Source organism: Silurus meridionalis, chromosome 12, assembly GCF_014805685.1.
Source record: "Silurus meridionalis isolate SWU-2019-XX chromosome 12, ASM1480568v1, whole genome shotgun sequence".
Taxonomy (NCBI): domain Eukaryota; kingdom Metazoa; phylum Chordata; class Actinopteri; order Siluriformes; family Siluridae; genus Silurus; species Silurus meridionalis.
The window spans coordinates 10,922,530-11,025,324 of record NC_060895.1 but is presented as its reverse complement, the minus strand read 5'-3'; the positions used below and the strand labels follow the sequence as shown (position 1 = coordinate 11,025,324).

The window sequence follows — 102,795 nt, the reverse complement described above, 5'->3', positions numbered from 1 at the left end:
CAGAAAGGGTCTTAAATGTAATATGTAAAACATCTTATACAGTCTGAACTGCTGTGTTGTTCATCTGTGTTTGTTTTATTTTTCTATGTAACACTTGTTACTTGTAACTTGGTTTTTGCTATGAATATAGATGCAGATGTGGCATTAAATCTATACTACGACTACAACATATTTTTTTCCATCTTTTGGTGCTTTATGTAAACCGCAAAAAAAACTAAACCAAAAAATATTAATATTGATCTAAATTATTGCAGGATGATCTTTTGCCTCACTAAAATTACCTTCAATTATCCTGTCAATATCTATCAATTTACATCGTTGCAGGATTGCGGCATGCCTGCGTTTTAGAGCAGGGTTTACCGAACACTATGTCCAAGTTCTTAGAGAGGTTTGTGCGAGAACTGATGTTGCACAAGCGGCATGTTCCGATTCGCTCGATTTCTGAATGGCCTTTTTTGTTCCTTTGCATTCATTTTCCAGCTCTGTTACTTTCCCAAGGGAAGGGGTCACTTGTCTGCATTGTGCCACATGAACAATAAATGTTAGTCAATCTCACATTTCTCTATATTTTCCAGCTTTACCAGCAAGGCCGGCTTTGCCAGCTGGGAGGGGAGTTCTGTGAGCTTGAGGTCTTTGCCAAAGTCCTGCGTGCCTCTGACAAAAGGTATTGGACAGTGGGACAGAGATCTGTTTGGTTTCTTAGTGTAGGACAGGAATGAAATATTGGGCTTATTTAAGTAATTAGAATATGATGATTAAGGTGGATGGTTCATAATTATTCAGTCTGAATGTTTTGAATGTTTTATTTTGTAGGCACCTTCATGTTTAATTTACTTATAATGAGCACTTATTCGTTCAGATCCGAAAATTTAAATATATTTAGTTATTTGTGAAAATTGGTTGTGACTAATGAAAGTTGAGGTGTCCTTCTTCCATTTGTTGTTTTTTGTTTGTTCCTTGCATTGCCTCAGGAATTCTTTGACTTGTGTTTTCCCAGGCACCTTCTACACCACTGTTTCCAGGCTCTAATGGACCACGGTGTGAAAGTGGCTTCAATCCTGGCCAACTCCTTCAGCCGCCGGTGCTCGTACATTGCAGAGTCAGACGCACATGTTAAAGAAAAAGCCATTCAATTTGGCTTCGTTTTAGGTCAGCAGTTGTTCTGTGTTTTTATTTATTTTTATTTTTTGTGGTTGCTGGGTTGACAAAGTGGTAGTAATGTTTCTGTTTTCCTAACAGGTGGATTTCTGTCTGATGCTGGTTGGTATGGAGATGCAGAGAAAGTCTTCCTCTCATGTCTTCAGTTGTGTATGTTACATGATGAGATTCTTCACTGGTATCGTGCACTGGAGTGCTGTGTGAGGTGAGGCGAGCTGTTGGAATTGAAGGAGCATGTTTTTTTTTTTTTATAAACACGCATTACAGTTACTTCCTGCTTTAGCTAGATCTCAGAATTCTCTGAATCATGTGACTTCATATTTGGTAACTGTGATTACTCAGTAATAACTCATTACTCACCAGCTGCATCACGTATCCTTTTTTTTTTATTATTGTTCCTTCTGTTTGGATTGTGTCAGGTTGCTTCACGTGCGCAACGGCAACTGCAAATATCACCTGGGAGAGGAGACGTTCAAACTAGCCCAGTCGTACATGGACAAGTTAGCCAAACATGGTCACCATGCCAACAAGGCTGCTCTTTATGGAGAACTGTGCGCTCTGCTTTTTGCCAAAAGCCACTATGATGAGGTAAGAAGATGAGCACCTAGTCCTGTTTTTTTTTTATTGTCTTTGTTTGTTTATATATATATATATATATATATATATATATATATATATATATATATATATATATATACACACACACGTGTATGTGTGTGTGTGTGTGTGTGTGTGTGTGTGTGTGTGTGTGTGTGTATATGTGTATATATAATATTGCATTTATTTTATTTACATTTTGTGTGTATGGGCAGGGCAGCCTTCACTAACGATATGTTGAATATGTATTTCAGGCATACCGCTGGTGTATAGAGGCCATGAAGGAGATCAGTGTTGGCCTGCCTGTGAAGGTGGTGGTTGATGTTCTGAGACAAGCCTCTAAGGTATTTCTTTAGTACTGTGGAGTGGTCATGTTTGATTTCTAAATGAAAACTGTATGGAGTAGTATAGCAATGTCCCTAAGCACAGATATAATAATAATTAATATAAATGCTTCTTTTGCAGGCATGTGTTGTTAAAAGGGAATTCAGGAAAGCTGAGCAGCTGATAAAACATGCAGTATATTTAGCACGGTAAGCTCTCCAAACTGGTGGGTTTGAATGCCTTTATGTTCCATGCCATTGTATTATTTGAAATAGAATTTCAAATTGCCTGCATTGCTTAGAAAATGTTATGACAGTCAAATAATAATGGAAGTACTTTTTGCTGCATTGCATTCTTTGAAACAGATCTGCCTTTTTGATAGCTTTCTATCTAATGCAGCATTACTACTCATTTATTCACATACACATAAATGCTAGGGGTCTTGCAGCACAGTGTCTTATACAATACAGGGCTCTCGAGTCAATACTTCTGTATATTTATTATACATGTATGTACAATAAAAATAATACAATTCAGTTCAAATTGTTAACAGAATAATGTCAAAACTTTGACTTGATAAACATGTGCACTGCCTTCAGAAAGTGCTCTTGTATCTCCTTTTAAGAGAACTTCTTGAAGCTGGACATAAAACGCTAATCCATAGCATTAGCTAGCGCTATAGATTCTTTAGAGTTTTCATGCATGCGCAAAACAAATGTTATTTCCAGTATGGAGGAGTAGCCGGGGACAGTGCGCTAACTCTAGTTTCTTTTTCATACACCTGGCATTGTTGATGTTTTCGAGTTTAATAATAATTTAAAAAAGCAGATCAAACGAGGCGGAGACTAAACAAACCTGCGGTCCGCCACTTAATACGATTCAGGGAAAACTCGGATTTGAACTATGTTCCGCATGTAAAAGGGATTGCATTCGGTACACAAACCCAAAGCCCCAAACCAAAAATTTTTTAATTTGTTTAATACTAATTTGTGGGAAAACAACGCAAGATTTTGCATTTCTATACTAATCATCTTGTATTAGTTTACTGATGTTTGAATGCTGCTTTTTTGTTTTTTCAGGGAACATTTTGGACACAAACACCCAAAGTACTCTGATACGCTGCTGGATTATGGATTTTATCTCCTAAACGTGGACAATATTTGCCAGTCTGTCGCCATTTATCAGGTGGGTTATTAGGGTTTTTTTTTTTGTTTGTTTGTTTGTTTGTTTTGTTTTTTGCTGTGAATTTTCACACATTTAGGCTTTTATATTGTTTTGCAATCACATTGGCGTATGTGTGTTATCAGACGGCCCTGGATATTCGGCAGTCTGTGTTTGGAGGGAAAAATATCCACGTGGCCACGGCCCATGAGGACCTTGCCTACTCCTCATATGTGCACCAGTACAGCTCTGGAAAATTTGACAATGCCCTGTGAGTATGACCAGCAAGACAGAGTTGCCTGATACTGACCAATAAATCTGATTTCTATAGAAATGGTGAGGGGTATTGATCATTTTAATACTTTTCACCTTTAAGGAAAGTGTTTACGTATTTGGTAGGCCAGAGGCAAAAGAGCAAGAATGTACACCCAGTACATCGAGAAGGCACGCAAACAAATTTTTCTTTTTAAATTCGGGAGAAACACTGCCAAGTACAGCTGTTCACACTAAAAGGGCAATTCTTGGAAAAAAATCACAAGTTTAGTCATAAACAAGGTAATTCCTTCAGGATTGGTCAGTGGCTCTTAAAGTGTTTTTATTTGTCAGACACTTGAACACAGATCTCTGCTTGCTGATCTTCCCTTTAACACAGTTCATTTGTTCTGTCAGAAAGAGAATGCTTTTATTTTTATTCGCAGAAACATTTATTTAATAAGATAGTGATGATGTGTCATACTTCTCAGTTGTCTTACTCAATCCTTGTGTTGTGTTTTAGATTTCACGCAGAACGGGCCATAGACATCATAACACACATTCTCCCTGAGGATCATCTACTACTGGCCTCTTCCAAGAGGGTGAAAGGTAAGGACCACTCTCAACATTTATATCTCCTTCAAAGTGGGATCTCAGTGAAGAGAACAGACAAGAAACGCTCGAAGGAAGTTTTGCTGTTATATAATAGATTTTAGTTCACTTTGTTAGCTTTAGTAATCGCATTCATATTGGGGGTGTGTGTGTTAAATATCTTTCACCAGCACTGATCCTGGAGGAGATTGCCATAGACTGCCATAATAAAGAAACAGAAGAACGCCTTCTGCAGGAGGCCCACGATCTGCACCTCTCCTCTCTCCAGCTGGCTAAAAAAGCCTTTGGCGAGTTTAACGTGCAGACGGCCAAACATTACGGCAACCTCGGACGTCTTTACCAGTCTATGCGCAAATTCAAGGTTACAAGATTTTACTTTTTTTTTTTTTTTTTTTTTTCTTTTCCCCCATGTCAGGTGTATAATATATCGTTAGAAGGCAAATCAATGACCTTAGCTCCAAGTTGGTTTTGGTTTTAATGGTGTAGCCACAAATGCATGCCAGGGTGAGGTTTATGTTGTACTCAGGAGTCCTGTATTGCAGGAGGCTGAAGAGATGCACATCAAGGCCATCCAGATTAAAGAGCAGTTACTGGGACAGGAGGACTATGAGGTGGCGCTGTCTGTGGGACACTTGGCCTCTCTTTACAACTACGACATGAACCAATACGACGACGCCGAACGGCTCTACCTCCGCTCCATCGCCATTGGTGAGACCAACATAAAAGTACATACATAATAGTTCAATGCATTGTCCCTCCCCAGTGGCACAACACAAATGCATTTGCCCTGTAGATTCAACAGTAAAATTGTCCTTGCTCTCTGGATGAGAAGGATGGTGTGGACAATATTCTCTTGTCATTTAGAACATCATTAGCCAATTGTGGTGGTCAGAGTCTTTGAACGTATAGATGTAAACCAGGGTTTTCCTCTGAACATGTGTTGGTGTCTGCTGACAATATATGAGCAGCAGTTTGAAAAGATTTGATTGGCTGGCTTTGCACGTCTCTAAAGAAGTTAATCCTCTCCTGTCATATTATAGGGGAGAACTGGATAATGGGTGGAAATTGGCAGATGTCCAAATTGAGGGAGGAAATAAAAGATGTCAACCATTTTCCATCTACTAAGCTACATTTGGATTTTTAATAATGAGAGAAATAGACTGTACCCCACTGCTTCTCTCATGGACTGTTTTACTTTTAATGTACAAACGATTTAAGGGAGCCTTCGATGCTTAGCACCTGCAGGTTCAAAGTGTCAACCCAGATTTGACCGTGATAATAGGATTCCTTGCTTGATAAGGATTTGTTGGTTTAGATTGTGCAAGTGCACTCCATCCATATGACTACATAACCCTATACTATTGTGTCAGTGCTCTGACATACATTGCAGAATTAGTTCAAAGCTAATATCTGTGCCATATTTAGAGTGAGTGAGTGTCTATTTGGAAATATCGAAATAAAATGTGTTTGTGCCTTGTACATTTCTCCAGGTAAGAAGCTGTTTGGAGAGGGCTACAGTGGACTGGAGTATGATTACAGAGGTCTGATCAAGCTTTACAACTCTGTGGGGAATTACGAGAAAGTTTTGAATATCACAACATCCTGTCCAACTGGAACCGTTTGAGGGACAGGCAGTTTGCAGTAGCCGACGCCTTAGAGGACGTGAACACCAGCCCCCAGGCTACAGACGAAGTGGTTCAGTCCTTCCTGCTGTCAAACAGCCCTGCTGTAGGACGTTCCTGTATGGGATAAATGAACCGGACCCTGTGGGTGTTTCCACCCGACACACACACACACACACACACACACACGTGCACACCTACACTCACCTGCATTGTGTCTCACATCCTCATCTAGATATTTTCACACCTTATCCCACAGAGCAGCAAGAGGGACTGGATCCCAACCCACTCATGAAAGCAGCTCCCACAGTTCTGTAATTCACCTGAGCATTGGTGAAGAGTCAAGTCATCTCCACCAATGCAAAAACTCTTCCGTTGGGAACGCAGCCTTCTGATGATGGCACCAAGTTCACTGTCCTGTAAAGAATTTTTAGACTTCAGAGGATGTGATTATTTATCTGACTTGCAAAAAAAAAAAAAAATAGGAAGAAAAAAAATACCCTGAAAACACCTTATTAGTTTTACAGATTAAAATATACAATGTCTGCTTTTTTGTTTTGGTTGGGGGTTGTCTGGCTATCTGAAGTATTGCTCCACATGTATAGTGTGGATGTTCTCTGCCTGCATTCCCAAAGCTAGTGCAGAGTGCACACTGAGACAGGCTGGACAGAGAGACCCATCAATTTCTCGGGACAAGTGAAGGACAGACACACATCGTGTATCCTTGCGTTTAAGTTCTTTATGAAGTTTGCCACTTCTCTTCTATACACAATGCGGAGCCCTGCATTACCCATTTATCCTGTTTTGGCAAAAAATGGGGAAACCTGTTACATTTGAATAGTTTGTGGTTTCTTCCCCCCTTCATACTATGATTAGAGGAGTGGACTTTATGGACCAGTGGGTTTATTGTTGCTTTTTCTGTAGAGTTTGTTCTTTTTGTTTTGTTTTGTATCCTTGCATATTAGTACTGACACAGTTTTATTAAAAAAAAAAAAAAAGAAATGCCAATAATTTATATACAAAGTGCGCTCTAAATTTGTAGGTGTATCATTGCAGTTGAATGAGCCAAAATGACTGATTAAAACTAAAGGTAAAAACATGGCTGCCACACTGAGTGCAGAGGGTAACATGCCTTCTCCTTCTCTATTCTGAGTCGCATCGCATAAACACAGCCTGACAACGGCGACGTGCACGAGCGTGTCCTGTCGCACCGCCCGCTCTAATTGGTCATTATTATTATCCTTTCAGAGCCCTATTCAGATTTGCACTGATTAAGACCGTTGGCACTCTGCCAGTGAAAAGAGCTGATGGCTGCAGCCGGCTTTGTGAAAAAGGCTTCACTACAGAGGGACCAATTGTGTTTCGGGTTTGTGTTTATAGCGCAGGGCTGGCGTGAACTGATCAGCACTGTCACAGAGGCAGACTTGATTAGTCACCATGTACCATGCACATGATGGCTGCGATCTCGTCCTCCTGATTAAGAGCGTTTGATTCTTGTTGCTTATAAATGACCTTTCTCCACTTGTTCTAAAATCCACTGCTAAAAAGATCCCCAGTGAAGCTTTAAACAAGGTTTACATGCAATTATTTTTTTTCCATCTTATAACAGAGGCAGTATTCTCAACCACAACTTTCCAAGCATATGTTCACGTTATATTCTACAGGACATATTTTAAGTGATATGTTTTTTTTTTGTTTTGTTTTCTATATTAGGTGACAAGAGCAGATTGTGAAGTCTAATGTATGTCTGTAAGTGTGTGTGTGTGTGTGTGTGTGTGTGAAAATATAAAAAAAAAAAAAGAAACAAGATTGAATAGTAAATGCAGGGTGTTGCCTTGGTCTACATTGAGTGGTTTGGAGCGTACAGAAGACCCCAGCGCTAAGGAAAATTCCCAGCCTTAGCCCTGAAGGACGCTCGGCTGGTGATGCTCTGGCTTTCTCAGCCCGTACGCATGCTTCAGAGCCTGCTGTGAAATGAGTAAATTCAATTGCAACACTAGCTCTCTCTTTCTCACCCAATCCACATGTGAGTGCACTGAAATTAAACTTACCCATTTAAACTGTTGAAGATCTGATTGCAGATACAAAGGGAATCAGATTGGTGCAAAAGTTTGCCTTGTTTACACAGGAAAATGTATTATTGGAGTATTACACAACACGACCAATAAAAACCGCCTGTGGTCTTGATAAAGATGTATTTTCGCATTCGAGTGATGATTTTTAGTTACTGAGCAGAGTTTTATTGGTCCTCAGATATTTGACTGTTCTGTTGTAAACTGTTATGGTTGATATATTTCTTGTTTTGGAAATACATTTATTTTGTTGCTCTTTAAATCCATGTACATGAAATATACAGGGGGGGGGACATCATGAAAGTAAATCTGTCTCACCCTGATACTACAAATAGCGATGTGTTTCTTCAGTGGGTTCTGTATGGTGTGGTGTAACACTGCAGTGCAATGCAGAGATGGAAATCTTCGAGAGATCCGAAGGTCTTTCTTGTCTAGTGTAAAACAGAAACGATGGCTTTTCTTTAATTAGTTATTTATTTTCAACTAGAATGACATAAAAAAAAACCAGATGTATGAAACTTGCAAATGTTTATAATCCCAGAGTGCATTGTGTGTAAACAGAATCCCTGGAACTGAGAAAGTTTTGCGCCTCTGATTTGCACTGAACTGAATCACTGAGCTTGTGTTGTATGCTTAATTACATTACTATTATTACCTCATATCTGACTCCATATCTGACCTCAAGTTCTTCCCAGAGTGCTTGTTTCTAAAAGAAAGCCAGATCAGACACTACACACTATAAACAGGAGGAGCAGGACAGTCAACCTAATTGTTTGGTTGGCATTCACAAGCCCAGGCTTCCAGGTGGTACAACAGAAAAATGTTTGCCCTGTTATCAGGAGATCATTCGTTTAAATCTTCACAATAAAGCAGACATCTGGTAGCCAAGTGATCAATATTGCCTGTGTTTTCCTGGTGGGAGGAATGTTCTCTTCCCTCGCATTCTCTCATTCTACTCATACATGAGCTTCTGTGAGCTTGTGTATGTGAAAGAGGGTAGACATTTTCAAAAGATGCTTTTGACTCATTTCGTGTGTCAAAGGAAATAGATGTTACCCCTCACACTCCCTGTGTGATAGCTGTTGTATGATGGGTGGAGCGTGGCCATAGATAGAAATTGTCAGGGGATTAATTTAAAGAAAAAAAAACCCAAACGCTTGCTTTGAAAGATGATCAATCTTCACTATTTAGTGTGTGTGTAAAATCATGTCTGCATTTACACAACTTGGGCTAATCATTAAGCCTTATATTGTGTTGGTCCCCCTTTTTGCTGCTAAAACAGTTCTGACCTGTCAAACATTAACAGCATTAACTTCTTCAGCAATTTGAGCTACAGGAGCTCGTCTGTTGAATGCCAGCCTTCACTCCACATGTGCATCAATGAACCTTGGACACCCATGACCCTGTCGTCGGTTCACCGCTGTTCCTACCTTGGAGCACTTTTGATAGATACTGACCACTTCAGATCAGGAACACCCCTCATGAGCTGCAGTTTTGGAGATGCTCTGACCCAGTCGTCTAGACGTCACATTTTGGTTCTTGTCAAACTCGCTCAAATCTTTACGCTTGCCCATTTTTCCTGCATTTTACAACAACTGGGATGGTTTGAATTTACAAAATTTCAGTCAGCCTTAAACACATTTACATTATATTTCCATTTATGTAATTTGGCAGACAGCCTTCTACAGAGCGACTTATTATTACAAATATTATATTCATACACCTAGGCAGCTGAGGGTTAAAGGGCCTGCTCAAGGGCCTGGCAGTTACAGCCTTCTAGGATTTACTTTCAACCTTTAAATCAGAAGACCATCTTAAACACTGATCCACTGATCATCTCCTCATAATCTGTATTATTAAATGCATGAGTTACTGCTCAGTGCAGTATTCTCACAAGAGGCAAAATAGTCTTCATTACATTTACGCTGATATTTCCAGCATTTTATTTAGTCAGTTCATGCCGTTTACTTAGTATTAATGAATTAGATATTTACAGCACGCTGAAATAAGAATTTGGACACTTTTGCTTTTGTAATTTCACATATTTCCACATCTTGTTTCCACACGTAATGTGTTTATGGTTACTTATTGCACAGACCTTATTTTTATATCCTACTACACAAAACAAGCAGTAATTTGACACTACATTTAATATGAGCTAAAATGCATTATATAATAATAATAATAATAATAATAATAGTAGTAATAATAATATTGAACCACTTACATCTGTAAAATCTTTTGATCAAAACATGAATTTGAAATTTTACATATTGTCATTATAAGTGCCATCAGATGAGAATTCAATGTTTTGCTTAATTATTATCATATTATCAGCACAAATTCGTGAGGTGCATTAGTGCATATGGCCAGGAGATGTCACTAGTGAGCTGGTATGTCAGAGAGATTGGACCCAAACGAGACTCAGTTTTCACCCATCAGTAAAATTACGTTTTGTAAAAGCCACCTCTATAGTTCATTTTCATCCCTTGTGACTTTAACACCAATCAATTTCATAACCCTGAACACAAAACAAAAGATTAATTATTAACATCTACACTTACTTATTCATGCAAATATCTAATCAGCCAATCAAGAGGAAGCAGCGCATGGCATAAAATCTTCCAGATATGGACAAGCAGCATGTCATTTTCATAATGTAGATGGCTGTTGGTGACAGACAGGCTGGTTAATGTTTTTATATATATCTGCTAATCTTCTGGTATTTTGAATTTGGCAGAACATCTTGAATCCTGTTGAACCTGCCTTGTGTTAGCAGTCCAGACTGGTGGAGGTGGTATAATGGTTTGGGGAATGCATTCCTGCCACCGTTTGAGCAATGTTATAACCAATTAATCATTGCTTGAATGCCACAGCCGATTTAAATATTGTTGCAGACCATGTGTATCCCTTTATAGCTAAAATTTTTTCTTCTTCTAATGGCTGCTTCAACACAATAATGTCACAATGTTACATTTCACCAGAACTACAACAGTGGTACAACTCTGTCACACAAATATTACAATAATTTTCTATGATTGTGACACATTTCCTGTTTTTAGACTTTTGATGTCTTGCTGTTTATCATTTTTGTTTACGCTATAATACTTGACTCTTTTCTTGCTTCATCTGTCTGCTCTTTAAAAAATTTTATGGATTTGTGTCCTGTCTCATGATGATTTCTAGATTATTGACTTTTGGATCAAAAGTTAATAGGTTTGGATCATGTTAATAAATCTCCTGTTCTCCTGTTAATAAATCTCCGTTTGTTAACGCAGCATTTAAAATGTATCACTTTTTAAGCAATTATTCGTGGCTTTTAACCAGATTGTTATTTCTGGTCTGTTTTTTGTTCATCCTAATTCATGGGTGTCACAATCACACATCTTTGGTGTAAAAATTAACGCAGAAGGACACTATTGATGTTTTAACCAGTCCCATGTGATAACTCTGAGGGACAATGAACAGCAGGATAAACCAATTGAAACCAAAAAAAATCTGACAATCCACACTGTGTCTATTCTTAGTGACATGTTGGTTACTGAAAAACTTAATGCACAAGAATAGTCAAAATGATAAATGATATAATAAACGATAAACGAATATAAGCATTATTATTTGCAATCCAGGCTTCTGGTGACTGTGGTGATAAAAAAGAGATCCAAAAATTCTGTCTATTAGTTTCACTTCATCCTCTGTGGACACAAAGCTCACAGAACACAACACAAAGACTCCTTTTAGCATATTCATATGTAGCCAGCTGGAGTGTTTATCTTAACACAAAAACAATGTTTCAAGATGAATTATAAAAAATGCTTGAAATAGAATGAAATACAAAAGTCCCACAATGACTGCAATAACTCCAGCATGTTGGTGCCTGAGGCAGATGGCGCAATCCATTCTGTTATGGGCAGCAAGTTCATTTTGATGTCTTGTATTGATTAGCTTATGGCTTTTCATGGCTATTTTTAGTTTGAATCTGGATTTGACCAACGGCTATTGGTAGATTCTCTATTCACCAAAGACCAATTGGTCATTTTAGAGGTTTGAAGCATCCTGGAAACAAACACATTTCAGCAGTTGAATATTTTATATTTTGTTTATTATGGATGTTTCCAGTATAGTGCCATAGCAGAAGCTCAGTATAAAATCTCTGTGTGCAAAAGCCCCGTGTCTGCTGTATTCCCAAGCAGCATTCCATTGTCACTGTTATATAAGCCTAATCAAATTTAGTAATTGGATACTGACTGTCAAAATGCCCTCAGTGCTCCTGCACCTCAATTAGACTGAAATCTATAAACACAATCTTTTTCTTTTTCACCTTTGGGATTAACCAGATTTCAAAATGATAGAACTTGAATTGTGGCTGAGATACATGAGTTATGAATTTAAAAATATGTTTCCTTTTGGGAAAGACTATAGCTTTCACAAAAACTATATATTAATAAATAACCATTGTTTTCATAAACCAAATAGCTTGCACAATTTCAGAAACCAAAACTGTTTGTAAAATAATTTACCACATTTGGCAGACACCCTGATTGTGCGGAGGAGGGACATGGGGTATATCGGTAGGAGAATGCTGAGGATGGAGTCACCAGGAAGGAGGAAAACGAGGAAGGCCAAGGAAGAGGTTTATGGATGTGGTGAGGGAAGACATGCAGGTAGTTGGTGTAAAAGAGGCAGATGTAGAGGACAGGGGGGTATGGAGACGTATGATCCGCTGTGGCGACCCCTAATGGGAGCAGCCGAAGAAGAAGAAGAAGAAGAAGAGGCAGACACCCTGATCCAGAGCAACTTACAATCATTTTATTACAGCTGAGCAGCTTTGGGTTTAAGGGCTTTGTTCAGTGGCCCAGGAGCAACAGCATGGTGTAGCTGGGATTTGAACTCATGACCTTCAGAAACAAAAGTTCAATGCTGTAACCACTAAGATACTCATAGTATCTTAGTATCAAGTAATGCTGCGTTAATAATTATTTTTCACTTTCTTTGTATAGGAAGCTTCATGGATCCTTGAGATCTGATCCATGGTGCAGCATTAAATATCATTCACATATTTTTGGCTGCCACTTGCTTTGTCTATGAGGATAAAAGAGTATGTTTGTATTGTTCACTGATAATGCAAGGATTGTCTGGAGAACAGTGTAATAAAGTTAGTGTTAGTGTTAGCATGAGGAGAATAAATTTGGGCCTATGGCCTAATGGGCAATGTTTCTGTAAGTAATTTGCTATTACTTTTTGACTTGCAGTTTGCTGGTACTGACACCACGTCCAATAAACTTCTTACATCTTTCCTCTTCTTTATCATACTGTCAGTATACAGTATTCAATGTCTGTACTATATATTAGACACTTTACTCTTATAGACACAAGTATATTGAATACATTTTGAAAGGTTTAAAAAAGGTTTAACTATAGAAAGATCAAGTAACACTGTCATATTCTTAATTTTTTTATTTCTGGAGAAACAACAGCAGGAGATTGATGAGATTCTGGAGAGAAAGGCTCATATGGCTTTTACAGATAGCGAAATAAACTTTCAGGCCTCAGCACATGTCAACACTGTATCTTTGTGTGTGTTCCATTGGACCACATTTGTATACAGCAAACCAAATGTATAAATGTCAATAAATGTACATGCATTCACACTTACTTTTGTGCATTTCTTATTTAATATCTGCATTGGCCTTATCTCCATCCTCACCTCATTGCTGAGTTAAAAATACCAACAGAAGTTTGTTCATGAATTTAATCGATCAAACTTCATAAAAAAACAAGGACAATCTAAAGCCTTCATACTGTTTTCTGCCAAAGGAATGCCTTTAAACTTTACTCACAGATATACTGCAGATAATGACATCAAGTGAAAATACAGTGCAGCAAAAGCTACTCATAAATAAACTCATACATAAATTATTGATGCCACATAGTTCATGTTCAATTGTATTTAATTTTTTTGTGCTTTTCACAATGGACATTGTTTACAGAACTTAAAGATTAAAGTGATGTGTATTTATAAAAGTATGTGTATTTATCCCTCATGAGCAAGCCTGGGCCATGTATATATATATATATATATATATATATATATATATATATATATATATATATATATATATATACACACACACACACACACACAGAGACACACACACATTCGGAGGTCTCTGATCTCTGTAAAAGCATGAAGCTCTTCCTCATCTTTGTCAATAATGCACCAATTTCAGTTCATTTGGTCGGACGTTAGAAAAGAACCAGACTTCACACTACCCATACTCAGGGTAGTGGGACTCAGGCTCGGACAGTTAGCAAGAGAAATGTAGAACTTGTCAGCAATTTTTTGCAAACTGAGAACTAGATTGTAACTATTCGTACAGGATAAAATTAATGCAAACATGTAAGGAACACCAAAAATTGCATCTAGCATTCCTTTACTTTTCATACAGGATTATTCAAACCCATTAATCATTTAGATCTTGAAAAACAAAAGCTTTCCACATGACTGCCAGTGACCAGGGGTCAAAACTTGCATATGTGGAAGAGTGCAAATGTTTTGTGTCTAGGCCAAAAAATGTTTGTAGAGAACCTTTTCCCCCCACATGTTTTATGAGACTTTAACATTCCTTTTAACAAAGAGAATTTTATAGAACCCGTGCTTCACCCACGTGTTCACCCAGTTGTGAATTTTCCACAAAAGTCGGCGCGTTAGTCAAGCTATAAATATGTGACTTCTGATGACACAAATAAAAGAAATCTTGGGAACTTGTGACATCATGGATGTGGAATTTTGCTCATTGTACTTTGACTATTGCTATTACTAATGAAATAATACACTTTCACCAAGTCAATGTAAATAATGAGACAGAGTAAACAGATGACAAATAAACATAATATAAGTGTGAAAAGTGGCACTGATTCCATCATTACATCTAGATTAAATAATCTCATTAGAAATCTCAAACTTATTTATAAGGCAGCACAATTATATAAAAAAGTATTCGTTTCAGAACATTAATACATTATCACATAGGGCATAGAAAACTTAATGTTGGAAAGTACCAACATTTTCTTTTTTCAGTATGCATTTTCTTTAAGGGGCTGTCTTGTTTTCGAAGCAATGCTTTCTATAAGCTTTTAAGCTCTGGTGTTAGCATCTTTAGCTGCACTCCAAACAATTTAACTAGTCCCAAACAATGTTGCATAAGCATTACCTTACCTGAGTCTGTACAGGTAAATCAAAGAGTGCGAAACATACAGATTGGGTTTATATACCTGTTTCGGCAGACATTTGCATCTTGGAAAAGTGCTGCCAGTGTTGCTGCGTATATATAACACCTTTAGATTTATTTTTTGCACATGATCAACAGGTTCTGCATATTTTCACTGCCACATCCTTTATATAATTTTTTGCTTTACATAAATTTACATATTTATCTGCACATCTGGTAGATGCTAAACTGCATTGTACTATGCAATGACAATAAAGATCTGAGTAAAGCTGTGGGTTTCAAGTTGCTGGTATGTTTGTTTAAAATTGTTCTCAAGCTGTAGTGTATGATCTATCTATCTATCTATCTATCTATCTATCTATCTATCTATCTATCTATCTATCTATCTATCTATCTATCTATCTATCTATCTAACGTTTACAAATTCACACATTATAACGACCCTGAGAGTTGAAATTCACAGTAACTTTTGTCATATCGTAACAAATCCTCTAGAGGGCGCTAAAGGAGCGTCGTCCCCCGCTTCTCTTTTACCTGATGACTAAACAATATAACGGGACAGAAATTTAAAAAGAACAGCAAAATGTAATTTAATAAATAGTAGTCGCTTGTAAAAGAACAACTAGAATAGGGTCATCTAAGAAAAACAATAGTTCAATTCTATAACTAATCACAATATTCACAATTAAACATTATTCACTACAGACAAATTTGAACTCAAATAATTCAAATAATGAATTTAGTCAACAAAATACAAACTGCACAGCCATAAGAAAAAGTCTACAAAAGATAGAATCGCAGGTTTACCCCATAATCACTACAACAGTCTTAGTAAGCAAGTCTCAGCAGATTTGGAAGTGTTTATATTTTCATTTCGAGGAGATTCAAAGAAGTGATTTCTTTAGTAATAAGTTCTGTTTTACCCTGTGCTGGGGCTGTGGACTGGACACCTACAGAGCTTCTTGGTTAATGAAATGATGTAGAATCAGTAAGGATCATTTGATAAACATATATGAATTTGTGCACCAAATAAACCAATATTAAGATTTGGGTTGATAGAGTCTTTTTTTGATAAGGGTTTGATGACCTCTGGCTTATGGTAACAAAAACCTGTGGTATTACAAAAACAAAACACCAGACAAGTTCTCATTCAACAGAGGTTTTTAAATGTTTTGTCATGACCCTTTACCTGTCAATTCCACAGACGTTCACAGCACTGGATGATTTTATGACCATTAAGGTCCAAGCTGACGTTATTTCTAGTCCTACTTGTTTTGGGGTTATTAAAGTTGAAATGAAACCCAGTTTACTGAATTACTAATAATACATATAACAACTTTGATAATGGTAGGCTGAGATTTCAATTGCTATAAACAAACAAACAAACAAATAAACATAAACAAACTAAATAAGAAAATTGGTAGTTGCGATCACTTTGCTTTCTTGGCTTCTAGAAATCCAGGCATTTGAGCACATGATGCATCTTAAATCCAGTACTCCTTCATGTATTGACCTCCTTCAGTTTATTAATCATGGCAATAATCCTTCACTTTAGACTTCTTCAATAAGATTTACCAAACCTTTATGTGTAGATCCTGTTCATGCTTTACATTTGCTTTGATTGCCTCTAAACATTTTATGAAATTAACTGAGGGGTTTAAATTAATACATGACTGCTACATTTCCTGACAAAACTTCCAAACATACAAAATCTCACTACTATCACTTTGCACATTTTCTGAAAATAATGAAACACAGTACCACCAGGGAAACAAGCAGAGACACCACCTGTTGTGCAATCTCTGAGAATTTTTGTAATGTCTTCTCTAGTTACAGTTGTATGGCCTTGGTGGAATCCACAGTATCGCCATATGTGGTCTATTTCAGCGGATTTATTTCCTGCAGGTAATGATTCAGATCATTCCCAAGTCAAAGTTTTGAATCAAAATAAACTCTTCCCTGGTGATGTTATTCTACACAGGTTTAAATACCATAAAGACTATAAACAGTTTGTCCTCATGTCCTCCAAGCAGAGGTTGGCTTAGAAAATTAAGTTCGTGAGGGTCTTAATGACAATGTATGTGTTAAACAATTGCATTCCTGTGAGCTCTTGGGCCACCATTTGCTTGTTCACTTTTGCTGCAGTGGCGTGTTTGAGGGAGATGCTAGAAACAGGAAAATTCACTTACACTGAATGTAATTTGACAAAAGAGATTTGGAATAAAACATGAAAAAAATGATAAAATGCTGTGAATTTCAAGTTGCTGTTATGTTTGTTTGTGGGTTATTAGAGTTTGGATGTGTCCTCAAGCTGTAGTGTATGATTCACAAACCTTGGACCCAAAGACTCACTTTCATAACCATGAGGCTGTAAATAACGACTTGAACTTGACCATCAACTTGAAATGATCTTCAGTATTAAAAATATAATAATCATTGGGTAGAATAAGAAAAAAAGAAAAGTGCATTATTATATGAAAGATAAATGTAGGATTATAAGTCTATCTATCTATCTATCTATCTATCTATCTATCTATCTATCTATCTATCTATCTATCTATCTATCTATCTATCTATCTATCATACTGTTGAATAACTATTTGAATTGTTAGATTATGCTCATAACAAATATGCGTGTGATCATTAGGTCCTGATGATGATGATGATGATGATGATGATGATGTTGATTATGATGATTTACAGGAAAACTTTCTTGATATAAACTACGGTTTGGATTTCAGTGACTGAAAATGCACAAAATTTTACTTCCTTCTGTTTGGCATTCTATGAATTTCATCAGCACAAATTCATTTATTTGATTGCAAGAGACAGAAGAAATTCAACTTTGTGCATTTTCAATCACTGAAACCCAAATCCGTAGTTTATATAAAAAAAAATACTGAAACTGTGCACCATCATACTGACAACATGCCTATACATTTTAATGATTTTGTTTGTGAACAATGACATGTGATAGAAGGGTGAAAGGGAAAGTTTATAGGACTGGGGTGAGACCTGAGATGTTGTATGGTTTAGAGACAGTGGCATTGAGTAAAAGACAGAAGGTGGAGATGGAGGTAGCAGAGCTGAAGATGTGGAGATGTTCATTGGGAGTGACGAGGATGGTCAGAATTAGAAATGAGTTTATTAGAGGGACAGCCCTTGTAGGACGTTTTGGAGACAAAGTGAGGGAGGCGAGATTGAGATGGTTTGGACATGTGCAGAGGAGGGACATGGGGAATATCGGTAGAAGAATGCTGAGAATGGAGCCACCAGGAAGGAGGAAAAGAGGAAGACCAAAGAGAAGGTTTATGGATGTGGTGAAGGAAGACATGCAGGTAGTTGGTTTGAAAGAGGCAGATGTAAAGGACAGAGGGGTGTGGAGACAAATGATCCGCTGTGGCGCCCCCTAATGGGAGAAGCCGAAAGAAAAAGAAGTTTGTGAACAATGACAAAGGGACTTTTCATTCTGATGGAATGAGATGTTCATTGACACAAATACTTTTGAGAGATGAACTAAGGATTTTAAGAAAAGTACAGGTTGCTGCAAGAAATCCAATGTATTGTCCTTTTTGTATAAATTGTTTTTTTCACTGACTGCTGAATCTGAAGTCTAATATGGCTTAGCAGTTATCTTTAGAGCTTAAATAAAATAAACTAAAATAAAGATAACACCTAACAGAGTGTACAGGACAGATGTTCCACAACACTTACAGGAAAAAAAACCATCAGGTGATTGTTATTATTATTATTTATTATTTATGTATTATTTTTTATAATACACAGGTGCTGTATTCAAATAGCTTCCTGTCAGACTTGTAGTGCACTATGTAGGGAGGAAAGACGTATATTGTTATAACTGAATGCGTAGTGCGCTGAAGTCTGGATCCAGTCGGGCGGCGGCGGCGGTCACGTGACGCAGGATGGAGGCGTCGGCACGGGCGGAGGCGCGTCACACGCTCGAGCGCACGGAGTACAGAGTGGAGCGCGATCCAGCACCTGAGCTGCGCGAGCAAGCGGGGCAACAGGGCAACGGGGCAACAGACTCGTGTTCCTGCACAGTGACATGAGGGCAGCATGGGGGCCAAAGAGTCTCGGATAGGCTTTCTTTCCTACGACGAGGCCGTCAGAAGAGGTAACCGCTCCCCGCGTCGCGATTAATCACTGATTGCGGCGGCTTTAGCATTAGCCGCCTAGCCCGGGACCTCCGCTGTCCCCGGTGCCGTTATGCTACAGTAGCTAACTGGGGATCTGGAGGTGTTGTGCGCTCAGTGTTTCCTCCTGTAAACTCGCGGTGATCGTTGCTGTCTGCGCGTTCCGTGTTTCACAGACAACAACAACAACAACCGCCACTGTTCAGAGACTCCTGTGTCCACTTTGAGTTTTCTGTCCCGACTAGGTTTACTGAAGTACCACGAAAACTACAAAGAAAATGTACAATAAAAAAAAACATGCCATGTGACCGTGAAAGATCGTGACATTATTGCCTGCTTCATCATTCCGCCACACTGCTTTGATTCATCCCGTCGTTATAATCGCAGATTGTTGTACTTCACTCGACATTGTTGTCATGTGAACTCCTCTGACCCCCTGATCAGTTCCTACACTGTTCAACTGCTGCAATCTCTCCTTTCTGCAAGTTCCTCCTCTGATCCACACTCATAAATGAATCAGTGTGACACTGAGGCATCACCAGTGTGAAGTGGAAGTCCTGTGATTAAACTGGCGTCCGGTTATTGTTTAGTTGTTTTGATTGACGTTTCAGGAACTTTGGGTGATCGCCTCAGTCTCTTGTTGATGTTTTCTTGCCCCCAATGTTGTCAAGGAGGGACCACGTGTCTATACATTCACCACGCATTAGAGCCTCAAGTGTCAGGCAGTGCCTCCATGGATCTCTAAGGGAGGTCCATGATGAAGATCCAGGGATCCCTGGGAGTCTCTCTTACTCTTATTCCCTGAGATCTCTCTTACTTCATGGATTTTAAAAAGGGGTGTCCATGATGTAATTCTAGGGTTCCTTGAGATCTTTCTGAATCTCAAAGGGAGGTCCATAATGTACATTCTTGAGATCCCCCTTACTCTTACACTTACTCCCTGAGATCCTCCTTACTCCATGGATTTTAAAAAAGGGGTCCATGATGTAGATCCAGGGGTTCTCAGAGATCCTTCTTACTCCATGGATTTTAAAAAAGGGGTCCATGATGTAGATCCAGGGTTCTCAGAGATCCGTCTTACTCCATGGATTTTAAAAAAGGGGTCCATGATGTAGATCCAGGGTTCTCCGAGATCCTTCTTACTCCATGGATTCTAAAAAGGAGTCCATGATGTAGATCCAGGGTTCTTCGAGATCCGTCTTACTCCATGGATTTTAAAAAGGGGTCCATGATGTAGATCCAGGGGTTCTCCGAGATCTTTTTTTACTCCATGGATTTTAAAAAGGGGTCCATGATGTAGATCCAGGGGTTCTCCGAGATCTTTTTACTGCATGGATTTTAAAAAAGGGTCCATGATGCAGATCCAGGGTTCTCAGAGATCCCTCCTACTCCATGGATTTTAAAAAGGGGTCCATGATGTAGATCCAGGGGTTCTCTAAAATCCTTCTTACTCTATGGATTTAAAAAAGGGGTCCATGATGTAGATCCAGGGTTCTCCGAGATCCCTTTTACTCCATGGATTTTAAAAAGGGGCCCATAATGTGGATCCTGGGATCCCTGAGATGTATGATTAGACAATAGTGGAGATTCAGCAACTCTGATGGGCAGCAGTTAAAGCTCTGGTGTTAATGATCAGAATGTTCAGATCTACATCTTTCGCATCAGTTTTCAGCAGTGGCAAGTTCAAGAATCGGAAAACGTATATAATGGAACATGCTCGTGCTAATGTGCCTGATATTCCATCTCTGCAGTAATTATTAGGGAGTGCTTTATAATGAGTTTACTCTAGAAAGGGTCCTTTAGTGAAGTCGTCGACTCTACGAGTCCGCGTTAGCTGCAAATATGAAATGTCAGACGTGATGCGCTTCATTATCGTGCGATTTGTGTTCGCATGAAGATCACATGAGGACAAAATCCAACCGGAAAACGTGGCTCAGCATTGGATCAGTGCCAGTTCCTGCTCTCTGTTCGGTAAAGAAGTGTATACGTGCATAAGAGTTGCACTTGATTACGTAGTGTATTGCATATCAAAGTGCGAGAAACTCGTGTACAAGATCCTGTCAGAAACCATCAGCTGCTGTAAGAATTAAAAACCCCAAAGCCAGCAGATTATCTGCTTTGTCAGATGGGTGGTAACAAATGTGTACCTGCATTTGCATAATGTCTGTGTGTCTCAAGAGCAGATTAGAGATGTCAGGGCTGCTGGCTGTAAATGATTAGTGTGGAACTGATATAGCGGTATATTATAATGTTCTTTTCCAGTCGTGTGATTTTTTTCTTCAAGCTGTTTCTTTCTTGACTTAAAGGCTGGAGCACTTTGCTGAGGAAATGTTGAAGGTGCCGACTTTATGTACGTAAGAGCCGGGGAAAACACTTCATGCAATCCAAGGCGAAGGTGTGCAACACATGAGCTGGAAGCAAAGAACCACCTAAAGGCACTAAAATTTTGTAACACGCCTAATTATGGATTAATTGTGCTCATACAATTACAATGGCCACTTGCCAGCGTTCACCAGAAATAAACGAGTGTGACATGATTACATCAATTGGAATAAATTCAAATGTTGCTTGTTCTTTTTCATTACATTTCTCCTTTAATGCCATATTCAAATGGCATATTCATCACATAAGTTAACTGACGTGCAAAAATCATGCATTTCGCTACCTTAGGCAGTTAGGAAAGTTGTGCAGTAGCTACACTTTCTTTCTTTCTTTCTTTCTTTCTTTCTTTCTTTCTTTCTTTCTTTCTTTCTTTCTTTCGGCTTCTCCTATTAGGGGTCGCCACAGCGGATCATCCGCATGTTCGATTTGGCACATGTTTTTATGCTGGATGCCCTTCCTAACGCAACCCTCCCCATTTATCCGGGCTTGGGACCAGCACTAAGAGTGGCTGGGGTTGGTTCCCTGACCAGGGATCGAACCCGGGCCGCAGCGGTGAGAGCGCCGAATCCTCACCACTAGACCACCAGGGACCCTTTGCAGTAGCTACCTTATATGGACAAAGGTTTATGGACACCTGACCATAAGATCTGTATGTGCTTTTTGAACATCCCATTCCACATTAAGTCGCTATATGCTTCACTCTTTTGGGAAGATGTTTAGATTTCTTGTGGAGATTTTTGTGCTCATTCAGCCACAAGGGTGTGAGTAATGTCATGTACTGATTAAGAGTGAGGAGACCTGGGGTGCAGTCAGCATTTTAATTTATCCCAAAGGTATTTAATAGGGTTGAGGTCTGAGCTCTATAACAAGCCACTCAAGATCTTCCACTTCAACCCATATCTTGAAGAAACTCACTTTGTTAAAATCCACTGGGTTTCGGAGTGTGGATGTGGGGATTTGGCTATTCAGGCACAAGAGCATTAGTGAAATGATAACACTGCTATTGTTTGAGGAGATCTGGGGTGCAGTCTGCGTTTCAGTTTATCCCAAAGGTGTCTAGTGGAGTGGAGGTCAGGGCTTGAGTTTTTTTTTTTTCACTCCAGTCTCAGCAAATGGTGTCTTCATGGATCTCAGTTTGTGTGTAGGGGTTTTGGCATGCAGGAACATACAACCTCACCCTATACAGCTATACCTTTACACAGCTCGGGGAAGGCTCATAAACAGGGTGACATCCACAAACTGTTGGCTATAAAGTTTATTTATCACGCTTTCAAGCCTGGTTATTCCCAAAAGTAAAAAGGGAGGAAATCGCTTTTAAATATTATCGTCGTAAACTGAATGGATGAGTGCGAGTTTACCACAGCATATGGCGATCCATAGAAAAAGAAATGACTCATAACAAGGTTTAGACATGGACATGACTGGTTGTAATGCTGCACATTTTTAGATAATGTGATCTTCGAAAGGAAATAAGGAAATAATGTTTAAGGAAATAATATATCTGCACATCATTTTGTTGGTTTGTGTGACGTGTTTTTGACGCATTTTTCCAGACCTGAAAACATTTGCATGAATCCTGTTCCTGTAAGTGGAAGGAATTCATAGAGGTGTGATGTAAATTTTGTGGAGGCATTCAGAGCATACAGATGGTGTAATTCCAAAAACTGTCACAGATGTGGTTCGTATCAGCAGAGGTGAATATCGGGCTGAAATGTTCAGCATCAAACTCGCTCCAACCTTAAATAAGCAGTGCCCTGTTTCGGCTTTGCATTTTTTCCCCTTTTTGCATCCTGTTTGTCACTTGCGCTCAGAGATTTACATTATCGTCAAAGTGACGTGACGACTCGCTTCGCTAAACACCTGCCCCTATTTTCATAACACGCCTGCTTGTCCTAGTCCTTCTTGATTGGATTTTCATTTTTTTTCCTGCTGTCTCAGGTCCTCTGTGTCATTGTTTGGAAGTATGAAGCATTAAGCATTGAATTTCTATCAAATTAGATTGTTTTCTTCTTCCCAGAACGTGTGCACTTGCTCCTGCGTTTTATATAGAATACAGTTAGCTCATAATCTGGTCGATAATACTTGGGCTTCATGATCGGGCTGTTTAGATGTATTGTCAATGTCATGATCTACAAGTCTTTTCTAATGGACGTTGCTTTGACCTCCAGATCACTGTTTGTTTATTTATTTATTTATTTATTTATTTATTTATTTATTTAATATAAATAGCATTGACCCAAAATAATATCTGCTACTTCATATCTGACTATGAAGTGCTGTCTTGCATTATAAACACTTCATCATTTGGGCCTAATTTATTTATTTATTTATGTTTCCATTTTCATGCAATATTTATATACACACGGACTTCAGACGGACGTTTAGGAGCAATCTAATAATCATCTTGGATGAATGTGGAAGACCGCCATGGCCAGTCATTATCCAGTTTCTGTTTAGACAACATTCTAACAAAAGAGAGCAGTCAGTCAGCCTCAGTATGCAGGGAAATTCTTATTCAAATGCTTTACATTGCTTAATAAGAGTAATAAAAATTAAGAGTACAAAACAGGATTGGTTTCACAGTGAACAATGGATAAGGTTCTGTGTAGTGATGTGTTGTGAAGTCACAGCAGAAAGTATATATTATTATATATATATATATTATTATAGTATATGTTACTGACTTTATACTTATTCACTTTATATATGTTTACATATTTATCACTTGCTGTAAATATGATACATATTTATCTGCACTTTTGCATGACTGCTACATTTTGCACTTCTGGTAGATGCCAAAATGCATTTCGTTGCTGTGTACCTGTACTATGCAATGACAATAAAGAAAAATATCTATCTATCTATCTATCTATCTATCTATCTATCTATCTATCTATCTATCTATCTATCTATCTATCTATCTATCTATCTATCGAAAGTGAATGTAGACATATAGATAGAGATGCTCTTGATTTGCGTTTATTCTGTTTGAACAATAGGGAATGTAATATAATCCGATAATCAATAATTATATCTTTTCTTATAGATTAGAAATGGAAAATAAAAACTGTGTATCCTAGTGAGGACACTATCATTTGGAAAAGTGTGTATTTGTATTGGAATTAAACCTGCAAACCACACTTTTGGTATTGATCCATCATGTACAAGGATGGCTTTGTTTATTATTGACGATGGCATTTAAAAATGGCATAGATCATAAGGAAATATAGCATTACTCACCCGTTGGAAAGCCTTTTTTCACACCATTCATCCTGTGTGAAGTCAAATGTGATGTTTGTGGGCAAACCCCTTTAATAAACACTATAAGCTTTGATAACATTGGATCTTGGCTTCAATGCATGTGGAAGGCACATCACTGCACTACTTGCTACCTGGTACTACATCACCAGGTAATACTGTTCTCTCAGAAAGTATCGCAGCGGCAAGTCCAAGTCCTTTTGTTTTTGCGTTAGATTGAAGTCTTGTGAGTTTGAGCTGAAGAGATGAATATGACCAGAGTTTAGGATTCAAGCATTTTGTTTTGTATTTGCATTTAAACAAAATGTTAAACAGCATGACACATTGGACGCTAACAAAATGATGGAAAACTGAAGTGTTGAAGGAAACCGTGTATTTGGTTGCATATCTTATGAATGCAATAACTGCATTAAGGCTAAAATTCTAAGGCTAAAAAATCACTAAAATATTGTTTTTTTTTTCCTTTCAAGATGCTGTTTCAGTCCTGTACTGCAGTTTCTTTCAGTTATTTTTTGTTCTTACTCCAGTTTCTTCTTCAACGAAACAGTGAAATGCTGCTCGATTGGGTTTTAGTCTGGTGATTGACTTAGCCAGGACCTTATCTCGCCCCCAGATAAACTCCGTTGTTGAGTTGGCAGAGTATTTTGGAGCAGGAAGTGGGAGCTTATTGGTAAAGATGTTGGACTTCTGATCAGAAGGTTATGAGTTCAAATAAAAATGACATAACTGTCAGTGTCATTGACTAAAGGCTCTTGCCAAATGCAATTAAATGTAAATGATAATGCCGAGCCATAATATTACCTCCACCATACATGAGCTTGTATGTTTTGGATCATGAGCAGATCCTTTCTTTTTTCACATTCTGGCATTTCTGTCACATTGCTAGAGGTTAATATTGATTACAGAACTTTTGTGTCTCAACCTTTTTGTGAACCTTCTGATTCTTAACTCTTGATGCATTATGTGCTATGCCCTCTGTATTTCTGTTATTAAGTCTTTTTTTTTTTAGTGGCTGATTGTGCTTCCTTTATCCCTGCCTTGTAGAGGTTGTTGATGTCACTGCCTGTTGATTTTCAGTTTTTCTTCACACCTCTAACAATGTTTGTCATCAGCTGCTGTTGCTCACCTACCTGTTCAGATTTTGTTGCTTATATTAGCTACGCCCAATGTTTGTATAGTGACTGTGTTTGAGTTTCCCTCTTTTCTGATCTGTAAAATGGATTTGGTTTCTCCTTTAGACGTCTTTCTGATTGTCATGTTGGTTTGTCTTATTAACAACACACATTCTTTAGGCTTATGTTTTAATAGTTTTGAATAGGTAAATAGTAAAAAAACTCGTCAGTTTTGCTTGCATATAAGATCCTTATAATCTCTTGTTTGATCTCTACTGCAAAAACCAAACCATGATTTGGCCTTGCAGTTCCAGTAGTTTCTCAGGTGACTGTATTTAATCACTATGATTGAGGAAAGCTAAAATTTTAATAGCATCATCTCAGTTGTAGTCATCACTCAGTGTGTTCATTGCCTTAATATAATTTACTTATTTAATTCATTCGATTTTCATTTATACAGTAAACACACTCTTAATGAAGCACTGGAATTTATTGCCAGCCCTCTTTTAATGTGGATGATTAAATTGTTTGGGTTATTTAATTACTTTTGGACCAAACCTCCTCTAAACTAGCTTACGATCATGGCCTCGAGCCTAACGCCACATCGTTTTTACAAATCTCAGCAGCAGTTGCTAAATTGCATGAACAGATTTATAAATCAGCACGCATCTTCTAAAGGAGACACAAAAGATCAGGTGTTAAAGAATGAAACGTAAGTACACTTAGCTTCTATCTAAGTTGTACTGAATATTTAAATACCTGCATTAGTACCTTCCTGATTTATATACACCAGGTCACATAGTTTAGAAATCCTAGTTTGGGCATTTCGATTGGGTTAAGGGATAATATTCAGCAAATATCGCTGTGAAATATATCAACATTAGGTTTTGCATAATTTAACACCTGTGTAGACTCTTTGTGGACTCTTAAGCACTTTCCCTGTGGCCACCTTGGTTTATTTCAGTGTCCAAAATCATGGCGGTAGGTGGATTGTTGACTCCAGATTGTTCCTAGGTGTGTGTGCGAGAGTGTGTGCGAGTGTGTGCGAGAGTGTGTGCGAGTGTGTGCGAGAGTGTGTGCGAGTGTGTGTGTGTTTCTGTGCATGGTGCTCTGTAATGAAGTATTATCAATATTTTAACATTGTGGACTGTAAAATAAATAAATATGTATATGTATGTGTATGTATATATGTATATATGTGTGTGTGTATATATATATATATATATATATATATATATATATATATATATATATATATATATATATATATATATATATATTTTATAATTGTTGTCACAAAAGAAGACTCCATGCTTGATAAATATCTTTGTCATGAAATATAGCCATTAAACTGATATGGTAGTAACAAACTTTGTAATGGACTTTTGCCCCATCCAGGGGTATATTCTTGCCTTATACCCAGTGTTCCCAAATAGGCTCCAGATTCACACCAATTCCAGATTAAAAGTCTTCTAGGTATATATACTATATGGAGAAAAGTGTGTGGACATTTCCTATAATATATCTATGTGCTTACTAAGCTCTACTCTTCTGGGAAGATGTTCCAGTAGATTTTGAAGTGTGGTCATGAAGATCTTTACTCAGTCGGCTACAAGGGTGTTGGTGAAGTCAGGACCCTGATGTAGGAATGGTCTTGTTCTCTCAAAGGTGTTCAGCAGGGTTGAGATCAGAGTTCTATAGCAGGCCACTCAAGATCCAGTGCAACCCATGCAAAGCATATCTTCATGGAGCTGGCTTTGTGCTCAGGGGCATGTCATGCTGGAACAGGTTTGGATCTCCAAGTTTAATGCTACTGCATCCAAAGACAAAACTGTGTTTAATCAATAGAGTAAGTTTTTGTTGTTGTTTGGTCATCTGTTGAGAAATCCACGTTCTAATTCTCCACGAATTGTGATAATTTGAACTTTACTTGAACTAATTGAAAAACTTTGTGAGTTGAAAAAGTGAATGGCCCATATTTTTTAAAACCTCACCTAGATAGATCCTGTAATGCAAAATCATGAGATGTATGAGGTTTTAGATTATTTTTTCCCCCCATTTTATAGAGATTTTATTTTCATGAATGACAGTGTTGTTTACCTGGTGTGTCCTTGCCCTAACATGTAGGAGGATCGTAGGCCTGCAGTCTCACCAGCAGAGGTGAGAACCTCCTACAAGTCCGTGTTGACTCTCTGGTAAATTACAGCATGTCCGTGTTACAATACAACATACGCTTCTTCTGTAACTGTACATCGCCTCTCCTCCCACGGCATCTTAACCATTTCATTCTCATGCTCGTTGTACCTTATGTGCACGTGAACATGAATGCCCTGGGAAATAACACAGCGGCTTGCTCAACATAGTTAAACCACTAGTACTGGATTTTAATTTCATGTTTCTTCATATAACATGCATGTAATTCAAGCTGAGCATTGAATTACATGTTCTACTTACAGTCCTCCATTTTTGGGAATACTTGGGGAAAAAGTAGGTCACGTTTCTGAGTAGGAGAAGAGCCGGTATTAGTTTACACGTAAATGCGAAAGCATCCTGAAGGCTCAAGTGAAAGAAAATAATCCCGAATATTATGTGTTTAGCTTTCAGCCTTCCGCACTGGAAATCCTTGATAGTGGAAGGAAGCAGAGGAAATCAAAGCGACAGCAAAGGCTGTAGTCAGTTTATGTGGGTGTGTTGCCGGGGCTGTCATTTTAAAGTGACAAAATGTCATCCGAGGCCCCAGTGGGAAACCTTTTTATTTTTTATTTTTTGTTCTTTTACATTTTTTTCTCATTTTCTCTAGCACATTAACAAGCCACATTCTGCTCCAGTGTTCCATGTGAGCCTAATTAGGCATAATCTTTAAAGGATTATGTACAAGAATAATATTTTCGCAAGGCTCTTTTTCAATAAGACGAATAAAGCCGTCGTCATTAGTGCTTCAGTTCTAAAGGTTTTATGTCAAACGCTCTGTTTTGCATATTGCATTTTATTGTTCATTAATATTATTGCAGATATGACAGACTTTATCCAGCAAATCGTCTCTCTCTCTTTTGCTCCCAGATGTTCCATTGACTTTGGGCTCTGATGTTTAACTGCTTTATGATGAGTTTCTTCTCTACACTCAGGGATTGATCAGACATGGAAATTATTCTCTTACTTCAGTTTACAGAGACACTCACTATTTCTTTTTTGGGTTGCTTTTTTTTTACTTCTTTAGGCATATTGAAGTAGCAGCAGCAGTCTCTCAGTCTCAGAATAATCTGTCATGGAAACTAGTCTCATGATTTGCTTAGCACTTAAGCGTTTCCTCACAGCGCAGTCTGGAAATTTGCCAACGCAAACTATTTAATTGACCCTTAATGACTTGAGAACGGCGTTATTTTTTTCCTCAGTGATTGTGAAGACATCGTTCTGCCTTTGCGGTTCTACAAGGATTTGATAATAATAATAAAACAAATTTGTATTAGAAATAATCAGTAGTTATGCTTTTGAATTCTCTGCTGTAACTCTGCCATAGCCCATGCAGCAATATTCCCTATGTACAAAAACGTAGACATAAATTACTAAAAATGTATTCGTTTCCTCTTCTATTTCTTTAGCAGACAGAACTGATCTTTAGCTTCAGATACACTTAGTATCTTTGTAGCCCTTGATTGACCCTGAGCCATTTTTACGAGCTCCCAGGCTTTTTATTCTCTTTTAAACGCATGAATATTTAATTGTCGTAGCACAAAAATGTACCCACGTTCCTGCGATGGAAGATGGTTAATGTTTGACACTTAGGAGTTGATTATTAACTCTTATTACTGAGTGGATTGAGCTTCTTGTCAGTAACAATCGGCATTTTATGATGAAGCGGACATTAGCTTCAGCAAGGGTGTACACAATCTGCTTCTTGGGACAGACTGCAGTTCCAGTGGTTTGCTGAGACATAACTGATGCATAGTGTGCAGCCCCCCCACCCGCCCTCCCTCCCTCCCTCCTCTCTCTCTCTCTCTCTCTCTCTCTCTCTCTCTCTCTCTCTCTCTCTCTTTGAAAAGTACAGGGAGTAAGAATGAGAGGGTATGATTTCCTTTTTTTTTTCCCAGTTTTGTCAAGCTTCATTTTCTTCACGTTGAGACGAGAACAACAGCCCTTACAGTGTCAGACATAGGTTGTTGTTGTTTTTTTTGCTGCTTATTTAACCAGAAAATACACAGCTGCTCTACAGTGAACAAGCTGGCAGTTCAGGGGTTCTAACACATGTCGTGCTGGTTGGATAGGGATGTGCTGGGATTGATGTGGAAGCTCTTTACTGCTTTTTGTGGGTTTTTTTTACACTGACCGTTTGGATTTTGTACAATTAGCACCAATACCTATATACTTATTTATATCTAAACATCTTAGTCACTTAGCCTACTGTGTTATCAGAATGATTGTACAGGGGAAAAGTCCATTATGCTGCTATCAAGAAGGCATGGACTTGCCAAACGTCATGTGATTCTCTTTTGTTCTGCATTTCGTCCCAATTTGTAGCCACCTTGCAATTCTTTCTTTGACACGTACATAAGCATCTACCTGCCACTCGTGTTTTGAACACACTCAAAGGAGAGCATTATTTGCCCTCAATCACATACATGAGCTCATAGATGCCTACACTTGCTTCGTGTAACATTTATTGATAAGGAAACAGATTTTACCACTCAGATTGCATGGCCATTTTTGCAGGTTCTTGACAATAAGGCGTAGTAGTTCACTTGTTCTTACTACAGTAATATTCTTGGCATGAACAGTTATGGACTCCTGTGAACGTATCGGTTCAATCCGGACGTCAGGAGCTGTAAAAGGTTGTGTGCGTGTGTAAGAGTAAGCATGTATGCCCGTGCAATTAAGACAAAATTGCTGACTCCGACAATCACGCCTGTCCTCATAACTCTCAGTCTCCAGAGCACCACGCTGATAGCGCTGACCTTTCCGCAGGTTTGGGTTCTCAAAGTCAGATGTGTAATTGTTGTCTTACCCGAAAAGAAAACATTAATCCTCGTAACACCTTTCCACTGTAACAAGTTTTCCGGAAATCAGATTGCCACTGTGCACACAGTGTACGCTTTATCAGAGCATTATGGCTGATGAGAAAAGAATGCCACCTTTATTACTATTCACATCATAAACGGTGAAGACATCAAAACCGATCCATAAAGTTCTCAGCGTCCAAGTTATAAGTTCTTGTTTCATTGTTCCGTACTTAAAAGATGAAACGTGTCAAATCAGTACGTCTGTTTGTTTCCAGTTACTGATGTGGAGCTCAAGCGTCTGAAAGATGCCTTTAAGAGGACCAGTGGTCTGTCGGCCTACATGACCCAGCAGTGCTTCTTCAAAGAGGTGCTTGGAGATGGCGTTCCACCGAAGGTTGCAGAGGTAATCCAAGCTTCAGTCACAGCACTTTTTTACTTCTCTCTCTGTCAAAACACGTCCAATACTAAAAATGTCCCACACTTCCCGGACCACTTGTTTCTTTCGCTCCCACTTTTCTTTTCTGGTTTGTCACTGCTATGAATGTTTTGTCAATAACAAACTTCCTGCTTCAGTCGTCATGCACAATATCGTACTCATGGTTTTGTCTAATGGTACTGTTCTCCTTAAAGCATCTTGCCCTGGTTTCACGCTCAACAACAAAATACACTTTTCTATACACCTTATCTTTTAGTTCAATCATTCAGATAGACGTCCCTACAGCTGCAACGTTTTTTTAAATGCTGGCTTCACAATGACACCCATTTTTTCACATTCCATTCTTTTAAGCCTCATATCTGATCCGAAAAAAAAAAAAAAAAAAAAAAAGATCATGATGTTCCTGTTGGATTTGCCATGGAAACATGCCTAAAATAGAAGGTTGGAATCAAAATCATTCAGCTTTATAAGATACTGGATTTTTTTTTTCCCCCCCTAAAAAAAGTTGCCTTGAACAGCCATCTGCAAGTTAATGATGTTCCTCATTAGGACTACTGCGAGCTCTCGGCTTTCCGTGACGAAAGGCTTTCATATCTCTAATGCTCAGCTTTCAAATTGCATCCCTCAATGCCCAGGAGCTTGTAATTAGATCTGAAACTGCTGCATGGTTGGTCATGTTGCTAGCCAGCTACAGGCAGACTGCATGCGGCATCGATACGATGCCATTGTTTTTAGTTCAACAGGAAAAAAAACAAACAAAAACAAAGGGGGATTGACATGGCTATTGTTTAGATTCACTTTTACTTCCTTTTTAGAATTTGCTGACCAAACATTAGGTGTGTCCAAAACAGAAGCGTTGATGCCTAAACTTTCTCATAATTCTATGCACTGTTATAGCAACCTGCAAACAAAAATGGTCAGTTTTAAACCAGGACACTGACAGCATAGAATCTTAATAAAAGAAATGACAAATTACAGCATTATATGCAGATACTTAAAAGAGCACAGCTGAAACCTGATTGTGGGATAAACATATAGGGACTTGTTTATGAGAAAAATGTATATTTTATTGTGTAAAGCTGCTTTGAGACAGCTGGTAAAATTGCTATACGAATAAAAAATAAGAATTGAATTGAATTGTCTCTAAAATTGTTTCAACAGCACAACCCTTGTTTTATCACACCCCAGGGTAGAAGTCAAGGGAGCATCATTTTTTACTCTCAGTAAAAAAAAAAAAAAGGCAGGTAGCTTCTGCTGGAATATAGGAAAAGCTCACAGGACAAATAAAGGCTGTGCTGAAGTACATAAGAGAGTAATGAACGCACCAAATGAACTTCTTACTTTAGTTCATTGGGAAAACATCGCTCGCAGATACAGTCAAAACTTACTGTATGAGCTGGGAGGATTGGGCAAAGTTTTTAATTTTTTTTACAGAAAGCAGCTGGGAAATGAACTTTGTCCCACACACATCTCAAAGTTAGAACAATATGATATAGTGATCTTAAGGGCACAGTATAAACGTATTACATGGAAGAAAGCAGAGATTAGCTTCTCCAAGCAGCTCTCCTGTGAGGTAGCAGGTCGAAAAGAGGTGCCCAAGCCAAGATCAACTTGTCTAGGAGAAAGCATGTGTTAACCCTCACCTTTCCTACTTGGTAGGTGTTGTATATTAGCTAGTGAACTAGCTAGTGTGTAGAGGTGTACAATATATATTGTCCACAACAATATCACATTAGTTTTTTTAAACGATGACGTTATCGAGTATATCGCAAAACCCAAAGAAAACACATTTACAGAGTGCACATACTCGTGCGCGACTCGTGCACGGTTAGAATGCGTTCTTTCACTGCGTGATTCAATCCATTCAAATGCATTGCGAATGATCACAACATTCAGGATATGGGCCAGAAAATATGTAGATTTATATCAATTTAAATATTGATTTTTTCCAAAAATCAACTTTTCAAATATATTCTACTCTAAAAAGGCATTTTATATTATATTATAATATGATCAAATACTGATTTAATTTGGTTGATAACAGCCATAATGTCTTATTCTTCTAATTGACTGTTTATAAAAAAAAAAGACCATAAAAGGTAAAAAAATTTGTTTACATTTATTAAAGATTCATCTCTGTCACTGCTGTGAACTGACCACCACACAGAATATGAAGAATATATAAAATTTTAGGAGTAAGCTGACCAAGCTATTTCTTAAGGTCCCAGAACAATTACACACTCAGCAAAATATCGTCTAATGTTTATTATCGATAAAATCCCCCAAAATATATTTTTTGGTCAATATTACACACCCCCTACTAGTGAGTAGGGATAAAACCAGGAGGAAATAGGAGGAACGTTAGGTAAAGACAGTAGTGATATATATATATTTTTTTTTGTGGAATCGGTGGTAAATTGAACAGTTGAACATCAGTGCTCTGAACATCAGATGCAGGTTTAGCCTCAGCCTACCAAGTCTATTTACCTCTTTACATGTTTCTTGATCTTACAAAACCCGGAAGCATTTTGTTTGTTCAAGTACTTGGCATGATCCAGTTTCTACAACAGCTGTTGTCAGAGGAACTACTATTTAAAAGACTATTTATGAACCATTTATTGTTTGGCTATGTTCTGAATTTTGGTTGTTCTAAAAAAAAAAAAAAAAAAAAAAAAAAAAAGGTTAATAAAAAGAAAACTGAAAGCATTAAAAAAAAAATACATATTTGGCTATAGGGATACGAGCTGTTGCTTATTAAAAAATAAATAAAACCGCTTAGCTACAAATAGTGTAGCAGCAGAGATATATTTAGAGCTTCCAAAACCTTGTGAGTTCATCTCAGCCTAGACAGCATGGAATGATTTTATAAGAAGTCTTCTGTTCACAAGTGCATTAATGCTTGGCTGAAATTAGCAGGTGGTTCTGTTCGTCCTTCAAATTTATGTATCCAATTAGTGTGTTTAATACAATCGCAGGGTCAAAAGACGGAAAGACTGTCAGCACCGAAAATAAGCAAGTCATTTTTCTAATTAACTTCACAACATCTTTATTCAAGCCTCTCCACATGTGTATTTATACACATTCTCTAAACCATTCTCTCTGAGAAGAGGATGTTTGTGTGTCAGGCCTTGGAACAGTTGATCTGCAACATTTGAACACAGGGTGACCCTTAGCTCACTGTCTGTGTATGTGGAGAGACTGCAGCTCATTCCATCACAGAGATAAATGAGCACGAGAGAGCCAAAGCAGTCTCATTTAGCTGCATTGACACCCAGCAAGCGAAGCAACCACACCTCCTGATTTCTAAAATCCCATGGTGATTAACGCCATCACTTCCTGTCACCTTCCTGCCTTCTGCCGTGGCAGACTTATAAACTGCTCACATTCATCATTTCCTGCTTCACTTCAGCTAGCGGTTGCATAATTAAAGGTCACAGGGTCGGGTTTTTTTTGGGTGTTTGTTTTGCTTTTGCTTCTCCCCGGCAAACCCAAACAGTGTTAGGTTGTTTGTGTTTTGCTGTACCTTTCTGAGGTACTGTACCTATTCGAGTTAGATTTATTAATAAGACTTCCTGGAATTGCTTTCACTTTTGCCTAGAGCTCTAGTCAGCACTATGAACATTCCCCTTCCAACATACACACACACACACACACACACACAAATGTACACATTGACACATTCCCTCTCCTGTGAGTTCCTGTATGCTAGATTTCTGAGACTTGTGGGACAAATGAAGAGAAGCTGGATCATGCAGGAGGCTCACACAAATACAGCAGTTTGGACAGACAGCCACGCCGTGTCTGCTGGAGATGTCCAGGGTTAATAAAACAATGCTCATACTGTGAGAAAGAGACTTCAGGATAAATGGCGGAGTTAGACTCTTTCGACATTTCAGTATTATTATTATTATGAAGACACAATAATATGGCTGTAGCTTCACCAGCTCACAGATTCTAGTTCAAGCCAGTGCTCTGGTTACTGATTATATGAAGATATATTGATTTAAGCTATATTTATTTTTTTACCATAGTTGCCTGAAGAACGTTCAGTAGAATGCTCATTGTAAAGGGCACCAATGACCCGAGAAGGAAAAGAATCTCTAATCTTTATTGACTGTTGCATAACAAGTATTTTCATATGGTTTATAGCGCACACATCGGCCAAGTCTTCTTCCTGGTGTCAAAGTGAATATTTTACTAGGTGGATTAATTAGCATGGCAGGAAGAAATGGTCGATTTTGATCAGGAAACTCGGGAACGTTGCAGGTGAAAGGCGACTGAGGAAAATAAGTGTTCAGCAAAGCAGGCATATCACTCCGATTTTTAATACACACCGTCAGCTTGCAGTTAAACATGTCCGTAAAAATGCTGATGCAAACTGAACTCAAATAATATCTTTAACATCTGATTTGAGGACAACATCAAATACCATGTTGGGAAATGGGTTGCTAATGGGTTTGTTAAGCACACATCGCTTTATTCGAATCTTTTTGAAGGCTGTCTGATGTCTCGTTACCACTACAACTTCTGGGTGCTTTCCCTTTTCCGATAGGATTATGCTTATAAAATTATGATTTGTGTACCCCCTGCAGTACATCAAATTACCCCCCTAGGTGTAAATTTCATGATGACTAAAGATGAATGAAGGCGTACTATAATAAGGTGTATAGGTAAATGTGTATGGTCTACTAGTATATTGTGTATAAAGCATATTTATATTTGCAAAATGCTTTGAATGCATTCAATTGTATCAGTGTAACTTTCTATTCTCTATAGGTGATCTACAACTCATTTGGAGGCACGCCAAAAGGACTACATTTCAACAACCTCATTGTCGGTCTTGTGCTGTTGACGAGAGGACGCGATGAAGAAAAAGCCAAATGTAAATCTGCAGTTTTAAACCTTTATTGTTAAGTGACATTGCATTTATAATGGGAAATATTTTTTATAAAAAAAAAACCCTGAAATATCCTGCTGGCATCGTGCTGGTAAGGCGTCCCAATGAAAAAAAAACCTGTTCTATAATTACATAATTACCATATCAGGGGCATCCACCTGTGAATCACCTGTGAGTTTCTGCAGCATTTTCTGATTTACCGCTCCTCTGTTAAACTGATTTATTAGACTGTAATCTGAAGGAAAAAAAAAGAGAAAGTGTACAAAATAATATCCAAGTGTTTGATATCTCGGTGAGAACAATAATCAGGAAGTGGAAGCTGCATCCCACCACCCAGGCACTGCCAAGAAAAAGACGTTTCTAAAAACTGGAAAAAAGGTTTTTTTGGTTTTTTCGTTTTTATGAGAAAAGCCACATAGAGGCCAGCAATCACTATGCAGGGGTTACAGAGTTCAATGGTTGGGAGTGGAGTAATGGTGCACCAGTGAGCCATATCTAGCACTGTAGGTGCCTTCACACAATAACTATCATCTGAATGCATGAAAATGACCCAGCTGCAGATTGGAAAAAGCTTTTGTGGTCAGTCAGATGAGACCAAGAAGTTGCTTTTTTGGCTAGAATTTAGAGCACTGTGTGTGGCCTAAAACTAAAACTTCCCATACCCACACCGGGGCGTAGTGGAGGCAGCACAGTGCTTTGGGGATGCTTCTAAACAGGAGGGACCAAGCATCTTGATGGAAGAACAGATGGACCAAAATATAGGAAAAATACTTCAAGAGAACTAGTCTTTAGTTGTTTAGGGGCAAAGGGGTAAATGTCCTGCACTGGCAATGTCCCATTGAGAATCTGGGGACATAATTTGAAAATTGCAGCCTACAAGATTTACCCAATCTGAACAACCTGAAACAAAGCAAGAAGAATGGGACAAAGTCGCTTGCAAAAGACTTGAAGCTCTTTTTGCAGCAAAAGGTGGCTCTACCAAATATTCTTGAGTATGGGGTTAAATAAATAAATAAAAAAGAAATGAATTATTTTTTTATTTCCCAACAAAGATCCACAATAACAGTTTTGGAAATTTACTATAAAATAAAATATCAAACAAAGTAAAAATTGAATATGCCATTAAATGAGTAAAATGAAAGAAATAGTCAGGTGGCTAATTCCTTTTTAAACACTATACATTCCCTAACGATGTTTTGATTTATATGAACCTTTTTTTAATTATTACTCCTGAAATATGTGTGTGTGTGTGTGTGTGTATGTGTGTGTGTGTGTGTGTGTGTGTGTGTGTAGCTGTTTTGCAGAGAATTCTGTATTGCTTTTGCATTCGGTTCCCAGTGGGTGTGCCACAATGCCTTTTAAAAATAGCAGCCTAGCAACCTGCCTGAAGTCAGCATATTCACATATCTACTGTAAACGTCTCTTCTTATTAAAATAAGCCTGAGGAGGCTGTTCTGTGTCATAAAAAAACAGATATCTGCAGCTTTTAACAGCATATGAAGTCAGACATTTAAGTGTATTAAGGTAGTCCTGGGATTTCTCTGCAAGTGTGCAGAGTCTAATGTTCCCTGCTGATGTCGTGCACCTGCAAAAGCGTTACATTGGGCCACTGTCTGTATAACTTTGATAAGAATTATGCTCAAAAAGATTTGACTAGTCACCTTTGGATGTTCTGTCTTCAGATATCTTCAGCCTGTTTGCCAGTGACTCGGGCAGTTATGTGGTGCGAGAGGAAGTAGAGAGCAGGCTCCATGCTGTGGATGGGGAAGTCCCACCCTCACTGAGGAAGTGCTTCTTAGAGGTCAGTACATTTCAAGCTGCATTACAGTCTCTGAGTGATGCTCTAGATGGCCGACATGATTGATTTCTCACAGGCAAGGTCTTAACTCTTCAGTGCATGTCAATACCACCTCATCAAATTACCTGTCGGGCTCCGCGGCTGCAGCCACTCCTGCTTTCCCGATCAGCACCTGCCTAGAAATCAGCCAGAGGTTTACAAGGAAAGCAGGAGGTGGAATGAGCATGCTAGAACAAAACAAAACAATAAAGGAATGATGTGTTCAGAGACAACAAAAACACAAATGAAAAGACTCTCCTTACGGTTTTCTTTTCCCCTTCACTATTTTCTTTAAGAAAACTAGTTTTTTATTCCTTTTGGAACTATATATAGTACATCTGTCCAGCTCTTCTGCTTAATAAGCCTGTCACGAGTCTTTGACGAGTAACGCCCTACTGAGAAAGTGCAAGTGTTTACTCTGATTATCATTTTGTGCCAACAGGGTAAAATATTGCTTCTCTGCCAAATGTCCTCCTTGTCTGTGTGTGAGTATGTGTGTGGTCTGTTTTAATGTTGTTATAGTATTTAATAGGTCTGACTTTCATCTTAAAAAGGATAGTAAGATGTACGTGTGTGAGAGAGATATGGGTGGGTGTCAAGCGACTACAGCATGAGCATCGCTGTCATTAAATGTCTGCTGTTGGCCACAATTTTCAGTCCTATTTACTGATGTCTTTCTTTCATTGATTGAAATGTAGATAACCCTTAAATCACTGAAAGGGTTTTTTATTTTCCCCCCTCTGATTTTCAAAATCATAGATCTTTTCCTCTTGTCATCTTGATCTATTATTGAGGTCAACTGGACATGCTCAGCATTTTTATACACACTACGGAGCATGGCAGGATGAATTGATTCGTTTTATTATGCACTGCACCTGTAACATGTTTCTCTGCTATTTGTAAGAAATAAAACACTCGGGGATGTACTGCTATCGGAAAATAATCGAGGTGGTTTGTAATATTACTTTCGTTACCTCAGTCGTTTTCTTATCGGATTTTGTTTTTTTGTTTTTCTTGAATAATCAGAAAAATTTATTTTGCCATGTTGCAGAGGAATCACAAAATATCCGCTGTTCTCAGAGATGTAGAACAGATGTAGACTCCATTTTTAAATGTGAAATAAATCTATAAAATTCACTATACATGATCAACGTTTTTGCTAAATAAATTTTGTTCTGTATCCGCCAAGTCTTCATGAATCAGCTGTTGCTATAGAAGCAATAATGTGATAGAAACATCAAACATAAACCTGTCATTGAAATGAGGGTCTGCACAGAAATGTTGTGATATACAAAAGCCACAGATGGTTTACTATAATGTGCACAAAAAATAAAAAGTCACTTAATATACACTATATGGACAAAAGTTTGTGGACACCTGAGCATAAGATTTATATGAACATCCCATTCTACATTTAGTCCCCATTTGACGTTATAATAACCTCCACTCTTCTGGGAAGTCGGGTACTGATGTAGGTTGAGGAGGACTTGGGTGCAGTCAGTGTACCAGTTCATCTCAAAGATGTTCAATAGGGTTGTGGGTCAGACATCTATAGCAGGGCACTCAAGATCTTCCTCTCCAACCCATGTAAACCATATGTACATGGAGTTTGTCTTGTGCACAGGGATTTTTCATGCTTGAACAGGTTTGGGTCTGCTAGTTCAAGTAAAGGGAAAATTGAATGTAACTGCATCCAAGGACATTCTATACAATTGTTTACCTCCAATTTTCTGGTAAGATTTTGGGAAAGAACCACATATGGCTGAAAAGAAAATCAAGAGTCACAATACTTTTGTATATACAATGTATTTATCTTTGTTAAAGTAGATCAACCATGGAAGTTCATGCCCCTTATTAACTTCTTATGAATTATTCATATATTTTATATTATATATTGTTAACTTCTTATTTTCACCAGAAGTAATGAATCTTGAATTGGACATGCACTGACACACTGACTGATGCTGTTTTCTTGTGTTTCTCTGACAGGGTGAGAAGGTTAATTATGAGAAGTTTAAGAACTGGCTTCTACAAAATAAAGAGGCGTTCACCTTCTCGCGCTGGCTGCTCTCTGGCGGAGTGTGTGTCACCCTGACTGACGACAGCGACACACCCACCTTCTACCAGACACTGGCTGGAGTCACCCACTGTAAGTGGCACTGCCCAGTACTGGCAGGACAGAAATCAGGGTGCAGTACAGCGATATTAACCAGCTCTTTTTGACATACAGTGTGCAACCATAAATGAGGGATGAAAGGACTGCAGTGTTTCAGTGTGTGTTGTGAATACGCATTGTTGGCTTTGGTTGGACTGTGGGTTTTAGTACAACTGTCTTTATCAATGAGGCTTTCTGTTTCTGGATCTGATGAGGTATAAGCAATCCTGCCTACTGTCAGTCACATAAGTGCCTGAGTTTTTCTGTCTGCACCCCTGGTTTGAGCTTCTTTCCATCAGCAACCACTTCAGAAAGGTCAGAAAGTCATTTTAGACAATTCAGATCAGGAAAATCAGTTTCTGAAACTGAAACATCGGATCATGTTTCTGCTATATCGACAGCTACTTGATAGTTGACTCCATGAATATGTACATTTTCACTTATAATTCAAAAGGCTGTAAAAAATGAAACATTTTTAGGACTGAATAAGAGTGTAACCTTACACAAAATTCACGGTTCGGTTCATTTTCAGTACAGTTAGAGGGAAGAATTGCAAAACATAAAATTGCATATCATTTTTTATTTGTCGTTTATTATCAACATTTGTGAACATCAACAGATTTTATATATATATATATATATATATATATATATATATATATATATATATATATATATATATAATAATTTTGTAGTGTTCAAGTAGTTTTAAATTGACTTTAGTTGCAAATATGTTTCAAAGCCATCATGCTCTTGTTTTTCTTGACAGTAGTGGAACTACTTTTTAATAAGTACTACTAATTCATCATCGCTTTAAAACGTGACTTTTTCAATCTCAATGCTCCACCTGTGCAGTATATCATCTTCCTTTGGGATCAGATGTAACCTCCTCAAGCAATGACATCTTTTTGTTTGAACAGACAACAGCAAAACGTATGATTTCACCTGTTATTACTTTCTGTTTACTTCCCTGCCCACCTTGTTTGATAGACAGCCTGAGTGTTTCTCAAGACGAACAAACCAGGCTTTATTCCCCAACACACATCAAGCATCAGTGACTCTCTCTTCTCCTGGGAGAGAGGCGCCTGAGTGTGATAATAGCAAGTGACAGGCTCCACTTCCCACTTGCTGAACACATACCCAGTCCTGTTGAGAGGAGGGGGACATTACTCCACAACTCTGCAGCTGTCACCACCATCCAGCTATTACCCACTGCCTGACACTCAGGGGAAAATGACTGCATTCGCTATGCCCCCCCCTTAAGATTTTTGCCTCTTGACCAGCTCGCTAGCCCAAACACCACCCAGGTGTTAACTTTGTATTACAATAGTAACGCCAGTGATGGGGGCGAATGGGCAAATATATCATCACTATACATAGACATTTCTACAATAGACACTAAAAGAGGAATTCATACATTTCAAAAACGAGTTCTGCCCTTCCAAACCTGCCGCATCATTTCTTCATAGGGCTTGCATTGTCTACAGAGATATTGCCGTGCTTAAACAGGTTTGAGCTTGACTCTTGACAAGCGAAAAAGGAAACGCTGAAGTGTACATCCTATACAATTGTGTGCTTCCTGCATTGTAGCATCAGTTTGGGGGGAAACCCAGCATTGTGTTATAATTATTTAATTATTCAACTCTAAATGAAAGCAGCTAATTTGTAACGTGTATTTTTTTTTTATTGTAATAAAAATATGAAATATGTAAATAAATTATTTGCTTCACAATTTCGGCGTTCTATGTCAGATTGGATATCTTTAAATGTTACAAGATTTAAAGCATTCAGTGTACATTTACTTGAAGTATCCGCTGACCTCTTATTTAGCCTGTTGATTTAGGAAGCTCGCCACTTATAACAAATGCATCCGGGGGAAAAATACAAAAGCTGATCAGTCCATCCGCCAACAACTTACATTGCTAGTGTGTTAATCAGGTGTGCAGATTTAAAATAGTATAGATTGTTTGTGTAGAAAGAAAATCGTTGTTTAGTGATTGACTATTCCGCAGCATGGTCCGATCAATAAACTGCACTTTAAGACATGATTGGATTCTCTGCTGTGACGACGTCTGAATGTAGAATTTTAAGATTCATCTCATGAGACGAGGAAAATAACGCGCAGCTGTCTTATTCTTGCACAGTATGTTCTGCCCATGTTCCCATCCTTTTGTCCTTCTTTTGGGGGGCTAAATTAAAATAAAGTGCTGAATACAAAAACAGCTGGCTGATGCCAATAGGTCAATATATTTAGATTGAGTTTGGTTTGTTAATCAGGGACAGAGCTGGAAAGATCCAAAACCAATCAGGAAGCAAACCTGAGAGACTCCATAATCTTCTGCCTGCTCTTATCCTCTTAACAAAGCGAGGAGTGTGTGTTTAGGCACCATGATCTTCATGTGTGTATCTCCACACACTCCTTTTTTTTTTTTTGTAGAGTGCCTCACACAAGTAGCAGGCCTTGATGGACAATACAGTGAGTGACTAAGTGACAATAGCTTAGGTCAAAGTGCTGCACGGTGATGGCTGTATGTCTTTTTCTTCAAAGTAATGGCATCCTGAGTGAAGATTATTATGGTCTATACCTGAGTCTTGACATGTGCACTGGAACATGCTATGGTTCCTCTGTTGCCGTTCTGACAGAGTTGCACCATTAGGTGGGTATTTCCTCTGGGTTTCTGATCATATGTTTCAGTGTTTTCAGCACTATTTTAGGGAAGTAGCTTGCTAAGAGGTCTAAAAGACTCTATTATAGCCACCATTATGTTTAATTACACGAGGTTGCTTAATAGTGTGATCTCAAATAACGCTTCATTTGTGTGTAGTTGTTTGTAGGCTGGGTTTGAATTATTCTCATAATGAGAGCAGCTGTGCTGTTTTACACTTCACAGTTGTTGAAAGGTCACTTCTCTTGTTCCAAATGAAACAACAGCAGTTAACAAACAGAGGTTTGGACGTGTAGCAGAACTGATCGGTATTAGTATGAGGCTGAACGATGAAAACGTGTGTCTCTTTTGTTCGATACACAACACGGAGGGACAGCTGTGACGGCCGTTACTACACGATATTACTGATAGCGTGCATGAAATAAAAGGCAGCCCTTGTGGGCAGACGCAGGCTGCTTGAGCAGCTCAGGGATGATCTATACTGTGTGTAATGGGTTTTATAGATTAACAGTCACTCCACTGTGGCGCGGTCATGCATAATGTTCAACCAGGTGCTTAGTCCCTCTAGATCCGGTTTGCTGCTGAACTAACCAATGTTTCTTCCAAACGCTCCGTAACTAGCACCGTTTGCTTAATTGCTAGACATTGGTGTTTAATCACAAATAAATGGCAGAAGCTGTTCTGCTTTGTCATTAAATAGTCAAGTCAACTGACTTGACTTGACTTGAAATAGGCTCTCGGTGCTTTCTAAAAATGCACGTCTTTCTCAATTGCTAAGGAACTTACATCTCCAACACTTCTTTTCACAACTCCCATAATAACGTCGTGAATCACTGATTTTATGTTGTCCTCTAGTTGATCTGTGGTCTTGATGCAGGCTGCCTCGACCTGTGCCCTCTGTCTGTCTTGCAAGTACTCTGTGTACTCTATTTATATTTGTCTATAAAGAGATGGTGTTGTCTACTGCCCTGGCTGATCCCTTTCCACTGTTTATTTACTATTCTGGCCACAGCGTTAATTCCAAGCGTGTAGTCCAGAAATTAAGCATGGAAAGATATCCGAATGAAACCCAGTGTTTGCAGACAAATGGAATTTATGTGGCAATGTTTTGATCTATCTGCCTTACGTACGGCTCTGCATGGAGAGCACAATCCTATTAGCCTAAGCCTCAGATTATTTTGATGAAAGGTGACTCATCCCAGGGCCTCTTATCCTGCCTCAGTGCTCTGTATGTTCATTATTGACCAGTCATATCACCAAGTAGTAAACTCATGGGTCTTATGTTATGTTCCTTAAAGCCCCAGACAACCTCTTTCATTAATATTTTTGTGGATTTTCATATTACTTCCATAATTCGCTTTTTAAACCAGCTGGATGTGATGTAACAGTGATCAAGCTTGTACAGACTGCAATCTTAGCCTGCTTTTAATGAGTGCCTGTCCCATGATTTTTACATTAGTATATACTTGTGTAGAAACAAGAACTCTGTGTGAAAAAATATTGTGGGTTTTATATATATAAATATATTTATATATATATATATATATATATATATATATATATATATATATATATATATATATATATAAAAAACACAAGCTCTGTAATATTATGTCCAGAGGCATTAAACATATTCTTATATAACATTAAAACTGCCTGCATTTTATTGTGAAGGTCATTCTTGTGGCACCAACATAGCTCTGACCCACTGAGGCATGGACTTGGCATTAGAATCAAATCCTTTAAGTCCTGTAAATTTTGAGGTGGAGTCCAAGGTTTGGATTTATTTGTCCAGCACATCACACAGTTCTTCAATTAGATTGAGATATTTGGAGGCAAAGTCAACACATTGAACTCGTGTTCCTCAAACCATTTCTGAACACTTGGCCATTTTACCTACTTTCAGCAAATTAACTTGACAAGTGCAATTATAATGAGATAATCAGTGATATTCATTTTGCCTTTGTGATTTTTTTTATGACTTATCTGTGTGCATTAATGTGTTGTTTGTGCATTAATCAACGTTTTGGATTATATACTATTTACTTGTGGTTTAATGAAGCTTACAGCACTTAAAGAAATCCTCACCCACTGTTTGTACTTATGATCTTTTGCAGTAGAAGAATCAGACATTATTGATTTGGAAAAGCGCTACTGGCTTCTCAAAGCTCAGTCAAGGACCGGACGCTTTGATTTGGAAACCTTTGTTCCTCTGGTGTCACCCCCTATTCATGCATCACTAAGCGAAGGTAATGTAATGCTGGTTTTAAGAGGACTCTTTTAGATTGTTACTCAGACAAATCTGGCATCCAATATACACCCTGACATGCATCCACCTGCGACTCCTGTTTATTAAAACCCTCTCAATTTCTGGAAATGTCATGCTTTAATAACGGTGATGGCTTTAGAAGATGGGATTTATATTTGCATGTAGCACAATATGTTTTAAAAGTGGGACATCCTGAACAATCCAATTATTTTCTGAGTTAATCAGAGCCCTGACATTTTTCTCCCATTTTGCAGGCTTGTTTCATGCCTTTGATGAGAATCGGGACAATCACATTGACTTTAAGGAAATATCGTGCGGGCTTTCTGCATGCTGTCGAGGACCTGTGGCTGAGAGGCAGAAATGTAAGCTGCAAAATGTAGTTCTTAAATTGATAAAAAAATAAATATAATAAAAAGCATAGCAGTGTTTTCACCTAAAGGCTCCTTTTTTTTTTTTTTTTTTGAGTCCTCAATTTATTTAATTAATAGTTTTGAAGGATAATTTTTTTTAAGTAAACTTAAAGTAACCATCTTACCATGCATGCGTTGGAGTTAATTTGAAAAAGCACGATTTTATTTTATTTTTTCCCCAGTTCTAATATTAATTAAGTTGTAGTAGCAATTCATAGTAATTAAGAAATATAAAAATGGGTGTTAGTTTATTTTTGTACTATCGTTTTAATAGAGCACGCTTTCTTTCCCAGTTTGTTTTAAAGTGTTCGACGTAGATCGGGATGGAGTTCTGTCTCGAGATGAGCTTCACAAGATGGTGGTGGCCTTACTGGAGGTGTGGAAGGACAACCGCACTGATACTCTCCCAGTAAGCTATAAAATGAATCGCTTTTTTCTGTTGCCTAATCCAACCTTGCTTTGAAGTGTGTGTGTTGGCACTGAGTGTAGTGGCATTGTGTTGTGTTTTTTTATTGTATTTTGTGACAGTAGTATTTTAATTTGATCTTGATCTACTCCCCTTGTATAAAAGTATCTGTGGTTTGGCTCCAAATGCCATTATAGAGTGTATTACAGAGTGTGCTCACTGCTAGTCTGCAGTATTTATGTATTATCTGGATTTGATTTGTTTGACAGTTATATTTTTTTCATTCTTTCTTTTAAGGAACTGGAGTCAAACATTTCTGATATTGTTGAAGAAATTCTGACAATGCACGACACTACAAAGGTATGTCATATTTTTTTTTTTCTGACAATCTTGGTTGTAAATTAGTGAACAGCAATGTAAGCTTGTTTCTGCTTGTTTCTGTCTCCTACCACACAGCAGGGACACCTATCACTAGAAGACTATCAGATATGGAGTGTGAAGAGTGCTCTGGCAAGCGAGTTCCTCAACCTGCTCTTTCAGGTATCATGGATTTTGTACAAATCTTGAATGTGACGTTACTCTTTTGCTCATATAGTTCATGGTTTCAAGCATTTACATGGTTTCATGTATGTGTTATGTCACTCTAATCAGGTGTGTCACATAGTCCTGGGTCTCCGTCCTGCTACGCCCAAGGAAGAAGGACAGATCATCAGGTGAGTAAAGTTAAAAGGAGCCTAAAATCTACTAACAGTGTCCTTAGTTACACTTAATCATCCCAAAACCTTTGTGTTGACCACAGTATTGTTTTTAAATTGTGTCAAATGTAAGTTTTGTTGGTGATGCCTATATTCATAAACAGTAATGACTTTTATTACGACATATTTTCCAGACACTGGCTATTTGCTGAATGCTCTATATTGCTATGTTCAACTGAGTACAGGAATTTTGTCCAATGTTGTCAAGGTGAAGCAAAAATTAGCATCGTTATAAGCTCTTCTGGTGTAAGGAGTCTAGTGGTAACCTTGCCTAGCTTGACAATTTGTATTTCTGCAATTATGGGCCTTAAATGACATCAGTCAGGTGTGGTGTCTGTGAAATAATGAGCAGTTCCTGTTTTTATTATCTCATGCTTTGAATGTTTTTAGAATTTGCACTATTACAGTGGTGTGAACCTGATTTCTTTGTTTTTTGCATGTTTGTCACACTTGAATGTTTCAGATCATCAAACTAATTTAAATATTAGTAAAAGATAACACAAGTGAACACAACATGCAGTTTTTAAATTAAGGTTTTTATTATTGAGGGAAAACAAAATCCAAAACTAAATGGCCCTATGTGAAAAAGTGTTTGCCAGGAATATGTCCTTATTATTTTCTGATGCTAATTTCTAAGTTTCTTTGACTAGCCCGTAACGATGTTGCCAAGAAAAATAAAAAAGCACGAGTTTTGGAAACCTGTCTGTGCTTATATGATTTCTGTTGCAACTGGAATTAGCGAGCTATCCCATGACCATGACTCAACGCGTTACAACGGCTTGTATCTAAACAGTAGCCTACCAAGAAAGTCAGAGGAGTCATTGGTCATTGTTCACTGTCTTCCTCCTTCCTTTCACAACTATTTCTCTCGAGAGTTTATCTTTTGGCATCGTTGTGCGTTTAAAAATCACCATCGGTGAATCTTTTCTCCCGATGCCGTGCAGCTCAGAACACAGGTGAAGTGTGGTTTTTTTTTTTTTTAATGCCCGTTCGGCAATTTCATTGGTCTAATGTTATGATGCTCAGTTTTTTGGCTTGAAGTTTGTAAAACCGGGAAAACCCCAGGAAAAATCCATAAATTAGTCGATTCGTTGTTTAAGCCGCGGGGTTCAAAGCGTGGGAAAAAAGTAGCGGCTTATAGTCCGAAAAATACGGTATATAAATTAGTTTGATGATCTAAAACATTAAAGTGTGACAAACATGCAAAAGAATAAGAAATCAGGAAATCACTTTTTCACACCACTGTATCTGCACATACACTGAGCAAAGATTAACAAATGAACACATTTACTCATTCACTAGTTATTCATTACCTTTTTTGCCTGATCTTTTCAGTATGGCCATTATTTTAATACGATACTTAAATACATTTATTATCATTTTAAAAGGTTGTGTATGTTGTGTGTATATTTAGTTTCATCTGAGGCTGCAACTAACAATTATTTTGATCATTGATTAATCGGGCGATTATTATTCTTTTTATTTCATTTTTTCCAGTTCATCAATTAATCTGATAATCAGTGTTGTGCTCGTTACTAAAAAATAGTAACTAGTTACAGTTACTCCTTACTTCATTCAAAAAGTAACTTAGTTACTTTGTTGATTACTTACACCAAAAAGTTACTGTTAAAAGTAACTTTTAGTTACTTTTTTAAAGAACGTTCTTTAATGTTTCCAATAATGCCCTTTTATACTTTATGGTCTATACAAACACAAAACTGACAAACACAAAATAATTTTTAAACACTATTTTATTTAAGTCAGACAAGCACAAACTGAATATATCACAAAGATTTCTGAAATAAATAACAAAACAAGCTGAATAATGTATTCAGAATCAAAAACTAAAGTGGCTTCTGCATCATAAAAGCTGTTGTGTTGAGCTCTTAAAAATGTTCCTTTCACAGCTTAAGTATGAAAACTATCAACAATGTACAACAGAACACCGGGTTAGCTTCTAGCTTCATCGAGGCATGGATTTTCTGGAGGTTTCGCTATCGCAGTAGATACGAGCTTCGAACCAGAAAGACACAGTCACATTTGACTAAAAAGTTTTTGTCTTTATGCTCAACTAAAGTGAAATAATGAGCATATTTCCACTTTGAGAAACTCGTCTTGCTCTCGCCTCGACTCGCCATTACTGCCGCACAGACCCGAATGAAGGGAGACATGCACACAGTGCGTCTTCTTCATGTTTACAGTGGTTCATCCACCAATCCTACAATGCGTCGCTGCTGTAAACAGGTTAGACTGTAGTCTACACTTCAGCCCAAATCATTTAATTTCAAAAAGTAACGTGTAACGCACCATACGGTACTTTATTTTTAAAAGTAATGCGTTTCAATATTAGTTACTGTCAAAAGTAACTTTGTTACAGTAACGCGTTACTGCCCAACACTGCTGATAAACATATATTTTTTATTGTTTTGCTTATTATAACTATATAAAACTTTAATTCAGAGTATTTAATGTATTTAAAAAATGCAAAAGACACGTTTCTTTCTGTAAAAAAACAAAAAACTAACAAAAAAAAAAAAACAGTTTTTGAGTATGCAAGGTGAAGCAATTAGTGTAATTCAGAATTTGTTTTGTTTTTATTGATAACTGCAGATGGCAAGTTGAAAACCATTATCAAAATAAAATGTAATACAACATGTTTTGACAATTTTTGTTTAAAAAATACACATTTGTTCAGTTGCGAAAATATAAATATCTAGACTATAGAATTTATTTAATTTTGTATAATAATTAAATGATAAATGCATAAATTAAATATAAAAACATTGAAAACAAGCATTTGAAAGCAGTAAAGCTGCTGTTTGAAAACAGATGTTAACTGAGGTAGTAGACAAATGCTATAAAAAGAGAGTGGAACGAAACGCAGCAAGTTAACAGGCTTGATTTAAAAAAAAAAAAAGAAAAAAATATGCATTAGTGTGAAAATGCATAATCATTCACTGAAAATACAACAGTGACTAAAATGTAATTGTTTACTGCTGCTGTTATTTGCTGCTTTGAGATTTAGTGTTTGTTCGCACCGTTTTAATTGAATTCATCAATATGTCGTGAGCGAGCTGATCGCACAACCCGATGCTCACGAGTCACACCAGAACAGATCCAGTGCGACTGTTCCGAAGTTATTAATCAGTTTACACAATTGCACTTCATTAAACTACACCATTTTTACATGATGAGGATTATACAGTTTTTACTTACAATGTGTGCTTTTTTCATGTGGTCACTGTGGTACTTCCATGCCACACACATGCTTTGCATAACTTAAAGGTACAGTTTTCTTTGTTGCATTTAATATAAAATGTTCTGTCCCATGCCATAGATGACTTTGGACGCGCCCTTTTTCCTGCTGCTGGTTGCCTCTTTACTCTCTGCCATTTTCGAAAGTGGCTGTGTTATCTGGCAGTCACACTAACCCTTACCTTGAGCACCCCAACTAATCGATAACGGCATTCGTTGACAACGAATTTCATTATAGATTATTATCGATTTTATCGATTATTTGTTGCAGCCCTAGAATTGACATTACATTTTTTCCATTAGTTCTCTTATTTTTATATAATGCATAAATGCCTTGTTTGCCTGACAAGTAATTGGTTTGCATTTGTTACTGCATCATTACATTATTGAATATGTGTCAAGTATGGACATATTTGTTAACAAGCTAGAGTATATGTTATTGCGTGCATTTAAACTATATGATCACTATGACCTGAGATTTTATTTACAGGAAAAACAACAACAAGGTTTCCTTTTAGTTGCTGTGGTTGAGATTGTGATTACAATTACATATAGGCATAGCATTAATCAGCTATAGTAATATCTATATCAGTTGATGGTCAATACAAAATGTTGGTGTATGTGCATGTGATTGTGTGTGCTCAGGGGATGGCTGGAACGAGAGAGCAGACATGGCCTGCAGCCAGGCCAGAACTGGTTCCTCATCTCTATACAGTGGTGGAAATTGTGGAAAGACTACGTTAAATATGTGAGTAACATGACCAAACTGGAATCTGACAGAATACATTGAAATGAATAAACACTGGTGTGATCTGACATTCTTTACGGTCTAAGGATAATAAATCGATTGTGGTGGAGCAGCCGGGTATGCTCGGCAGTGGCAAGAGAACTCCTCAGTCCACACCATCTGCTGAAGCAACCCTGAGCAAGACTGGAACAGTGGCACGATCTCTAAGCTCTCCAGGAGAAAAGTCTCCAAGAGGCAACTGGGAGGTTTCAGAGAATATTCCTCACAGTAAGTGTGTTTAAATGGCCTTATAACTCAAATAAACTATTGAAGTTTTTTAAATTATTATTAATATTAAACTGTCCAGAAATGTCAATTGTTTAAAATAATAAATAAATAAATTAACCTCGAATTTCAGATTTTGTCTTAAGTTATTTATTAGGCAAATTCTAATATTAATTCTCATATTTTGCCATTAAAGCAAGTTGATAGACATACATAACCAAATTGTGTATTGTTAAAGTATCATAACTTTTTTCCATCCTACTTGGTGTGGGTGATGATAAAGTCTCGAAAAAGTAAACCACTGATCTACAGTACACTGTTAAGTTCTTGTTTTTATTTGTCAGTGCGATATCGAATCAGATTTTGTATGAAGGTAAAAGCAGTATACTTGTCTTAACTGGATTTTTATAAACCGAGTGAATATATCTTGTGAACATCTGAATAAATTATACATCTGAGTAAATATAAATTGAATTTTGTTCATATGCGACTATACGTCCAAATATATGTTATCAATTCAGATGTACGTCGAAATGTATGTAAACGTTCTGAAGTTCTTAGTATAAGGCATTTGTAAGGTGCAAGACAGATAGCAGCAGTATGACAGTAGTGCAAAATGTGTAAAAGTGCAGTCAACACAACTCAGTCAACACAACTGCCAGGTTCTTCAGGTTCAGGTCTGTTGTTGATTCTCGATTCTTCAGGGTTGTTTACCGTTATTTTTTCCTCCTGCCTGAATTTTGATCCGATTGCATCACTGTGCAGAGACCTTCCTTTTACTGCAGCATAACTCCTGTTCCTTACAGCCTTTCTAAAGTGTTTGAATAATTATTCCATATAAAATGTTGACATGACATAAACTAATGTGTGCATGTCTATAACAGCAGTGGCATGATATAAATGATGCTTTGATTGAGGATGATTTTTTTCTGTCAAAACATTTGCACTATATTTCAGCAGAACGCTGACAAATGCATAATCCACTAAAGTTAAGCAGGGGAAAAAAAGTTTTTGGAGGGGGAGTGTAACCGATAAATGCAATTGGCCTGCGTTATTTTCCTACATTACCAGTAATTACATTAAAACAATAATAGTATATTTTTTCCACAAATATTGTATGGACAGCTCTGAGAAAAATGCTGGAAATGACACACAATCTTTTGCTGCTCATATTCAGTATATTTATTTCCTGTACTGTGAAATAAGCATCTGTGATTTTTGCCTTTTAGACTCATTCACCACCAACTGAAAATCCAGCAACTGTGAATAATGTTATTGGCATAAAACCAGAGACGCTGAACAGGAACACCAGTACTTACCCTCTCATAATCTTTATTTTTTACATTTTCACAATCTTAATCTGTCTTTACTGATATAATCTACACCATCGCTATTATAAACCGATCTTCAGTTATTTAATGATGATGCTATTGCTGATATTGCTGTGTGAAATTTGTTCACACTGTAGTGTGTGTAGTGTAGTAATTTATAGATTCACTGGTATAATCAGAATCATTATCATACTCAATAATATGTCACTGATGTTATAATCTGCACACTCCCAGTTATACTCACTGTCACTGTTCTCAACACTGTTATAATATTCATCATCCACCCTCCATCTATCCATATACACCTGGTCTATTTATACAATGTTTAATGTTTGAATAGTTTACTATTTGTATGGACAAAAAAAAAGTATTTATTTTGCATGCACTGCTTTACATTTGGTAGGTCTGCATAAGTATTTCAACTATTTCATTCATAAATAATCAAATAAGCATTAGGCAATTGTCCAAGAATATCTACCCAACCCAGTTTGTGACTTCACTACGAATCAAATCAAACTGCCTGTAAAATATTTTCTTGTCTCAGAAAGCTATAATTTGCTATAAAGCATATATTAACAGATCAAAAAAACGACATTGTATTATTTGTATTAGCAGTTCATCTTTAGAAATCTTCTCTGTCTATCTTTTTCAGGTCAGTTGCCACATGTGAGCTCATCAGCCACGGATATCTGCTTTGCTCGGCAGCATAATGTTTTGGATAACAACAACCAGTGTTTCTCCACCGCCAATGGCTACCTACCCAACCAGCTGACAGCACAGAGGCCAGGTGCTATCGACAACCAGCCCTTAGTCACTACTGAGCCCATAAAGGTCTGTGTGTTACATGAGGTAAAACTTATGCATATAAAATCCCTTGTCACCCATCATAACACAAAAGACACATATAGTATTGAGAAGTCAGGTAATACTTTCTTATAACAAATTTAAAATGAGGAAGCATGACCATATATTTGTGGTTATGCTCATCTCAAAAGTAGCTATTTGACATGGACAATGAGGCTCCATAGGGAAAAAAGAAGCCTTTTCTTAAAGCAGAACTTCATCAAGTGTCATTGGAACTACAGTGGAATTCATGTGTTGGAATCTTGTGTTATGAGTTTTTTCCTCTCTAGACCCTGTCAAAAATCTGTCAAAGTAAACTGCTGGAAAATTGGCAATTTTCTCACTACCCAATTGCATTTAGTGTTTATAGCAGGAGCTGTGCATGATTGACAATTTACATTTTTATTACTACCAAAAATTCCAAGAGAATGTTGGAGGGAAGATAATATGTTGAACTTTTTATGATATTAAATTACATAGTGAGAAACTCATAATATTTTTCAAGTGGCTGAGTGTCAGACTGCATTGACTTCGTGTGTGAGGCTCAGTGTGTTATTGCTTTTATTGTTGAAAGTTTTTACACTCCGTAATAACACCCCGTCCCTCGAAATGACTCTTGTACTGTCAGGTCTGATTATAGACTATTATTCACTGCAGTCACAACAAAATAAGTCTTTTAAAATAGGCACGACTTCATCTCACTCTGCTGGCGAAGGAATGATTCAGCAGGTGGTCTGCTGTCCATGGTGTTGGTTTATTTCCAAAAGTTGACATTTAAATGGCCGTTTATCAGGGCAACCTGCATTCTCATCGCTATTATAATAGGCACACAGAAGATTAGCTTTTTTTTTTTTTTTCTCTGCAGGTGCCAACGTTAACCATGGAGGGTGGACGTCTGAAGAGACCCCTCAACCTAACGGCCGGCCAGGACTTTGAGACCGTACCAGAGCCTGTGTGGCGTGCACTTTACCACTGGTACGGTGCCAACCTTAGTCTGCCCAGACCGGTATGTGTTCCAGGCGTCGTCAATAAAACTATACAGTGTAACTTGTATATTCTGACTGCATTTAGAGCCTTTTTATTGAAAATGCCTATTTACAAGCAGAGGCACAAGGCACCTTGTTATTTATTGGTAATAAAACTGAATTGTTCTACTGAATAATCTAAGCACAGTTCAGCTCAGGTTTATTGGCAGGGCTGTCTGGCTGTAACAATTCCCTTCTGTTTGTTCTCTGAAGGTGATCAAGTCAGTCATCACAGACCAGCCAGAGTTGGAGCTCTTCCCCCGCTATTTGCTCTTCCTAAGACAGCAGCCGGCCACACGCATCCCCCAGTCCAACATCTGGGTTAACATGGGTATGAGCAGCCTGCGAATGTTCCCTCCACACTTTCCTCGAGGTAACGTAAGCCTGCAGCAAGAGAGTGGCTTTTTCCACCGTCCTGGGGCAACCTAATCTCCTAAAACACTCCTAAAGGGGATTTAGCTCAGCGGGCACAACAAATTCTGACAGCACAAAAAAAAAATCCCCAATCCTGTTCAATTCTAGCACCTTCTGTATCTCTGCCTGCATTTCACATACTGTACCTGCTGCTGAGCTCAGACTGAAGCCTTGTATGTTTGTTTAAGCAGGCATTAGATACAATTTGGTTATGGAGCTCATCATCAGGTTCCCTAAAAAGCACTAAGTAAAAAAGGGACAAGTAGCAGAGCACTAACCTGATTGTGCAGCGCTGAGGCGGTGTGCTGTTGAGCATTAGAGCTCCACTAATCTTGTTTTAGCTACCTGATGCCTGGCTGTAGCAGGGTTTGTTACATGGTTCACCTCTCACTCACAACTCTGCTACTCCTGTCAGATGGGATGCTGTGCATTCTGGGAAAGAAATGGGTGCTCCTATCCAATTTATTGCTTCTAATGATCTTTGCAAAGATGATTATGGGGGTTGTACTAATTATTAATCAGCATTTCTGTATTCAGACTTACTCGTACTTCTCTTGTGCTTTTGGCTTTGTTTGCATCTCTTTAATTTCCCCAGACTAATGGTTTATCAGTCCCTTTTAAATCACCTTTGCCCTTTCTTGCTGCTGCTTACAGCTTAATATACGCTTTCAATAAAAATGCTTACTTCCGCTGTATGTGTTCACATGTTTGAAGTGAGAAGTTCCTCTTAGTTAAGTGTTGGGTCTTTATGTTAAGAAAGCGTAGTATACAATATATAATTACACTTACTTGACGAAAGTCTTGAAATAGCACAGTATAGCAGCATAGCAGTGCTTCAAGGCATCTTGGAATGGATTTTTTTTTACTGACTGGAGTGAGTTTAAAGACAGGCCTTTTTTCCCCCCTCCCTGCAGGTAACATGCCCTCTCCGAATGCTCCACTCAAGCGTGTTTTGGCCTACACGGGATGTTTCAGCAGGATGAGCACCATAAAGGACATCCATGAGTATCTGTCACAAAGGTTACGCATCAAAGAAGAAGACATGCGCCTCTGGCTCTACAACAGCGAGGTGGGATTCTCTCTAGCTTCCCTGTGCAAGAGCACAGTACTCTTACTGTACATTATTACTATGCATTTGTACCACATGAAATGTTTTACACTATAAGGACAAGAGTATTGGGACACCTGACTTTTCAAGCCATGTGGTTCTTCCTCACATTGTTTGAAATTTGGAGATACACCTTTGTATAGAACTCAAGCACTTGAACTCAAACCCATTTCAGCATGACAATGCCCCTGTGCACAAAGCCAGCTCAATGAAGATAGGGTTTTCATGGGTTTGAGTAGAAGATCTTGAGTGGCCTGCTATAGAGCTCTGACCTCAGCCCTTTTAGACACTTTTGAACTGGAACACTGACTGCACCCCTACAATAGTACTCAACTTTAATAACACCCTTGTGGCTGAATCAGCACAAATCTTCACAAGCACACTTCAAAATCCAGTGGAACATCTTCCCAGAAGAGTGGAGGTTAATATATCACAAATGGGAACTAAATATGGATCGGTAATGTTCAAGAACACACAAATCTTATGGTCAGGTGTCCATAAACTTTTGTCTAATTTAGTTGTTTGTTTTTTTGTTTGTTTGTTTTTTTACAAGTATTAACTATTTGCTTTTCCCTAAAATCCTCTCCTTAGAATTACCTTACTCTTCTTGATGATGAAGATCACACTTTAGAGAGTTTGAAAATAGAGGATGAGCAGCACCTAGTGATTGAGGGTATGTCTGTGTCTTTATCTTATTCCTAATTCAATTTTTACCTGCTTCTTCAAATTAAAGAATGTATTGCAAATTCTCTTTCTTTTTACCTCTCACTAGTTCGAAACAAAGACATGAGCTGGCCAGAGGAAATGTCCTTCATTGCCAACAGCAGCAAGATAGATAGACACAAAGGTAACATTCCAGGGTTATTGAAGACTTCGTCAAAGATCAATGTGTGTGGTGTTTTTGGTCCATGGTAACTCCCCTATCAAACTAGATTATTTACTGAAACCTATGGAAAACTATTGTATGCCAAAACAGCGTGAAACTTATAAGAGGTTCTGTATCTGCTGACATATTTATTATTGATCTCTTGCAAATAAACCCAGATGTAACTGCATGAATAAATAAAGTAGAAAGAAGCATAACTGGCATGCACCCATCTCTTTTTCTTTTCCAGTCCACTCTGTGTATTAATTTTAAGTACTTAAATAGTTTAAATTTGAAAGTAAAAATGGCTTTTAATTCTTTTTGAAGTTCCCACAGAGAAAGGTGCTACAGGTCTGAGTAACTTGGGGAATACATGCTTTATGAATTCTAGTATTCAGTGTGTGAGCAACACCAAACCTCTCACTGATTATTTCATCTCAGGGAGACACCTCTATGAGCTGAACAGGTGAGAACTCTATTGTAAATAGTGTTTTTTTTTTTTTTTATTATTATTAATCATATACAGTGGAACCTCAATACTCGCAACCTTGACATTCGCGACCTCGATAGTTCGCGACTTTTCATTTGGAACCGGACTAAAGGTAACTTTCGTGAGTAGCCCGAAAGTTTGGAGTAACATTTCAAAACATAGTTTGTACTAATAAATGACATGAAAATGTTTGGAAAAAAATGTTGTTATTGTATTATTCATTTAAAGTAGTAAATAAAACATTTATGACAAGTAATTTGCAATTTCTGTTAAATTGACAGTACAGTACATGTATAATTCCCTTTCGAAAAAGGAGAGTAAAAACCTAACGATTTTTTGTTACTCACGAGGGGTCATAGAACGTAACCCCGGAGTATCGAGGTTGCACTGTATCGCTTTTCTGTAATAGAACTCGGTAAATGGCTGACTTTCGTTCTCTTGTCTAATCTTGACAGAACCAATCCTATTGGAATGCGAGGCCACATGGCCAAATGCTATGGAGATTTAGTGCAGGAACTGTGGAGTGGAACGCAAAAGAATGTTGCACCGCTAAAGCTCAGGGTGGGCACGTTTGTGCTTAGTCATTTGTCATTGCTTGGAAAAAACGTTCTACTTACATGTCACATTTAGTACCCATACTAAAGCTATTTCCATATTTTGTAGTGGACGATAGCAAAGTATACGCCGAGATTCAATGGCTTCCAGCAGCAGGACTCTCAAGAGCTGCTGGCGTTCTTGTTGGATGGGCTTCATGAGGACCTGAATAGGGTTCATGAGAAACCCTATGTGGAGCTGAAGGACAGTGATGGACGGCCAGATGCAGAAGTGGCCACCGAGGTCAGTGTCAAGCTGTTAGTCATTTCCATGATCCCCAATGGCAGAGCGTTCAGTCAGAGAGACTGTTTGCATGACTGAAGTGAAAAATCAGCTTTAATGTTGATGTGACTTATAGATGTAGCACTAATGTAAAGACAAAAAGTGGCATGAAGGAAGTGCAGTATTATGTAGTACTTCAACTGGCCATGTAGTACTTGTGTGTGTATTAACGTTTGTGCGTGCTTATGTCTAGGCCTGGGACAACCACTTGAGAAGAAACCGTTCGATTGTGGTGGACTTGTTTCATGGCCAGCTCAAGTCTCAAGTCAAGTGCAAAACTTGTGGCCACATCAGTGCTCGCTTTGACCCCTTTAACTTCCTGTCTCTTCCTCTTCCAATGGACAGCTCTATGCACCTCGAGATCACAGGTGAGGTGCAGCAGATGGGAAAATAAAAAATCTAAAACCTTTTTCTTAGCATGAAGCTCACTCACACACCCGTGCCTTTTACAGTTATTAAACTGGATGGTTCCACTCCTGTGCGCTATGGTCTCCGTTTAAACATGGACGAAAAATATACAGGCCTGAAGAAGCAGCTGAGTGAACTGTGCAGCTTAAAGCCAGAGCAGATCCTCCTGGCTGAGGTCCATTCCTCTAACATCAAGGTGAGCTGAACACACTATCAGCAGATCTATGGATTACATTATACATTGTATCGTGATCAGTCAGATGTTTGACGGTGGTCCTGGCTGTAATTCAAATCACTGGTTTATTTTAATGGAGTGTTTTGAATATGTTTGTAACAGCTCATTCACAGGTATCTATACAGAAAAAGATTTTTATTAACATTTTTATTTAGACAAAAAAAAAAAAAAATCATCTTTTTTTTTTTTAACAAACCAGCGGTTACATGACCGGTTGGATTTGTCTTATTAACTTAGAGAGAGATAATAGAACTCATTTGTCTACTGGACAAGTTCCACAGCACTAATTCTATCTATGAAGTTTAAACATAAAAGTCTTTGGTCTGAATGAAAAAAACACACTTTCAGGTTTTACTGATAAACATAACAGTGAATATTTCTAAATATTACTCTAGAATTTTCCTCAAGACAACCAGAAAGTGCGCCTGTCTGTAAATGGCTTCCTGTGTGCATTTGAGATTCCTGTGCCTGGTTCTCCCACCTCTCTCACTTCTCCAGCACCAGTAGGTGAGTGAAACAATCAACTTTATCCCAACCGTTATTTGCTATTAAATCCACGCAAGCTTGTGTTTGTCTTATTCTTTGTTTTCGAAACATCTCTCCAGGCAATATGCCGATGGTCAATGGCGTTGCCCGAAACTGCAATGCTGAGAAAACTGGCCCCATTCCGAATGGCACAGCTGGCACCCCTGTTCAAAGTGGATTTGACAAGAGCCTTCCTAATGGCATGCCCAGCACAGTGTTGCCCTCTGGCTTAGAAAAGAATATTGCCAATGGCATCCCCAATGGCCATGCCACCCCAGTCCAGGACAGTCCTTTCATTGGCTACATCATTGCCATGCACAGAAAGATGGTAACTGGTACACACATACCTGTCAGTCCACCACTAAATCTGTGAAAAATTTGAATGCAGTAGTACTAATACCATTGTCATCATCTTGTCTCCTTTAGATGAGGACAGAACTATACTTCCTCTCATCTCAGAAGAACCGACCCAGTTTGTTTGGCATGCCTCTCATTGTGCCCTGCACTGTACACACCAGTAAGAAGGATCTATATGATGCAGTATGGATTCAGGTGTCCCGTCTAGCCAGCCCTCTGCCCCCTCAAGAGGCCAGCAATCATGCCCAAGACTGGTCAGTGCTTTTTTTCTCGTTGTATACACCAATCAGGTGAAGTGATTAACACTGATTATCTCTTCATCATGGGTTAGTTAGTGGATGGGATACATTAGGCAGCAAGTGAACATTTTGCCATCAAAGTTGATGTGTAAGAAGCAGGAAAAATGAGCAAGTGTAAGGATTTGAGGCGAGTTTGAAAAGAGCCAAAATGTAACGTCTAGATGACTGGGTCAGAGCATCTTCAAAACTGCAGCTCTCGTGGGATGTTCCCAGTTCTGCAGTGATCAGTATCTATCAAAAAACTTTCCAAGGAAGGAACAGCGGTGAACCGGCGACAGGGTCATGGGCAGCTGAGGCTCATTGATGTACGTAGTGAGCGAAGGCTGATCCGTATGATCTGATCCAACACACGAGCTCCTGTAGATCAAACTGCTGAAGAAGTTAATGCTGTTAAAGCTCGACAGGTCAGAACTGTTTTGCCAGCGAAAAGGGGTCGCTTTTGGACGGTGCATGGTATTACATGACTACAACATTAAACAGATTTAATACTGGCTTAGTTCACAAGTATGAAAAAGAACATGCTTAACATGTGTGTTCAGGATCATGGACTGTAGATCAGAGGCTTTAGGCCACTAAAACCAAATCAGAACAGTCGTTATTTGTATTATGTATATTGTCAACCTTGCACAGAAAAGGATCGTATTATGTATTACGAATAAGAATTTTGTTCTGTGGAATTGTCACATGCTGTCAGGAAGTTTTGAGTTCCACATTTGAAAACCTTCTGTTTGAAATGTAAATGTGTACTGTCCAAAACCACACACTGTTGTTGTTTTTTTAATTGACAATCTTGCTATACTGCAGTGATGACAGCTTGGGTTACCAGTACCCTTTCACTTTGCGGGCAGTGCAGAAAGATGGCAATTCTTGCGCCTGGTGCCCGTGGTACAGGTAAGCTATTTATCCTGTCGGGATTGGGGATTTGTTTGTCTGTGTATTTGAGGGCTGAGTGATAAAAATGGTAATTTCTTTGCCAGGTTCTGCAGAGGTTGTACTGTGGAATGTAATGAGGACAGGGCCTCACTTGGAAATGCTTACATTGCTGTAGACTGGGATCCCACAGCCCTGCACCTTCGTTATCAAACTTCCCAAGAGAGGGTGAGTGGCATTTAAAACATATGTCATAACAAGGAAGCTGCACTATCATCGTTATGGACTGTTTTGTGTTTTTGGACACCCTAGAAAAACATTTCTTTGTCCAGTGTACAGTAATTCTGTAGGAATAAAGTGTTATGGAAAGGGTTTGTTATAATTTTTATTACAATTTTCTTCTTTCTTTTGTTTTCTGACACCTGAAAAGAGAAACCACACATGCTGCAAACCACACATGCTGTCACCATGGTGCACTACTGCACTATTAAAGTGTACTCTTTCAAAATTTTAATTGCATTTTTCACTCGTTTTCCTGTAAATAAATACACCCATATAAAAACCATAAGCCTTAATATGGCGTTCCAGTGAAAGAAAATCTTCCACAGCATACAAGGACATTTTCCATTCTGCACCTTACAATAAAGAAGTATTTATTATAGCCATTTCTCTTAAGCCCAGTTGTCAATACCACCTGGATGAACAGGTAGACTGCTTCATGTATATTATAAACCCAATTTGTTTACACAGTTCATTTAAAAAAAAATAATAATAATTCTTTGAATGCAATAGCAGGATTGGTAGCAATAGCAGTATCATTCATACCGAATTATTGAATGCAACTTCAGGAAAGTGTCATATGCTCAAATATATATATAGGTCAATACTATTTGTGTCTTAGCATCATTGATTTGGAATTAGCAGATCAAAACTATATTTAGAACATGTATTGGTCTGTCTCCATTATCAGTTTAACAGTTGTCAATACAAGAGTCTTTACAGCAGTCAGTTTTATTGGTGCTATTGATTTATGATTTGGTGTGCTAGAAAAATAATGTTGCAATAATTAAAATAATTGAAGTAATGTCACGAATTACCATGCATGTCACTGAAATTAGATTTTAGTCATTTTTTGCAAAAAGGTAAACCATGCTTTTTTAGAATATAATAAAGGTTTTTTCCCTCTTCATATGTAATCAACACCACTAGAAAAAGTAATACATTTAATAGGAAACAAATCATTATTTTTCTGTTCCTACAAAATAAATTGAAGTGTAGTTTAATCAAATCCATTATAATTATAATGTTATACCCACACCATACTGCACAGTCAAATGTTCTTAAACTACAAAGATGTTGAAAAGCACATATAGACAGTAATATCCATTTTCTTTAAAGTACCTGGCATCTACAATTGCCTGCCAAATAAGTCCAGTGTGTTTTCAGTGGTTAGTGAGGAAGTGTGCTTGCATTTTTTTCAGATAGTGGAGGAGCATACTAGTGTGGAACTGAGTCGCCGTGCTCAGGCCGAGCCCATCAGTCTAGACAGCTGTCTGAAGGCCTTTACCAGTGAGGAGGAGCTGGGGGAGGATGAGCTCTACTATTGCTCAAAGTGCAAAACACACCGTCTGGCCACCAAGAAGCTGGACCTTTGGAGACTGCCTCCTATATTGGTATATAAAAATTAAAACATGAAAATACTTTGTCCATTTTACCTCTTTCATTTCTCCTACAATTTACCTGGTCATTGAGGGAGTTTATATATTTTTTAGATTGTTCATCTGAAACGTTTCCAGTTTGTGAATGGCCGCTGGATTAAGTCCCAGAAGATAGTGAAGTTTCCATGTGAAAGCTTCAACCCAAGTGCGTTTTTGGCTCCACGTGAAGCCCAGAGCAAATTGAGCCTGCAGAGCCAAAGCGACTGTTCTGCAGAAGAGCTTCAGAAACTGGACAATGGAGATTCTCCAGCGTCTTCTATCTCCTCCACTACTGGGGTCAGCTCTCCAGTATCTAGCAAAGGTCTGTCTCTACAATGTATTTTCTGCTTGGACCTGAGTCTTTAAAACAGTATTTAATTTACTCCCTGCTATGAGTTTTATTTGACTTAATGTTTTAAAAGTTTTTGAATCAAAGCAGACTCTCTGAATGTCTTTCTTAATGCTTCTGTTCCACCCAGGCACCCCGAGTCCAATCAGGAGGGTAGGCAGCCCACTGAGCAGGAGCAGCAGCCCCAATAACAGCCCTAAGAGCACAGGCCGAAAACAAGGACGCCTTCGTCTGCCTCAACTCGGCAGTAGACACCGACTCTCCAGCAGCAAGGAAAATCTGGACAGCAGCTGCGGATGTAAAGAGAGTGGCTCAGAGACAGAACCCAGCATGGTAACAGAGGCGGAGCTTCAGGTAGCAGGAGCTACTCCAGAGCCCAACTCGCACGATTCTTCCTGGACATTGGTTCCCTCCAGTACTGACTGTGACGTCGTAATGGTGAACGGGCTGAGTCAAGACAACAGCCAAATCAACGGACACTCAGACATCAGCACAGAGCTAGACAGCACATCTTATCAAAGAAATGAAGCGTGTCTTGAGCCAATGTACAATTTATATGCAATCTCGGTAAGTTTTCCCTGTCTTAAAACTTCCAGAACTCATTTTGGTGGTTCTCTTGAGGTGCGTGCATGCGTGTATGTGCGTGCGTGTGTGTGTCTGTGTGTGTGTGTGGGTTTGTGGAGGTTTTATCCAAATACTATAGAATCTTGAACACTTTATTTTACTTTTGAAATGTTCAAATTAAATATATAATGACCACTCAAGGCACTTTTAATTTTTATTTTTTTAGTGCCATTCAGGAATCATGGGAGGGGGCCACTATGTGACCTACGCTAAAAACCCCAATGATAAATGGTACTGTTACAACGACAGCAGCTGCAAGGTAAAATGCCTTTCAAACATTTATATTAAAGGTTATATCGATACTTGATTTGTAATGTTGCTCACTCACTGATTCTTTAATAAGAGAGGTTTGTGTATTTAATGACTGCAAAGGGTTGGGTAACTGACGGGGCATTTTGCTGGCATGGTGTGGATCTGTATGTCCACTAGGAGAAAAGCACAACAACAACAACTTTCGGTTTCTCCCATTAGGGGTCTCCACAGCGGATCATCCGTCTCCACACCCCCCTGTCCTCTACATCTGCCTCTTTTAAAACTACCACCTGCATGTCTTTCCTCACCACATCCATAAACCTTTCTCTTTTCTTCATTCCTGGTGGCTCCATCCTCAGCATTCTCCTACCGATATACCCCATGTCCCTCCTCTGCACATGTCCAAACCATCTCAATCTCGCCTCCCTCACCTTGTCTCCAAAACGTCCTACATGCCCTGTTCCTCTAATAAACTCATTTCTAATCCTGTCCATTGTCGTCACTCCCAATGAACATCTCCACATCTTCAGCTCTGCTACCTCGATTTTCACCTCCTGTCTTTTACTCAATACCACTGTCTCTAAACCATACAACATTGCAGGTCTCACCACAGTCCTATAAACTTTCCCTTTCACTCTTGCAGATACTTTTCTATCACAAATCACTCCTGACACTCTTCTCCACCCACTCCACCCTGCCTGCACTCTTTTCTTCACTTCTCTAACACACTCTCCATTACTTTGCACTGTTGACCCCAGGTACCTGAACTCCTCCACCCTCAACACCTCTTCTCCCTGCAACCGCACCACTCCACTGCCCTCCCTCTCATTCACACACATGTACTCTGTCTTACTCCTACTGACTTTCACTCCCCTTCTCTCCAGCGTGTACCTCCACCTCTCAGGCTTTTCCCAACCTGCTCCCTACTCTCACCACAAATCACAATCTCAATTGCAAATATCATAGTCCATGGTGACTTCTGTCTGACCTTGTCTGTCAACCTGTCCATCACCACTGCAAACAGGAAAGGGCTCAGATCCTTGATACAGTCCAAACTTCACTTTAAACCAGTCTTTTGTTCCTACTGCACACTTCACTGCTGTCACACTGTCCTCATACATGTCCTGCACCACCCTCACATACTTCTCTGCCAAACCCGACTTCCTCATACAATTCCACAACTGCTCTCTCGGCACCCTGTTGTACGCTTTCTCTAAATCCACAAACACACAATGCAACTCCTTCTGACCTTCTCTATACTTCTCCATCAACATTCTCAAAGCAAATAATGCGTCTGTGGTGCTCTTCTTCAGCATGAAACCATACTGTTGCTCACAGATGGTCACCTCTTCTCTCAGCCTGGCTCCCACTACTCTTTCCCATAACTTCATGGTGTGACTGATCAACTTTATTCCCCTGTAGTTACTGCAGATCTGCAAATCTCCCTTATTCTTAAAAACCGATACCAGCACACTCCTCCTCCATTCCTCAGGCAGAAGGAAAAACACAACTGCAAATCAATATTCTGACTTCTGAGTTATTCTTACTGATCATCTTTATACGGTTAACTATTTGAGGCAGCAGTATTAGATTTCTCATACTTCTCATACTCATGCCTCACATCTACATAAGAATATAGAACAGCACATCTGGCAATGGAGAGAAGCACTGAAATAAAGTCTTGAGAGTGGGTGGGTTTTACTTTCACACAAAGTATGGATAGAAATGTGCAGAGAGATTTTAGATTTAGATTTTTGCACTAAGGTTTCATCCTACTTCGGTAAAAGCATTTAACTACACTGTACACAAATCATGTACTACATTTTTGCTTCAAAAGTGTTTGCAAGCACTTTTCAACTTATATCAGATGGTGTTATAATGCATAAAATATCTGTCAGATTATTATAAACATGTATTTGCCAATTCTATCACGCAAGTCTCATTTGATTAGGGAACTTTTCACTGAGTTTTAACTAATGCCAGGCTAGCCACTGCTATAGCACAGATGAAATGTTGATCTGAAATCAAATGAGATTTTCTAAGAACAGTGTTCATCTCTTCAGTACAGCTCAGAATCTTAGTAGAATTGATGCCAAGACACATACAATAGAAGCTGGTAAATCACCTACCATTATTTAAAACACTGTTTCCTTTAAATTTGTCAGCTACCTGTATATTAGCATATGTCAGTGGTATAGAAGGAGAATCATGACTGGAAATAATGTATGATATTGATGAGTAAAGATGATGAGTATAAATAGGAGCCCCAAGCATTGTTTTTTGCTTCCACTAGCTTCTGAGGCAACAAATACTTTGTAATTTCATGGATCTCAATGGTGTTGAATGAATGACACCATGATGTCTTTGTGGGCATACCAGTAAACAAAATACTTTATATTGAGGAAGATAAGAAGTGTGAATGTAACTGTTGGAAGGATGTGATGTAACAATAGGACAAAATACAGTATATTATTTAAGCATTTAAATGATAATATCTTTGACATTTGCTTTTGTTGTTTCTGTTTCATTTCCAGGAAGTTCACTCAGAAGAGATTGACACGGATTCAGCATACATTCTCTTTTACGAACAGCAAGGAGTGGACTACTCTCAGTTTCTGCCGATGACTGATGGCAAAAAAATGGCAGACACCACGAGCATGGATGAAGACTTCGAGTCAGACTACAAGAAGTACTGTGTGCTTCAGTGATCCAGTACTCTTCCACTTTAAAGGCACTTAACGTGTTCGTCAGTATCCGACCCCATGTGCAATGAAGAAAATGTGGGCAATTGAAGCTGCACAGCTGAAACTGGAGGAGCTGCAGTTCCCAAAGCACAAAGTTCAGCTCGAGACTGTGGAATCTCAACGCCTGCTGCTGCTGCCCTCTATTTCAGAAACACTTACTGGTCTTTTAGCCATCAAATGGCTAAAAGAGTTTGTGAGAAAAGGAAATAAATAAACAAACAGAAATAAATAGATATATAAGAAAGACTTGTGTAGCTTGTGAATATTGCCAACTGAACAAAAAAAAAAAGGTCCTGGACCAAAAAAAGAAAAAGAAATTTCTTTGAGATCATTGTTATGATCAGAACTCAGTCCAAATCTGCCGCATCTCAAATTATATTTATGTATTTACCTTTCCATGAGGATTTTTTTAAGGAGAAGGAGTACTCTCATCTTCCATAAATTGTGTTTTGTATTTTTATATTTATATGATCAAATCATAAGCACAGCTCTTTTTTTTATTATTATTATTATTATTTTTTTTTTTTGGCCACACATTAAATCAGTCCTAACTTCATCCACTGGGGAAGTTTCTATTGGGTATTGGGTAAGTGCAATGTTCAGTTCTGTAATGCAAGTCTTAACAGATATATTATCTTTGTGTTCCTCAGCAGACATTATACACTACCTCCCTTTTTTCAGTTTATTGGCTGATTAATAATAGAAAGATTGTAAAGGAAAGACAGTATTACTATTTCCACAAGTCACTACAATTTGCCTGTAGAGGTTTTTTTTCTATAAAAGCAATGAAATCCACTTTAAGAAAAGAGAGGAAAAAAAACTCAAAACAAAGTCCTGTAAAAAGAAATGCAGTTTTTGAGCAACACCCCCCAAAAAAACCATCAATATGGCTATATTTTGATTTATATTTTAAGTTTTCATTTATGATGCCAGTGTCTTTCAGAAAGCCAGTTCATCTCGTAGGCAAGTTTTACATTGTCAACATTTTGTTTTTTCACAGATGTTTATTTTTTTAATACCATCTGCAAAACACTTCACTATGAGCATCTTGTGACTCCATTGCAGGTTCTTGAATGTTGCTATTGTTGTTGTCACTTTATTTATGTTTCACAAAGTAGATTTTTTGCTTCTCATGGTAGAGTGAATGGAAGCCAAATGCATGCATATCAGATCAGTGTACTTTCATAAGAGGAGTTCATATTATTAAGCCAAAGTCTTAAGCAGTTGATATGTTGTGTTAAAAGCAAACCTCTGTGGCTTCTCTGAGAAAACGCCTCAACCTCATGACCGCCCTGTGCTAAATCGTTCGTGTGTCTTAATGCCTGCATAGTAGCAACTCTTCAAGAGAGCCATTTTTACACTGTGACTGGATATGATGCAGTGAGTAATTTCATGTCTTTTTTTTTTGGCTCCTAAACAATGTTTTCATTGGTAATGCATTGGATCCTTTGTAAGGAAAGAGCTACATGTTGTTCTGTACCATTTTGCTGCTCTACTTTCTATTGTTTTTCTTTATTATAAATATTTATGGAGATTTTTTTTTTTTTTTCTTGTCAGGAAGGGGAAATAGATATAGATATTTATTGCCTATATGATGTCACTCAACATGTATAATGCAAGCAACCTTTGAATTCACTCAAACCGCAAGTCATTTTCTTCAAGAACAGCTATCAAGGAGAATACGATTAAAACGATAAATAATATCTCTCCATTTTAACCCTATGTTTACTCGGAATACGTCTGGCTTTCTCATTTGTAGGTGAACTGGAGTCTTCCTCTCATAGCTTCTCATTAGTCTCCTGAGGCTGCATCACTTTAATTTTTTTTTTTTTTTTTTTTGATACAGGGATAATTTATTAATACTCTATGAAAACGTGATTTAATGAGCAAGTAGTGCAATCAACTACTGATTTCTTGATTTTTGTTGTTGATCATCAGAGATGTTGAGCTTTATTTTGTACAGTGTTCAAAGAGTACAATGAGATTGCACTGACATCAAATGTACAGAGGTTTTGTAAATACGCCTATAAAAAAAGATGTATTTGAAAATTGTAGTTGTATATGGAGTGATACTGTTGATCTGTAACAATTATTTGAGCAAGCGATTAAATTCAGCCAATACAATTGAAAAATTGTGTTTTTTTTTCTTTTCTTTTTTTTTTGTGCAAACGGTTGGGTGCTGTTTTTGTTTGCATGTTTGTGCGATGTTTGCAGAGAGCAGCAGAGACTGTAAAACGTGGAGGAAACCACAACACTGGTCATGTAATGAATGCTGCTCTGTCTTCCCCGAAATCAACCCATACAACCCGACTACGCTGTGTATGTGAATAAGTCTTTAGAATTGGTTTCAGTGCTAAAATTAAACAGCCCTCGTTTTGATCTGTTTGAGACAGAAGGAAGGAAGGAAGAAAGAAAGGAAGTGACAATAACAAGGTGCATCTGACTGCATTCTGCACTAGATCTTCATCTCACTTATCAGTGTTGCTCTGCGTTCTGATGAGCACCTGGCTGAAGGTGGTTTCTTCCATGCGCTCTATTTCTAGCAGCATTCCACAACATCGACTGGAGTCCAGCTCACCTTAACAGCACATGAAGGACAAAATGGGACTTGATTAAAATAAAGGTAAGTGTTCTGTTTATGGCTCTCTTTTTTTCTTTCTTAGGGTAAAAAGGAAGCTGAAACTTTTAGATTTTTTTTTTTTTTTTTTTTTTTTTTTTTTAAGAACTGAAGGCAGTCTGGTGTTTTTATCTTTGTAAAAAAAAAAAATTTATTTAAAATAAAATATGATTAAGGTTGTTTTTTTATGAATAATATTTTTTTTCTTTGTGTGTTGATTATTGACTTAAAATTAATTTTTTTTGTTTTGTTTGTTTTTTGGAAGAATAGGTAATAGTGGTAGAGCATATGAAGAAAAAAAACATGCAAAGAGTTGACATGCATGTCTGTCTACTTATTCACATTTATAGAACAAATTCTAGAAAGAAATAAACATTTTAAAGACAATATTGATCTTCAAATTCTGAATCAAATAAACACTCACTATCCTTTTGTTTTTAATCCACAGTAATGTCAGTGCTTATTTGATTTGGGGGTTTTTTTGTTCCGTCTAAAATTATAAACATTAGAACTATTTATGTTTCGAATCAGACGGACATTGTGTTGGTCATGTCTCTTTATACGTTTACATTGTTTGATGTGGACCAAATAAAGGTTTTCTTAAGTGAGCATAGTTTTTTCAGAAAAGTAAAAAAAATTCAAGCTGGTAAAATGAGGTTTCTTGGTGTGACTAGTGAAAAATCAGTACAGTTCCTTCTGACATTTATGCTTTTCTGATAAAAAGAAAATGCATTGTTTTGCAGAGAATAGGGCGTCCATTAATTCCCACAATGCCGAATCAATTGAAGATCCAGAAGAGCTTGCAAAAATTGTCACTGTGACATTCTGAAGCAACTTAAGCAAATATAAAAACATCTCACTCAGTTCTACCTTTTAGAACACAAATGTAATGCTGCGTTATAAGTGTAAAACTTAAATTTATTTGTCTAACAAATTAAAAATATTTGACTGTTGCCTGCAGTAAAACTTGAAAAAAGAAAAACAGCATACTTTTATATATTGACTACATTTTTCTTCCACACAAAGCCATTCCTGTATTTACTGAATTTAAGATGAGTCAGCAGCCTCAATCAGCATTTTAGTAGCTTATTTATAAAAGGATTAAATCACCAACTGACTCATCTGCTGCCCCTTTCCTCATATCTTTTCTGCTAAATAAAAACGATAGAATTTCACATTCCTCAGGTTTTCAGGCTACAGTCTTTTTTTCTTTCTATTCCCTTGTTAGGGGCTTTTAGGAGTTTTTAAAGCCACACTTTCCCTTCATTACTTGTTGTGTAAAGTTTATAAATAAGAAACATGCTGCGCTGTGACTCAGATGCCAAGTACTTTTTCTATTTTAGTGCCGCTGACTGTTATTCAAACTTGCCCAAGGAATGCATGGAGCTGCCACACTTGTCCACTTATGGAAAAAAATATGTCCTCTTCTGACAATTGCACAAACTCTAATCACCAGTCAAGTAAGTGTACCACAGCTTACACTCTGATTATAACCACCTTTAAGCAAGTCTGGAGGAATTTGTTCAGGATCCAGATCTGACATATGCTCACGCAGTGCAAATTGAAGGCAAACAGACGTAGGCAGAGACAGCCATCAAGAGTGTAATGTTCTGTTTGTGAAAGTTTTGACTGAAATGAAGTTTGCGACTATGTTCACTACCTCTACTGACACTTTTCACCCACCGTCAGCTTCATCAGTCGCAACGTTTACAGCAAAGCGACGTAGGGTACTGTGCAAAAGTCTCATGCGAAGAAATGCTACAAAGATACTTTAATAAATATTCAAATTTACCATTCTACATAAAATAATACAAAGTGAAGTGTGCAGTTTTTTAACAAATTTTGATTTCCTAAGCATCTATGAAAATCTGACAATTTTTGACCTGCTTCTTCTTTTTTTTTTTTTTTTTTTTTTTTTTTTTGTCTTGTTTTTTTTTTTTTTTTTTTTTTTTTTTTTTGTCAGTCATCTGTTGCCTAATATAGTGCTTTACTTTTCATGATATATGACCCGCTACACTTTTTAACATTTTTTATAAAAATGTATGTTAAAGCATTGTACATGTCTAATAATGCAGGGATTCTAAGGCTTTTGCACAGTATGTTAGGTAGTATAATCTTTGAAATGACAATTATAATTGTCATTATGGAATCACGTGCGTCAATAATTATCATAATTAATAATGGAAAATAGAAATGAGCAGAAAACACCAAAACATATGAAAAGACTATAAAACTCTACAGGCTCTGCATGCTGTGGTGCCATACCTATGAATAAGTTAATTATTATTCTTTAACAGTAGTTTATTCATTTTATAAGACTCTTTTATTCTTATAATGAAGTGCAGTAGTTCTTTTGTCAACTGGCACAACTAATATAGCTGTTTTGTTCTAGAAAATGTATCAACAACACTAATGGGTCAGATTTGAGTCAGAAGGGTTCTTGAGCGGTCTTAGATCAGAACCAGTTGCAGTTGTAATTTCTAATAAACATTCATGCTTAAATAATTGATTTCTTTTGTATGATCATGTGTGACAGATGCTAAAAATGTCAGTGCAAATGTAAAGGATTTAACAGAAAACTCATTCGACTTTATCCTGCCCAGGATTGCAGTTGCTCCTGTGCTTATCCTTGAAATGTATTTGGCATTACTTTACACACGTGCACACATGCACACATTTTTCCACACCTAGGGCCAATTTAGCACAGCCAGGATAGAACTGATTCCCAAAGAGATGTGAGGTGCATCAATGTGTCTTGAAAATACAATAATGAATTGCTTGTATCTACATCTGTTTACAATCTGTGGCGTTGTCTGTTTGTCTGGAATCCAAAAACAGTGTACTCCTTACAACAATGTACAACTTACAGCCAGTTTTTGATAATCATGTTTTGATGAAACTGCTTGTTAGCATGTGGCCTATTTATGTGTCTTGACTAAACCATGTGTTAACATTTGGCCTAGTTTGATTTCCTGTCGCTTCCTCATTTAACACCTTACACTCCGATTGCTGTTACAGATGCTGCTAGTCTGGACAATATCCATTACATTCTCATCTGCATCTCTGCTTTCACCATTCTCATCACAATTTTGTTCGCCATCCTGTGCTTCAAAAAGTAAAATTATTGAGTACCTTTTTATTATATATCTTTTGAATTTACCCCATTTAATTTTTTTGATTAATAGATAAATAGTGAATCTTTTTTCTTTATATTACAGATATCAATCCCTAAATAGGACCATACAGCAGCTTAGACAGGGAAAGCCCATGACTGTTTCTTCCCAGGATTCCCCTCCTCTGAATCCAGCTTCCCCTCAGTCAGTTTTGCTGATGCCACCATTAGACAGTTCATCCGAATCACGGCTACAAAAAAGCAGACAGAGTGTTCGATTGCTGTGGAGGCCATCACAACAGGTTCATATTTAAAGCATTACAATTTAATTCCTCTATTAGTAGTATATGTTTATTTGTATATTATTGATAAAGGAGAGAAAAACAAAGAAAAGAAAACAAAAAGTAAACTCTCCACAATGTCGTGTGTTCAGAACCCGCGGGTGACGAGGACAGACCTCAACCTGATACAGCTGATCAAAGCTGGGAGGGAAGGCGCGTTTTACAAAGCGAGGATGTTGCGGGGGACCTGTAAAGGTCATTCACTTGTCACCTGCAAAATTGCAAAAGAAGGTAGTGAGCTGCCATTACCCTCGCTCTTTGTGTTAAGTCTGAATTTATTAACCCTACTATTGCCAAGCGTGAGCTTACACTGTAATGGTATATAATTCGTTTTTAGAATTATGTTTTTGATTAAAATGTTTTGCGTTGTAAGGACAATTTCTAGAGAAGAGATGTACAAACAAGAGCATGTGGGTTGACCCATGGTGACATTTAATTTGGCCCACCGTGCCATATATGGCACACACGCAAGGGGGAATCGCCTGCTGTTTTAAAAAATTTGTCAACATTATAAAATGATTCTTCTTTTTTTTTTGCTTTTTTTTTTAAGTATCGCAGCAAGAACATTTAGTTTCATCCAACATATACTTTTGGCCCACCACCCACATTGAAGTTAGATTTTTGGCCCTTCTGGTCTAGAGGCTTGTACAAAAATTCACTATTTAAATGTAAGCTTGTTTGTCACCATGTTAACTCGGTTATATAAAAAAAGTCAGATGTTCTTCATGCCTTATCTCTTCCACTGAAGCATATGTTCAGGCTGTGATAGATTTGATTTCATATGGATCATTAGATTTTTTCACAAACTTGTGGAGTCTAAAGCAACTCGAGTACACTGTCATTAAAGCAAAAAAAAAAAAAAACAGAAAATATATATATATATTTAAAAGGAAAAAAAATCAAATATTTCTAAGAGTACTTTCCACTGAGTTAAAAGTCAACAGTATATGTTGTAATGAAAAATTGTTAATTTAGAAAATGTAATATAGAATTTGCATATATTTTATAATATAATAATGTAATATTTTATAGTATATTATACGAATTTGCCATATTGAAATGTTAATTTGATATCTTAATTTATAGACATTATTTATATTAAAAGAAAATCATGTCAAGTCAAGTCAAGTTTATTTGTATAGCGCTTTTCACAACAGACATTGTCTCAAAGCAGCTTTACACAAATCAACAGTGAAGGTGAATGGTGTGCATTTGTCCCTGATGAGCAAGCTGTGGCAAGGAAAAACTCCCTTAGATGTTATGAGGAAGAAACCTTGAGAGGAACCAGACTCAAAAGGGGAACCCATCCTCATCTGGGTGACATCAAGAGTTTGATCATAAATCTTTCAACAATACAGAACACTGGAGAGTGAGAACTAACATGATTACTGGAGTATAAGATTATAAGTAATGTTCTTTCTGCAGTCTTAAACAGTCTATATGGTTAGTAGCTCCGAGTTTTATAAGCTCAGCATTTGTGATCACCACAGATCCAGCATCAGCTTCTCCATGCCAGAGCCTTTAAACACTCCAGGAGGTCCAATGTCAAAACTCCACACATGTAGCGGGATCCAAATGGCACTGGTACGTCTCTAGATGGTTCAGGATGTTTGTGAGTTCGGCATCTACTTTAAAGGTCCGTAATCATCACGAGGTGGGAGGTGACTGAGCTGGAGCAACCTCAGGATGCCTCGGGATGGGGAGGGAAAGAGAAGCAGTGGAGAGGAATTAGCGTAGCTGCTGTTCATGATATTAACAGCACAAGTTGATAATGTGCATGTGATCAGATGTTCTGGAGCACAAGGTTATGATGTGATGTGTGTTATGTGTAGGCTTTGCTAAAAAGATACGTTTTTAATCTACACTTAAATTGGGTGAGTGTGTCTGAGCCCTGAACACCGTCAGGAAGACTATTCCAGAGTTTAGGAGCTAAATGTGAAAATGCTCTACCACCTTTAGTGGACTTTGCTATTCTAGGAACTACTAGAAGCCCAGAGTTTTGAGATCTCAGGGAGCGTGGCGGATTGTAGCGTGTTAAAAATCATCCATCTAATCATCCATTTTCATTTTAAACATTTGCTGCAATTTTATCTTTTCCCAAGTTTGTAAGTGCTTTACAATGTTTATAAAGTAAATTGTGCTTTTATGTTATTAATTATATACATTACAGTGCAACCTCGATACTCGCGGGGGTTGCGTTCTTTGACCCCTTGCGAGTAACAAGAAATCGCAGGTTTTGACTCCTTTTGATGGTTCCTTTACTTGTCATAAATGTTTTATTTAGTACTTTTAATGAATAATACAATAATAAAATAGTTATTTTAACATTTTTATGTAATTTATTAGTACAAACGCGGCTTTTCGCGAACTATCAGATTTTCCGTGTCAGGTAGCGAGTATGGAGGTTTCACTGTATATGGACCAAAGTATCAGGACACCTGACTTTTCCAGTCATATGTGGTTTTCCCCAAACTGTTACAACAAAGTTAAAGTCACACGATTGTATAGAATGTCTTTGGATGCAAAAAACATTACTCTTTTCATTCACTAGAACTAGGAGACCCAAACCTCTTCCAGCATGACAATGCCCCTGTGCACAAAGTAAACTCCATAAAGATATGATTTAAATGAGTTAGAGGGGAAGCTCTAGAGCTCTGAACTCAACCCTACTGAACACCTTTGGGATGAATTGAAATGCTGACTGCACCCCAGGCCTCATCACCGTACATCACTACCCCACATTACTCAAACCACTGTGGCTGATTGAGCACAAATCTCCACAATCACACGCCACAATCTAGTGAAACATCACAAGAATGGAGGTTATATTAACAGCAAACGGGGACTTATTGTGGAATGGTGTTTTCAAAAAGCACACATGAATCTTATGGTCAGGTGTCCACAAATATTTGTTCATATAGTGAACCTGTTGACTTTTGATATTGTATATTATTACAGTACAGAAAAGGGATATGCAGTAAATCAAAAAATGTTTGAAAAAGCTGCAAAATCTTTGATTTGAGAGAAAAAAAAAACAGCATTTCTGTACTGTCAACACACACAACCCTAGACAACCCTAGACAAACAATAATTAATTATGTGATTGTCACTAGGAGTCACTTCAAAGCAAATGGAGACTGAAGTGTCTATTATGAGGAAACTGGTGTATCATAAGAATGTGCTTCAGCTGCTCGACTGGAACACTGCTGAGGGTAAGAGCCTTATCAGACCTGCTCTATTTTTAGTGTACCCAGTAATTCTACTCCTACAGTCAATATATAGTCCAGCTCGACACTTTTTTTTTATAGCAAAAATCCAATTCTATTGTGTCAAGTTTGAATTGTCTTAAATTTTGAATGCAAGTGGTTTGGCAATAAAACAACACTTAAATAAAACTAGAACCAGCTTCAATAGGATCATTAAGTTTTCTTAATGACTTGCCGGTTGTTTTTACAGAGCCGTTCGTGTTGATCATGGAGTTTGTGAGTTATGGGACCCTGCGCAGCTTTGTGCAGACACATCAAGACAAGCTGAGTGCCGACCCGGAGATCCAGAACCTGTTTGCTATCGCCTCCTATCACATCGCTCTGGCCATGGAACACTTACGCTCCAAAATGGTATCGATGTCTGGAGAAACACCAGAGATTAAACTCAGACCATTTTCAAAGAATTAAAAGATGCATAATTAAAAATATTAAAATCTGTCTTGGATGATAGAGGCAAGTGGTGCAATTTGGCCGAAAGACTAAAAAGTAGCTGCCGTTTGTACTTTGTACATGGAATTGTGCTTTGTGTGTGCAGCAGGTTGGAAAACAATACATTTGAATGTCACATTTGTGCAGTCAAGCAAAATATAAAGATAAACAACTACTGCATCTATATTTTTGCCCATGTGCCAAAATGTCATCTATGGCAGGGGTTTGTTTCACTTTGCATAATCACCATTTATATAACAGTCTCTGCAGAGTGACAGGGACGTGACTCAGTTAGTCGTTTGGGAAAATTATAATTCTCTTCCACCTCAGTGGAAATGTACCTAACAGATGCATATTATGACTGTGACTCTGCCTTGTAATCTGCAGGTGGTACACTGTGACCTTGCTCTAAGGAATATTCTGGTGAGCCGTTTCCCCTGGGAAATCAAAGTGGCTGAGTTTGGTCTGGCCAGAGACTTGACGCGTATGAGAAGTAGACGCAGCACAAGGAAAAAGCAACACAGGGTTAGGCATTGTATCCCATTACTGTACATAAATCCTCACATTACATAAATCCTCCAGTGATTTACATGTTGCCGTCCTTAGGAGCGAGTGCCCTTGCGCTGGTATCCTCCTGAATATTTTCGTAACAGCTACTACAGCTTCAAGGGGGATGTGTGGGCTTTCGGTGTCGTGCTTTGGGAAATGCAGACATTTGGTAAGATCAGCACAATAATGAGCCTCCACATTAGATCATCCATTTGCTGAAATCCAATTAAAAACTGTGGAAAAAAAAAATGGTCTTCTTTACAGGGAGTCTGCCTTATCCCAATCTGGAGACATCAGATCAAGTGGTGTACCACATTTGTGCTGGAGCTAGAAACGTAGGCCCTGACAGCTGCCGGCCAGAGATGTGAGCATCAGAATTATTCATTCTTTATTTGGATGTTAGACTACAATAAAGCTCATTGCAGCTGTATAGTAACAGCGCCTTAATTTTGCAGTCTTGGCAGTACCTTTGCAGCCTGAATCCCATGGAACTGGTTTTTAGAGCATAACACCTAAATCAGAAGCTCCCCAATTAACTTGTTAGGGCATTCAAGACAAAACACATTGCTATATTCTTGTATTGTAGACATTCAATTGCTATTTTCATGCAGACTGCAGATAATGAAGGACTGCTGGTTGGAGCCTTATACAGCCAGACCCTCCTTTAATGATCTTGTGCGAATCTTGGAGAGTATAATTGAGAATGATTCGGTAGGTTGTTTTTAATAGTACATTTTAAAAGTTTCAACATTATCAGGTAAATAACAAATGTGCCCATTTTACGTTTCAGGACTATGTGGATGTTGTGGACCAGAGATCTATGAGTGCAGCAGAAGACTGAATAGTCAACATCATAGACAAGTTCGAGTCCAAATGCATACTGAAAAGGAGTCACCTGATTGCACTAATGGTTTTACTTTGTTCACTTGTGCTAGACGTGTTTGATAACACTTTGGCTGTATGTCAAACACACACTTCTCACCGAACAATCATGCAGGTTGAAGCTTTGCTGCACAGACTTTTTGTTTATGGCTGTTTTTACACTTGGTCCATTTTAACATTCCATGTGATCTCAAATTGATGGGCCCATTTTTTGCCTCCGTGAACACAACTAATGAACTCTGGCCTCTTTAAAATGGCCCACTTGTGAACTGTACTCGACTGGCTCGAGAGTTCTACTTAGTTAGGTTCACGGTCTACTTGATTTATATATTGTGAAAACAAACTAGTCCCAGTCTGTTTTGTATTTGTTTTATGACTAAAGGGTTTGGTCTATGCTGTGCATATGTAGCAACTTTCTCTCACCTCACAGATAATACTTTAATGAATCTCATTGTGGACCCCAAAGGCCTTCAGTGTCCTTCGGTGTCCTACCTGAATCAATCCACCTCTTGACATTATTATTATGATTTGACAGCTATAGAATCAATCAATCTTATAGAGAACTGCAGTATAACAGAGAGCTGCATCACAGACAGGTATCTCATGCAATGAGCAAGAATGCCATTATTTAAGAAATAAACCCAATGAACACAATTCAACAAGTTTCCTTTCACTGCAGCCACAGCTGCATTAGATACATTATCTCTAGCAGAAGCATCGATATTAACCTCATAAAATTACCCCAGGTGTTTCATGCAATTTTGTGTATTTATTCAGTGCATTACAGTTTTCATAGGGATTTGAAATGAAGGCAAATTGTGTTTTTGTGCAAATTATATGGGAAAGAGAGTGCGAAGGTATAAATGGTTCATGAAGAAGCTTAACAAATGTTTTGAACTATTTTTGACTGACTTTTCCTGTCAAGCTTTTGTTGAAAAGTCCCTCTTGTAAATGTCGTTGTAAGTGTACCAGCGAAAACAAATTAATTTCTTCTCCTCTTGTCAGATGTGATTTGCAAGCTCTGACTAATGTGTGCTCTCTGACCACCCAATCAAAGGATGTGAAAATGCCGACAGTATTGGACGCCAGCTAGAATCAGCAACATGGATTTCATGCTCTAAGCGCTCGCAGTACTGACTGTGAAAGGGGCTTACAGCAGATATCTTTGACCCCGGCAACACGTGATGTGACGGCTGAAATCGGATTGGATACAAACTTTAACCTAAACTTAAAGTCAGTTGTGCTGATCTTTAAAGCAGCACACCTGAGTGAAATGCAATAAAAAAAAAGAGAAAAGATGATTGTGAAAGATTTTATATATATTCATGGACAAATATATAGTTAAATGTAAGTTGGTGATTCTGACCAACAGTTTATACCAACAGAGAAGACCTTGCTGTTTCTGACCCTAACCCCGCCACTGGATTTAATGATTCTGCAACTCCATCTCTTCATTGTTTTTGTTTTTTTCTCCAAATGCTCCTGGTATTTAACTGCAATTTTGTTTTTGAAACTCAGATTTCAGTTATGGAAGTGTGTAAGTAAGTTGTGCTGTTAGCAGTAAAGAGATCATCTTTGGTAAGGAATTGGAGTCTGTTTCTTCACGTTAATCCCTGAGGTCTTTTGCAGATAATTCCAGATAATTCGGGTTCACTTTAACATGAGTGTATAGGAATACTGGGGATGGACAGCTCAACGGTTGCAGCTTTGTTTACTGATCGGAAAGAAGGTTGAGGGTTAAAGCCCTGACATCTCCAAGCTGCCACTGGTGTGCTGAGCAACCTGCACTTTGACCCCAGCCTCATAACCAATATGCGAAGCAAATTTCACTGTGCTTTGAAGTACATGTGACAAATAAAAGCACCAATTTCAAAAACACTCTGATCTACTTTAGTTTTTGCGTGACCTTCCATCAACACACTCGACTTTGAGATTACTGAGTAGAGGAACAACCTGTGATAACATATCTCCTGCCTGAACTTGCCCCTTTAGGACTTTCATCTCTGACGTCACCATGTACTCACGTGTAGCCCCGCCTTTTCGTTCTTCAAGCGAGACGAAAAGCCAATAGGAGAAGAGCTCTGGTGGCGCGTGAGGCGACGTTGCTAATGACGCTTTCCCCATTTTGATGACGATGAATCGGAGTTTTCTACATTAAGAACCGTGTCTTTGTGTTTCCCTGGACCTTTATACATATACATATATACATAAAAAAAAATGCTTGTTCGTATTTTAGAAATCGTATTCTTTTTTTATTTTGCCACACACATTCCCATTACCCTCTTCATTGATCTACAAGCACTACTTCCAGAACAGTGGTATCCTCAACCAGTAAGTTTGGACCGAAGTCTCGCCTGTTGTTTACTTGTTTATCGTCCAGAAATGTGTGTGTGTGTGTATGCGCATACGGTGTGAGTGGTCAAGCCATGGTTCAGGGACAACAACATAAATGTTCAGAGTCCTGACCTGAACCCAATTGAGAATTTGTGGAGAGAGTTGAATATCTGAGTCAATGTTAGGAAGCCTTTCAGTCTCCACCTGAAGGCTTTTGAGGAGGAGTGGTGCTCATGGTAGTTCTCACTCTCCAGTGTTCTGTATTGTTTTAAAGAATATAATCACACTCTTGATGTCACCCAAATGAGGATGGGTTCCCCTTTTGAGTCTGGTTCCTCTCAAGGTCTCTTCCTCATAACATCTAAGGGGGTTTTTCATTTCCACAGTCACCATGTGGACAAATACACATCATTCACCTTAACTGTTAATTTCTGTAAAGCTGCTTTGAGACAATGTCTGTTGTGAAAAGCGCAATAGAAATAAACTTGACTTGGAAAACATTCTGCAGCAGACATGTAGAAATCTTATGGAGACCTACTGTACAAGAAGCGGTTGCAGGCCATCATTAAGAACAAATGCTTTTCTATTGATTATTAAACATTGTATTATAAGTGTATGAATAATTCTGAACATGGTGATTTTTTAATATTTGTCAATAAAAACCCATGAAATGTCATATTTCTTGAAATATCACGTATTCAGTTGTTTGTCACATCAAATATATAAAAGTATTATAAAATCAAAGAAGACATCTCAAAAATACCAAGGGTATAAATAATTTTGAGCACAACTGTATATATGTATATAATTCATCCTGTAAATAAATAGTGCTTTACATTGCAGTTTAAAGATGTACTGCACTGGTATGCAGCTGAATTCAGAGACCCCATGATGCTGCAGCCTCCTGATTGGTTTAAATCGTTCATAGTTTGTGAAGCACTTGTTCAGTTGCCTTTCTTCCCCATCGCTGCCTACGCCTTTTTAAAAGGTCAGTGAAACATTAAACAAGCTCATCTACACCAAGATCTTATACACACATCTTATTTCTAGTAGTGCAATATTTTCACATCATCCATCAGATCTAAACTGTATATAAAGTCTATTTTATTTGCAGGTAACTGTAAGTGGATCAGGACCCCAGCAATCATATACTCGGCACACGTAGCCACCACTTTAATCCCCATCCTCACCCACATCTTATTCCATAACTTCCCAAAGGCACCTCTTCCTGGTCCGCAAACTTCCAAGGAGCGATGGACACTGGTGTGTGTTTATGCCCCATACCTCCTCATTCCTATCCTAATGCTCCTCACCATGCTCTTCAGCTCCACATATAATCCTCCGTCTCCAAGTGCCAAGGCTTCATCCAAGACCAAGAAGCTGAAATAAAATCTTTGGGTTTCATTACCTGATTTAGATTCTTTAATGTGCCTTAAGTGGAATGTTGAATTGTTCTGAATATTATTTCTTTTGAAGAACAAATGTGTCCAGAATAAAATATTGTTGATGAGTTGTTAGGAATCACCGTGACTATCACTTCTATCTACATCACCGAGCTGGATGATTTAGAACATGCATCAGTAAAAGTTTCATGTTTATATGGTGTGAATGCTAAGACAAACATTACTTTGGTAACAAATATTGTGTAAGGCTTTTAATAATGTAACGTAAACAAATAAATGCACTGCATTGATTACAAAATTTCCTGAACTTTAAATGCACCCTTCTTTTTTTTTTTTGGTCCTGTGAACAATTGAGGATTTCGAGAAATTAAAGATACCATTAAACCCATGTATTCAAATCACCAAAATATACTGATGAAACACTGAAGTCTTGATTTTTGTAATCATTTACAGTAACATGCAGATACTGTATTTATTACCTGGTAGCAAAAGAGGTATTAAAATACGATTTACAGAATAATTCTATATAAATAGTATAAATATGTTCTGTTTTATATAAATACATATCTAATGCTTTATTATGGGAACCAATGTTACATTTGTAACCCCAGGAACTGGTCATGATATGGGTCATATGTTGAGGTTGTTACATCCACATATTGAAACACATGACCAAGCGGGAGACCCGCTTCTTATTAGCGAAGTCATTGTGGAAGAGACGCATAGCATCATACTTTCTATCCTCTTGATGAAATGCTGAGGAAAAGATGTATCATTTCTGTAGCATAAACTGGTCAATAAATTCATTCTGCTCAGCTTCGACTTTGGAGAGAGCCTCGTATTCAATTCTGTACCTTTGAGAAAACAGAACAGGGAAGGTAAAGAGGGAAGATTTGAGTGAACACAGCTACAGATACAACACATTGCGACCAAAACAAGGAAAAGTCCTTTTTAAAAAAGTGCAAAACCTTTCTAGCTGCATCCTCTTCTCAGCAATCAGAGCCTGTAGCTGTTGCTGCTGAGCGTCTCGCTGTTTTGCGACCGATTTCAGAAGATTTCTAGCACCTATCGCCTGTCCAATCATACACACGTCAGGTTCCTGCGGTTCATACTCAACTTAAGCATTTAAAATTAATGTACACACCTTCATTTTCTCTTTCTCTGCTTCTTTGGCCAATTCATCCACCATTTCAATAAGTCCACCCACTATCTTCTGAAACTGGCCGATTTCTGTTAAAACATAGGGTACACTGTTAATGGTTAAATAAACAACTCTGTAAACATGTCTTCACTTTCAGCCTCCAAACATCTCAATTTATTTATTTAGCATTTATCTTGTAGGGCAGTGGTCCCCAACCCCTGGGCCGTGGACCGGCACCGGTCCGTGGGTCAGTTGGTACCGGGCCGCACAGAAAGAATACATAATACATTATTTCTGTTTTATTTATTATCTGATTCTGAATGATGTTTTATTTTGGAAAATTACCAGATTCTCTCTGTCACATCTGTCTATGACTCTTGATGCATGTCAAAATGCCTCGGCCACATGTCTTTCCTCCATCCGCTACCTTCTTCAAAGGGCTGCTCCAGCCGCTAACACATAATACATTACCGCTAAATTCAAACCCCCAAGCGTGCAAAATGAACAAAACAACACCACAGTGGATTCATGTTTATTATTATATTTAGAAAATACCAGTCGTATCGTTTTATTTTGTTGTATTTATCCGCCACACCTTCAAGGCCTTTTCGTGAAAATATTGTCTGACATTAAACCGGTCCGTGGCGCAAAAAGGTTGGAGACCACTGCTGTAGGGCAAGAAAACTCTCTGATTGGATGCCAGTTCGTTACTGCAAACACACATCCACAGACAGGAGTAATTTAACAGTGGTGTTTTGGAATATACAGAAAGCCAAAAGAGAAAACATGAAACTCTGCAAAAATAGAAACCCAAGCTCAGGACTCGCTGTCACCACACTGACACAATTATCGGATACCACAACACCAGGTCAGATCGGAGAGTCTCTCTGGTCCCTTGTCATTATAAATAAGAAACATTATACTGTACATGTCTTCACTTTTTATAGCCGTAATTAATGACAAAGTTTTTTTATTTCTATAACGACTGGTCTCAGTGAGGTTTATATGTTCAATAAAGGTCACTAACACACTGTATATGTATGTAATATTCCATAGGAAACTCATGAGAAGATTCAGTAAACTTACTCTCAACAAAGTCTTTGCATTCCTCTTTGAGCTCGGTGGTCTTCTGGGAAACATCTGGATCGAGTACTCGTAACTTGTTGAGCTCATCAAAATGAAGTCCAGCGTCTACCAGTGGATCTGTAGCCATGTCCAGGAGACAGAGCTCGCTGAATGACACGTTGCTTCGTCCAACAGACGCACAATGAAGCTGCTGTCGTTCTGTTTGAACACAAACAGCACAAATCTATTAATGTACAATGATTTGTAGTACCATGTATACACTCTACAGTACACACACTACACTACAGAACACACACTACAGAAAAAAACACCACAGAAATAATACATAACTTACATTATTTCTGTATTATTTATTATCTGATACACTACACACTACAGTACACACACACTACACAACACTACACACTACAGTACACACTACACTACAGAACACACACTACACTACAGTAAATACACTACACTACAGAACACACACTACAGAACACACACTACAGTACACACTACACTATAGTAGACACACACACTACAGTAAATACACTACAGTACACACTACACTATAGTAGACACACACTACACTACAGTACACACACTACACTATAGTACACTACTCTACAGTACACACTACACTACAGTAGACACACACACACACACACACACACACTACAGTACACACTACACTACAGAACACACACTACACTATAGTACACTACACTACAGTAAATACACTACACACACACTATAGTACACTACACTACAGTAAATACACTACTCTACAGTACACACTACACTACAGTACACACACACTACACAACACACTACACTACAGTACACACACTACACACACACTACACTACAGTAAATACACTACAGTACACACTACACTACAGTACACACTACACAACACACACTACACTAAAGTACACTACACTACAGTAAATACACTACAGTACACACTACACTACAGAATACACACTACAGTAAATACACTACAGTACACACTACACTACAGTACACACTACACAACACACACTACACAACACACACTACACTATAGTACACCACACTACAGTAAATACACTACACACTACACACACTACACTATAGTACACTACACTACAGTAAATACACTACTCTACAGTACACACTACACTACAGTAGACACTACACAACACACACTACACTAAAGTACACTACACTACAGTAAATACACTACAGTACACACTACACTACAGAACACACACTACACTATAGTACACACCACACAACACACACTAAAGTACACTACACTACAGTAAATACACTACAGTACACACTACACTAAAGTACACTACACTACAGTAAATACACTACAGTACACACTACACTACAGAACACACACTACACTATAGTACACTACACTACAGTAAATACACCACACACACACACTACACTATAGTACACTACACTATAGTACACTACACTACAGTAAATACACTACTCTACAGTACACAATACACTACAGTACACACACACACACTACACTACAGTACACACTACACAACACACACTACACTACAGTAAATACACTACAGTACACACTACACTACAGTACACAGACACTACACTATAGTACACTACACTACAGTAAATACACTACAGTACACAATACACTACAGTAGACACACACACTACACTACAGCACACACTCTACACTATAGTACACTACACTGCAGTAAATACACTACACTACACTCTACACTACAGTACACACACTACAGTAAATACACTACTCTACAGTACACACTACACTACAGTACACAGTACACTACACACACACACACACACACACACACACACACACACACACACTACAGTACACAACAACAGGACACACACAACAGTACACACTACACTACACATTCAACAGTAAACACTCTACACTACAGTAAACCCTATACTATACAGTAAATACTTTACAGTACACACACTACACTAAAGTAAACACACTACACTACACACTAAAGTACAGTACACACTACAGTACAGTACACAGTACAGTACACACTACACTACAGTAAACCCTCTACTCTACAGTAAACACTTTACACTACAGTACACACTACACTACAGTACACACACTACACATTCAACAGTACACCTTACTCTACACTCTACACACTACACTCTACACTCCACACTGTACACACACTCTACATACTACACTTTACACTGTACACACTACACTGTACACACACTCTACATACTACACTCTACATACTACACACTACACTGTGTACACCCTACACTGTACACACACACAACACTGTGTACACACTACACACACTACACTGTACACACACACTACACTGTGTACACACTACACTGTACACACTACACTGTACACACATGCTACACTGTGTACACACTACACTGTACACACATGCTACACTGTGTACACACTACACTGTACACACACTACACTGTACACACTACACACACTACACTGTACACACTGTACACACTACACTGTACACACTACACTGTACACACACACACACACACACTACAGTGTAGTGTGTGTGTGTACACACCACACTGTGTACACACTACACTGTGTACACACCACACTGTACACACCACACTGTACACACACTACACACACTACACTGTACACACACTACACTGTACACACACTACACTGTACACACACTACACTGTACACACACTACACTGTACACACTGTACACACACAACACTGTACACACACAACACTGTACACACACAACACTGTACACTGTACACACTACACTACACTGTACACACTACACTCCTGTGCCAGATGCAGGCCGATCGAGCTAGCGGCTAACCAACAATAGAGCTAGCCGACATGCTGGTTTACCAGCGTAGGAGCTAATATGCTATTCAATATTATAAAAATGCTCGCATCTTTTTTTATAAATTAAAAACAAAGTTCAATAACCGAAAAACACAACATAATTTTATCTCACCGAAAATACAAGAAAGCAACTCCTTCCTCGCTAACACACGGTATGTGTTACAGGGAGCGGGCCAGCTGATGAAGCTCCGCCTCCATTCCACTGTGTCTCCGCTGCCTGGGAGACGGGTCGGGTGGTACCACTTTGACATCAAAGGGGAGCTCTAATTCCCAAGCTGGAGGCCTTACCTTAAAGCAGGCTGCCTTGTTCTATTTAATACTTGGAACAAATTAAATCACGAACCGAGTATTTATTTAAAACACACGGTACAGTAAACAAATTGTAATTACATGATACTCCTGTGCAAGCTAAATGAAAGGAATCCCTGTTGACATAGAATGGAATGGTTCAAGACGTATCCCGTACAATAAACGGCGCAATTAAATAATTTTCCACAGAACAACGTGGCATTCCTCCTCTCCTCTCTTTACTCACCTGCCCTTTTCTGCTATATGTGATTCTTTTCCAAACTGTTACCACAATGCTGGAGGCACTCGCTTGTACAGGAGGTCTTTAATTGCGGTATAATACAATTTTGCATTCACTTGAACTTGAAACCCAAACCTGTTCCAGCATGGCAGTGCCTCTGTGCACAAAGGGATCTCCTTGAAGATCTGGTTTACATGCTCTGGAGAGGAAGATCTTGAGCTCTGATCTCATCCCTACTGAACATCTTTAGGATTAATGTGAAGGCTGACTGCATGACAGAACTCCTCACTTACATCAGTACCTGCCTTTCATAATACCCTTGTGGCTGATGAACACAAATATCCATAAGCACACCAAAATCTAGTGAAACATCTTCCCAGAGTGAATATATATATATATATATATATATATATATATATATATATATATATATATATATATATATATATATATATACACACATTACAAAACAATCTGTAGAAGTTCCAGATAAATAAAAAAAAGCCCAGTAATAACGAGGACGAAGTGATCTTTATGTTTCGCTACTCTTCATCAACCATATTTTATATTTTTATTAAAAATGTAAACAAATATATATATAACAGCTAAAATAAAAATCACCAATGCAACACACATTTATTCACAATGTTCTTTCTTTACTCAGATATGAAAAATAAACTCCACCAGAAAACAATTTTTAATTACTAAACATTTGTTTTACTGATTCACCAAGTCTCAAATCAAGCACTAAAACACACCTTACTGCACACATCCGACAATTAAAACCGCCCATGTGGAAACATAGCAAATGTTCCGTTAGGTGTCTTGATGATTTACATCACACCATAATTGCTTTAAAACATTTACAAGAATATTTTGTCTATGTTGATTAGATTGCATACAGCATCCATATTTGTCTATGTCCATGTTGATTAAATTATTAAAAATATCTAATCAAATATCTAAACACATGACTGAAATTGGCAGATCAGTCATGTGTCTTGAACCCATATCTGTAGTCACCTCTGTAATGTCTACACTACACAGCCCCTACGCCAAGCTTCTCAACCATAGCAGAAGAAGAGATCCCACCACCTGCCCTCTGGATCCAATCCCTTCAACTATGCTTTAGACCATCTGACAAGACCTCCTGGCGTTTATCTCACAGAACAACCTCCACGATCCAAGCAATTCAAAGCAGCGCATTCCAAAGAGACGGCACTTTGACTGTCTCTGAGAAACTACATGGTGCTCGATCAGCCAAGCTGTCATCTGTACTCATCCTTCTTGACCTTTCAGCAACATTTGACACCATCAACCACAAGACTCTCTTGTCTATCCTCAGGAGCCTTGTATCCGTGGAGCAGCTTGGGAATGGTTTGCTTCCTACCTGGAAGGTCGCTCATACCAGGTTACATGAAGGGGGTCTACATTTGCCCTATGCAGACTTTCCACTGGTGTCCCACAAGGCTCGGTACTTGGTCCCCTCCTTTTCTCCCTCTATACCCACTCTCTTGGTGAAGTCATACCCTCAGATGTTTTTTTTTTTACCAGTGCTATACTGATGACAATCAAGTAATCTTTTCTTTTCCTCTCTCAATACCACAGCTTCTGCTCGGATCTCGGCATGCTTGGAGGACAAATCTTCGTGAATAAGTGCTCATTAACTAAAACTTAACCCCAGCAAAACCGAACTGCTGGTCATCCCAGGTGATTCATCTTCAGGTCAGGATCTCAGAATAACTCTTCATAACTCTCTGCTCTCCCCTTCAGCCACTGCTAACAACCTTGGGGTAACTATGGACAATCAACTGTTCTTCTCCTCACATGTTGCTAATGTTCCTCGTTCTTGTTGATTTCTTTTCTACATCTGAAGGATTTGACCATTTCTGTCCACACAGGCTGCTCAGGTGATAGTTCAGTCTTTTGTCATTTTGAGACTGGACTACTGCAACTCTCTGATGGCAGGTCTTCCTCTAAATGATATTCGTCCACTGCAAATGATCCAAAATGCAGTAGTGCAACTTCAACCTGCCCAAGTTTTCCCACACCACCCCACTGCTGCGCTTCCTTCACTGACTTCAAGTAGCTGCACATATCAGATTCAAAACACTGATGCTTGCCTACAAGGCCAAAAATGGACCAGTACCATCTTACCTCAGAGACCTTATTACTTCGCTCACTGCACCACGCTGTCTGAGATCCTCCAGCACTGCTCGACTGGTACCACCTTCTTTTAGGGTAAGAGGTAAGTACACTTCAACGCTCTTCTCTGTTCTGGCACCGAGGTGGTGGACTCAACTTCCCCTAGATGTCCGTACAGCAGAGTTCCTGGCTATCTTTAAGCGACAACTGAAGACCTTCATCTTCCTGAAACACTTAAATTAGCACTTTCCAAGTTTGTAGAATTCTAGGGTTATATTTATATTAAGTTTGTAATCTGGCGTACCAGTGTAGATCTATTCATAACTAGAGACTCAAAGCACTTTTGTACTTCGCTCTGGATAAGGGCGTCTACTAAATGCCGTAAATGTAAATGTAAATGTAAATGTACAGTAGTGATATTTTTGGGACAATTCCTAAAGTCATTACACCGCTCTCCGGGCAGTAGGGGGCAGTAATGCTCAACGACCAAAGAAGAAAGCGAGCAATGAAGAAAAGTAGCGGCATTAGCGCCAAAAAGCGATGAATGATACAGTATTTGTGTTTAATATGTAACTGTGTTGAGCAGGTAAGTGTAACACCTGTTATAATAGCTATTGTATCTCTGTTTACTTTATACAAGTGGACTTATGACACAGGTAACAATATTATACAGTTAAATTAGCGAGGCTGATCTTTTACACAACTATTGTTTACATTATAATTCGAATTTAGTTTATAAGAGGGACAGTGCAGGTAGGACATTTTTGAAGACAAGGTGAGAGGTGTGATTGAGATGGTTTGAACATGTGCAGAGGAGGGACATGTGGTATATCTGTTGAAGAATGTGAAAGATGGAGGAAAAGAGGAAGGCAAAGGAGGAGGTTTATGGATGTTGTGAGGGAAGACATGCATGTGGTTGTTCTGAAAGAGACATACTGTATGTAGAGGACAGTAGTGACCAGTCGTTCATGAACGAGTCTTTAATGTGTCTTAAAAGAACGAGTTGTCTCAAATAGTGATTTGTTCAATTGAGTAGTTCATCTCATAAGTCCTCTGGTCCGAGACGTTCGGTCACGTGACAAAAACAAACAAACGACACAGCAGAAGATATGAGAGGTGAAGCTACTCATTATGTTTATCGTAATTTGTCCTTCGCTTCATTGTCAAATTTTCATTATTGGAACTATAGTCAAAGTTCGTGTATGTAGACATGTTGGGGGATCTGCTTATTAAAAATCCAGTTTATATTATTTCAGAATCTTATTTCGATATACACTCGAAATACCAAAGGAATATTTGATATACACTAATGATATTACACTCATGGTTGTTCTGTGCTTAGTCATACTTTTGCTATAAGTTTAGTCGTTCTGCGAGTGTATATCAAATATTCCTTTGATATTTCTGATCAAAGGAATTCAATGAACTAAATGACAAAAAAAATTTAAATGTTCATTATGTTGAACGAGATTCAAACAACCAAGTAACTAAAAGAGTAAACTAACTGTTATGAAGAAGGATGATCCGCTGCGGCAGACACTAACGAAAGAAGATGAAGTGTATATTTTAAATCTTTTCTCCTGAAGGTTTGAATCACTTCTCATACTCATCTACTTTGTGTTGTCTCTTGCCTCTTATCCTTGCAGATGCTTGATGGTGGAGAAGTATGCCTCTGTCAACTCAGTCCCAGTCAGGAAACGATAATTATGTTCTGGTTGCTAGTCTGGATAATGTCAGGAACCTTTCCAACATCCTGAAAGCGATTTCCTTCAAAGACCACGCGATATTTAATGTGACACAAAACGGACTAAAGGTTACCGTAGAAGAATCCAAGTGTCTTCAAGCAAATGCTTTCATTCAGGTTGGTGCTCGATGTAGATCGTATGTAAAATGCTGTTTGTTTGTACTTTTTACTTTGTGTGCTACAAAGTGTATTTGTTCCTGCAGGCAGAGATTTTTCAAGAGTTCACCCTGAAGGAGGATGTAGTCGGATTTCAGGTGAACCTCACAGTTCTGCTGGATTGTCTCACCATCTTTGGCGGAAGCACAGTGCCAGGCATGTAGTGAAGACAAACCATACAAATACACTGAATGTGTTTGCATGCTGATCATCAGGTCAATAATTGTGTAAGTTAAACGTATAGGATCCAACATTAATGTATAAAGTGTGTATCTTTTTCTTTTCCTATTAAGGAGTGAGCACAGCTCTGAGAATGTGCTACAATGGCTACGGCTACCCGTTAACCCTGTTCCTGGAGGAGGGAGGAGTGGTGACCGTTTGCAAGATTAACACGCAGGAGCCAGAGGAGCCTTTAGATTTCGATTTCTGCAGCACTAATGTCACCAACAAGGTGATCCTTCAATCTGACAGCCTGAAGGAGGCGTTTTCAGAGCTGGACATGACCAGTGAGATCCTGCAGCTGACAATGTCACCAAGTCATCCCTATTTCAGGTAGAGATTTAAAAAAAAAAAAGCAGGAGCAAATAATTGAAAGCAAAACAGATGCATGATCAGGAGAGATTTAATCCTGTTTCTGGAGAGACTGTGGGTACTGGATCCAAGAGCTGTTCAGAGGAAATGACTGAATTCATATGGCCATCCTGTCTTTACAACTGTCCAACAGGTTTACAGAGAACATGCCAAGATGCAAACACTTTCTGCTATAATTTTTGATTATTATCTTATTATACACAATTTAAGAATTTTTATTAGTAAATGTCGGCATTTAAAATGAGTACATGTTATAAAGAGCGCTCACATTGTGTACTAGACGTATTTTGTTTAGGTTCGTGTTAAAATCCCTCATAAATGAACTACGACTTTCTCCATCAGACTGTCCACATTTGGAAATTCAGGAAACGCACATTATGACTACCCCAAAGACTCAGACATGATGGAACTGTTTCAGTGCACTAAGACGCAGACCAACAGGTAAAAGATGTCTTTAGTCATTCCCCTGTTCATGTTATAGTGTTATAGTGATCTCCTGATCCAAAGCCCAATGCCTTAACCACTGAGCTACCACCTCCCTGAATATGTTTCCAGAATGTTTTTACCGTTTGTAATTTTTGGATTAGTTCTAGTATAATATTGTACATATATAAAACAGGAAATGATGAATACGGGAGCGATTTCAGTCACACTGAAGGCTTTTAATGGGAAAATTAATTTACTGACATCATTCACTGTATATCAGCTTCTTATCGCTCAGATATAGTATCTCCTTGACACAACTGTTTTTGTTGTTGTTCTATGGATACAGTGTGAGTCACCTCCTGAAAGCTGTACACTGTTCTCTTACTGCTCTTACAGGTATAAGATGTCACTATTAAAACCCTCCACTAAGGCTCTGGCCTTGTCCTGCAAAGTGTCAGTGAGAACAGATACCCGAGGTTTCCTCTCCTTACAGTATCTTGTAAGGAACGACGATGGACAGATTTGCTTCGTTGAATATTATTGCTGCCCTGACGAAGAGGTTGATGAAGAGTAGCGGAACATAAAGGACACGTCGTCTTCGTTACTATGTATCTGGAACGTCTACAGATTGAGTTGTTCGTTGTTTTGATCTTTAAAGATTTTGTAGTTTGTTATGTATTGTATATTTGATATGACTTTATCATAATGTGTAATATTACAAGCAATATCTTGTAATTTATCACTATATGAATAAATAATGAAAATCTGGAACACAGTGGTGGACGATTCTTTTCACAGATCCTTTTCCATTTCCATGCAAATCTTCTTTTTTTATTAATCAGAGCTTAGATTTGTTTTATATGAAGTAATATATATTAGTAAAATATATTTTATACATATAATACAAATATTAGGTAAGTATTTGACTCAATATGTATTGTATTAGAGCTGCTAGAGCTTTATCTTCCTGAATATTTAATTCACATAAACCTGTTATACATTCACTACATATTGACAGCTCTTTCTTTTGTAATAAATGTGTGGTTATAGTTGAAGTTATTAAATTATTTTTTTTGGTAAAATTGTTTTTATCCCAATAAGCTTTAAAGTGATTACAAGACATCCCAAAGGTTGTATTTTTGTTACACTGGAGAAAAATCACGTCCAATGTTTTATATTGATTCCTGAATTTAGTTTAATCTCCTCTTGAACTGCTTATTAGAATTAAATGAGTTTAATCCAAACTGCACCTCAAAGTAACTTATGCTCTTTTGGTGGAATAAAGAGCTCCATGGGACCAATAAAGCCAGAAAACTATTGTACACAAACTATATATACATAAGATTTGAACAAGGGAATAATGTTGATAAAAAATACTTCTGCACTGTGCTGTGAGGGGAAATTATTTGCAAGTTAAATAGGGCCTGGAATTTGTATGGCTGAAAGGTTAAAAAAAAAATCTAAACTATCTTAAATTTCCAGTATGGTATTATGATCAGCTAAATGGAAGAGTGCATTGTATTTGCCCTTGTTGACACACCTGACTGAAGCCCTTTGGTGTGAGTTCGAAGAAAATACACAAAAGCACATGGTTGTTTAAACCCCTTCAATTGGCTGCTTAATAATATGCTGTGACCAGCAGAGGGCGCTGGAGCATGATATATAATTTACCCAGGAACTACTGCCACCTTATGGTGCATTTCTGTTTAAATACAGAAATAAAGCACTTTATACAAAAAAAAAAAAAGGTTCACATTCGTATTTTGTTATTTTTTATTATTCGAAGGAAAGCGTGGTGGAGTTTCCCATGCAAAACGTTTCAGCATTAAAAAAGTTGGCATTATTGGACATGAATTTGCTACTAGTTATTGTTATACAATCCTCCAAAAAGTTCTTAAAGAAAGGTACATCAGGACAGAACTCCACTTATCTCACCAGCTGTTTTAGACAAGTTATTGGGGTGTGAATGATGCAGTGGAGGATGAAGTCCATGATGCTGGAAGCTCAAGGACCAATCGTTTTGTGTTCGTGCAGCAGCCGAGGTAACGCTGTTTCCGGGCAGAGGAGCGTGAACTACTGGAAAATCACCACGCATGCGCACTCGACACACACCGACTCTTGTGTCTCACTTGTATGTCCAACTAATCCAAAGCCAAACAAACAATTATATATGTGCAGAGAGATGATAGAGGCGTTTAAGCAAAATAATTAAATAAGATACCATTGAAAAAAGTTGATTGTAGGTTAATAAGGCACACGTGTGTATAAAACACAATACGCAATATGACCGAGTTCGTTCATGGCCTCATTTCAAACGAGACCATTGGTGTCTTTCAATGCATGAGATATTCGATCGAGTGCTCTGAATCGCCTGAATAGATGGCTATCAGCACACAAGCATCCAAACAAACAGTCAAGCGTTTGACCAAAGCACGAAATCTAATACTGGGGCAACATCACCTCTCACATACATGTCAGATGCAAACAAGTGAGGTAGGCCACCGAATTGGCCCCCATTTTTTTCCCCACTAGTGAGTCAGCGAGTATCAGGTTCGAGCCTTAGCACGGCTAGGTTTTGTAAACACACACTCAACAGTGACCTAATTGTTGTGACAGTCCAACAATTAGCAACAGGAGAGCTCAGGAGAGATAAAACGAAGGTGCATACCAGAGTCACAAGAGACAGTGAGTCATCAACATTACATCAATTGGGTTAAAGGATTATGCAAGAGAAATGGAAATATGTATGATATAATTGGGTGGATTTTGGAATGGAAGCATTTTTTTATAAGAAGAAAAAAGAAATTTGTAAAAAAACAGCTGTGACTGTATGGAAATGTTTCAAAAGCTTAATTCAGTGTCAGACAGAGAAACAGCTACATACAGTTTCATTTTTAAGAACGCGAAATGCTAAATGCCAAACAAAGGTAGATATTTTAGATATGCAAATATGAGATCCAGTGGGCTGTGTAGTACAGATTCTTTTTCCAGTGAAACCTCTATCAGCCATGCAAGCAATATACTTCTAAAACTGTAGGAGGTGAAACCAGTTATATCAGTTGTATCAGCTGTACACATGAAAAAAAAAAAAAAGAGGCCAAAGTGAATTTATATTAAAACTATATCTAAGAATGATATCAAATATTAAAATCATGCCCATTATTACTCAATCATAACAAGTCAGTCAGCTTGAACTCAATGTTCCCTAGTTGGCTAAAAAGATCCCTTATCACATGGAAGCCCCACATACATAAACATGGCATTCCTGTGCATTGTGTAAAAAAAATTACTCTTTCGAAAAAGGCCATTGTTTGCTTGTCTCTAGAAGTCACATGAGGTCACAATGACAACAGCTGGACTTAACAACACACCATCAGGTCAATCGACCCATGACTCCATTGACGCTGCTCCTCCCCATTTCCATAGTGCTCCCTGGATTGCAGTCATGTGTGAGATGGTCCCACATGGGAACGATGAGATCATGCACGTGCATCTGTAACCTAACACTTTGTTCCATATGCATGATTGAGTGGCATCACAGTAAGTGGAACTTGCACAAATTCTGAGTCGCATGGCAGCATCTTTCCTGTGTATATATATATATATATATATATATATATATATATATATATATATATATATATATATATATATATATATATATATAAAATGATTGTCACAACTCGTGATTAATCGCAACTTAATCACACATTTTTATCTTTTCTAAATTAACCTTGAATTAATATTTTTTCAAGTTTTTAATACTCTCATCAACATGGGAATGGACAAATATAGATGCTTCATTCAAATGTATGTTCATTATTAGTGAAACCAAACTCAACATAGAGCATGAAGACAAAATATTCTTGTAAATGTGTAAAAGTAATTCTTCTAATTCAAATAGAACCTTTGCTATGTTTCACACGGACGGTTTTAATTTCCGAATGTGTGCATCATTCTGGATTTTGCCTGATTTAAGACTTGACACATCAGTAAAACAAATGCTTAGTGATTTAAAATTAAGTTTTCAGTGGAATTTATGATTTTTTTTAACATCTGAGTGAAGAAAGGAGGTCGTCAATAAATGTGTGTTGCGTTGAAGGATTTAATTTCGTCTCTTTTATATTTATCTATTAATTAAAAAAAAAAAAAAAGGTCAAACAGAAATGCAAGCTGCATTAATTGCTTGTTAATAAAAATTGTGCTGTTGAAATTAATTTGCGTTAATGCACTATTACCATGTTAATTTTGACAGCCATTAATATATATATATATATATATATATATATATATATATATATATATATATATATATATATATATATATATATATATATATATAATTTGTTTAAAATAACCCTTCTCTTGATTATCTTTAATTGACTTATTCTTCAAAACATTTTTGTGGATTACAAAGGTGTCTTTCTACAACTGTGTCTTTCCACTTTAGGTTTCCAAATGTCAAAACACGTACATTTCCTGACCAAAACATGTCTTTACCTACTTCAGCATTATTTGGATCACTATTTTTAGATTATTTGACCAGCACCACATCTGGCATAGTAAATATCACTCTCTGACTGTGTCTGAAATCTATCGAAGTTGCATTTTGGCACCAAATGTAAATTGTGTTGTTTATTTTGGCTGCTGTTTGGAAGTGGGTTTTTTTCATCCACAGGTTCCTATGACAGCCCTCATGTCAGGTAGCTAAGTTTTTATAACATTTGACAGACTTGTGCTTCATCTTATTACAGTTAATCTCTATATTTAATCTCCTTTTTAAAATCAACACATTTTGCATACAAATTTAACTTCCAGATTTTTCCAAAAGAAAGTTTGGTTTTACAAAAACATGACGCAAACATTGTGGACAAAATACTAATGGCTACTAATGAGCACTATTATGAACTACATCTTGCTGAAACTTGTTTCTATTTACTATATAGACAAAAGCACTTAGTGGAGTTTCGTCAATACTTCACGTGCTTATGTGCAAAATAAGTGTGTATAAATTCAGTAGGGAATAAACAGAAAAGTAAAGGGAATAATGAGGGCTGGTGTGATGTGAACTGACACACAGTGGATTTTTTTATAACAAGCATTTTATTTGTCTTATATGAAAATGATTTGCAAACCATTACAAAACCTTATATTACTGAATGACACATTGTGGTTTTAAGCTTTTATAATTATATTTTAATGTTGCGGAGCAGGAGACAAATTAGTCCCTGTTATCCTATTACTGTAGCTATAAAAGTCTTTATTTTCCCCTCTCTTGAAGTGAAAGACAAAAATCACGCAGTTTGTTAACAAAACATTTGAATCTGTTTATCAGGGATAGATTGTCCACTATAAAAGTCCCTGACCTTTTACAGCTGATCATATGGAAACAAATTGACCTCAACTTTCAGTTTTAATTACAGCCAGAACTACTGCAACAGAAGTAGAACATGTTTTACCCAATCAGATCTGAGAAATTCCACAATGCTGTAGTATAAACCAAATATTAATTCTTGTTAACATGAAAACAAGGATATACCTCAGCCCAGAAGTGAAAATGATTTACTGTAGTTATAACAGGGAAATAATTGTAGAACGTGTAATGTTTTGGGTTGTTGGTCATCAAAAACAATTAGGAATGAAACCGAGACTAACAGAATATGTTACTGGAATTTGCCTGAGGATAATTATAAAAATACATAAATAAATAAAACAATGAAAACAAAAATAAACATAATTTTTTTAAACTGTATTGTCTGTTTCCACGTGTTCACAGAAAGCATTTTGTGCAGTAAATACATTTACTCTGACTTATGTACACCATCTAAAAGAAGAGCTGATACCCAGTCCACTGTTGCAGGATTGAAAGGTGTGTTTTCCTCGAAAATGTTTTTTTACATTTTTGTCTTTCAGCACCATCCCATTAGTTTATATGGAGAGGCAGCTGCTGCCCTGTGCTACCTCACTCACCTCTGACAGCCACTGGTTAGCAGCCACTTATGGTGACAGCAATGACAGCTAATTTGTTAAAGTAGAGGGGAGACGTCTATAGCCCTAGAGATGAAGTTTACTTTACCCGATACCAGGTCAGATAATGGATGACGTCATTGTGACAGACTAACACAGTGCACAGAGAAACACATGGTCTCTTTCAGCTTTAGCCACAAGTACACACAAACCTTCACAAATACACAAACAAAGTGATTTCCATAGTCGGTATTCGGTGTTAAAAAGAAGTAAAAGTATATAAGGGTTACATAACAAGTGCATTGTTCAAGTTAATAACCTGTCCTGGTGACTCATGAAAATAAAAAAACTGAATAGAAGAAATTTTAAATAACTTTCAGGTGATTTTTATCATGTTTACCTTGCTATGGACTGTTACTCAATGCTGCCATCATTATCTTCTTATCATAAGGAACATATTTTATCTGAGCAAAGGTACTCATGGAACACGGTGTAATAACTTCAAGGTACTTTTGCAGAACATGTTTTTTTTCATGTTTTGTACATCAGCCTGATGTGTTATCATCATCATCATCATCGTCATCGTCAATCATCAATTAATTAACTATTATTATTATTACTATTATTGTTGTAATTTTTATTAATATTAATATTATTATTGCTATTGTTGTTGATGCATCGTTACTGAAGCATTACATAACTTAACGGTTATGTACATGCTGTAATCTTGCACAAATGTTTAGTGTCTTCTGTTTGCCCAGAGTGTAGTAGATGTACATGCTTCAACTGCACAGAGATGATAAACTCTTTCTCACAACATTTAAAAAACTCACATAAGTCTATCACTTATGGATTTTTTTTTTCCAAATATGAATTTGTTAAAAATGTCATATATATATATATATATATATATATATATATATATATATATATATATATATATATATATATATATATATATATATATATATATATATATATATATATATATATATATATACTTATATATATAATATATAGTCATATAACTTGCATACATTGGCATACAATATTTTGTAAGTGCAATACACAATGATTGCAGGACAAAAATATACAGAACAAAACAATAAAGACACAAGGCAATGAATACAGAAGTCAGGTTGTAAACTAATGGTAGGTTAGCAGCAATAGGTTTAATGTTCCCTATATGCATAGTGCTTTAACCAATAAAAAACAATGCAATGATTTCTATGAAAGGGACCTTTAAATCAAGGGAAAAAAATTATGCTTTTTGTTATTTACATGATTACATATGGTTCACTATGAAGATTTACCCATGTTGCCTTGCACAGGCTCAGCATGGTTATACGCCCAGACATGTACCTGTCTGGGGATTCCCCCATGGTAAAGAAAGCTTCTCTATTCTAATGCATGGGTGCGAAGCTCCTCTAAAGCCCAGCTGCCATTTCCAGCTCATTACATTTTAATGAGAAACAGTGACCACACTGAAGCAGGACACAAACTGCAGGGCAAATGGGGAATTTCCCAAGTTCCCTAATAATTAGCATAATCTAATGAATATATATTATTATTTATGTATAATTAGATTTTTCTCAACAGCCTATCCAAAATAAAATTCATAAAGTTCAATTTGGTTCAGATTTTTTTTTTTTATATATATATCCTAAAATGCATAAAAACATAAAACCTGAAGACAATAAATATGTTTTATACAAATCCCTTTTGGAAAAGGGCCTAAGGGATGCAGGATTAAAGCCTTGGATTGCACTATTAAGTCTGTTAAAATATCTTCGTCATATAATAACACACATTCTCAGGCCCGTACTGAAGACTTATTAACGGGTGTCCAAAAATAAATTATTTTAGTTTATTCTCAACTCATTTATAATGTCATTCTTTAACCATAATTAAAGTAAACCTACTATGATGTAAGCCTGAATTTTATAAAGTGACCAAGAAGCAACACCTTCTATTAGCAGGGTTTATTTTTACAGCAGATAAAAATAAATATCTAAAATATACATCTAAAATAGCCTCATTATTTTGGGTATCTAATTATAAATAATTAAATGTAGACTAGTATTATTTAAGAACAAGTTTATAGAGTGAGCTTAATTTAATCTCACACTTAACTCCCTGTGGAGCTCAGAGTACAAACGCAAGCACTCATTTCACTCTGTATAAAAAAAGTGTCAAAAGACTATCAAATACTGCTGAAAATTTTAGCATGGAAATACAAATATATGTTTGCATTTCCATTTCCAAATTCAATACTAAGCCTACTGTACCATTTTTAACTAGCTCCAGTGTCTCATACACTCTCAGCCGTTTACACACACAATTGTATATACACACTTTATTGCCAAAAGTATTCGCTCGTCTGCTTTCACATGCAAATGAACTTAAATAACATCCGATTCTTAATACATAGGGATGATTATGGTGTTGGCCCGCCCTTTGCAGTTAGAATCGCTTCAACTCTTCTGGGAAGGCTTTCCACAAGGTTTAGGAGTGTGTTAATGGGAATTTTTTACCATTCTTCCAGAAGCGCATTTGTGAGGTCAGACACTGATGTTGGACGAGAAGGCCTGGATTTCAAGGTGCCAAGCCCAACTCCTGAAAAACAACCCCACATCATAATCCCCCTCCACCAAACTTTACACATGGCACAATGCAGTCAGACAAGTACTGTTCTCCTGGCAACTGCCAAACCCAGACACATCTATCAGATTGCCAGACAATGAAGCATGATTTGTCACTCCAGAGAACACGTCTCCACTGCTCTAAAGTCCAGTGGTGGCGTGCTTTAAATCACTGCTTCCGATGCTTTGCATTGCACTTGGTGATGTAAGGCTGCTCCATCATGGAGATACATTCCATGAAGCTCTCTACGAACTGTTGAGGTAATTTGAAAGACCACATGAAGTTTGGAGGTCTGTAGCATTCTGACTGTACAGAAAGTTGGTGACCTCTGTGCACTACGTGTCTCAGCATCCACTCACCCGTTCATTTTACGTAGTCTACCACTCTGTGGCTGAGCTGCTGTCATTCCCAATCACTTCCACTTTGTTATATTTTAAATATATATTTTAAATATTTAGTAGCGGGGAAATTTGACGACTGGACTTATGGCACAGGTGGCATCCTCTCACGGTACCACCAAGGAATTCACTGAGCTCCTGAGAGTGACCCATTCTTTCACTCCGGTCTGCATGCCCAGGTGCTCGATTTTATACACCTCTAACAATAGAAGTGATTGGAACACCCAAATTGATTTGATGGGAGAGTGAATACATTTGGCAATATAGTATATATATATATATATATATATATATATATATATATATATATATATATATATATATATATATATATATACGTAGAGAGAGAGAGCGAGAGAGATGCTACAAAATGAACAGAATAGACTATTGGGAATAATTAAATACATATTCAGTCAAAAATATGGTAAAACTTAAAAAACATGTTATGATAGCGTTAAGGCCAGTAGAGAAGGCCTTGCCAATGATATGTATATACAGTATGTATACAAATATATATACAGTATCAGTCAAAGGTTTGAACACACCTTCTCATTCAATGTTTCGTCCTTTTTTTTTTCAACATTGTGCATTAATACTGAAGACATCCAAACTAATAAAGAACCCATATGAAACTGTGTGGTTAACAAAAAAGTGTAAAACAACAACATCAAGAATATGTTTAATATTTTAGATTGGCCAAAATACCTACATTTAGCTTTAATGCCAGCTTTGCACACTAACAGAATTCTCTTATCAGATTGACATTCCAGTCACCTGGAATGGTTTTCAGTTGACAGGTGTTTCTAACATTCCATCTTAATATGCTTTAGACCATTATTTATCTTGTGCAGAGAACATAAATAGCCCTATTAGTGCTACAACAACTACTTTACTAATCCATATTATGGCAAGAAACACCCAGTTGTTAAAGTAAAGAGAAAAGACAGTCCATCATTACTTTAAAAAATGAAAGTAAGTTCATTAGAAAAATTCTCAGGAACTTTAAAGGTATCTTGCAACTGCAGACAGACCGCAAAACTCATAAACCGCATCTGTAGTAAACTGCATCATGGATTTAATAGCTGTTTATTCTTTCCACAATTGCTGACAAATGAGGAGAAATGTATTTGGTCACTTACCTACACTTACTCACAAAGGCATTTACAAGACAGACTGTTTAAGAAAAGCTGGACATCATGAGAAAAAGACAAAGGAAAAGCCAAAAACAGTTCAAAATTTTTCAAGAACCAATTATACGTGCAAAAATATACACAATTTGCCTTCATTTCACATCTCCAAGAAAAAATGCACAAAAATGCACAGAAACCTGTGTTCATTTTTTTAGTTTAATATTGATGCTTCTGCAAGAGGTGACATTTGCAGGTGTCTCATCTGTAAAAAAATTATTCATTTGTGTTAATTCGATTTCTTACTTTATTAATGGCATTTATTCTCCCTGTATACAATACCTGTCTGTGATGCAGAGCTCTGTTATACTGCATTTCTGTAGAATATTAATGGTAGCCATGGCGTCATAATGATGGTAGTGAGAAATGGATTGATTCAGGCAGAACACCACTGAAGGCCTATGTGTGAAAAGCACGGCCTGCCAATGAGATTTTTATATTTATATATTTATTTATATATTTTTTAAATATATATTTATATATAAGATAGGGGGATTAGCTCAAATGTTAGAGCGATCGCTTAGCATGCGAGAGGTAGCGTGATCGATGCCGGCATCCTCCAAATAATTTTTAGAAACGAGTTAATTAGAGGGACAGCGCATGTAGGACGTTTTGGAGACAAGGTGAGGGAGAT

The 102,795-nt window shown here is 37.7% G+C and overlaps 6 protein-coding genes across 7 annotated transcripts in view; 5 read left to right on the top strand and 1 right to left on the bottom strand.

Annotated features, from left to right (window-relative positions):
• Positions 1 to 6,271, top strand: part of appbp2 (amyloid beta precursor protein (cytoplasmic tail) binding protein 2) — a 10,840-nt gene extending 4,569 nt beyond the window's left edge. Inside the window, 14 exon segments of the mRNA XM_046863332.1 lie at positions 576 to 664; positions 998 to 1,149; positions 1,240 to 1,363; positions 1,578 to 1,746; positions 2,010 to 2,099; positions 2,221 to 2,288; positions 3,159 to 3,264; positions 3,387 to 3,511; positions 4,016 to 4,101; positions 4,275 to 4,465; positions 4,647 to 4,812; positions 5,595 to 5,684; positions 5,687 to 5,870; positions 5,986 to 6,271. Coding sequence (XP_046719288.1) covers positions 576 to 664; positions 998 to 1,149; positions 1,240 to 1,363; positions 1,578 to 1,746; positions 2,010 to 2,099; positions 2,221 to 2,288; positions 3,159 to 3,264; positions 3,387 to 3,511; positions 4,016 to 4,101; positions 4,275 to 4,465; positions 4,647 to 4,812; positions 5,595 to 5,684; positions 5,687 to 5,856 — 1,626 coding nt within the window. The 3' untranslated portion in view covers positions 5,857 to 5,870; positions 5,986 to 6,271.
• Positions 6,272 to 18,952: 12,681 nt separating this feature from the next.
• Positions 18,953 to 66,584, top strand: usp32 (ubiquitin specific peptidase 32). 2 transcript variants are annotated; one of them, XM_046862587.1, is made up of 34 exons: positions 18,953 to 19,165; positions 31,206 to 31,333; positions 36,143 to 36,248; positions 37,946 to 38,064; positions 40,090 to 40,249; positions 45,039 to 45,170; positions 45,445 to 45,552; positions 45,894 to 46,009; positions 46,304 to 46,366; positions 46,463 to 46,546; positions 46,658 to 46,719; positions 50,662 to 50,764; positions 50,851 to 51,031; positions 53,012 to 53,190; positions 54,068 to 54,208; positions 54,441 to 54,558; positions 55,556 to 55,710; positions 56,341 to 56,422; positions 56,522 to 56,596; positions 56,942 to 57,080; positions 57,560 to 57,665; positions 57,768 to 57,941; positions 58,174 to 58,348; positions 58,433 to 58,584; positions 59,019 to 59,130; positions 59,229 to 59,476; positions 59,575 to 59,759; positions 60,609 to 60,695; positions 60,782 to 60,902; positions 62,156 to 62,347; positions 62,447 to 62,693; positions 62,851 to 63,287; positions 63,511 to 63,603; positions 66,131 to 66,584. In XM_046862587.1, the coding sequence occupies exons 1-34, from the start codon at positions 19,108 to 19,110 to the stop codon at positions 66,302 to 66,304; spliced, it is 4,812 nt and encodes a 1,603-aa protein (XP_046718543.1). In that variant the 5' UTR covers positions 18,953 to 19,107; the 3' UTR covers positions 66,305 to 66,584. The 2 variants fall into 2 exon arrangements, with proteins under 2 accessions (XP_046718543.1, XP_046718540.1); XM_046862584.1 differs by having other exon boundaries at positions 54,441 to 54,600.
• Positions 66,585 to 68,583: 1,999 nt separating this feature from the next.
• Positions 68,584 to 78,217, top strand: si:ch211-167j9.5 (fibroblast growth factor receptor 2). Its single transcript, XM_046862588.1, has 12 exons — positions 68,584 to 68,963; positions 70,301 to 70,417; positions 71,976 to 72,072; positions 72,176 to 72,371; positions 72,503 to 72,641; positions 75,524 to 75,622; positions 75,867 to 76,027; positions 76,493 to 76,630; positions 76,712 to 76,823; positions 76,919 to 77,018; positions 77,266 to 77,365; positions 77,445 to 78,217. The coding sequence occupies exons 2-12, from the start codon at positions 70,363 to 70,365 to the stop codon at positions 77,493 to 77,495; spliced, it is 1,248 nt and encodes a 415-aa protein (XP_046718544.1). The 5' UTR covers positions 68,584 to 68,963; positions 70,301 to 70,362; the 3' UTR covers positions 77,496 to 78,217.
• Positions 78,218 to 79,637: 1,420 nt separating this feature from the next.
• tmem97 (transmembrane protein 97) lies at positions 79,638 to 81,383 on the top strand. Its single transcript, XM_046862590.1, has 3 exons — positions 79,638 to 79,867; positions 80,714 to 80,858; positions 80,985 to 81,383. Exons 1-3 carry the CDS (start codon positions 79,754 to 79,756, stop codon positions 81,257 to 81,259), a joined length of 534 nt encoding a protein of 177 aa, XP_046718546.1. The 5' UTR covers positions 79,638 to 79,753; the 3' UTR covers positions 81,260 to 81,383.
• Positions 81,384 to 81,509: 126 nt separating this feature from the next.
• ift20 (intraflagellar transport 20 homolog (Chlamydomonas)) lies at positions 81,510 to 86,611 on the bottom strand. The gene is made up of 5 exons (XM_046862589.1): positions 86,488 to 86,611; positions 83,501 to 83,698; positions 82,418 to 82,503; positions 82,242 to 82,345; positions 81,510 to 82,127 (listed from the first exon to the last, which is right to left on the bottom strand). The coding sequence occupies exons 2-5, from the start codon at positions 83,625 to 83,627 to the stop codon at positions 82,046 to 82,048; spliced, it is 399 nt and encodes a 132-aa protein (XP_046718545.1). The 5' UTR covers positions 83,628 to 83,698; positions 86,488 to 86,611; the 3' UTR covers positions 81,510 to 82,045.
• Positions 86,612 to 89,523: 2,912 nt separating this feature from the next.
• rad1 (RAD1 homolog (S. pombe)) lies at positions 89,524 to 92,737 on the top strand. Its single transcript, XM_046863044.1, has 6 exons — positions 89,524 to 89,635; positions 90,696 to 90,910; positions 90,997 to 91,105; positions 91,243 to 91,501; positions 91,883 to 91,981; positions 92,363 to 92,737. The coding sequence occupies exons 2-6, from the start codon at positions 90,716 to 90,718 to the stop codon at positions 92,538 to 92,540; spliced, it is 840 nt and encodes a 279-aa protein (XP_046719000.1). The 5' UTR covers positions 89,524 to 89,635; positions 90,696 to 90,715; the 3' UTR covers positions 92,541 to 92,737.
• The last annotated feature ends 10,058 nt before the right edge of the window (positions 92,738 to 102,795 follow it).

Bases quoted from the DNA above. Each gene is read 5' to 3' on its own strand.
- usp32 (XM_046862584.1), top strand. From the start codon at position 19,108: ATGGGGGCCAAAGAGTCTCGGATAGGCTTTCTTTCCTACGACGAGGCC. The intron at 59,760-60,608 runs GTCAGTGCTTTT...GCTATACTGCAG, and splicing joins AGCAATCATGCCCAAGACTG to TGATGACAGCTTGGGTTACC. The intron at 60,903-62,155 runs GTGAGTGGCATT...CATTTTTTTCAG, and splicing joins ATCAAACTTCCCAAGAGAGG to ATAGTGGAGGAGCATACTAG.
- si:ch211-167j9.5 (XM_046862588.1), top strand. From the start codon at position 70,363: ATGGAAAAAAATATGTCCTCTTCTGACAATTGCACAAACTCTAATCAC. The intron at 72,642-75,523 runs GTAGTGAGCTGC...GATTGTCACTAG, and splicing joins CTGCAAAATTGCAAAAGAAG to GAGTCACTTCAAAGCAAATG. The intron at 75,623-75,866 runs GTAAGAGCCTTA...TTGTTTTTACAG, and splicing joins CGACTGGAACACTGCTGAGG to AGCCGTTCGTGTTGATCATG.
- tmem97 (XM_046862590.1), top strand. From the start codon at position 79,754: ATGCTTGTTCGTATTTTAGAAATCGTATTCTTTTTTTATTTTGCCACA. The intron at 79,868-80,713 runs GTAAGTTTGGAC...TTTACATTGCAG, and splicing joins AACAGTGGTATCCTCAACCA to TTTAAAGATGTACTGCACTG. The intron at 80,859-80,984 runs GTCAGTGAAACA...TTTTATTTGCAG, and splicing joins TGCCTACGCCTTTTTAAAAG to GTAACTGTAAGTGGATCAGG.
- ift20 (XM_046862589.1), bottom strand. From the start codon at position 83,627: ATGGCTACAGATCCACTGGTAGACGCTGGACTTCATTTTGATGAGCTC. The intron at 82,504-83,500 runs GTAAGTTTACTG...ATGTTTTAACAG, and splicing joins ATGCAAAGACTTTGTTGAGA to AAATCGGCCAGTTTCAGAAG. The intron at 82,346-82,417 runs GTGTGTACATTA...ATGATTGGACAG, and splicing joins CAGAGAAAGAGAAAATGAAG to GCGATAGGTGCTAGAAATCT.
- rad1 (XM_046863044.1), top strand. From the start codon at position 90,716: ATGCCTCTGTCAACTCAGTCCCAGTCAGGAAACGATAATTATGTTCTG. The intron at 91,106-91,242 runs GCATGTAGTGAA...TTTCCTATTAAG, and splicing joins TGGCGGAAGCACAGTGCCAG to GAGTGAGCACAGCTCTGAGA. The intron at 91,502-91,882 runs GTAGAGATTTAA...TTTCTCCATCAG, and splicing joins CCAAGTCATCCCTATTTCAG to ACTGTCCACATTTGGAAATT.